The sequence below is a fragment of the Mesoplodon densirostris genome, chromosome 14, assembly GCF_025265405.1.
Source record: "Mesoplodon densirostris isolate mMesDen1 chromosome 14, mMesDen1 primary haplotype, whole genome shotgun sequence".
NCBI classification, from domain to species: Eukaryota; Metazoa; Chordata; class Mammalia; order Artiodactyla; family Ziphiidae; genus Mesoplodon; species Mesoplodon densirostris.
The window spans coordinates 73630611-73766082 of record NC_082674.1 but is presented as its reverse complement, the minus strand read 5'-3'; the positions used below and the strand labels follow the sequence as shown (position 1 = coordinate 73766082).

General features: G+C 42.2%; 4 protein-coding genes, 1 long non-coding RNA gene and 1 pseudogene across 6 annotated transcripts; 5 read left to right on the top strand and 1 right to left on the bottom strand.

Moving 5' to 3' along the window:
• Window positions 1-22667: 22667 nt before the first annotated feature.
• LOC132501865 (large ribosomal subunit protein uL13-like) lies at window positions 22668-23204 on the top strand (annotated as a pseudogene).
• Window positions 23205-32996: 9792 nt separating this feature from the next.
• Window positions 32997-44314, top strand: C14H2orf15 (chromosome 14 C2orf15 homolog). Its single transcript, XM_060116975.1, has 3 exons — window positions 32997-33154; window positions 42455-42783; window positions 44307-44314. Exons 1-3 carry the CDS (start codon window positions 32997-32999, stop codon window positions 44312-44314), a joined length of 495 nt encoding a protein of 164 aa, XP_059972958.1.
• A 17597-nt stretch (window positions 44315-61911) lies between these two features.
• On the top strand, window positions 61912-72658 carry LOC132502193 (zinc finger protein 226-like). The gene is given in 8 exon segments (XM_060118030.1): window positions 61912-62273; window positions 62748-62798; window positions 64897-64942; window positions 66822-66948; window positions 70224-70392; window positions 70394-70576; window positions 70578-70826; window positions 70828-72658. Coding segments are annotated over 8 exon segments (2439 nt in total). The 5' UTR covers window positions 61912-62238; the 3' UTR covers window positions 72407-72658.
• Window positions 72659-87081: 14423 nt separating this feature from the next.
• On the top strand, window positions 87082-93298 carry LOC132502204 (lipoyltransferase 1, mitochondrial-like). 2 transcript variants are annotated; one of them, XM_060118053.1, is made up of 2 exons: window positions 87082-87293; window positions 92074-93298. In XM_060118053.1, exon 2 carries the CDS (start codon window positions 92075-92077, stop codon window positions 93194-93196), a length of 1122 nt encoding a protein of 373 aa, XP_059974036.1. In that variant the 5' UTR covers window positions 87082-87293; window position 92074; the 3' UTR covers window positions 93197-93298. The 2 variants fall into 2 exon arrangements, with proteins under 2 accessions (XP_059974036.1, XP_059974037.1); XM_060118054.1 differs by lacking the exon at window positions 87082-87293 and adding an exon at window positions 87341-87662.
• Window positions 93299-99557: 6259 nt separating this feature from the next.
• Window positions 99558-100919, bottom strand: LOC132502218 (uncharacterized). The gene is made up of 3 exons (XR_009534417.1): window positions 100633-100919; window positions 99821-99881; window positions 99558-99719 (listed from the first exon to the last, which is right to left on the bottom strand). It is a non-coding gene; the product is annotated as an uncharacterized LOC132502218 (long non-coding RNA).
• A 2328-nt stretch (window positions 100920-103247) lies between these two features.
• Window positions 103248-103526, top strand: LOC132501397 (spindle and kinetochore-associated protein 2-like). Its single transcript, XM_060116974.1, has one exon. It carries the CDS (start codon window positions 103248-103250, stop codon window positions 103524-103526), a length of 279 nt encoding a protein of 92 aa, XP_059972957.1.
• The last annotated feature ends 31946 nt before the right edge of the window (window positions 103527-135472 follow it).

The following is a 135472-nucleotide window of genomic DNA, read 5'->3' as shown; positions in this document are numbered from 1 at the left end:
TCACATTGTTAAAGAGAACATATTACTCAGAACTAAGTAACAACATTTGACTTAAAAATATTTATTATTAAGAGGAATAAATGTGTACACAAATACGTCTTACATTTTGAGAATTAAATTACTCACAGCCGTCATTTTAATCAAGTAACAGCTAAGAGTATTAATAAAACCAACCAAAAGTTCTCTCCAGCCCCAGGAAAGAAAGGGGTAATGATGAAATAGAGCAAGAATAGCATCGCTCTTACGGATGGGAGTACCCCTAGGCATCAGGCAGAGAGTGCTGATTTTAGAAAACAAACATTTTTTATTGTTCACAAAATGCATGAGAGCCAAAACATATGTACAATTTTTGCTGTCCTACTAACAGAATAAACATGATTCCTTAATATATATTTATGAAAAATGTACTTACAGATCTGAGCCTTTTTATTGTATCTTCCAATACTATTATATTATCTTGCTGGCAAATGAGTTCAATCTGAAAAACAAGCCAGAAAAAATTGTTATTTAGGTGTAAAATGTTTAAACTGATTTCATTGGAAAGAGAGCATCAAAAACAGAAGCTGCTTAAAAATAAAAACATGCAGACAGTGAATACTTTATGAAAGAAAAGATAATCCACTCTTATGTTTACCTACTTTTGATGGTAAAAGAACCTAGAATGAAATGAAGCAGTTCCTTTAAATTGTCTAATGTTTTGTATAAAATACGAATTGATTTTATTTTGTCAAATTACTCCTCATAAACTGGAACTGTTAATACTAATTATAATTCTGAAGATGATAATGGGGAAGAGTCAAAAGAATGACTAGAGTAAGTTTTCCCCAGTCACCACAGTCAGAAGTGATTGCTCTTTCCTTTGAATTCTTTTAATAATTTAGTTCAATCCAACCCACAAAATACTTTTTGTATCAGTTTTATAACATTGTCTTAAAAAGTCTTACAGTATAGCCACCTGCAATCATATATCTAGTCTATGACTAGATTATACGTTCCTGGAGGATAGTGACTATGTTTTTATGTAAAGCTGTAAATCTCTTTGTTAAAAGTTGGCATATTAGTTTAATGGATTTATTTCTCAATTCGTAAACCTCCCCCTTGTTATTCTAATCAAAAATGTCTCCTGTTATATTTTAAATTTGAATTTTCTGCAATTATTGCTTCTCATTTGTTCTTTAGACCAAAGTTCTAAGATTTCTCTGGCAGTTATATTTTAGTTTATGAAATACTAAGGGGTGTTAAGGTATGGAATATAACTTACATACAGTTTAGATAAGGTTATATATAGTTTTGGATAATTTTGATAATTTTTCAATGCTTTAATGTGTACTACTATGTAGACACTAAAAAAAATGGATCTATACTGAATTATGTGCAAAGATGTCCCTATATGTTAAGTATAAAAACTCACACTGCCAAAATTTTTATCTAGTGTGACACATTCTTGTAAAAAATAAATTTATACACACATATCCTAGATACAGATGGAACATAACCAATAAGTAAATTGAGCAAGATAGATTATGTCTAGGTATAGCAAGGTGTGATTACAGTACATATTATTTTCTTCATTATACTCTTCTATTAAAAAAATACGTATTACTTTTATAAAGATAAAAAAATTAATGCTTATTCCACTCTGAAAAACAGACTTATAACTGGCCCAAATGAAAAGATGCCAGCCCAGTGCTTTCATTTATTTGACAATTGTTTAATGAGGGTCTACTATGTGTCTGACATTGTGTTACATGCTGGCTATAGCAGTGAATAAAACAGACAGAAACCTCTACCCTCATGGAGCTTACATTATCGTTGAAAAGAGAAAAATAAAAGATAATAGGTAAAGTATATATCAGACAGTCATTGTGTCATTCAAAAATATATAATGAGTATTCACATCTGTTCTATACTTAAGATTTTTAAAAAGGGAATAAAATAGACAAAGATCCTTGCCTTTGGACACCTTAAATTCCAGCTGGATAGACAACAAAAAATAAACCTAACGAATAAATTACATACTACATTAGAAAAAAAGAGCAATATCCTTAAGAATATTGGGAGTGTTTATGAAGGAATAGGCTGGAATTTTAAAGGGGGTGATTTTTTAAAGGGAAGTTTTAAAGGGAAGTCCCCACTGAGGGAGTCAACCATGTAAAAATTCAGGAGAACAATATTCCAGGCAGAACATTCAGCTATAGCAAAAGGCAAAAGATTGTCTGCTAAATTCCAAGGAATAGTAAGGAGGTCAGTGTGGCTGCAGCAGAGGGAAGGAGGAGGAAAGTAGTAGGAAAGTGCTAGAGAAAAATGAATCAGGGAGAGAGAGAGGGAATAAGCATGTGTGGTTGGGGGTGCAGGTCAGAAACCGATACAGGCTTTATGCCTTGTCTTCCTCATGGTAGGTTCTGAAGCATTTTTGACCGAATCACATACAAAGTAATAGTAACAACAAGAGCTACCAGAGATCCAGTCCATTAATGGCCCCATGTTAATTAAAAATATAAACTGTATGAAGAAACTAGTAATGGTAAAATTGCAATTCTGTTTCTTCATATTTCACAAACTTGTGTTCAGTAATCTGGGAAACACTGCATTAAGTCATAAATGATAACAACTCAAGAAGAAAAGATCAAAGAAGGCTTATGGTTGTGGGAGCTTTAAAATATGTCCCAAAATTCTGATACTCTTTCCTTCAAAAGGTGGAGCTTAATTTCTCTCCCCCTTAAGTGTGGTCTATACTTAGTGACTCAATACTAAAGAACAGGATATGGTGGAAGTGACGGTATGTAACTCTTGAGACTGGATCATAACAGGCACTGGAAATTCTTCCTTGTTGTCTCTTTTGGATCATTGGCTCCAATGGGAAGCCAGATGCCATAAAGAATATATCAAGGGACTTCCCTGGTGGCGCAGTGGTTAAGAATCTGCCTGCCAATGCAGGGGACACAGGTTTGAGCCCTGGTCTGGGAAGATCCCACATGCCGCAGAGCAACTAAGCCTGTGCACCACAACTACTGAGCCTGTGCTCTACAGCCTGCGAGGCACAACTACTGAAGCCCGTGTGCTACAACTACTGAGCCTGCACTCTAGAGCCCACGAGATACAACTACTGAGCCTGCACTCTAGAGCCTGAGAACCACAACTACTGAGGCCACATGCCACAACTACTGAAGCCCGCGCGCCTAGAGCCCGTGCTCCACGAGAGAAACCAGCTCAATGAGAAGCCCACACACCGCAATGAAGAGTAGCCCCCGCTCACCGCAACTAGAGAAAGCCCACGCGCAGCGACGAAGACCCAATGCAAACAAAAGTAAATAAATAAATAAATAAACATATTTTTTATAAAAAGAATATATCAAACAACCTAGGGAGAGGTTCACATGTCAAGGAACTAAGCTTCCTGCCAAAGCCAAGAGTCACCTGAATAAGTCATCTTAATGGCAAATCCTCCAATACCAATCAAGCCATGACTGCAGCCTGGCCATCACCTTGATTACAATTTCCTGAGAAAGCATGAACTAGAACTACTTAGCTAAGCTGCACTTAAAACTGTGAGATATAAATGTTTGTTGTCTGAAGTCATTAAGATTTAGGGGTAACTTGTTACATAGTGATAGATAATAGTAAACCCTCAAAACATTTTCATGGAATGAATGATGGAGGAAGTTACTCAGTGGACTTTAAAAACATGACTAAAAGTAAACTCTTCTGAGTAAATAAATTTAATACTATCTCAATTCTAGGCAAACAGTAGTTTTAGCTCAGACTCTACCTCCACATATCTAAAGAATAATCTCAAATAGTACAGGGACCCAAACATTCTCAGCTCTCAAATTAGAAATTCTCCTGTTTCAAGTCTCATCTCGCAAATCAGACAAGGAATCTCTCCCCAGTGACTGGATGCCTAAACTGTACACCCAATGACTTCATGACGGTAACAACATGCATTGGTATTCACATTCCCAGCACCTTTCATGCATCTTTCTAATCCCCATTCTACCTGGAACATCCCCTTATTGAGGATGGTGTTTTCATTTCAGGGCATTTTACCAACACAAAGGACCTATTTCCATTTTGTCCTCTCTTTATTAACTTTCCAATGTTTTCCCTGCATCAGCAATGTTATCTCTACCCTAAGACTACAGTCCACCTCTTCTACAAATAGCTTTCCAATTCTCGAATACACTAAACATTCCACATCATACATATATGGATATCTATTTCCTAGAAACACTCTTTTCTGAGCTAGGCAGAATTTCCGTCTATGAATTTAATATTTTCAGTTTTAGGTAAATCCTAGCTCTTTTATTTTAGATGTTCTGCATTCCTGAAATTCTTCTTTTTGATAGCAGAGGATTCACCCTCAAAGAGTACTCACTCTCTCTCTAGAACACAGACCTTAACAACCCTTTAAAATTGATGACTTCTAAACCAGGCATTCTCTTTATGGGAATTTGGCCAACTAGGCTTCCCACAGTCTGGGAAGGAGTGCTGTTAATTTTAAATTTGAAGAAGAAAACAAGAAAGACATAATAAAACATCAATCCAGTGTTTTTTGACAGTTTTTATAATTAAGACTGAACTCAATTTACCATTAAACTGTGAATGAACGATAACTATTACTAAAAAAGAAACAATACAAAAAAGTTTGTTGAGAATGTTGAAAATAGTTAAGTTACTTTTAAATATCCTTCAAATACTTTGGTAGCAACTATTACAAGATAAATAATTTGCAAGTTAAAAACAAATCATTCTTATCTACTCTCTCAAACAGTTCTCCTAAGGACCTCCTCCAGGCAACATTGTTCAAGATGATTGTGTCCTTATATTAAAGTAATAAACTTCATGTATTTAAATATTCCATTATTCAGACTTTTCACTAATACAGACTTATCCTTTACACACTCTAAATAAGTGAGGCTACTGTATGTAAACAAATATCATCCTAGTGTTCATTAACTAGGCTCTTAGATTTCAAACTACTGTAACAAATAATGTCTTCAATAACACTTATGTTTATAGCCTGATCATTTATTTAAGTGCTTTATCATATGCTACCAAGAGTACCATATAATATGCTTTATTATATTATTATAATAAATAATAATATAATTATTTTTTATTATATTATATAATAATATATGCTTTATTATATTATATATACTACCAAGAGTATATTAAAAGGATGTGTAGGAAATAACATGTAATAACAATTAGCTTTCGGAAACTACCATCTTGCAGACACAATTTACTAATTTGGTGATAAATAAAATCAAGATGAATAAGCACATGTTATCACGTAAAAATTCAACAGGTTGTTTTCTGGCTTTCAGACATACCATGTGTCTTGCCTGTAAGCCATTAGACAACAATGAGAAATCAAACTGTCTTCATTTTATAGTAGTGTTTAAATTCCTAGTTTCTAAAGGTCATGGTAGGATACTAAAATTTAATCAAGAAATCAAATGTTTATCAAAATATCATAAAGCTATAGTTATTAAAATAATATGGTAGTGGCATAGAAGACGGCAAATGAATCAATGAAACCAAATCATCCAGAAACATATCCATGCACATATAAGAATTCAGTAGCTGTTAAAATGGCACTTTAAATCAGTGACTGAAGAAAGGACTATTCAACCATACCTCATACTAGAACAAAAAGAAATTCCAGAAGGATTAAAACTTTAAATATACATATTAAGAAGTTTTTAAAGAAAACTGTAGAAAATATTCTTGAGGTGAGAAGGCCTTCCTAAACAAGGATCAAAACTAGGTGGAGATAGAGGGTTTTTAGGGCAGTGAAATTACTCTGTTTGATACTATAATGGTAGATACATGTCATTTTACATTTCTTCAAATCCATAGCATGTACAACACCAAGAGTGAACCCTAATGTAAACTATGGACTCTGGGTGATCATGATATGTCAATTCTTTTTTAAAATAAATTTATTTATCTATTTATTTATTTTTGGCTGCGTTGAGTCTTCGTTGCTGTGCACGGGCTTTCTCTAGTTGTGGCGAGCGGGGGCTACTCTTTGAGCAGGCTTCTCACTGCAGTGGCTTCTCTTGTTGTGGAGCACAGGCTCTAGGCACACAGGCTTCAGTAATTGTGGCACATGGGCTCAGTAGTTGTGGCTTGCAGGCTCTAGAGTGCAGGCTCAGTAGTTGTGGTGCATGGGCTTAGTTCCTCTGCAGCATGTGGGATCTTCCCAGACCAGGGCTCAAACCCGTATCCCCTGCACTGGCAGGTGGATTCTTAACCACTGTGCCACCAGGGAAGTCCCAATATGTCAATTCTTTATCATAAAATGTAACAAATGCACCACTTTAGTGGGGGATTGCAGATAATGGGGGAGACTAGGCATGTGTGGGGGCAGGGAGTATATGGGAAATCTCTGTTACCTTCTGCTTCACGTTGTTATGAACCTAAAACTGCTCTAAAATAATAAAGTCTATTTAAATATATATTTTTAAATTTTTATTTATTTTTGCTGCATTGGGTCTTTGTTGCTGCGCGTGTGGGCTTTCTCTAGTCGTGGTGAGCAGGGGCTATTCTTCATTGCGGTGCGCAGGCTTCTCAATGCAGTGGCTTCTCTTGTTGCGGAGCACGGGCTCTAGGCCCGAGGGCTTCAGTAGTTGTGGCACATGGGCTCAGTAGTTGTGGCTCGCAGGCTCTAGAGCGCAGGCTCAGTAGTTGTGGCACACGGGCTTAGTTGCTCTGCAGCATATGGGATCTTCCTGGACCAGGGATCGAACCTGTGTCTCCTGCACTGGCAGGTGGATTCTTAACCACTGTGCCACCAAGGAAGTCTCATTCAAATGTTTTAAAAGGGGGTGGGACCTCAAAAAAATAAAAGATCAAAACTCAGAATTCAGTAAAAGATTGACAAATTTGACTACATAGAAATTAAAAAGCTTTGGTTAAAAAAACACCTTTTTTTAAAGTGTGAAATAAATTGTGTATGTGTGAAAACAGAAAAGAAGAATGGAAATATATATATATACTTGTTGGTAGATACCTCTGCAGAGGAAAAAAGGATTAGGGAGAAAGAGAAATGTTCTGTATAAAGAACATTCCCATTGCTTTGGGTTTTTACTATGACTACATATTACTTAGGAAAATTTTTGAGTAAAAATTTTTAAAAGAAAATGTGAGACACAAAACAATTTAATCCTCAGAATAGACATTTAATTACAATGTCAAATCTAAAAAACTTTCAAATGATGTAAATGAGAATGCCACTTTTTCCACTGCATTAATAACTAACTACATGATGTTTAAAGCAGAATTAAAATCCTGATCAGTAGTTGGATGTTACCTAGACTTGTGGTGACCATTTCACAATACATACAAATATTGAATCATGTTGTACACCTGAAACTAATATAATGTTATATGTCAATTATACCTCAATTAAAAAAAAAACCTGATCAGTGATAAATCTAATACCTTTGCTTCTTCAAGTTCCTTGTCGGCAGTATCCACCACAAAGTTTTTCTCTTTTTCTAGTTGCTTTGCTAGTTGGTCAATTTTAATCAATTCTTGACAAAGATGCTCATTGTGGCTGGTTAAATCCTCTACTTGACTGCTTACCACCTCCTTACCATCCAAGAGTTTCCTAACACATTCTTCCAAGCCACGATTTGTCTGTTTGAGATCTTCAATCTGTTGTAAGTAGAAAGAAAATAATCACATTAAACTATTTCCTTAGCTTCCCTCTGAGAAGAACAGCTAGGTGACTGGATTCAGGAAGGGAGGTTTGCTTCCCTGGCAAGGAGACTTAACTATATATCCTTTTTTACTTTCTGAATTTTGTACCATGTGACCATATTACCTATCTGAAAAAGATATACTAAGTGAAAATTTAAAGGTTTATAGCTATAATTCTCAAAACAATTTATAGCTTAATAACAAAAAAACCCACTTAGTGTTGATATTTAACAAAACTATTAGAAAAATTGCCAAATATTTATATCTGCAGAAACCAGTCTTGAAATTATTTAATTTTAATAATTAATATCATCAATTAGGCATTCTTTAGAATTAAGTTTCTAACTACTGTCATCAAAATATGTTAACTCTTTAGAAAAGTCCTTTTGAACATATCGGTAACTTACTTGACTAAGCTAAATACCAACTCAATCAAGTATTTGCTGACTAACGTGGAGGACCACAACTTTCTTTCCCAGCCCACTATCAAACCATCAATGGATGAAGAAAAGGGCCTTTTCTATCACGAAGATATCCAAATGCCTTTAAAGGAAAAAAAATATGTTAGACCCATTGAACAATGATAATATGTCAAGAACTATGTTAAATTCAAAAGATACAAAGATAGGTTAGCTATCTGCCTCAGAGAATGTATTGTTTACTTGTGGAAATACATATACAGTATGTTAAGTGCCGTAAGAGAAATATCTGAGATAAAGGGGTGGCACAAAGTCCTTTTCCACAGGATTTGTCTCTCACTGTATATTTAACAAATATTTATCGAGCACCTACTATATTCAAGGCACTGTGTGTGCAAGATGTGAAAAGACAGAAGAAAACAACAGTCTTGGTCTTTAAAGAGCATCTAAAATTGCTAAATCCCTTATGTAATGTTATTCTTAGTTCTAACATTATTTTTGCTGTAACCTTGCCCTTTTCAAGTAACTAGAGAGAGCTCTTTACAAATCGTGAAAATCAACAAAGTTTTCTTTAAAAATATAAACTTTATTATTTGTCACTATATAAGGAAATATCCTAAAGGTCATGAATTATATATAACTAACTATACCACAATGACATTTATTATACTCCAGAAGCATAATAAAAGCCATTATTTTAATCCAATTCTCACTTTGGTATTTTGTAAGGCACACTAACTTGTGAGATTTACAGGAAAAGAGTTTAAATTGTCAAAACCAGGAGACAAAAAAAAACTTGAGGAATTTTTTAAAAAGCAAAAAGGCAAACTGTAAATGCACTTATTTCTTTAGTTGAGCCTTTTATCACAACCAGGCTGAATTTCAGCAATACCTCTTACTTTCTTCTTTTTTGGCATTCTCCCAACTACAGCTAAAAATTCTTTGAAAATGCAAATTTGAAGTAATTCCTGTAGCCTTATGGTGCTTCATTACACTGAGAATAAGATGAACAAATACCATTTGTGGTCCCAGGCCTACTGCCCTGTCCAAGCCCTCTCCACCATCTCCAATATACACCTAAGCTCTAGACGTGCTGTAAGAAACTTGCTAAACTCATTTTAAAACCTCTGTTAGGGAATTTATTGAAAATGTTATATATTATATCACAGAACCCTCTCTATAAGAAACCTAAGGGAAAACTTCACTCAGGTCTCAATTTCAGGAAAACATGTGCTTCTTTTGTATACCTCGTTTGCTTTTATTCTTTGGACCGTGAATTACTTAACTACAATTTCCTTGTTGCTTCTGCCTCTAGTAATTTTTTTTTTTTTTTTTTTTTTTTTTTTGCTGTACACGGGCCTCTCACTGTTGTGGCCTCTCCCGTTGTGGAGCACAGGCTCCGGACGCACAGGCTCAGCGGCCATGGCTCACGGGCCCAGCCGCTCCGCAGCATGTGGGATCTTCCCGGACCGGGGCATGAATCCGTGTCCCCTGCATCGGCAGGCGGACTCTCAACCACTGCGCCACCAGGGGAGCGCCCTGCCTCTAGTAATTTTAAAGAAATCTGCAGCTCACCTCTAGCAACTAGTACAGAAACCATGCAATGATTTCCTGTTTGCTCTTCTTATCCATGCTTTCACTAAGTTTCTTTACTTTCCCGCACTCTTATTACCTCTTTTCATTATTAGCACTTTTTTTTTAACTATAGGGATAAACAAAATTCAATTTATCTATCTTTTTGTCTTTGTTCATGGCTTCAACAGTGCCACGTCTCTGAGCAACAAGAACATGCTAAAAATGTTTCCTGACCTTCCACTGCCCCAGGAGAGGTTACATGCTTTTCCTCTCTGGGCTCCCATACAGCCTTATATATTTTTATCTTAGTATTTTATAAGATGTGTTATAATCATTTGTTTCCCTGTCCCTTCCACTAAGTTCTAAGCGACTTTAAAGGGATCATGTCTCTAATTTCTATATCAACATACCTCTCATTTCTGTATCATTTATTATATATCTAGCACATGAAGCTCAATTATTAAATGAATAAAACAAATACATTATAAATAAATAAATGAACACTTCCCTCACCTTGACATCAAGCCCCACTTTTACTTAATTCCAAGACACAAGTACTTTAGAAGAGGAGGTTACAAAGGATGTGGGCTTTAGACTGAGGCAGACAGGTTTAAATCCTGCTGCAGTTCCTCACCACTCACTTAACCTCGGACAATTTACCATATTTTCTTGATCCTAAGAGATGCATCTGACTTCAGAAAAAAATAAATGGAAGCTCCTTGAGTTTCATCTGTTAAATGGAGAGAATACCTACAATTTTCAGCGTGTAGTTAGAGAGATATAAAAGTTCAAGTAAAATCTTTGGCAGATAATAGGTACTCAAAAAGTAGCTTTTATTAAAAAAAAACTTTTTATTTTGAAATAACTAAAGGTTCACAGGAAGTTGCAAACGCAGTACAGAGGTTCATGTGCCTTTATCCTGGTTTCCCCAAACAGTTACATCTTAAATAATTACAGTAAAATATCAAACCCAGAGATGTGACATTGGTACAGTGTGTGCCTATTGTTCTATACCATTTTATCATGTGTAAATTGCTGTAACTACCACCTCAATAAGACAGAACTATTCCATCACCACAAAGATCACCCTCCCGTTACTCCTGTATAGTCACAGCCTTCCCTCTCCACCCTTAACTCTTAGCAACCACTGATCTCTATAATAATTTTGTCATTTTGAGAATGTTACATAAATAGAATCATGTGATAGAGATCACAGTATGTTATCTGTTGACAGTGGCTTTTTCACTCAGCACAGTGCCCCTGACATCTAAGTTGTTATGTGGATCAACAGTTCATTCCTTCTTATTGCTGAATAATATTTCATGGTATGGATTACCATGGTTTAATAATTCACCAATTAAGGGAAGTTTTAGATGTTCCAGTTTGGGACTATAACAAATAAAGCTGCTATGAACAACTGTGTAACTGTATACAGGTTTTTGAGTGGACATAGTTTTCATTTCTCTGGAATAAATTCCCAAGAGTGCAATTGCTGGGTTGTATGGTAAATGTATGTTTAGTTTTTTAAGAACTGAACTATTTTCCAAAGTAGCTGTACCATTCCCCATTCCCACCAGGAATGTATCAGTGATCCAGTTTCTCCTCATCCTTGCCAGCATTTGGTATCATGACTATTTTTTATTTTAACTGTTCTTAACAGTGTGCATTGTTATCTCATCATGGTCTTAATTTCCCTGATGTTTAGAAAAGATGAACAGCTTTTTATTTGTCAACAATACATCCTTCTGTGAAATATGTCTTTATATCCTTTGTTCATTTTCTAACTAGATTGTTTGCTTTTTACTGTTGAGTTGTTAGAGTTCTCCACATGTTCTAGACACGATTCCTTTGACAGAAACAGGGGTTGTAGCTTATCTTTTCATCCTATTAACAGGGTCTTTCACAAAGCAAAAGAAAAATCTTGATGAAATTCAAATTATCAATTTTTTCTTTTATGAATCACACTTTTGCTGTCATGTCTAAGAACTCTTCAGCAAGCCCAAGGTCCTGAAGATTTGTTCCTATGTTACCTTTTAAAAGTTTCATAGTTTTACATTTTACATTTAAATCTATGATCTATTCTGAGTTAATTTTTGTATAAGGTGTGAGGTTTAGGTCTAGGCTCATTTTTGTTCCTAAAAGATATCCAATTGCTCCAGCACATTTTGTTGAAAAGACTACCTTTCTTCATCAGATTGCATTTGCACCTCTGTCAAAAATCATTTGGCTGTATTTGTGTAAGGCTATTTCTGGATTCTCTATTCTGTATCACTGATCTATGTCTGTCCCTCTAGCAATACCATACAGTTAGGATTACTGTAGCTATATATTAAGTTTTTAAATCAAGGAGAATGACTCTTTCCACTTTGGTCTTTTTCAAAATTGTTCTTTGCTGGGATTTTGATGGGAATCGTATTAAACTTGGATATAGATTTGGAGAGAACTGATATCTTACTATGTTGAGGCTTCCAATCCCTGAATATTTGTTTAGATAATCTTAGATTTCTCTTATTAGCATTTTGTAGTTTTCAGAATGTGAGTTCATACTTATTTTGTTAGATTTACATCTAAGGATTCCATTTTCTATTTGAGTGATTGTAAACGGTATGTAATTTTTAATTTAGATTTCCACAGGTTAATTGATAATATACAAAAATACAGGGCTTCCCTGGTGGTGCAGTGGTTAAGAATCCACCTGCCAATGCAGTGGACACGCGTTCGAGCCCTGATCCGGGAAGATCCCACACGCCATGGAGCAACTAAGCCCGCGAGCCACAACTCCTGAAGCCCAGGCATCTAGAGCCCGTGCTCTGCAACAAGAGAAGACACTGCAATGAGGAGCCCGTGCACCACAACGAAGAACAGCCCCCGCTTACCGCAACTAGAGAAGGCCCGTGCACAGCAACAAAGACCCAACACAGCCAAAAAATAAATAAATACATTTAAAAAATATAGTATGTTTGTGTTGTATTCTGACCTTTTGAACTCATTTATTAGCTCTAGTTTTTACACTGTAGACGTTATGAGATTTTCCAGGAAGAAGATCATGTCATCTATAAACAGGGATAGTTTTATTTCTTCATTTTGGTCTGAATGCCTTTCAACCTAGCTATATCATTATATTTGAAGTGAATTTCTTATAGACAGCATAATGCTAGGTCATGGTTTTTTAATCCACTCTGCCAATTTCTAGCTTCTAATTGGTGTATTTAGATTACATATATTTAATGTACTTACTTGTATGTTAAGATTCAAGTGCGTCTTTTCTGTTGTTTTCTCTGTTTTTTATAAAAATTTTTTTCTTTCTGTTTTGTTTTACCCACTTTCCTCTGGGTTACTTGAACATTTTTTAGAATTCCAGTTTGAGGTATCCATAGCAATTCTGAGTACATCTCTTTGTACAGATTTTTAGTGGTTGCTCTAGGTGTTTCATTATATGTTCATAAGTTATCACAGCCTACATTTTACCAGTTCAAGTGAAGTGCAGAGAACTTACCTCCCTTTACATCCCTCTACCCTCCTTTATTAATAATTCTTAAATATTTCCTCTACATGCACTGAGAACTACATTCGACAAACATAATTTAGAAAAGTAGAAAAGTAAATTCGATCACCTTTACCCATATTTTTGCTCTATATGTTGTTCTTCCTTCCTTCCTATTCTTCCAAGACTACTCCTTTTATCACTTCCTTCCTTGTTAGAGAAATTCCCTTAGATATTCTTTTAGGGTAGCTTTGCTGGCAACAAATTCTCAGTTTTCTTCATCTAAGAATATCTTAATTTTCCCTTCATACTTTTCTAAATACAGAATATGCCCTGGTTGACAGTTCTTTTCTTCCAACACTTGAAAAATGTTGTGCCACTTCCTTCTGATCTCCACGTTTTCAGACCTGCTGTCATTTGAATTGGTGCACCCCTATAAATAATGAATTGTTTCTCTAATTTCTTTCAGGATTTTTTTTGTCTTTAGTTTTCAGTTTGAATATGAAGCATCTCAGTGTAGATTTCTTCGGGAGACTCCTGGTAGGTTTTCACTCACCTTCTTCCATTTGTATGTCTTTTGCCAAATTTGGGGACTATTTAGCCATTATTTCTTTGAATATATTTTCAGCCCCACCTTCTCTTACCTCTCTTTCTGGGACTCCAACGATCCAAATGTAGATCTTTTGTTATATGCCCACCTGTCCCTGAGCCTCTGTTCACATTTTTTCAATCTATTTTCTCTCTATTGTTCAGATCAGGTAATTTATTTATTTCTATCTTCATGTTCACTGATTCATTCTTTTCTCCTCCTCTTCATGTTTTTGTTTGAGAACACTGAGTTTTTAATCTCAGTTACTGTATTTTTTTAAACTTTTTTATTGTGGTAAAATAGAACATCATAAAATTTACCACTCTAACCATTTTAAAATGTAAAATTCAATGGCATTAAGTACATTCACAACATTGTGCAACCATCCCATATCCATTTCCAGAACTTTTTCATCATCACAAACTGAAACTCTGTACCCAATAAATAATTATCTATGAATCTGCCTACCTCATATAAGTGGAATCATACAATATTTGTCCTTCTGTGCCTGGCTTATTTCAATTAGTACACTGTTTTCAGGGCTCTTCCATCTTGTAGTCTCCTTTCAGAATCAAGGTTGAATAACGTTCCATTGTTTGTACATACCCCATTTTGTTTATCCATTCATCTGTCGATGGAATCTGAGTTGTTTCCACCTCTTGGCTATCACAAATAATGCTGTTATGAACATTGGTGTACAAGTATCTGTTTGAGTCCCTGCTTTTAATCTTTGGGGGATATTCCTAGGAGTGGAATAGCTGGATCACATGGTAATTCTATACTTAACTTTTTGAGGAATTGCCAAACTTTTTTGTACTATGCTTAAACCATTTTACATTAGCAATGCACAAGAGCTCCAGATTCTCCACATCCTCACCAACACTTGTTATTTTCTGCTTTTTGATAATAGTGGTCCTAATTGGTGTGAAGTGATATCTCATTGTGGTTTTGATTTGCATTTCCTTAATGACTGGTGATGTTGAGCATCTTTTCATGTTTATTGGCCATCTGTGTATCTTCTCTGGAGAAACATCTATTCAAGTCTTTTGCCCATTTTTGAATTGCGTTGTTTCGGGTTTTTTTGTTGTTGAGTTATAGGAGTTCTTTATATATTCTGGATATTAATCCCTTATCAGATACATAATTTGGAAGTATTTTCTCCCATGTATTTTTTTAATAGACCTTACATTTTTTAGAGCCGTTTTAGGTTTACAGAAAAATTGACCAGTAAGTACAGAGAGTTCCCACATACCCCTTCTCCCCCCTCCAACTCACCCCAGTTTCCCCCTATTTACATCTTGTTTTAGTGTGGTACATTGGTCACAATTGATGAACCAACATTATACATTATTATTAACTAAAATCCAGAGTTTAATTAGGGTTCACTCTTCGGGTTGTTGATTCTGCAGGTTTTTACAAATGTACAGTGACATGTATCCATCATTACTGTATACAGGATAGTTTCACTGCCCTAAAAATCCCCTGTGCTCCATTCACCCCTTCCTCCCTCCAAATCCCTGGCAATCAGTGATCTTCTAATGTCTCTATGTTTTGTCTTTCCCAGAAGGTCATATAGTTGGGATCACAGAGTATGTAACCTTTTCAGATTGGCTTTTTTCACCTCACAATATCCTTTCAAGGTTTCTTCATGTCTTTTTATGGCTTCATAGCTCATGTCTTTTTATCAGTGAATAATATTCTATTATGTACCACAGTTTGTTTATCTATTCACCTACTGAAGAACAGCTTGTTTGCTATCAAAATTCCACTTGCCTCTACTTTATATCTTTTATTTCGAACAGCCTGTTTGCTACCAAAATTCCACTCGGCTGTACTTTATATCTTTTATTTCTTTGATAAGGTTTTCTGTTTGTTTCAAGCATGCTCAAAATTACTTGTTGAAGCATTTATATGATGGCTAATTTAAAACCCTTGTCAGATAATTGTCATATCTGATTCATCTCTGTGTTGGCATCTCTTGTCTTTTCTCATAGAGGTTGAGATCTTCCTGATTTTTGGGATGAGGAGTGTTTTGTTTTCTTTTTTTATTGAGACCTCATAGTCTAAGACACCGACTCTTATCTTTCAGTAGGCTTCCTGTGACACCGCTCCAGCAAGAAAAGGGGGACACTGCCTTGTTACTGTTGGATGGGAGTAAAAGTCCAATTACTCCACTAGGCCTCCTGTGACACCTGGGAAGGGTGAGGTTCCTTGTTACGGCTAGGCAGGGATGGGAATTCAGGCTCCCCACCAGGCCTCTGCTGATACCACCAGAGCTGGAAGAATGGAGGCTCCTTATTACCGCTCCCACGTATCCTCCACTGCCACTGTGGGTGGGTGGACTTGTTACTGTTGGAGGGTGGTAAAGGTTCTGACTCTGCATTAGGTCTCTTCTGATACCATTCCAGCAAAGAGGAAATGGGGCACCTCTTACTACCAGGTGGCAGTGGACTTCTTGGCTCCCCATGTGGTCTCCACTGACAATATGGGGTTGGGGACTTCCTTACTTCCTGAATGACACAAAAGTCTTGGTTCCCCACTCAGCCTTCTTCTTTGATACCACCCTGGCGGGATAGGGGCCTTGTGGGGCAGGGTGGGGGGATGAGGGAAGGATGGGGTTCTTTGTTATAGCAATGAGAAGGGTGGACGTCTGGGCTCTTAGCCTTTGCTGGCAGGAATGGAGTTAGTTTTTTTCCTTGGTGTCTGCTTAAAGTGGGCAGTTCTTGTCTAAGAGTAATCTGCCTTGCTAGATTGCCCATTTCCTAGTCCTTCAGCTAGAAAGGGATGGCTTTTCTGAGACCTTTATAAATCTGCACCCATGACTTCTGGTTGCCAGTTTTTCCAGTACTCTGCCTGGGATATATGGAACAAAAAGAAAAACCAGGAACTCCCTAACATGTCCTAACATTCATTGTGTGCTGAGGTCTCTAGCCAGTCTTCCTTCTTCCCACCTTTCAACGTGTTCTTATGCTTGTTTTATACATAATATTCAGGGTTTTTAGCTGTACTTAGTGGGAAGAGTAAGGAAAAGTAAGTCTACTCCATTTTCCTAGAAGAGGAAGTTTCTTTTAATAGCCTTTATTAATAGCTATACCACAGGTCAGAAACCAGGAGAACAGAAACAATATTGAACTTGGGAGTTCAGAGAACTGGATTCAAATTCTAGCTAACCTGGGAGTTCAGAGAAATCCTAGCTCTGTCACTCATTAGTCAAATATCATAATTCTTTAGCCTCTTGGAACTTCGGCTTCCACGTCAGTAAAATGGAAATAACATCACAATCTCACAAAGTTGGGATGATTAAGTAAGATTATGTACTTGAAAGCATCTGATACAACACCTGGCATATAGTTTGCACTCACTAACTCTGAATCTATGTGTTTCAAAATGGTTAAAATAAAAATGGAATGATTTTAGACCCATACAATTTAAATGAGCACTGAATTGGTATTTATTCTCTATATTATTTTAATATAGGCCCCCATCCCAAATTAATTTAGGGAAATATGCAGAGAAATTAAATGTAACCTGTAACTTCAGTGAAGAAATGAATTTGTCTTGATTTCTCACTTCTTGTTCTAGCTGAAGAATATTCTGGTATTTTTCAGCTTCAGAAACTGAAGCCCCTAGACCAAAATCACGTTCTTTGGTGGTAACCTAGTGGAAGGAATAGGAATAATATAGAGACAGTCAGGTTTAAAACAGCCTTGTGATTTCCCACAACAATCATAATTTTGAAAATTAACAATATTCAATTAAAAAATTGTTTTTAACCTGTTCCACCAGCTAAAAGGACTTCATCAACATTTACTTTCTTAAAACTTTATATTATAAAACTTCTTCTGTGTGTTTTCCAAATATGAAACTATAGTATTGAACATGCTTTTTAAAAAACACATACTCCACCCTATCTAAGGGAATATGGGTCAGCAGCAAATTAAGTGGTCTACTTCCAGGGCTATGATGTTCACTAGCTACCTGTTTATTGTTATTTTTGTATATTAACAAAAAGGTTTGCTACCCATATCACAAAGGGCTAATTTCCCTAATATATAAATAATTCCTATAATTCAAAAAAGGAAAAGAAATACCCTAATATAAAAATTGGCCAAGAATATGGATATTTCACAGAAATGGCTTTTAAATAGATTTAAAGATATTCAATCTCACCATTTAGAGGAATACAAATTAAAACAACACTGGGATACCATTTTTTAACCATCACATTGGCAAAATCATAAAGTTGGATATATAAATTAGCATTCTGTGGCAGTGTAAATTGACACAGTATTTATGGAGAACAACTGGGTAAAATCTAGCAATATTACAAATGCACATAGCTTCTGTGCAAATAATTCCATTTCTCAGAATTTTTCTACATACATATTTGCACATGTGCAAAATAAGAGTGTTAAAAGATTTCTCACTTTAGCATACTATACATACTACTCTGCACTGTGCTTTTTTTACTTGACTATGTATCTTAGAAACTGTATAATTTAAGGAAATAATTTGTTCTTTCTCTGAATCAAGGCTGCCATTATGTTAAGAGAGAATTTGCTACAAGCAAAGCAACACAGATGCTATGCTCCAAAATCTAGTGCTTGGGAAATTACAGGCTCAGGATTCCCCAGTCACTGACCTTGTGTTACCGCCCTGTACAACCTAGCCCTTAGCAGTCTGACAGGTTTATTTCCCTTTTTCCCTTTCCCTAAACAAGACACAAATCTTCTTTTTCTGTTCTCCAGTCCAGCAGTTCCTGCCTCTCCCGGAACTTCAGCATTAGATCTCACAAAGCATTTCTAACTATGAATCGTTTTAGGCCTTTATGGGTTAGGCTGAAATCCTAACTACCATTTCTTACATAGTTTCTGTTGAAAAATGTGTTCCTAGTTATAAACATGTGACTAAGTATAACTGAATCAAATGACTCCTCACTATAGCAGTACTTTTCAAATTTTAGTAAACATACGAATCACTTGGGAATCTTGTTAAAATAAGATTATTACTCACAGTAGGTCTGAAATACTGCATTTCTAAAAAGCTGCTCAGCAATCCCTATTCGGGATTGACTACGCCTTGAATAGCAAGGACCTAAAATCTAAACCTGCCCAGCATACAGAGTTCTTCATAATTTGGTCCCTTCCTACTTCTTCAAATTGATCTCCTACTTGACACCTCCAAGAACGCCTCTATTAAAGACAAACTATTCTACACCTTCTTTATACATACATTCAGAAACATATTATCTTTTGTTCATGAGCTTTGCCCTCACTCTTTTCTCCACTGAAGTAAAGACACTTCTAAGGCTCAGCTTGAATTCCATATTCTCTAGGAGGTTTTCTCTGTCTTCTCCATCGAATAGTGATCAGCTCTTCATTGAGACATCCAAATATCTTGGTAATAGAACAATTTATGTAGCTCTTTACTTTTTCTGAATATGTCTTCCTCACACAGTTATTAGAATCTTAACAAATAATATCCTAGAGCTCTCTGTATTCCCACCAATCTGCACAGAGTTCTTTGGATATCAGGAAGGTGTCAATACAAATTTGTAGAGGTTGATAATGAAGCAGTGTACTAAAGCAGATAAAATGGAACCTTCCCTCTTCTTTTTGGTAAAATGAACAGTCAAGTTTACTATCAGTCTAGTCTAGAAATTAAAAGTATAAAGAGACCAAGAGTCTACCTGACAATTGTGAGCCATCATATTAGAGCTGTGACTTTCCCTGCACTAACTTTGGAGGCAATAAAAAGGGAGAGAAATCAATGTATCTGAAATGCCCATGCCTGGCATGCCAGTGTCTCCACCTCAGGCCACCTGAATATCTTCTACCTTCCAGTGATCTCTAGATGGAACTTTGAATGGAACTTGTGTTCCTGTACAGATCTCAGAGAACGCAAGTAAAGTACTCTGTAAGCAGCAAATTGTCATCATAAACACCCAAGCTAGAATCACAATCATTCTCAATGGGGAAGCAACACAGCATAGTGGTTAAGAGCGTGTTCTTTAGCCTCAGACTGCTTCCGTTCATAATGCCTGTTCTGCCCCTTCTTAGCTGCATGACCACAGGCAAGTTACTTCTCTGGCCATGGCTTCCTCATCTCTAAAACAGGGATGATAACAGTACTTGCCTCATAGAGTTGTTGTGAGGATTAAACGAGTTATTACATGTAAAGCACTTAGAACAGTGCCTGGCAATAAATAACAACTGCTATATGTATTATTATTATTTACAATTACTATTATTACTAATTCCTCTCACTGACTCAACTTATTTAATTGGCCGTCATATCCTACTGATCTTTTCACTAAAATCTCTCTCAAACACATTTCTTCCATTGCTACTATCACTGTTTCAGTTCATACTATCAGACTGTAACATTTATTCACTTACCAAACAAATTTATAAACAGCTAGGATAAGGATGAACCAATATTAGATTTGGGAGCTAGAAAGATAGAAAACAAATAAAAACTTACAATTTCAAGGGGCTTCCCTGGTGGCACAGGGGTTAAGAATCCGCCTGCCAATGCAGGAGACACGGGTTCGAGCCCTGGTCCAGGAAGATCCCACATGCTGCGGAGCAACTAAGCCCGTGCGTCACAACTACTGAGACTGCATTCTAGAGCCCGCGAGCCACAACTACTGAGCCCGTGTGCCACAACTACTGAAGCCTGCGCACCTAGAGCCCGTGTTCCCAACAAGAGAAGCCACCACAACAAGAAGCCTGCGCACCGCAATGAAGAGTAGCCCCCACTCACCGCAACCAGAGAAAAGCCCGCGTACAGCAACAAAGACCCAATGCAGTGAAAATAAAATAAATAAAATAAAATAAAAATAAAAACCAAAAAACTTACAATTTCAAGCCTCAATGAATCTAGGGGAAGTCCAAAACAAATCAGAAAGTACAGTACAGTATGATTAGTGCCACATACATGTATGCTAAGGGAATACAGGACTACAAAAAAGTATTTCTGACTTCTACTTCCCCCCAAAGACTTAGCATATATTTTCCATGTTCCCTCCAAACTATAAACATATCCCTACTGGAGCACTTAACACATTATATTGTTTATTGGATGTCCAAAGCCATCACAACTTAACATGTTAAAACAGACCTCAATTCCCCCACCTGCACTTCTGCTCTCAATCCTGCCTCCACCCTGCTCCTTCCCAGTCTTTCCCATGTCACATGGCACTGGCATTTGTGCAGGGATCAAGGTCAAAAACCAAGGCATTGTCTTTGTTTCCTCTTTTCCTGAACCTCATCAAATCCATCAACAAGCCCTTCGGATCTACCTCCAAAATATATTCCCAATCCATCCACTTCTGTACACTTTTATTATCACCTACTTGGTTCAAGCCACCATCATCTCCCACATGGATTACTGCAATTGTCTCCTAACTGGTCTTTTTGCTTCTGTTGCTCCCTGCAACCTGTTTTCCAAACTGAAATCTAAACAATCATTTTAAAATAATGAGATCCTGCTCAAAACACTCCAATGGCTTCCCACTGCAATCAGAATAAAAGTCAAACATTTTTTTTTACTTTAATCTCTAGCCTACAAAGGTAGCTCATATTTTTTTTCTTTTTTTCTTTAACATCTTTATTGGAGTATAATTGCTTTACAGTGTTGTGTTAGTTTCTGCTGTATAACAAAGTGAATCAGCTATATGCATACGAATATCCTCTTATCCCCTCCCTCTTGCTTCTCCCTCCCACCCTCCTTATCCCACCCCTCTAGGTGATCACAAAACACCAAGTTGATCTCCCTGTGCTATGCAGCTGCTTCCCAGTAGCTATCTATTTTACATTTGGTAGTGTATATATGTTCATGCCACTCACTTCATCTCAGCTTACCCTTCCCCGTCCCTGTATCCTCAAGTCCATTCTCTATGTCTGCATAGTTATTCCTGTCCTGCCCCTAGGTTCTTCAAAACCTTTTTTTTTTTTAGGTTCCATATATATGTGTTAGCATATGGCATTTGTTTTTCTCTTTCTGACTTACTTCACTCTGTATGACAGTCTCTAGGCCCATCCACCTTACTACAAATAACTCAATTTTGTTTCTTTTTATGGCTGAGTAATATTCCACTGTATATATGTGCCACATCTTCTTTATCCATTCATCTGTCAATGGACACTTGGGTTGCTTCCATGTCCTGGCTATTGTAAGTAGTACTGTAATGAATGTTGTGGTACATGACTCTTTTTGAATTATGGTTTTCTCAGGGTATATGCCCAGTAGTGGGATTGCTGGGTCATATGGTAGTTCTATTTTTAGTTTTTCAAGGAACCTCCATACTGTTCTCCAGAGTGGCTGGAGATTTACATTCCCACCAACACTGCAAGACGGTGGTTCCCTTTTCTCCACACCCTCTCCAGCATTTATTTTTTGTAGATTTCTTGATGATGGCCATTCTGACCAGTGTGAAGTGATACATCACTGTAGTTTTGATTTGCACGTCTCTAATAATTAGTGATGTTGAGCATCTTTTCATGTGTTTTTTGGCAATCTGTATTTCTTCTTTGGAGAAATGTCTATTTAGGTCTTCTGCCCATTTTTCGATTGGGTTGTTTGTTTTTTTGATATTGCACTGCTTGTATATTTTGGAGATTAATCTTTTGTCAGCTGCTTCATTTGCAAATATTTTCTCCCATTCTGAGGGTTGTCTTTTCATCTTGTTTTTGTTTTCCTTTGCTATGCAAAAGCTTTTAGGCTTCATTAGGTCCCATTTGTTTATTTTTGTTTTTATTTCCGTTTCTCTAGGAGGTGGGTCAAAAAGGATCTTGGAGGCAGCTGCCGAAGAAGGCAGAGGGGCAGGTCCTGGTTCTCGACAGCCAAGGCCATCTCCTGGGCTGCCTGGTGACCATTATGGCCAAGCAGGTGCTTCTGGGTCAAAAGGTGGTGGTTGTGCACTGTGAGGGCATCAACATTTCTGGCAATTTCTATAGAAACTAGTTGAAGTACCTGGCATTCCTCTGCAAGCAGATGAACACCAACCCCTCCCGCAGCCCCTACCACTTCTGAGCCCCGAGCCACATCTTCTGGCAGACAGTGCGAGGCATGTTGTCCCATAAGACCAAGCAAGGCCAGGCCGCTCTGGACTGCCTCAAGGTGTTTGATGGGATCCTGCCACCCTATGACAAGAAAAGGCGGATGGTGGTTCCTATTGCCCTAAGGTTGTGCGTCTGAAGCCTACGTGGAAGTTTGCCTACCTAGGGTCCCTGGCTGATCAGGTTGGCTGGAAATACCAGGCAGTAACAGCCCCCCTGAGGAGAAGAGAAAGGAGAAGGCCAAGATCCACTACTGGAAGAAGAAGCAGCTCACAAGGCTATGGAAGCAGGGCAAAAAGAACACAGAGAAGAAAATTGACAAATTCACAGAGATCCTCAAAACCCATGGATTCTTAGTCTGAGCCCAATAAAATTGATGGTTTATTCTTAATTTTAAAAAGAAGAAGAAGAAACAGGATCTTGCTGTGATTTATGTCATAGAGTGTTCGGCCTATGTTTTCCTCTGAGAGTTTTATAGTGTCTGGCCTTACATTTAGGTCTTTAATCCATTTTGAGTTTATTTTTGTGTATGGTGTTAGGAAGTGTTCTAATTTCATTCTTTTACATGTAGCTGTCCAGTTTTCCCAGCACCACTTATTGAAGAGGCTGTGTTTTCTCCGCTGCATAGTCTTGTCTCCTTTATCAAAGATAAGGTGACCATATGTGTGTGGGTTTATCTCTGGGCTTTCTATCCTGTTAGACTGATCTCTATTTCTGTTTTTGTGCCAGAACCATACTGTCTTGATTACTGTAGCTCTGTAGTATAGTCTTAAGTCAGGGAGCCTGACTCCTCCAGCTCTATTTTTCTTTCTAAAGACTGCTTTGGCTATTCGGGGTCTTTTGTGTCTCCATACAAATTGTGAAATTTTTTGTTCTAATTCTGTGAAAAATGACTTTGGTGGTTTGATAGGGATTGCATTGAATCTGTAGATTGCTTTGGGTAGTATAGTCATTTTCACAATGTTGATTCTTCCAATCCAAGAACAAAGTATATCTCTCCATCTATATGTATCATCTTTAATTTCTTTCATCAGTGTCTTATAGTTTTCTGCATACAGGTCTTTTGTCTCCATAGGTAGGTTTATTCCTAGGTATTTTATCTTTTTGTTGCAATGGTAAATGGAAGTGTTTCCTTAATTTATCTTTCAGATCCTTCATCATTAGTGTATAGGAATGCAAGAGATTTCTGTGCATTAATTTTGTATACTGCTACTCTACCAAATTCATTGATTAGCTCTAGTAGTTTTCTGGTAGCACTTTTAGGATTCTCTATGTACAGTATCATGTCTTCTGCAAACAGTGACAGTTTTACTTCTTCTTTTCCAATTTGGATTCCGTTTATTTCTTTTTCTTCTTTGATTGCTGTGGCTAAAACTTCCAAAATTATGTTGAATAACAGTGCTGAGAGTGGGCAACCTTGTCTTGTTCCTGATCTTAGAGGAATTGCTTTCAGTTTTTCACCATTGAGAATGATGTTGACTGTAGGTTTGTCATATATGGCCTTATTATATGTTGAGATAGGTTCCCTCTATGCCTACTTTCTGCAGAGGTTTTATCATAAATGGGTGAATGTTGTCAAAAGCTTTTTCTGCATCTATTGAGATTATCATATGGTTTTTATCCTTCAGTTTGTTAATATGGTGTATCACATTGAATGATTTGCATATATTGAAGAATTCTTGCATTCCTGGGATAAACCCCACTTGATCATGGTGTATGAACCTTTTAATGTGCTGTTGGATTCTGTTTGCTAGTATTTTGTTGTGAACTTTTGCATCTATGTTCATCAGTGATATTGGCCTGTAGTTTTCTTTTCTTGTGACATCTTTGTCTGGTTTTGGTGTCAGGGTGATGGTGGTCTTGTAGAATGAGTTTGGGAGTATTCCTCCCTCTGCTCTATTTTGGAAGAGTTTGAGAAGGATAGGTGTTAGCTCTTCTCTAAATGTTTGATAGAATTCACCTGTGAAGCCATCTGGTCCTGGGCTTTTTGTTTGTTGGAAGATTTTTAATCACAGTTTCAGTTTCATTACTTGTGTTTGGTCTGTTCATATTTTCTATTTTTTCCTGGTTCAGTCTTAAAAGGCTACACATTTCTAAGAGTTTGTCCATTTCTTCCAGGTTGTCCATTTTACTGGCATACAGTTGCTTGTAGTAGACTCTTAGGATGCTTTGTATTTCTGCAGTGTCTGTTGTAACTTCTCCTTTTTCATTTCTAATTCTATTGATTTGAGTCCTCTCCCTCTTTTTCTTGATGAGTCTGGCTAATGTTTTATCAATTTTGTTTATCTTCTCAAAGAACCAGCTTTTAGTTTTACTGATCTTTGCTCCTGATTCCTTCATTTCTTATTCATTTATTTCTGTTCTGATCTTTATGATTTCTTTCCTTCTACTAACTTTGGGTTTTGCTTGTTCTTCTTTCCCTAGTTCCTTTAGGTGTAAGGTTAGATTGTTTATTTGCGATTTTTCCTGTTTCTTATTGTATTGCTATAAACTTCCCTCTTAGAACTGCTTTTGCTGCCTCCCATAGGTTTTGGGTTGTTGTGTTTTCATTGTCATTTGTTTCTAGGTATTTTTTTTATTTCCTCTTTGGTTTCTGCAGTGATCTCTTGGTTATTTAGTAGTGCATTGTTTAGCCTCCATGCGTTTGTATTTCTTACAGTTTTTTTTTTCCTGTAATTGATATGTAGTCTCATAGCATTGTGGTCGGAAGAGATACTTGATATGATTTCAATTTTCTTAAAAAAGTCAAACTTTTTAAGGTCCTACATGATTTGGCCCCTACCTTCACTTCCCTAAATAGACCTACTACTCTCTTCTTTGTTCACCCCCCAGCTTTATTGGTTTTCTTTCTGTTCCTCTGCTGTGCCAATCTCATTCCACTCTGAGACCCCCTCCCTTGCTTTCCCTCTGTCAGGAACATTCTCACCCCCAAGCCCTTGACATGAATGGCTCCTTCTTACCCTTGGCAATTTGGCTGAAATATCAGAGGGTCCTCCCCAACCTCTTACCTAAAGTAGCCTCTCTCCTACTCAATCACCCATTAGGTTATCGCACTGAACACTATTTAGAATTACATTACTTATTTCTTCATTTGTTTATTGTTTGTCACCCCCCACCAAATGTAAGCTCCAAGTGATCTAGGCTCTTGTCCAGTCACTGTTATATTCCTAATGCCTAGAAGAGTGCCCAGCACAAAGTTGGTACTCAATAAAACATTTCCCAAATAATGAATTTTGATGATTCAAACAAGGTAGTTTCAATGGTAGGAGGACTAACAAATGAATGAGTAGTAAAGAAAAAGAAATAGAAAATGTAGATTTCTTTTACAAAGCATGATTGTGAGAAGAAAGGTAGAACAAAATTTGGGAAAAGACCAGGGTTGCTGAAGGGCCAACAGAAGAGGAGAAAAACTAGCTTCTTAATTTCCTCTATGTCAAGGACCCCTTTCAGAATTAAGCAAAAGCCCTAGGTCGTTACCCCAGGAAAATGCAAACACATACAAAACTTTACAAACAATTCCAGGGGGTTCAAGAACTCCCCAAATTTCTTGTACTCCAGGTTAAGAATTCTTACAGTATAAACACAATGACGATTCCTAAGACATGGGTTAATGTTAACTTAAGGAGAAAGGCCAATAAGCTAGTAAGAGGAAACCCAGGTAAAAGGTGTGCACTGTCCTTTGAGACAAGACAGAAAAAAGCAAGGTCAGGTGACGATTTAGATAAGAAGGGGTAGAAATCTGAAGAAGTTCCTGCCTGGCAGAATTTTAATTTTTCAGTGAAACAGGAGTTAAGATCACATGCTACAAAGTATCATCAGTGCTGAGCAAAATATAGTATGTGCTCAACAAACATCTATTGAATATTTTGATAGAATAATTGAAAATACTGGAGTATCTTATATAGGATTTTGAAATCTGGTTCCACAAAAGGTCAACTTGTTTTCTTTTTAGAAAATTGTCTCCAAATGTTTAGACTGAAAGACACTTTGAAGTAGGAGGGAATAGCTTCACTAACAGAAGGATGTAGAAAACCACATAAAATTTTATGAATAATTTTGAGGTGGGTTCTGTATTTATAAAAAAATAAGTGAATAAATGTTTTGGGAATTCACTTCAAACAAAACAGTAAGGTCACTTGTTTAACCTTTCTTAAAAAGAAATAATCTCTCCAGTCATTCCACCCAAACCCAAGCTCCTCGGTTCTCTTCAATCCAGACTGTACTGTAAAGAAATAACTTGCCCTTTTTAAGGAGCATAAAACAGTGGCCTTAGGAGAAGAATCATTTATCAGTTCCTCTTGGAAACATAAGAAGGGGGTCAAAGAGTAGTTGTCAAGAGGTTTTTCAGAACCAAAGGAATTTAATATAGACTGACATAAATAGCATAACTAAGACAAATAGAACTACCTTACTAACCAGCACACTTCAAGAGATTATCATGGGGTACGTGTACAAGAAAATTCACAGCAGTGTTCCTCATATTTACCAAAAAACACAGAAACCCTAGTGTCCACCAACAGTAGGTAAATTGTGGTATACTCTTACAATGGAACACCACACAACAAACTAACTACAAGCAATAAAAAGGATCAATCTTAAAAACAATGTTGAGTAATGAAGCAAAATACAAAGGAAAACTTAGTACAATCTCATCTACATAAAGTTCAAAAACAAGCCAAACTAGGAAGTGCATGGTCACATACAAAGATGGTGAAACTACAAGGAAAAGCAAGGAAGTGGCTATCATAGAAGTCATGAAAGGGGACAAGGAGGAGCGTGTGATGGGAAAAGGGAATGAATAACAACACCTGCTCTAACTGCCTCTGTATGTGGAGTACTTTTAAAAGCAAATGATCCTAAAACAAACGGAAAAAGAAGCACCTGAAGAAGAAGACAGAGAGGCCAGAGAACGTCTACATCTGTTGGGCCATAAGCAGTGATTTTTTTCAGAAGGTAAACAAGATTTATTTTGGAAGCTGCCATTAAATAATGCTAAAGTGTATACTGTTTAAAATAAATATATCATTAATGTATCTTCCTAGTTATTACTCACTAATTAAGACTAAATGGCTTAGTTCATTCATCAATTAACATACAAACAAAAATCAGTTTTATCCTGGAGGCAGATCTGAATAATGTAACACTTTCCTTTCATAGTTATAACTAAACTATTTTCTTCTAGTTGCAACCCGATTATTCTTCTATTTATTTCCTTACAGGTTAGGAAAAAACACAAAAAAAGTGTGCTTGAAATTTTGAAAACCACTAGAGGAAATTTAAAACAACGAATATCGTGAGATATAATGGCCTGAAGTGGAAAAAGGAAAACAAACAGAGACCCTGTGTCATCTATGCAACGTTTCCTGAAATCGCTATCTTTGACTTTATTTAAAGAAAAAAAAATGTATTCCTATGCGTGTTTAGGTATCAGCTTCCTGATCGCCGCAGAGTTATTCAATTTAAACCTCAAGTACTTTTTCAAAGGAAAGCCACCGTACCCTGCCTTTCTGGTGTATAATTTCTACTGTAATTATATGAGATTTTCATGCAATTGCCTACATAATCTTGGTCCTTCACCTCGCCAAGTCTATAAAGTGGCTTAGAAGTGAGAGGCTGGGAGTCAGGAAGAGCCAGGTTGAACTCCCAAATCTCTGGCTTCCAAATTCCTCAGCTCCACTCCAGAGCGTTTCTAAACAGAACAGTCCCCGCAACGACCAAGCGGAGAGCCGCGGTAGACAGCGAGGCGGTCACCATAGGAACTGGGCTCAACCCTAAGTTCCCGAGAAACGACAACAGGGGCAAAGTTTGCTCCTGGCAGGTTTCCCTGGACCGCAACTCCGCCCGCTACCGCCCCTAACAGCGGCTCCAGCAGCCAATACCCACCTCAGGGGTCGCCCTCAGCCCCTAACACCCGCCACACCCGCCCCCTGCAGCTGCCCTCTCAGAGGCCTTCTGGCCCAGGAGATGCTTTTTACCCCAACACGGCGCATCCCCGCGCTTCTACCTGGGGCTGCGGGTCCCTCCCCAGACTTCTCGGCCTGCCGTCCTCTCCGGAGCTCATCCTGGCGACTGCCAGGACTCCGCCTCCGTCAGGGATCCAGGTCCCTCGAGGTCTCCATCCTCCGCCCCTTTCCTCTCCCTTCCCATCCCAAATCGACCTGGCCCCGCCCCGGGGGTCGGAGGGAGGCGGGACCCGGCGGGAAGGAGGCGGGGGCGGTTAGTGCCGGCCTGCGCCGCCATCGGCCCCGCCTTCACGCTCTGTACCTGAGGGGACTCCTCCTCCACCTACCTGGTGCCTTCGCTCCGCTACCGTCCAACGCCCCCCCAAGTCCCTGTGCGCACGCGTACCTGGCTCGACCCTCCCTCTCGCGGGGACTACAAGCCGCCCGCGCGCACCCACGCACGTAGCGACGCGTACGTCCTCCTGTCCGCCTTACAGGGCGCTTGAGGATAATGCCTCTTCCTGGTCCATCCGCGCTGCGCAGGCGCACGCCCACGCAGCGTCTAGACGACCCCTCCGAGAGTCCCGTCTCCTAGTAACCAGCAGCTTTCCCCTTTTCCAAGACTTTTTCCTTACTCCCTGGGGGCGGCGACCGCACCTGAGTGGAATGCGCATGCGCGGGGCTCCATTCCCTCCAGCTGCCTTCAGTTCGCTCTGGGACACCTGCTGCTTTGCTGCCGCTTTTTTGTGCTATTTTCCCCAGGGATCGAGTATCATTCTGGACCCACGTTCAGTGAATTCGTTACTCCGCAGAGTTGCTCTTGGGCGCTGGGAGGGTGGTGCGCTCTCGGTCCGCAGTCAGGGGCCTACTTGCGGGGAGCCTCCCGGGTCGGGTGCTGCTGCTTGCAGCCTCGGGGGAGAGACCGTCCTGTTGGGGTGAGCGCCCGCAGCCTGCAGTCTGGGGAGCCTGCGGACCCCGAGCCCCGTCCGCCCAGCACCATCCAGTCTGGGTTGAATCTGGGAGTGACAGAATTAGTGATGACAGCGCAGGTTCCTGACCGGTATGCCTTCTCCAACAAGCCAGGCCTTCTCCAAGTCCCCTTTGAAGAAAAACTGATCATGGTTAACAAAAAAAAGAAATATCACTTGATATTTAATATTGTACAGATTCTGCTCCTGTTTAATACCGTTTAAACTTGTCCTCTCAATTAGGAGCCTTCAGTCTGGGAACACTCATTTAAGTTAACCAGGTGTAATATTATTTTTGGCCATCCAAGTATGTTAATATTGACCACATTACCTAAAAATGAAGAAATGAACTTTTTAGGGAAAAAGAATGAGAATTGCATTATTCTGACAAATTTTTGGAGCTCAGCTGGAAAAGAAATACTGTCTTTTTAACATTTCTTAATGTTTAACATGTTCCACTTTTCTTAAGTAACCCAAGGGCTTCTGAACTCTAATGGTGGCTTTATCTCCCTGTCTTTTCCTACAGATGAAATAGATAAACTAGGTTTTCATAGCTGTTCTCTGATGATCTTGGTATAGTATTCGCCTGTGTATTTCAAAAGTAATCTCACATTTGAAGACACTAACAGTTCCTGTCTTTGCCAGATGAGTACCCATTTTTTTCCCACAATGTATTTTGACAGGCATAAATAAACTTTACGTTAGAACGAATTTCACAGAACTGCATTTAAATATGTGCCATATGTTTTTCCAATCTCTGCTCTGATTTTTTTATGCCAGTACATTTTATTTGTTATTTGTGCCAGTACATTTTCTCATATTTTGTAGCAATATTTTCAGATATCATATACTTTGTAAGTATAGCTAGATACTAAAAAGTTAAATCGTGTCCCTGTTATTTTAGATAAAGAAGTCAGAGGTCCCAAGAGATACATTTCCTGTGAAATATAATTACACCTAACTGATAAAATAAGTTACAAAGAAGCATGAGCTCTCAAAGACCATCCTGAAAAGTTATTTTAGGGAAAACAAAGTATAATCTCATTTCCTCTTAAAATACTAAGATTATTTTGAATAAAATTTTCTCATGATCTAGCATTATTGAAAAGAAATGGGGAAAAATGTACAAACCTCAGAACTCTAAGATGGAGTTGAAGGCTTGTGGGGAGAAGGGGATTGTTAATATAGGAGGTAGGAAAGTACTTCCTTTAGGGAAAAAATTAGAAGAGTTTAAGCATTTATGTACGCCACCTAGATGTTACTAAAGAGTCTTTGGAAAGAATGTAGGGAAAAGATCATTTTAAAGCCAGACCAGGGCGTGAAGAGTTTCCTTTCTTTTCTTATTAAGGGCTGTTGACTTCCTCCCTCAGCCCAAGAAAGTGAAAGTTTTCTTCCCTCTGTGGAAACACAAAGAGTGCTGAGTGCTCCATCCTGCCCCACCTAATCCTTTTATAGCACCTGAGCTCTCTCCCTTGTAATACTCCTGTGCAAGTTTAAGATCGGGTTTCTCCATCATTTCACAAGCTTCGCTACTAAAACCTCTGTTTCACCTTTTTTCTTCCTCGGTACCTCCCTGGTCCCCTTAAAAAGAAATTATACACATGTTAAGCTGCTTTTTGCTGTTCTGCAGCTAACTGATGCTCTGTTCATTTTTTTTTAATTGGATAGTTTGTATTGATATATTTTCAAGCTCACTGTTCTTTCCTTTGGCAGTGTTACTCCCATCCACGATATTTTTCATGTCCGATTTGTATTTTTCATCTCTGGATTCCAGTTTGATTTTTTAAAAATGTCTTTCATTTCTCACTTCATCATGCCCATGCTTTGGGAAATATGGAATATATTTAAAATAGCTGTTGTATGTTCTATAATCTGTCTCATTCTTGGCATTGTTTCTATTAACTGATTTTTTTTTCCTTCTGGTTATGCATCACATTCTTCTGCTTGTTTTCATGCCTGGTGAGTTTTTTTTTTAATTATTTATTTATTTTTGGCTGTGTTGGGTCTTCGTTTCTGTGTGTGGGCTTTCTCTAGTTGTGGTGAGCGGGGGCCACTCTTCATCGCGGTGTGCAGGCCTCTCACTGTCGCGGCCTCTCTTGTTGCGGAGCACAAGCTCCAGACGTGCAGGCTCAGTAGTTGTGGCACATGGGCCTAGTTGCTCCACGGCATGTGGGATCTTCCCAGACCAGGGCTCGAACCCGTGTCCCTTGCATTGGCAGGCAGATTCTCAACCACTGCACCACCAGGGAAGCCCGCCTGGTGAGTTTTTATTGGCTGCCAGACGTTGCAGATTTGACATTGATGGGTTCTGGAGGTCTTGGTTTTGGTTTTTCTTTAAATATATTTAGGCTTTGTTCTGAGATGCAGTAAGTTTACTTGGAAACAGTTTGATCCTTTAGAGCTACCCTGTTGAAAATAGTAACCACTAGCTACATATGGCTATTTGAATTTGTATTAATAAAATTAAATAAAATTTAAAGTTTAGTTCCTCATCTGTATTCTGTATATTTCAAATTCCAGCATCCAGCTTGCATCGGTCGTTCAGTAGTAGAATTCTCGCCTGCCAACATCCACACGTGGCTGGTGGCTACTATATTAGACATCCATATAGGATATTTCCATCATTGCAAAAAGTCCTGTTGGACAGACCTGCTTTAGAAGCTTACTTTTAAGCTTTGCTAGGTCCAAAATAGTCTTTATTTAGGGCTAATTTGACCCCATTACTGAGGCAATACCTTTCTGAGGACTCTATTCAATGTCCAGTGTATTAAGAGTTCTTTCTACTCTGACTGGTGAGAACTCTATTCTTGGCCCTGTGTAGGCTCTAAGTACTATTCTGCCTTCTCCTTTTTGGTGTTTTTGTCCCCAGGGCTCAATAGTTTTTTTTACACACATACACTGATCAGTATTCAGCCAAAGAATTGTGGGGAATCTTCTGCAGATCTCTGGAGCTCGCTCTCTCACTGCACCTCTCCCCTCTCTCCACAAATTCTAGCCATCTTGGCCTCTGCAAACTCTGAAGTCTGTCTTCACAGTTCACTGAAGTGACCAGACTCAATCTGGATTCCCCTTCCTTGTGCTGAAGCCTAAAATTTCCAGGCACTGAGCACTCAGGACTTAACCTTATCTCCTTTCTCTTAGGGATCACTCTCCTGTACTACCTATCGTCCAGTATCTAAAAACCATTGCTTCATGTGTTTTGTCTGTTTTTAAGATGTTTAAGGCATGGGGATAAATCTGGCCCATGTTACTCCATCCTGGACAGAAGCAGAAGTCAACTAGCTCCACTAATCATCCCCATCAGAAGGGGTTTGCAATTCAGAAATTGCTTCAGCCCGAGGGAACTGTCAGTGCCTGGGCCCTGAAGCAGAAGAGGTCCCTGAAGCATGTGCTGGAGGAACAGTAATGAGGTCATGGGGCGGGGGGGGCAGAGTGGAGAGGAGAAGAGCTTGGGATGACAGAATGTTACTGGTGTGTCTGTTTCCTATTGCTGCTGTAACAGTTTGACCCAAATGTGGTAGCTTTAAGCAACACCAATTTATTATCTTACAGTCCTGGAGGTTAGAATCCAAAATGGATCTCACTGGGCTAATACTGAGATGTCAGCAGGGCTGCATTCCTTCTGGAGGTTCTAGGGGAGCATCTGTTTTTCTTGCCTTTCCAGCTGCTACAGGCTGCCCGCTTTGCTTATGAGCTTGTGGTCCCCTTCTATCTTCAAAGCCAGCGATGGCCAGTCATCACTCTAACAGTGACATTCCTGTCTCTCCTTTACTTTTTCTTCTTTTTTCTTTTTTTGCTGCACTGAGTGGCTTCTGAGATCTTAGTTCCCCAACCAGGGATCGAACCCAGGCCCTTGGCAGTGAGAGTGCCAAGTCCTAACCACTGGACTGCCAGGGAATTCCCCTCTACCTCACTTATAAAGACCCTTGTGATTATATTCGTAGCCACCAATTAGCCCAGGGTTATCTCCCCACCTCAAGGTAGGTTGATTGGCAACCTTAATGCCCCCTTGCCATGTAACAGAACATTCACAGGTTGTGGGGATTAGGATGTGGACTTCTTTGGGGACCATTCTTCTGCCTACCACAGCTGGAGACTTGTTAGGTAGAGAATTTGGCTTTACTCTGTGATGGGAGGTAACTAGAGCGTGTTGAGCACAGGATGGATGTGATCTGGCTTATGTTTTAAAAGGCTCATTCCAGATATAGTTAGAAGAACAAACAGTGGGGAGGCATAGGCAAGGGTAGAAACAGAAACAGGATTCACTGAAGGATTGCATGTGGAATGTGAGGTAGGAATTAAAAATTACTCCACCAGCAATGCACAGGGTTTCCTGCATTCTACTAAATACTCGGTGCTACCCACCTATCTGCCATTCTGATGGGAGCAAACTTGCATTTCTCTGATTTCTAATAAGTTTGAGCATCGCTTTATGCACACATTATCTTTTGGGGATTCTCCAATCTGTGAATTATGTCTCTGTATCCTTTGCCCATTTTTCTAATGGGTTTCCTTTTTCCTTGTTAATTCATAGTTGTTCTTGTTATATTTTAGCTATAAATCCCTTGTCAGCTTGGACAGCACATTTCTCCGTCTTCTGAACTTTGTTTACAATTTCTTTTTATGTTTGAATTTTATTTTATTTATTTTTTTATACAGCAGGTTCTTATTAGTCATCAATTTCATACACATCAGTGTATACATGTCAATCCCAATCGCCCAGTTCATCACACCACCACTGCCACTGCCCCGCCGCTTTCCACCTTGGTGTTCATATGTTTATTCTCTACATCTCTGTCTCAATTTCTGCCCTGCAAACTGGTTCACCTGTACCATATTTCTAGGTTCTACATATATGCGTTAATATACAATATTGGTTTTTCTCTTTCTGACTTACTTCACTCTGTATGACAGTCTCTAGATCCATCCACCTCTCAACAAATGACCCAATTTCGTTCCTTTTTATGGCTGAGTAATATTCCATTGTATATATGTACCACATCTTCTTTATCCATTCATCTGTCAGTGGGCATTTAGGTTGCTTCCATGACCTGGCTATTGTAAATAGTGCTGCAATGAATATTGGGGTGCATGTGTCTTTTTGAATTATGGTTTTCTCAGGGTATATGCCCAGTAGTGAGATTGCTGGATCATATGGTAATTCTATTTTTAGTTTTTTAAGGAACCTCCATACTGTTCTCCATAGTGGCTGTATCGATTTACATTCCCACCAACAGTGCAAGAGGGTTCCCTTTTCTCCACACCCTCTCCAGCATTTGTTGCTTGTAGATTTCCTGATAATGGCCATTCTGACTGGTGTGAGGTGATACCTCATTGTAGTTTTGATTTGCATTTCTCTAATAATTAGTGATGTTGAGCAGCTTTTCATGTGCTTCTTGGCCATCTGTATGTCTTTGTGGAGACATGTCTATTTAGGTCTTCTGCCCATTTTTGGATTAGGTTGTTTGTTTTTTTACTATTGAGCTGCATGAGCTGTTTATATATTTTGGAGATTAGTCCTTTGTCCGTTGATTCATTTGCAAATATTTTCTCCCATTCTGAGGGTTGTCTTTTCGTCTTATTTATGGTTTCCTTTTTGTGCAAAAGCTTTTAAGTTTCATTAGGTCCCATTTGTTTACTTTTGTTTTTATTTCCATTACTCTAGGAGGTGGATCAAAAAAGATCTTGCTATGATTTATGTCAAAGAGTGTTCTTCCTATGTTTTCCTCAAAGAGTTTTATAGTGTCCGGTCTTACATTTAAGTCTCTAATCCATTTTGAGTTTATTTTTGTGTATGGTGTTACGGAGTGTTCTAATTTCATTCTTGTACATGTAGCTGTCCAGTTTTCCCAGCACCACTTATTGAAGAGACTGTCTTCTCTCCATTGTATATCCTTGCCTCCTTTGTCATAGATTAGTTGACCATAGGAGCGTGGGTTTATCTCTGGGCTTTCTAGCCTATTCCGTTGATCTATATTTCTGTTTTTGTGCCAGTACCATATTGTCTTGACTACTGTACCTTTGTAGTATAGTCTGAAGTCAGGGAGTTTGATTCCTCCAGTTCCATTTTTTTCCCTCAAGACTGCTTTGGCTATTCGGGGTCTTTTGTGTCTCCATACAAATTTTAAGATTTTTTGTTCTAGTTCCATAAAAATGCCACTGGTAATTTGATAAGGATTGCATTGAATCTGTAGATTGCTTTGGGTCATATAGTCATTTTCACAATATTGATTCTTCCAATCCAAGAACATGGTATATCTCTCCATCTGTTGGTATCATCTTTAATTTCTTTCATCAGTGTCTTATAGTTTTCTGCATACAGGTCTTTTGTCTCCATAGGTAGGTTTATTCCTAGGTATTTTATTCTTTTTGTTGCAGTGGTAAATGGGAGTGTTTCCTTAATTTCTCTTTCAGATTTTTCATCATTAGTGTATAGGAATGCAAGAGATTTCTGTGCATTAATTTTGTATCTTGCAACTTTACCAAATTCATTGATTAGCTCTAGTAGCATCTTTAGGATTCTGTATGTACAGTATCATGTCATCTGCAAACAGTGACAGTTTTACTTCTTCTTTTTGAATTTGTATTCCTCTTATTTCTTTTTCTTCTCTGATTGCTGTGGCTAGGACTTCCAAAACTATGTTGACTCATAGTGAGAGTGGACATCCTTTTCTTGTTTCTGATCTTAGAGCAAATGCTTTCAGTTTTTCACCATTGAGAATGATATTTGCTCTGGGTTTGTCATATACGGCCTTTATTATGTTGAGGTAGGTTCCCTCTATGCCCACTTCCTGGAGAGTTTTTATCATAAATGGGTGTTGAATTTTGTCAAAAGCTTTTTCTGCATCTATTGAGATGATCATATGGTTTTTATTCTTCAATTTGTTAATATGGTGTATCACATTGATTGATTTGCGTATACCGAAGAATCCTTGCATCCCTGGGATAAATCCCACTTGATCATGGTGTATGATCCTTTTAATGTGTTGTTGGATTCTGTTTGCTAGTATTTTGTTGAGGATTTTTACATCTATATTCATCAGCGATATTGGTCTTTAATTTTCTTTTTTTGTAGTATCTTTGTCTGGTTTTGGTATTAGGGTGATGGTGGCCTCATAGAATGAGTTTGGGACTGTTCCTTCCTCTGCAAGTTTTGGAAGATTTTGAGAAGGATAGGTGTTAGCTCTTCTCTAGATGTTTGATAGAATTCACCTGTGAAGCCACCTGGTCCTGGACTTTTGTTTGTTGGAAGATTTTTTTTTTCTTGCGGTACACGGACTGCTCACTGTTGTGGCCTCTCCCCTTGCGGAGCACAGGCTCCGGATGCGCAGACTCAGCAGCCATGGCTTACGGGCCCAGCCGCTCTGCGGCATGTGGGATCTTCCCTGACTGGGGCATGAACCCGTGTGCCCTGCATCGGCAGGCGGACTCTCAACCACTGCGCCACCAGGGAAGCCCCTGTAGCATATCTTAAAATCTGGTAAGGCAAGTCTCTGTGCTTTTTGTGTTTATATGTCCAAATTTATTTAGCTCTTTATAGATCTTTATTCTTCCATATGCATACAAGATTTCTTTTGAATGGCAACTGAAATACTAGGTCAAAGAGGCCCCCAATAGACTTCTTCTCCCTTCCTGTCCTCAAAATCCTAGAGAAGTTAAAGTGAGACTCATAGGGCCAAATCTTACCTATTGCATTTCTTTCCTTCTCAGTCCCTCTGTTAGAGTGAAGTTTAATGTGCTAGTGGGTTATTATATACATTACCATTATTTTACCCTCTGTCAATTTCAAATATGTTATGTTTTATAGTTTTGTTAGTATTTTCTTTTTAATTTTTTTTAAATTTTGTTTCACCAGGTCTTAGTTGTGGCAGGTGGGCTCCTTAGTTGTGGCACATGGACTCCTTCATTGTGGCATGTGAACTGTTAGTTGCGGCATGCACGTGGGATCTAGTTCCCTGACCAGGGATCGAACCCAGGCCCCCTGTATTGGGAGTGTGGAGTCTTAACCACTGCACCACCAGGGAAGTCCCTTTAATTTTTTTTTAACTTTGTATTTTGAAAAAGTTTTAAACATATAGAAGTTTAGCAAAAATAATACACTGAACAATTTTTTATCCTTTCCCACCTAGAGTCATTAACGTTTTGCATATGTTACTTTCTCTCTGTATCTATCTCTCGCTAGATAATTTGAAAGCAAGTTGTAGATATGATCCTTTACCCCTGTGTCAGCATGTTATCGCCTGAGACCAAGGACATTCACTAATATAACCACAATACAATTATTCCAATCAGGGGATTTAACAGTGATGCAACATTATTATCTAATAAACCATCCATATTCAAATTGTCCAGTTGTCCAAGAAATGGCCTTTGTAGTACATTTCCTCCACGTTCCAGCCCACCCCACCTCCCACTTCAGCATCATTGACTACATTTGGAAATCATGTCTCTTTAGTATCCTTTAATCTGGAGCACTTTCTCAACTTCTCTTTGTCTTTCATACATTGACATTTTTGAGTTCAGGTTATTTATTTTATATAATGTCTCTCAATTTGGGTTTATCTGATTGTTTCCTCATGATTAGATTCAACTTATGCTTTTTTTTTTTTTTTGCGGTACACGGGCCTCTCACTGTTGTGGCCTCTCCCGTTGCGGAGCACAGCTCCGGACGCGCAGGCTCAGTGGCCATGGCTCACGGGCCCAGCTGCTCCGCAACATGTGGGATCTTCCCGGACCGGGGCACGAACCTGTGTCCCCTGCATCGGCAGGCGGACTCTCAACCACTGCACCACCAGGGAAGCCCCAACTCATGCATTTTTGAGAGGAGTGTTTCCCTTTTAAATAATCAAAGAGGAGGAACCAAAGAACAGAATAAACTCACTTTTACTCATTTGAAGGTAGTATTGGATATTCAGTTGATGAGAAAAAAATTCATCTTCAATTTCCAAATCTAAGAAATAGGTATTTGTTATACTAACAACATTTGAGTAACTACTATGTTTAGGATACTACAGTAGACCCTGGACTCTGTTCTGTTACAGATTAAACACTGATATTCAATCACGAATATGGATAAACAAGGTTTCAAGATGATATCTTTAGAAATCTCCTGTCAGTAAATGATTAGGGCTTGATGGGGTGGAATTGTAAACTCATAAAAGATAACTCCAGTACCTAAATATTAAATAAATACATTCTAAAAGGTGGGTAAGTGCTTTCATTCACAACTGTGGAGTGGGTTCCAGATCTCAAGTTGCTGCTAGAGCTTCTTCAGTAGTTCACTGTTCTGTAACAAGCTCTGGTCCCTTCTGCCATCCTGGTCAACTCTGCTTACCAAATTCCTGACCATCTTTCAAAGCCCAACCCTGATGTAGGCCCCCTCCTTTCACAACCTTTCCAAGCCCCTCCCTCCATGTTGCATGCTCATCTCTCTAAGCAGATTGGGCATTGGTAATAAAAAGTACTGTTTCTTTATTGGACATCTTTTTTTTTTCTTTAGTTTTTTGTATTGTGGTAAAGTACATGTAACATAAAATGTAGCATCTTAGCCATTCTTAGGTGTATATTTCAGTGTATTAAATATATTCATAACGTTTGCTGTCATCACCACCATTTATCTCCAGGACTCTTTTCATCTTGTAAAATTGAAAGTCTATACCCCTTAAACAACAGCTCCCCATGGCAACCATCATTCTACTTTCTGTCTCTATGATTTTTTTTTTTTTTCTTTTTTTTTGCGGTATGCGGGCCTCTCACTGTTGTGGCCTCTCCCGTTGCGGAGCACAGGCTCCGGACGCTCAGGCCCAGCGGCCATGGCTCACGGGCCCAGCCGCTCCGCGGCATATGGGATCCTCCCAGACCAGGGCACGAACCCGTATCCCCTGCATCGGCAGGCGGACTCTTAACCACTGCGCCACCAGGGAGGCCCTGTCTCTATGATTTTGACTTCTAGGTACTTCATGTAAGTAGAGTCAAACAGTATCTGTCTTTATGAATTATTTCGCTTAGCATAATGTGCTCAAGGTTCATCATGTTGTAACATATTGCAGAATTTCCTCCTTTTTAATGCTGAATATTTCATCATATTTATATACCACATTTTGCTTACCTGTGATCCATCGATGGACACTTGAATTGCTTCCACATTTTAGCTATTGTGAATAATAGCTTATGTTATTTGTACATGGGTGTACAAATATGTCTTCAAGACCCAGAAGTTGGTTTGCTGGATCGTATGGTAATTCTATTTTTAATTATTTGAGGAACTGCCACACTGTTTTCCACAGCAGCTGTACCGTTGAACATTCCCACCAATAGTGCATAAAGGTTTGAATTTCAGGCTTCCCTGGTGGCACAGTGGTTAAGAATCCACCTGCCAATGCAGGGGACACGGGTTCAAGCCGTGGTCTGGGAAGATCCCACATGCCGCAGAGCAACTAAGCCCGTGCACCACAGCTACTGAGCCTGTGCTCTAGAGCCCACGAGCCACAACTACGGAAGGCTGCATGCCTAGAGCCTGTGCTCTGCAACAAGAGAAGCCACCACAATGAGAAGCCCATGCACCACAATGAAGAGTAGCCTCCACTCGCTGCAGCTAGAGAAAGCCCATGCACAGCAATGAAGACCCAATGCAGCCAAAATTAATTAATTAATTAATTAATTTTAAAAAGGTTTTAATTTCTCCACATCCTCAACAACACTTGTTATTTTCTGTTTTTTTAAATAGTAGCTATCCTAATGGTTGTGAGGCCGTATCTAATTGGTAGCTGTGATCTGAATTTCCCTAATTATTAGTGATGGTGAGCATTTTTTCATGTAATTGTTGGCCATTCATATATCTTCTCTGGAGAAATGGCTATTCAAGTCCTTTGCCAAATTTTGAATTGCATTATTTTGTTGTTGTTGAGTTTCAGTTCTCTGTATATTCTGGGTATTAGTCCCTTATCATATATATGGTTTGCAAATATTTTCTCCTTCTGTGGGTTGCCTTTATACTCTCAAGTGTCTATTAATGCACAAAATTTATATATTCTCATAAGTTCCAACTTGTCTATTTTTTCTTTTGTTGCCTCTGCCTTTGGTGGCATATTCAAATCATTGCAAATCCATCAGGAAGCTTTTGCCTTATGTTTTCTTTTAAGAGTTAGAGCTTTAGGTCTTATATTTAGGTCTTTGATCCATCTTGTGTCAGTTTTTGTATATGGTATTAGGTAAGGGTCCAACTTCATTCTTCTGCGTGTGGATATCCAGTTTTCCCAGCACATTTTGTTGAAAAGGCTACCCTTTCCCCCACTGAATGGTCTGAGCAGTCATAGGTCTATTCAGATTTTCGTTTCTTCTTGACTTAGTCTTGGTAGGTTTTGTGTTTCTAGGAATTTGTCCATTCAGCTAGGATATCCAATTTGTTGGCATACAGTTGTTCATAGCACTCTCTTATAATACTTTTTATTTCTGTAGAATCAGTAATAATGTCCCCTTTCATTTCTGATTTAGTAATTTGAGTTTTCTTAGTCCATCGAGGTAAAGTTTGTCAATTTTGTTGCTCTTTTCAAAAACTACTTTTGGTTTAATTGATTATACTCTATTGCTTTTCTGTTCTCTACTCCACTTATCTCTGCTCTAGTCTTTATTGTTTCCTTCCTTCTGCTAGTAATGGGTTTAGTTTCTTCTTCTTTTTCTAGTTCATTAAGCTGTAAAGTTTGTTGATTTGAGATCTTTCTTGTTTTTTTTTAATGCAAGTATTTATAACTATAAATTCCGCCCTTAGTACTGATTTTGCTTCATCCCATAAGTTTGATATGTTGTATTTTTGTTTATCTTCATCTCTAAGTATTTTTTAAAATTTCCCTTGTGATTTCTTTGATCCATTGGTTGTTTAAGAGTATACTGTTTAATTTCCACAAATATGTGAATTTTCCTGTTTTACTTCTGTTGTTGATTTCTGACTTCATCCCATTGTGGTCTGAGAAGATACTTTGTATGATATCCATACTTTGTATGATATCCATCTTTTTAAATCTACTGAGACTTAATTTGTGGCCTAACATATGGTCTATCCTGGAAAATGTCCCCTTGAGAAGAATATGTATCCTGTTGTTGTTGGGTGGAGTGTTCTGTATGTGTTTGTTAGCTCTAGTCAGTTTATTGTGTTGTTTAAATCCTCTGTTTCCTTACTTGTGTCCTGTCTGGTTGTTCTCTCCATTATTGACAGTTCAGTTTTGAAATCTCCAACTATTATTGTACAGCTGTCTATTTCTCCCTTCATTTCTGTCAGTTTTTCCTTCATTATTTTGTTAGTGTATTATTAGGTGTGTAAATGTTTACAGTTGTTTGGGTGGCTTTTTTTTTTTCCCAGAACACCTAGCAGAGTGTTTGACCTTCAGTAATTATTTCTTTAATCCATTAATAATAAATTAAACGTTTTTGATAATAATGATAGGCAGGACTAAGTAGAGAAGTTCTATTATTTTCTGCCAGGTGATGAAAGGTAACATCTAGTAAATTCCTTTTAATAAAAAGACTTTTGGAGAATCTGTAGAACATGCAAACCCTTCCACAAAGAAAATGTAAACACTGAGAGGTGGAAGGCGATTTTACTTTATATTTTTGGCATCATCACCATGAAATTTCATTAAAACAAACATTGCCATGAAATTAGTTGAAATTCCCGCTGTATTCACTTGTAACAATTTTTTCCCCAAGCAATCAAGTTGAAGAAACGTCTCCACTACTTAAAGAGGGACCTGCAAACTATTTTTATTCAGCTGTCCCAATGGGATTTTCTCTTAGTAAATCTGCTACTCAGGTATCTGCTATGCGTATGGATTCAAAAGTGGATGATCACTTAATGCAAGGGACTGAGAAAAGCAAATTGGAACCAGTGACTCAGTTATTTCAAAACACCAAGAAAATAAGATTAGAAGACACAAACCAAGAAAACTTTACAAGGAGCAAAGATACTGGCACAGGATCTCTTTCGGAGAAAGCCTTGGGTTCAGTGGTGTATGTTAAAGAAAGTGATGGAATAGAACGTGAGAATGGACTTGAGGATATGGGGAGGGGGAAGGGTAAGCTGTGACAAAGCGAAAGAGAGGCATGGTCATATATACACTACCAAACGTAAGGGAGATAGATGGTGGGAAGCAGCCGCAGAGCACAGGGAGATCAGCTCGGTGCTTTGTGACCGCCTGGAGGGGTGGGATGGGGAGGATGGGAGGGATGGAGATGCATGAGGGAAGGGATGTGGGAACAGATGTATATGTATGACTGATTCACTTTGTTATAAAACAGAAACTAATAAAAAAAAGAAAAAAAAAAGAAATGATAGACGTGGAATGAAGTTATTTGTGTATGTTACCAAAGAAACCAAAAATTGCTTTTGACTAAGAGGGCCTGTTGAATGAGAACTTAACCTTATTATGAAAACCTAACAAAATGAAGGAAGACGATTGCTTATTTTTCACTATTTATGAATCACTGTAGATTGCACTTTTTGATGATACATATTCAGAAAAGTTGCTTTAGAGAGAAGAAGCTTTCCAAAATTCAAAGAAGATTTCTCTGGTATTACATTCTGTCCTTGTTAAAAAATCAGAGTTTTTGTGTAACAGTATTTAAATGGCACCAAAACATTTTAATTATAATGTATTTCTCTAACAAGTGATCAAAACCCCAAAAAACAGTGCCCAAACAATTTGACATCACTATTTCACATGATTTCTGGTGTACTGATTTTGTATGTTGAAATTCCAGTTAGGGATTTTGCTTTAGAATACTTTATCTTCTTGCATTTTTTCCTGTCTGTTCTGTTAAAGATCACTGGCAGCTAAACTCAAAGACCAGTAAATTACGTACCTTGAGAAGCATTTCACATTTAAATCATCCTTTTAAAACTTTTTTTTCACCCACGTGGAATTCATTTCAGAGTTCACAAAATAGTTTTTACTAAGTGTAATAATTTATCTTGCAGATGTTACCATTTTATACCACCAATATTTAATATAAGAAAACAGCCTAGTTGTTAAAAAAATTCTTGTTTTGTATATATCAGTTTGCCATTCTTATTAAAACATCTAGTAGTTTGAAACAGCAGTATTGTCCCAAGTAATGTAAGCTGAAGTTAAAAACCATTTGTGTCTGGACGTATAGTGACCTATAAATATTTCTATTATGTATGTTTTGAATATTTTCCTATACTTTAATATTTACTGGTGATCTCTAATGCTCAATTGAGTAATCTCCTTAGTATTCATAAAGGAAAAAGGCATATTCAAAGAGGAAAAGGCATCTTTTTTCAGGAGAAGAAATATTTTGTAAATCAGAAAAAAACCAAACAGATGTCACGTATTTATACAATTAAAAAAAAAACACATTGAATGGGATGTAAGCCACTAAGATAATGCTCTTTATCATTTATAGAACATAATTCTTTGGGAGAGAAAAAAATACACAAATCATTCATTTGTTCACCTAGCCTGGCACTGTGCTTGGTGCTCAGGATACAGTGGTGAGTAAATTGCCACTACCTTCATAATGCTTACTGTCTGTCTACCAGGAAGGTAGAACATCAGACAGTAATTATATAAGATACAAATTGTGATGTGCCATGAAGAAAAGTTAAATTTCAGAGAGACAGAAGAGGAGACATAACACATACACTTGACTTTTAATCGTGGGAACTAGGAAGGCTTCTCTGAGGACGTGACGAGTATAGTTTTTGCAGGGACATGGTTGTCCAAGTGAGGTGATGGTGATGGCAGAGGTATATTGAGAAGGGGACAGAGTCCAGGTGAAGTTTGGCAGGACAGACTGATGGTCTTGAAGTGGGAAATGAGGAAAATGAAAGGATTTCTTTTTTTTTCCTTTTTTTTGAAAATGCCCTTTATTGCATAGGACGCTTCTATTGTCATATGATGTTAGACTGAGGGCCGGTCCCTTCATCCTCCTTCAGACCACGGCATTCTGTCTGCTACTCTCCCGAGGGTCCTTTCTTCTCCCTGGAAGGGATAAAGCAGATGAGGTAGAACAGGAAGAGACAAGCAGCACTCCAAGCTCTGCTGGTCAGGGTTACCCTCCAGCATTGCCTTAAAGCTCAGAGCCACACACACCACAGGGAGCTTGGCTCCAGATCAACTACCACGCAACGGAGGTTCTGGAACATTTCCATATCTCGGGGGACCTCATTTCCACGTGACTCTCTTTCATATTCCCCTTTGTCACAGAAGGCTAGGTCCAGTGGTCCGGGTGAGATCTCGGCTCAGGCCCAAGGCTCTCAGACCTCAAAGTTCTGGTCCTGCAAGGGCCCCTGTCCTCTCTTGAGACCACTCCTGGCTCTCTCTGCCGAGAAGGAGCTGCTGGCAGTACGTCCTCTAAGAGTTGAGGTCCATCGTGCAGACCCTGAGAAAACGCCTAGGAAAAGGCTCCACCTTCTTGTTGACGTCAACAGAGGTCAACGCCTTTGGTAGTGCTGGGTGTGTCCCATTGGATGCAACTGCAGAGCCATTAGGTCAACCAGCACATGTGTGCGGCCCCTTCCCTTAGACTCCTCTGGGCCCTCGTGACATAGGCTCAGAAGACTGCCAGCCTCAAGCCTTACCTCTTCCAAGGGACGGCCACACCGTCTTCCAGGATCTTCTGTCCCATGAATCTCAGTTGCTGTTTGCAACTCAAAGGAGAGAAAAGAGCCTGCCTGCGGGGTCTCTTTGGGCTGGGGCCTTCCCCCGTGGGCTGCTCTCCCTCATTCTCCTTTTCTTCTTGCTTCTCTTCCTCCTCCTCCTCCTCCTCCTCCTCCTCCTCCTCCTCAGAGGTGCTCCCGGATTCCACATTGCCCATCAGCTGGGCCATGGTGAGATGAAAGACACGGCAGCTGAAGCCCTCCAGGACGCCGCCCTTCACGTGCTGCTGGAGGATCTCCAAGGTGGGGAAGACCCGGCAGCAGGCCATGCACCTGAAGCCGGTCTCCATGGTCACCATCCAGTCCGGTGTCTTGGCCCTGGGTCTCTCCTCGACGGCAGGTGACCCTGATGGGCTGCCTGGCTCTGCCCTTTCCTCATACTCTTTCTCCTCCCCAGTGGGCTCACTGTCAGACAGGAGGCTTTCGGTGAACACATCAGAGGGGCACGTGCCTACTGTGCACGCATCCTCAGGAAGGGTCACTTCTTCTATCGTCAGCTGCTTTTCAGGCAACTCCAAGGGTTTCTTTGTCTTCCAGGAGACAGCGACACCCTTGTTCACTTGTACCTGCATGTAGTATATTTTCATGCCCCTTTCCTCTTTGTCTGGGTGCAGATCGTTCTTACAGGGTGAAGAGGGCGAGGAGGAGACACAGTGTGATGGGGGAGCGGTCTCCCCTTCTTCCTGAACCTGGGCTAGGGGTGCTGTAAGCCAGGCAGTGTCTCGAAATCTCCGCATTGCTGAAAAAGGAAATTAAAACCATAATAACATGCATGGGCCGTGCCGGAAGCTGAGGGAGCAGGTGTGGTAGACGAGAGAGGGACATTTGCATGACGTAGCTATGTCGTGAGCTTGGTGTCTGTTGGCCGTAGGATGGAGCGGTGTATCTGGTGTCATCTGTGGGCTTTTCATGTGCGTGGGGTGGATACTGGAGCGGTGTCTGTATACAGGGGTGTGGAGTATGGTGGTGAGGGCTGTGGTATGTGAGGGATGCGGCTGGATGCGTGTATGACAAGGAGTGTGAGTTTGGGAATATCGGTGGTGCATTCCTTGTGGAATGGGGCTGTGGTGCTTGGGGCTTCTGTGTGCTCTCAGAAGGGCTGTGCCTGGAGGGCAGATGTATGTGTGAGCTGTGTGGACCTGAGCTGGATGGTCCTGCTCTCAGGCTGGAGGTGTATGATGCAGAACTCTGTCCTTCTCTGGAAGCAAAGGCAAAGGCAAAGACAATGCCTACATTTTCCTCTGAAGATGCTTCATCTGGTCCCTCTTCCCTCCACCTCAAGCCCAGACCTTTCCGGCCCCTGCTCCTTGACTTCCCCACCATGGTACTACCAGTATTCACACCGCCCCCCCAGACTCAGCTGGCATCCACTCCCTCGGAACAGCTCAGCCATCCTGCCCAGGCTCTTCCACAGAGCCCTCATCACCTCTGATGACCCTGGATTTCCTCTCAGCCTCCCTGGGATCTGTGTGCCTCCTGCCTCACAGCCAAGCACCCCCTCACCTGAGGAGCCCCGCGCCCTTACCAGCGTAGCTGAGCTTGAGCGGAGTAGAAGTACAGAAGAAGTATTTAGAGGCAGAGGAGACCTCCCCTGACCCTGGGCTGCAGCCTTGGGCCACCACAGTGGATCCAAGCCGAGGGGGATCCTCTTGTGACTTCGAGATTCCTGAGGGAGGAATGAAAGGCTCAGGGTGGGTTCATCAGTCCTCTGTCCACAAATATTTACTGAGTGTGTGACACGTGTCAGGTGCAGTGAATACACACAGTTGAGAGTGTGGTTCCCAGTGGATCCTCCAGGATTTAATTCCAATCAATACTTATTCTCTCACTGTCTAGTTGGTAATGTAGGCCTTGGTGGTGACTGTGAGTGTGTGGGAAGAGTGAGTGATGTGTATCAGTTAAGTCTGTGGTAAGTGTGGGGTTGGCATGGGGAGCACAGTGCAGATGTGTCTATCTGTGTCTGTGGCCTTTGTGTGCATGGTTTCTGTTCACAAGTCAGGAATTCTGGGACATGTAACTTTTCCTCCTTACATGGTGTGGCTTGTATTTATGGTGCGTGTTCATTCATTCATTCACCAAGATTCAGTAAGCAGCTGCTCCTGTGTATCCGGCACTCTTCCATTGTTGTAGTCTTTGGTAACGCTGCACATTCTAGTAGGGGAAGACACACACTAAACAAAACTACAATAAATATATAATACATCAGCTGGTGGTAAGTATATAAGGGTTGCCAGACTTAGCGAACAAGAATACAAGGCACCCAGTTAAATTTCAGTTTCCGATAAACCCAGAATAATTTTTTAGTGTAAGTATTCCCATGCAGTATTTGGCCTGACTTAGTTTTAGTGTGAGTATGGCCCATACAATATGTGGGACATACTGATACTGAAAAATTACTTGTTCTTTATCTGGAATTCAAATTGAACTGGATAGCCCATATTTTCTCTGGCAACCCTGACATGGGTTAGTGAGACTGTGGTTTACTGTGGTTTGTACAAAGCGGGTCTGGCATTACTCAAGAATGTGTTACAAGTGTGGTGTGTATGACACGTGACTGGTTCTTACAGAGGTATTTAGCGATGGCTGAAGTTAGCTGTGTTTGTGCGAGAGTTGAGGAGATACATATATATATATAGTGTGTGTGTGTGTGTGTGTGTGTCCTATATATAGTGTGTGTGTGTCTATATACATATCTCATCTCCAGCGTTTGGTGTTGGAGGAGAGGATTGTGATACAGGTGGGTTGTATGAGAACGTAGTACAGGAGGGATCCGTGTATATACCTCCATGTGCTGTGTGTGGTTTACTAAGGAAGTTATATGTGGTGTGTGTGATATTTTTGCTGTATCAGAGTGTACATGGGTATATGAGTTACTGTCTCATAAAACACCCCTAACAAGAAATCTGTATACACTCTTACGTACACCGAGTGTCAGCCAGGTCCAGGCAGGGTGACAAGAACTTTACCACGCAGACTTTATATCTGGTAAGCACTCTACCCCCATTCATCCCGCACTTCTCTGCACTACCACACACACACACACACACACACACACACAATCTCACACACCCACACACACACAGGAACATAGAGCAAAATATTCTGAATGGTCAGGGGCAGTCATTGCCTTCCCCAGCCTGTCCCAGCCACTGCCTGAAAATCTGCCTGCTGTCTAGAGCTCCATTCCCAGGGCCCATCCTACAGTCTCCAGGGCCCTGGGCCTGGTAGGAGCTACTGGGCTCTAATCTGGGGCAGAGGCCTCTAGCTGGAACAATGGGGTGACCACCCCTCTCCCAGGACAAGCTACTCGCCTACATTTAATGCACGCAGACACCACGTGGCCCGTGGCTCTCAGAGCTCCCCCCAGGACCCTGAGGCCATTTCTCACCCCCGCCCACGCGGTCTCAGTCTCTGGAAAACCCTTCCCTTCCCTTGATCTCCTTTGGGAAATTCTTCCTGTTGAAGGAATAAAACCTCCTTGCTTTCAATATGACACCATCCCTAGACAAACAATCTTCTTTCAAAGTGCATTCCACTTGTCAAGATATTTTTCAACAGGGCCTTCAACTCATGGGGCTTCTCTTTCCACTTTGGTAAAAGAGGCCAAGCAACTCATGGGTCTCTCTCAGCATCCTTGCATCCTTCACATCCCCCACCTCATGACCCCAGGGAAAGATCCAAGAGCATAAGAGAGAAATCGGGGACTGAGAAAAGCTGCACCTCTAGGTCTGTGCAAGCAGGATGCAGCCTGCTGTGAGTGCGACAAAGCTCCAGGCCCAGCTGCCCCAGGAGAGAGTCCTCAGACCAGCGGAGCTGACCTCCCATCTCCCAGGGGTCATCTGGCCGTTCTGTGCCGTCTCACAGCACAGGGACCCTCCGGATGGATACGGCAGCATCAGTGAGACAAGGTCTCTCGCTCCCTGCTTCACAGGTGACACGTTCTCAGTCCCCCGCTTCCTAGAGAAGGTTCAGTTGGGCAGAAACCCATGTGCCCCAGACAAGTTGCCCCCCACATACCTCCTCCGTGCTCGGCAGTTTCCTGGGACTCTTCATTTTCCAGATGTTTCCTCTTTTGTCGCCGTTCCATCGTACCAACTAGAAGTCTCCCTTAGAAGATGCCTCAAGAGATGTCCAACTCCTCCTCTTCCCTACAGGTTGGCCCTTGTTGGCTCTTGGGCAATCCGTTGAAATGATTCAATACAAACAAAAATAGTCAAGTCTCCTAAATGGCTGAAAAACTTGTGCCACTTAGTGAACCAGCAGTACTGCCTAGTGCTCACCAGGGCTGTTATGTTTGCAAGGTTGCCAGGCGCACAGCGGAATTCTGTGACCTCAGTGCTGACATCAGAGCATTCGGTGGACCTGGGTTGAGCACAGTGTCTGCAATAGCACAGGCCCCATTTTCAAGAACAATTCCTTTTTCCCAGCCGAACCTTTCCCGTGAAAGGGAAAGGTTCATACCATATCTATTATAAATTGTATCATACCATGTCTATTATAACATTCACATTTTGATTGGAGATCTTTGAATGTCTTTTCTAGAGAGATTTAATATGAATATTTTAAATGGTCTCCAGTTTCCCTGTGGATTATTGACATTTTAAACTCTGCACTTCAATTTTCCCTCAATACGTGTAATTTTGTCACGGCTATTTCTGTACTTAAAGATGAGGAACTATATAATTGATTTCTTCATTTTTTCCCCATCTCTTGCCAAGGTACTGCATTTGATTGTGTCTTGCGAATGAGTGAAAAATGCTAGTCCTTGAGTCAGGACATTGGGCCCTTTACCAAGTAACTCAACCTATCTGGGCTTCAGCTTCTGTACGTGCGATCAAGAGGCTTGGACTAGCTGACTTTTCAAATGCTGTGTTTCTTTGATTCACTCTCACTTACTGATCTGCTCCTTAAGAAGAGGGTCTGTTCTCATAAAGTAACAACAGTCTTTTCCTAACCTTGGGTTGGGCAGAGTTTAACTGTTCGTACTCAGTCTGTTAGTTATATTGCCTTCTACGTATGCTTAGCTCTAAATAATTTATATGGCTCTTGTGACTATGTTTAGATCTTCTTTTTTTCTTATTTTCTTTTACAGTTTCTAATTTGTTATCGCCAGTGTAGAGGAGCCTGACTGATTTTTAAAATGTATTGATCTTGTATGTGTGTGCCTTGTTGAACCGTCTTATTCGTTCCTGCTAGTTTATCTGTGGGTTCTTTTGGGTCTCCTAGATAAATGAGCATATTAAATGTAAATAATGTGTTCTTTGGATAAAGTTTATTTTCTTGCATCTATATATATAGAAGCAATATGTTGAATTGATTTAAATATTTAAATACTTACATACCTGTTATCACAATCTAACATTCTTTATCTTATTTTCTTTCAATCAATACTATGTTTTCAAGATTTATCCACGTGAATCCATATAGATCTAGGTCTTTGATTTTTGACTGCTTGATATTATTTCATCACATGCATATAGCATCATTTATTTTCCATTCAAGCATTATTGGACAATTGGATTGTTTCCCTCCGTTCTCTAGAACAAACAACATTTCCTAGAATATCCCTGAAGATGTCTGACAGTCGAGAAGGGCCAGGCTGCCCGAAGGATTGCTACTTGCTTTTAGCCACCTTCCAACAGGCCGTCTCCAGCCAGCAATTTGAAGCACAGCTGAAATGAAAACTGCCCCAAATGTGAAGATCTTAGGAGCTTCCTAGAAGGTGGGAGGTTAATGATAGGCATCCTGCTGGGATCCCAGGGGAGTCTGAGCTGGCCTGAAGCTCATCTTCCTCCTCCACCTCTCAAGAGAAATGTGGAGGAAAGAAGACTTCAAAAACTGTGAGCAGGCAGAGGGAGAGAGATTGGGGGCCGAAGCTGTAACTGAGGTCTTGGAGTGGGCTGTGAGCACGCAGAGCCTCTAGAGAGCCAGGCTCTGCCTTCTGAGAACTTCTCCCCTAAGGCTGCTCATAATTCACGTGATACCAGCCATATAGAGCCGACTTGGCCCACACTGTCACAGAAAGCCTTACCAGAATCTCTTCTTCTTCATACACTCTTGTGTCTGTTACTTGGTTATTGCCTTTGGTACTCCACTGATGTGAACCACAGTCGCCAGGGGATGGAGGACACTAGTGACCCATCTTGCTCTGTGGCCTCAGTCCACAGCTTGAGGGTAAGGGTAGAGGCCAAATGAAGGTCAAGAAGGAAAGATGGAGTTTGAAGAGAAGACCTGAGTTAAGGGTGTCTTCTCAAGTCTTGACGACTGAAATGTAGCTCCAGTACCTGAAGTCCTGCTTGTTCTCAAGGCTGACCACGGGGCTGGGTGCACTCAGTGAAGGAACCGTATACACTTAGTATTTCCTTGCTTGCTCACACTTGCCCTCCTCTGATACACCCTCTGCAAGACTGATCTTCCCCTGAAACAACTTTCCACCTGCTACTGTCATCTCATGAACATCTGCTTCCCCTTCCTAGTGCCCCCCTAGAATGCCAGTGCAGCCAATTCATAATTTGATAATCATGCTGCTTACCATAGTCTCAGCAACTTCTGATACATTTTATTCACTTTATTCCATAGTCTTCACCCATCAATAATCTTCCTTAACTTCCTAGCTGCAGGTTAACCCATTCGGAATCATTTCTTTTTCTTTCTCTTCTTTGGCAAATCCTTTCTATCTTTTAAGGTCTTTTTCTTGTCTCTCTACCATCCTGCCTTCCCGAACTTCTTTGTTTTCTGTTTAAGTAACCTTTCAATCTCCTTCCCCAATTTCCTCATACACATTGAGAGTTTATTCCTCACACGTTAGACAGCGGTTTATGAATGGCCAGGCATAATGGACTCAGAATGAGTTGGCACCCCCGAGGTACCTGTCTTGCTGGGGAGCCACAGGTGAAGGGCTGGCTGCTGGACATATGTTTGCATGGAGTCAGGCTGAGTGGCCTCAGGGTGTTTGGTCTGCACTTGTGTGTGTTTCTCGCTAGTTGGTTTCCTTGTCCAGCCACCTGTGACCTCCCTCCATCCAGCCCAGGGAATCCTTCTCATCACAGGGGTAGGATGTTTATCTCTTTTTCCATCACATCCTTTCCCCAAAGTTTGGTTGTGAGTTGTTCCCATTCCAAAGACCTTTCCTCTTTGAAGAGAAAAGAGAAAATCTTGTCTCTCCTTTCCTCTCACTTCACTTCTGCTCTATTATCTCCTCCGTCCAGAATGGCCCACTGACTCAAATGGGTGTAGAACCGAAGATGGCAAGAAATGCCAGCAATTCTGAGATAATAATACGGATGGATCAGGAGAACTTGAAAACCTTTATCCCGCCACATTAAAATAGATTGCACTTCCAGTGTATTCAGAGTCTCAGTGTAGAAACACAAATGATAGAGAAATTGAATTACACTCAAGTTTTTCTTTCCTCCTTTTCTGATTTATTCTAATCCTCCAAGTTAACATGATGAACTATTTGTTAGGTAAACTTTCAGACATTTTCTACCCATGCACACTTTTCTTTTTTTCACATAAGAATGTGAACTAGGTCACTTTCAACATACTGTGATTCTGTGATTCACTGTCTCCCACCGAGTCATCCACTGATAAAGTCATCTGTTTCACGGAGAAATTTTTCCAACAGCTAATAGCCAATGTCTGTGGAGTGCTTACTCTGTGTCAGTTTCTTGTAACTACTTTACAGATCTTTTGTACAACGTACCCATGGAACAGGTACAATTATAACCCCCAAGTGACAGATAAGTGTAGATAAGTACAAATAAATACAGTGGCCAAGTGTCTTGCCCAAGACACTGGGAAGGGCTTCATGTGGAGCCTGAACCTCGACATGCATCGGAAGGTCCCCACAGGAGAGAAACCATGTAAGTGTGGGGAGTGTAGGAAGCACTTCAGTCAGGCCTCAAGTCTTCAGCTTCATCAGAGCATCCACACTGGAGAGAAGCCATACAGATGTGATGTGTGTGGTAAAGTCTTTAGTCGGTCTTCACAGCTGCAGTATCACAGGCGAGTTCATACAGGGGAGAAACCTTACCAGTGTGAGACGTGTGGTAAAAGCTTCAGTTGGCGCTCCAATCTTATAAGTCATCACAAAATGCATACTGGGGATACATTTTATGAAAGCAGCGAGAGTGGTAAGAACATCAAGGAACTGTCAGAGGATAGAAGTTCTACAAAATGATGTTTTCAAAAAACTCACGTGCAGCGTGAATTCTTGCAAGTGTCAGGTCTCATCGGAGAGAAAGTATTTTAAATTAGTTGGTGTTGAAGCAGTAGCTAAACAGGTTCTAGTGTTCAGCAGAGCACACAGCAGAGATCCCTTCTGAGTGGTGCAGTAAGGGCTGCATTCCGAACTTTGACATTTATCAGATGTCACTTAGGAGATAGCACTTAGAAAGGAAAAGAGTTTGGTCTGGGCTTTAACAAAAGTGTAAGGATGAGCTAGTCAAAATTGATGTCCATGAGAATGTGCGCTCCATGAGGGCAGGGACTTGGCTGCTGAATCTACACAACCTTATCATTGACTAGTGCTTTTAGGTGTGCTCAGTACTTGTGTTTTAAATAAACCAAAAGGGGAAATGTATAATATATGAAAGTTGTATCCAGATGGGGAAACCTGCAAAATAAAATTAATTCAGGACATGAACTTTTGTTGAAATACTGAAAACCACTGCAGAAAACCAATCTGCAATATATATTTTTTAAATTTATTTTTGGCTGCCTTGGGTCTTTATTGCTGCACGCAGGCTTTCTCTAGTTGCAGTGAGTGGGGGCTACTTTTCATTGCAGTGTGTGGGCTTCTCATTGCAGTGGCTTCTCTTTGTGGAGCACGGGCTCTAGGTGTGCAGGCTTCAGTAGTTGTGGCACGCGGCTGAGCTGCTGTGCAGCATGTGGGATCTTCCTGGACCAGGGCTCAAACCCGTGTCCCCTGCATTGGCAGGCAGATTCTTGACCACTACGCCACCAGGGAAGGGAAGCCCCCCAATCTTCAATATTAATATGCTATTAGCCTATCGCAACTGGCTCCTTGCCTCCCGCAGCCTCTGTTCTCAAGTTGGGTGGTTATTTGAGACCCCGTCTAGTTTTCCAAGGACTGTGTTCAGTAGAAATTGAACTATCTTGTGATTTTTTTTTCTGATGGTACAGAGTGAAAAAACATGATTAACTTTGCAACAACAGTAACTGCATAGTATACAATTGATTTTTTGTCTGTCAATATTAAGGCAGGGTTTACTGTAACACTTTGAAAGTGTCACAAAAATTGTTTGTCCCTAGAAAAAAAAATTTTTAGTTGACCTTGAACTTACTGATTTCTAATTCTCTGCATTTTCATCCAGACTTTGAAATGTTTGCCTTCTAATTATTGTAGCATTTCTTCTAAACTTCTCAGGTAGGGGCTATGCCATATTCTTCCCCCACATCCATGAGGCAAATACCCAGAAAACTTGTAGGAATTTGATAAAATTATCCAGTGTATTATTGAGACAAGACTGACATTTATGTGCTTTTCCCTATTGGTTGCAGTAAAGCATGGTTTCAGGAAAGGAGTATATATATCAGAATATATTAGATCTCTTTGATTTAGAAATCATATAATTGGAAGTTATTGATTATGAGATTAAAATACCAAAAAGATGAACACCACATCAATGATGTCACTAAATTTTTTAATGGAAATTAGTGTACAGCTGTAAGAATTTGAGTTTTGATAGATTCCTATATTAATCTGAAGCCGGTAAAATGATGACAGGGACTTCCCTGGTGGTACAGTGGCTAAGAATTCGCCTGCCAATGCAGGGGACACGGGTTTGAGCCCTGGTCCAGGAAGATCCCACATGCTGTGGAGCAACTAAGCCCGTGTGCCACAACTACTGAAGCCTACGTGCTTAGAGCCTGTGCTCCGCAACAAGAGAAGCCACTGCAATGAGAAGCCCGCGCACCGCAACGAAGAGTAGCCCACACTCACTGCAACTAGAGAAAGCCCGCACGCAGCAACGAAGACCCAATGCAGCCAAAAATAAATAAATTAAATAAAAAATTTATTTTAAAAATTTATGACATATCATAATCGCAGGAGATACACAATATGGGCTTTGAGAGGTCACAGATTGTAGCCTTCATAGTATAATCAACCATAAATCTTTGTTAGTGTTTGTGTATGTGTGCATGTGCACACATGTATGTGTACATGCATAAGATCATGTGTAAAGGGATACTCTTCCAGAGTGGTTTTCCTAGGCAAGGAGCATTTTGTGATATTTTTCCATTTTATAACTTCATGTTATATTTTTTTTCATTGAATAGTGGGTATTGCCAAAGCAGGAAATTATTTTAATAGAATTTGAAAAAGTATTAAATAATTATCCCTTGCAGTTAAGACCTCATATGATTGTTCTATATTGTCATAAGGCATATAAGATCAAAATATGGTATGAACTCTGGAAGCCAATTTCAAAAACAAAACAGTTCTCAGATTATTTTGCATACACAGAAAAATTCATGAGTTTCAACAGTTGAAGCTTTATTATTTATGCTGTGCTTTAACTACAGATCCATAATAGGGAGAGGGAAAATCCTGGAGCTAGAAACAAAAGTGGATATACCTACATGGTGGAGGTTTAAAAAAAAAAAGTTTCTCTTGTTGAAAAGATGCACATGAGGAGAGAACTAAGCATAATAGCAGAGGACCCTCTGGATGTGGAACCAGTAAGGACAAAGCAGGTTTGGATGGCATTCCATACGCAGACCAATGGTGGTATTTTTAATATAGTTGGTTAAAGGGCTTTATTTAGCAAGTTACAGTTGACCCTTGAACAATATGGGTTTGAACTGGGCAGGTCCACTTATATGCAGGGTTTTTTTTAATAGTAATTACTACAGTACTACATGATCTGTGGTTGGTGGAACCCATGGTTGCAGAATTGCAGATACAGAGGAACCACGGATATGGAAGTCTGACCATAAGTTATTTATACAGATCTGTCTATCCATCCATCCATCCGTCCACCCATCTGGAGAGAGAGAGAGGGAGTGAGTGCATGTGCTAGGTATTTACAGAAGTAGATATGGAAGTGCGAGGATATACAAACACACACGTGTATGTGATGTATACAAGCATGTATATCCACGTTTCTATTTCAGGGCTGGAGCAAGGAAAGTGTAGAATGATCCTGGAGAAAATTTACTGTGCCAGAAAGTAGGAAAGAGTGGTGGGACGTGTAAAAAGATCCAGCTTGAAGAGACTCACACTGGGTAAATCTGAGCAATTTGACCATAAAATAAATAATTATCATACAGAATATGAATAAAAAAAGAGGAAGGGAGGGAAGGAAGGGCTCTCAGAATGCCAAACCATAAATATATAGAAGGAATGATGTAATGTAAAAATCATTATTTACAACCATCATAGTAATGATAGGTTCTGGCAAGAGTAATCAATGAATTATAAAACTACTGGTTGAAAGTTTACAAGGAGCAGGATGCTACAAAACCCAAAATATCTCTCCACAAAGTATTAATCACAACAAGAAATACAGTAGGTATAAATTTGGTGAACACTACCTTAGCCAAGAGGTGAACATTATCAATAACAGAACAAACGAACGTTTTAGATCTCTGGGGTATGATATGCTGAGAAGGACGCAACGTTGCTTCAGTATTATTTCTGACAGAAATAAACAACCAGATCTTATCACAAGGAAGCATCCACGTTGAGAGTCTCCTGTTTCACAGTTATGACCACAGGGAGCATAACTGGCCAAAGGTCCCAGCTGCTGCTCTTAAATCCATCACCACGTTTGCCTGGAGGCCGGCCTTGCCCCTGATTGCTCCTAGTCAGCACAGCAGGGATCCTAAGGCAGGCCATTTCTTGGAGACCAGGATTCCTCTGTCCAGTGACCTTTTTTCAAGGACTCTGACAGCCTTGAAGGATTTTACGTAGATTACAAGGCAGTCTGGGATGATTTACCAAATCTTTCTTCCAAATCTTCACTCAGGGTCAGACTTGCACTATGAGCTGATAGTTCTGCCAGCCTTCCAGAGCTCCCTGCCATTTTCTCTCCGATGTTTTCCCTAATGAAATATTTGTTCATTAAAGTCTTTCTCAGCACTTTGCCGTCTAGTTCTTGGAGGACCAGGACAAACCCCAAACCCTAGAAGCATCCCTTTTTGGCTCTTTCTAGTAACCTTCCTTTCCATATGGTAGCCACTAATTTGTAATGGTGTAGATTCACTTAGCCTATTTTGTACTTTATATAAATGGAGTCATGTAATAGGTGCTATTTTGTGTTGGCTTCATTTGCTCCACAGTATATCCATGACATTTATCCATATTGTTGGGAGTGGATACCGTTGATTCATTTTCATTGGTGGATATTATTGCAGTGTGTAAACATATCAAAATCTATTTATTAATCCCATTATTGGTGGGTATTGGGTACTTCCCCATTCTTGGCTATCACAGGTAGTGGTGATGTGAGCAATCTAGAATGTGCCTTGTGCACTTGTTTGAGGGATATTTCTATGGGTGGAACCAAAGGGTTATAGGGTATATGTTCAACTTTGGTAGATACAGTTGACCCTTGAAGAATGCATGGGCCTGAGGGATGCATCTGAGTCTTTTAGTCCATAGATGTTTTTAAAATATCTCTCACTTTTGGCCCAAGAGTGCTGCGTTTGGGTTTACGGTGTTTCTTAACTTTAAAATAGTCCAATTTTTCAATTTTTTCTTTCACAGTTGGTGATTTTTTTGGTCTTAAGAAATTCTTCCTACTCCAAGGCAAAAAGGCTGTTATCTTACGTTTCTTTCCTAAAGCATCATTGTTTACTTTTCAAATTTAAGTCTGCAGATCTTCTGGAATTTATATTTTTATATCCTATGCAGTAATGATTAATATTTTTCCCATATGGATATCCAGCTGACTGAGAACCAAGAGTTGACCCTTGGACAACATGGGTTTAAACTACACAAGTGCACTCATACGAGGATTTTTTTTTTAATAGTAAATACTGCACTACTACACGATCCAAGGTTGGTTCAATCCTCAGATGCAGAATTGCCGATTATGGAGAAACCATGTACGTACAGAGGACTGGCTATAAGTTATACTTGGATTTTCAACTTAGCAGAGGGTTGGCACCCCTAACCCCCTTGAACCCTAGTTCAAGGATCAACTGTATTAACAAGAGTTCTTTCCCCTCTCTGCTGCAGTGTTTTCTTTTCTTTCTTTTTTCTTTTGGCCGTGCTGCGTGGCTTGCAGGATCTCAGTTCCCTGACCAGGGATTGAACCAGGGTCACCACAGTGAAAGCGCCAAATCCTTACCACTAGACCACCAGGGAACTCCCTGCAGTGTTTTCTTTTTACACGTTGTTATAATGTCTGTTTCAGCATGGATTTTGATGTCTATTATCTTGTCTATCCTTGAGCAAACACCAGACTATCTTATATTGTAGATTTATAGTAAGATTTAATGTGACTAATACCTTTCTTTTCATTCTTCTTTCAGATTGTCCCAGCTCTTCTTTTATTTTTTATTTTTATGTTTTTTTAGATGTTGGGGGTAGGAGTTTATTTACTTATTTTTGCTGTGTTGGGTCTTCGTTTCTGTGCGAGGGCTTTCTTTAGTTTTGGCAAGCGGGGGCCACTCTTCATCGTGGTGCGTGGGCCTCACTATCACGGCCTCTTGTTGGGGAGCACAGGCTCCAGACGCGCAGGCTCAGTACGTGGCTCCCGGGCCTAGTTGCTCCGTGGCATGTGGGATCTTCCCAGACCAGGGCTCAAACCCGTGTCCCCTGCATTAGCAGGCAGATTCTCAACCACTGCACCACCAGGGAAGCCCCCAGCTCTTCTTGTAGCTCTTTGCTTTCCCACATAATATTTGTAAACATCTCATCAATTTCCAAGGGAAAAAATGCTGATGTTTTTATTGGGGTTTGATTGAGCCTATAGATCATTTTGAGGATTACTGATATCTTTGTAATATTGAATCTTCAAGCCATGAATATCACTATTTTTAAGAATTTCTCTTGGAGAAAAAGAAAAGTGGATCCCATGTAATAAAATGTACATAAATAGACTCCAAAATATTTAAAGGACCTACATGTGAAAGATAAGTCTAGAAAGTTAACTTTTAAAAGGTAGAAATCTATTTTTTCACCTGAGGAGTTTCAGAAGCACAGATATTAAGAAATTATTGGTTTATTATCTTATAATTAAAGATTTCTATTCCATGAAGAACACAATAGAAAAATTTTAGAAACACGTGCCCAATTAGGAAAGGATACTTGTAATTGGTAAAACTGAAAAGGTATTAATAATCAGAATATGTAATAGAAATGAGGAAGAAAAAGATAGCATCCACATTAGAAAATGGGGCAAAAGTTTTAAGTAGACATTTATAGATGAAGCTACCAAGCATTTGAAAAAAAGATCAAACTTATTAGAAATCAGAGAAATTTAACTATAACAAGATACTACTATACATTTAATACACTAGCAAAACGGTGATGAGTCGTCCAAATGAAGGTAAGTGGTTGCACAAAAACCTGACGTGCAACTCTTTGGTAATCTGGACTGGTGTAGCCGTTCAGGAAGTCAATCTGGCTATATTATTAAAGTATACATATTTGCTATGAAATAATTTCACTCGGGTATGTATTCCAAAGAAATTCTCAGATACGTCTATAAACAAATGTAAGAAGATGTTTATTTTATTATCATTGGCATGGCAGTTGGAAGAGTACAGGTAAAATGTGGGTGCAGAAAATGGAACTCTATGAAACAAATTAGATAGATGGGTGAATTTTTGTTTGTTTGTTTGTTTTTCTGCGGTACGTGGGCCTCTCACTGTTGTGGCCTCTCCCGCTGCGGAGCACAGGCTCCGGACGTGCAGGCTCAGCAGCCATGGCCTACGGGCCCAGCCGCTCCACGGCATGTGGGATTTTCCCAGACTGGGGCATGAACCCGCGTCCCCTGCATCGGCAGGCAGACTCTCAACCACTGTGCCACCAGGGAAGCCTGGATGGGTGAATCTTAAAAATATACTCCTGAATGAAGGAAATAAACACCAGAATGAATTTTATGACACAATATTATTTATATGAATTGAAAATATACACAAGTGCACATTTTGCACAAGAACACACCCAAAAGAAAACACATCAAACAAATTAGAATGGTAGCTTACGGGGTAGAGAAGGGAGTGGAGGGTGCCATAGGGAACAGGAGGTGAATACATAAAACTTAATCATGTTACCGTATTTCATCATGCTATACCCAAGATTTCACTTTACTTGTAGTGGAAAGAAATCCTGTGTGCTATGTTGGCTTAAGTCAGGAATAGTTCTTGGAGGATATTTTCCTGAAAGAATTTGGAACAAATTTTTGAAAAAATCTTTGTTTATACTATGGATGATCTTTTTTTGTTTGTTTTGTTTTTTTCTTTAATTTCTGTTTTGTGGGTGTGTGTGGGATCTACTTTATTTTGTATTTCATTCATCTGATCTTATATTTTTCCATCTGCCTTCTTCAGTTTTATTATTCATTTATTAATTTCCTGAAATGGATGTTTTCTGAATCAATTTTCAACTTCCTTTCTACTTTATTTGTTTTGTTTGTTTTGTTTTTGTTTTCCTTGCTGTACGCGGGCCTCTCACTGTTGTGGCCTCTCCCGTTGCGGAGCACGGGCTCCGGACGCCCAGGCTCAGCAGCCATGGCTCACGGGCCCAGCCGCTCCGTGGTATGTGGGATCTTCCCGGACCAGGGCACGAGCCCGTGTCCCCTGCATCGGCAGGCGGACTCTCAACCACTGCGCCACCAGGGAAGCCCCCCTTTCTACTTTAATATATGCTTTTAAGGCTCAACATTTCCCTCTATGTATGTGTTCAAATCTCCAGATCCAATTATGAATTTGAATGTTTCTCTTCATGGTTCTGTCAATTTTTGCTTTATAAAGTATCAGCTGAAGTTATTAGTTTCTGATAATTTGAAACTTTTATGACTGTGAAGTGTCCCTCCGTATGTCAAGTAATGCTTTTTCCTTCCCCTTAAAGTTCACTTGGTCAAATAGCAATGTCACAGATTTTATAATTACAGAAATAACTTGAGACCTAGGATGTTGATGTCTGTCTCTAGAAAGGATTTTCCCTTGCTTCTGCACGGGTTGTAAGATGCTAACAAAACACGTTCACCTTTACACAATTTCAGGGAATGAGGTGTTTGGGCGTTTGGCTTCAGTCCCTGCCAAAGAAAGCCCAGTTTCCTTCTCCCCTTATTCCAATGGTGAAACTCTTTGGGGTTTACCAGGAAGCCTTCGTGGCTGTTAATGCTTTTATGTCGCTTAGCCTCTTGAAGACGTCCAAAATTCTACTGAGTTTGTACGCCTTTCAATGAACAGAATCTACACTCTTCTGAGGCCTACACAGTAGGAGGTCAAGACTGCCTGAGACCTTCTCAGGGATTCCGGAAAGTGCAAACCAGAGTGAAAACATGTAGGCCAGAGCTCGTGCCGGTAGACACCCCCGCACCCACCCTTGCATTCTGGGACATGTAGTCCAGAGCTCGTAAACTCGTGTAGTCCCATATACTGCAGCTACAGTAACGCCTCGCTGTAAAGGTTTACCCGCGGAATTCTGGGAAATGTGGTCCAGGAGTTCCGGGTTAGTCGCAGGCACTTCCGCCCCAGGAGGACACGTAGCAGCCATGTTTTGCTTGATGACGGTGTTTCAGGTCCGCTCTTCACGACCCCTTCAAGCTTCCCCTTTGCAGACCTTTCATTTGGGGAGAAAGCGGAGGTTTGAGGGCCTGGAGTGGTGATGTACGTCCCGCGGGCGGAGCTTCTTTGCGTTTGGTAAGGTACCCGGGATGGGGTGGGCTCAGGTCGTGCCTCCTGGGGTTTGAGGGTCTCCCCGGTTTTCTTCACCCCTAACCTGACCCCGTCCCCCACCTATGAGCTAGCCCTACCGCTTCATACGGCGTCACACTGGGTGAGTTGCTTAACTCCTCTGTGCCTCCGTTGCTGTTCGGTAAAAGGGGGGAAAAAGGAATGCCTTGTTAATATAGTGTTGTGAGAAGAAACGAGATAGCACAAGTAAAAGGTCTACAACTGCCTGATACATTGTTGGTATTAATACTACGCTAATTCGGGAGGCACCCATTTCGCAGCGGGATTCTGTGAGCCCAGGAAGCTGAATTGTCCTGGACTCCTGGCCTGTTTTGGAAGGAGAGGACTTCTAGCTGGTACGGGGGCGGAAGGGGGTGCGGTATGAATTAGTGGGGATGGAAACACAGCCCTGGTATTTCACAGTCTCCTTTCCTTCCCCAGCCCTGGCTTCTCCAAAAGCACTGCACGGAGGAAGAGGCAACAGAGCCCCACGTGAGTAGGACTTGGCATTCTTCTACTTAAGATATTCCTATAAATTGTAGAACGTATGGGACATGGGTAACGATGATAACTGAGCCTTGGTCACTAATTTCCATTCTAAAAGCTTTATGCCAATGAACACATTTCTATCAGGCAGTGGCTCTGTGAATTGGTACTGCTGTTTTCTCTACTTTAAGGCTGAGGAGCTGGGGGCAGGGAACACAACCCTGTTGGCCCATCCTCACCCAGATGGTAGGAGGCAGAGCTGGGGTTGGGACCCAGGCAGTTTGAGTCCAGCAGCTGAGTTTGCTAATCCCTTTGGTATATTCTCTTTGAGCATAGGGTACTGGCTAGAATCATATCATGAAAGGAGGTTGGGACTTAATTGTGGGGACCTTGAGAGCAAGGTTTAGGCTATTTTATGAGTTTTTAAGATAGTTTTCTCAACTGGGTCATTTATTTTATTTCAAATAATATGTATATCATAGAAGTAGCATAATCATTATGGAAAAATGCAGATGTATACATAAAGAAAAATTTTAATTATCTGTAACTTTAGGATGTAAAGATAACAGTTGTTAATGTTTTAGTGCCTTTTTGTCTGGTTACTCTTTGTGTATGTTTCTGTGTAGTGGAGGCTGTTTTTTGTGGGACTGATGTTACACTGCAGTGCTACTCAAATTGTGGTCCACAAACCAGCGGCATTGGCATCACTTGGATAGAAATGCCCAGCCTTGAGCCCCATTCGAGACCTTCTGATTTATAATTTCTGCGTAGGGGGTCCAGGAGGCTGCATTCCAACAAGATCCCGCAGTAATTCACATGCACGTGAAAATTCGAGAAGCTCAAGAGAGGGTCTTTTCTGGAAACTGAGGCCGAGGAAATTGACCCTGCTGGATGTCACAGATAAAACTGAGCTGGATTCACCAAAGCCCTACTTAGTCCAATGATTTTATTCCCCCACTAATTATTGTCAACTGTCAGGGCCCCTTTCAGAAATCTGAATTGAGCAGAAGACAGCTAGCAAGTGTAGAGTCAAAATGGAGGTCGTTAGAAGTTGTGAAGATATCTCTCTCCCAAGCTTTGGGGAGTGGAATCATTGCCATCTTTTGTACTAGATTGAACCCGGGCCCCCTGCATTGGGAATGTGGAGTCTTATCCACTGCACCACCAGGGAAGTCTCCCATTTATTTCTTAAACTTTCCTATATTTATAATGATATAATTACAATTCAGATTCCTGTCTTTTTTCGTTTGAATTAGGTATGGACTGTCAAACTATTTTTTATTGTTGTTGCAGAATCCTGGCTTTTATTAGTTCTCTTTACCTCTGTGCATAATTGTCAAAAGGGTACTTCCTGTTTAAAAAGAAACTTAACGTATTTTTATACCTTTTGTAAAAAGTTGTCCATGTCAATTTAAATGTTATTGTTGCAGTCACAAAATCTTTAGGAAGACAAGCAGAGATTTTCAGAAGTCTATAAAGACTCTCACATAACAGGGCAACAATGGATGACCTCCACATGTCTGACAGCCTTCTGTTGGTAGAAATCACATCTCTAAGGATAATTTCTAACTAAAATATCATCTGCTTTACCGCAGTTGCTAAGAAATAAGAAACCCTGACAGTGGTGTTCTCAGAGCTTCCTACCTTATGACGATGTCACGAGGTGGATGCCCGTGTTCTCCCCTACTGGCAGAGGACAGAACTGAGGCGAAGAGATGTGAATAATTTGCCCAGGGTGACACTGCTAGTGAATGGCGTAGCCTGATCAGAGCCCATGCATATTGACTCCAAAACCCACTCTGACTTACATGGTCTCTGTTTACACCATACCCAGAATAAGAATGACCCCTGTGGAAGCTGCAGGCACACTGTGAGGGGGCCACTGTGTATGGATGGGCAGGTCATTCCTCACACAGCCACTGAGGGGGTTCACGGGGGCATCTGGTATCTGCGTGGGGCTCTGCTCATCAAGCATAATCAGCTGTAGCCACCCCGAGGACTGGGAGCCTTGGTAATTCACAGTGAGCACCACGTGGGTTAGTGACTTCTTTTTCTTTAAACCAGTTTCCAGTTTGACTTCTTCTTTCCCTGTCTGTCTTGTTAGGACTCTGCACTGCCCCAGAAGGAGAGAGAAAATGAGCACATTCCAGGTGAGTAGAGCTTGCCTTTCTTGCTGTTAAAAACGCCATTTTTGTACTCAGGTTGGACACAGGTTTTCCTCTTTTTTTTCTTTTTCTTTTTTTTTTTTGATTGGAGTATAGTTGATTTACAATGTATTAATTTCAGGTGTACAGCAAAGTGATTCAGTTATACATATATATACATATATTTTCAGATTCTTTTCCCTTATAGGTTATTACGAAATATTGGGTATAGTTCCATATGGGTTTTCTCTTTCAAGGAGAGTCTAAGCATATGAGGACCTGAGTGTGCCATGTGTGCTTTTTTTAAAATTCCTGTTAAATTTAATTGGTTTCGGTTTTAATTTTTGTTTTATTTCATCATTTTTTAATTTTACAAGTAAAAGAAAAATTAAGGGAAATGAAGGACATCTTCCAGTCTACTGCTTACCTGCTTACAAATTAGCTGCATTTCTATTTCTGTAATCTCTTCATCATATGTATTCATGGATGTGTATTTGTATATATAACATAGATACAGTTTTAAATTGTTTTTTTCATTTAATACTAGCTAACATTCACTTTTAATTGCTTTATCATGTTCCTGCAAACTTATGCACCTATTTTTTTTTTTTTTCTGGTATGCGGGCCTCTCACTGTTGTGGCCTCTCCCGTTGCGGGGCACAGGCTCCGGACGCGCAGGCTCAGCGGCCATGGCTCACGGGCCCAGCTGCTCCGCGGCATGTGGGATCTTCCCGGACCGGGGCACGAACCCGTGTCCCCTGCATCGGCAGGCGGACTCTCAACCACTGCGCCACCAGGGGAGCCCTGCACCTGTTTTTTATACTATTCTTTACTCACAGACATTTAGTTTAAAGACTTCTCCTGTTTTAGGAGCACTACAGTGACAGTGTTCCTGATTTAACCTTTTTCTCAAAATATCTGTTCTGAAGAATATTGCCCCTTTTTGCCCTTAACATAGTAGGTTTAGGTATTCAGAATTTAAGAGGTATGTTTTACATGTGGTGCCTTGGATGTTTTTTGGTAGAATATCCAAATACGGCAGAGCACAGCAGGATCAAACTGCTGCTTCACGCAGAAAAAATAATGTATCGTTAGAAGTTTTCTCACGACCAGAGTTAGATTCAGTCTTCCCCATGCTTGAGTCAGGCCCTTTGTGTATTTTATTTACTGGTTTGTTTCTTTTTCCATCTTATATTTTTTTCTAATCAGAGTAATACATGACCTTAGTTTAAAAAGTCCAGTGGTACTTAAAGCACTTGTCACTGCATAGACAGCTCAGAACAATTGTATAAAGAGGTGCTTGGTTTCATCTTTGTTTTAAATATAAAGAATCGGGGTTGTGAAAAAAGGAGGAACCAACTCAGACTCACCCAGAAAACCAAGGGTGTGGAGTCAGAGTATTGCATTCAAGCGAAAGACAGAAACGGGGAAAGAGAGAGTTTTCATTCAGAGACCTGGCATGGCCTTTTGGTTAGTTTCCACATATAACACTCCTTCTCAGCTGGTTCCCACCTCAGTGAGAAAGCAGGTGCCATCAAATACTGCCAGGACTAAATTGGTAACTGTTTCTGGGGCACTTGGCAATAATAATTAAACAGTGAAAGCCTTTTAGTTCAGGATCCAGTGGTTAGAATTCTAGGGAGTTTACTTATGAGTTGTCTGAGAGCCCCAGGTAAATACACAAAGCTTTCTCTTTCATAGCTGCACGTCCGGTGAGGCTGAGGAAAGTCAGTGTGTGGCATTGGCAGGATGGAAGGAGGGGGTGCTGGGAAGTCTGCACACCTCACAGGAGCCGGAGCAACTTCCCATCCTCCTCGTCTCCTCGGGGCTGCCCCTCTTCCACTGGCCACTGGGTATAAGATTGAGGTGGTGTTGTTTGTCGTAGGAGGCGGTGACCTTCAAGGACGTGGCCGTGGCCTTCACAGAGGAGGAGCTGGGGCTGCTGGACTCGGCCCAGAGGAAGCTGTACCAGGATGTGATGGTGGAAAACTTCCGGAACCTGGTCTCAGTGGGTGAGGACAGCCTTTCTCTGCGAGTGTCTTTGTGACCTTGGTGTTTCAAGGCTTTGGGCCTCTTGAGGTGGTTCCCTGAGTTTGGGGACCAGACTTTTGCAATTCCTGTGGGACACGAGAGGATGTCTCTGGTCTTTCTAAACAGTGTGTTTCAGGTCCTTTTCAGTTATTTTGTAAAAGAACTGTAAATCGACAGTATCTTGCTGTACCTTGTGTATTCTTTTTCAGATTTCCCTCCCTGCCATTAGTGGATCATAAAGCCAATTTATTGAGCCCTACGTGTGATTTTTTAATGAAATAAAATAGTATAGAAAATATCAGAGTTTCTTAGGAAGAGTACAACACATTGCAGCAGAAACTCTGGGCGATGGCATGAGTGGTGTGAGAGCCAGTGGGAACAGATTTCATGAAAAGAGACATTGGTTAGATATAGGTCATTCAAGCTTCGTTTTAGTAATGTATACTTTTCTACCTGTGTATCTAGGTTGTGAAATAAATGCTGTTTCTTCAGTGGGTTGTGATACAAAGTTTGAAAAACACAGCTTTCAATACCTTGAATATGCAGTTGGAACTCAAATTTCTAGTAAACTTTCGCTCTAGCCCGTTCATGTTAACTTGTGACTTTGCATGTTCTCATTCTTCAAACGAGATACAAAACATATAGAAAGAGAAGAGAGGCTTTGGTTGATGAATTCAGCAACCCAGATAGAAATTTAGGTGAGAACCAAGCAGTCGTGAGTTCCTATGGTTAGCTCTCTATCTGTTTTGCTTCTCACCAGCCCTGTGCTGTCCATCACCTGGTCCCAGTTGGAAATCTCTTTCCAGGATTATTGCATAGTCTTTGTACTGGTCACCTGTTGCCACCCTTCTCCTCCCACAGTTTGTTCTTTAGGTGGCAAAGTGATCTTTTGTAACTTTAAGTCAGGTTATGTTCTTGTTTCAAAATTCTCTTGTGGCTTCTTTTACTTAGAATAAAAACCACTTAAAGTGGCTTCTAGAGCCTTCTGTGGGCTGCTGTTCGTTCTCCACCACCTCCCTGAATACACCACCTCTCCTCCCTCTTACCCTATCTTTTCCAGACCTGCAAAGGATGCTTCTGCCACAGAGCCTTTTCCTTGTCCTTCTCTCTGCCTGGAATACTCTTTCACCTGTAATCTTTTAGGCCTCTACTTCTTTCAGTCAGTCACCTTAAAGATGAGGAGGTGGCTGTCCTCTGACCACCCTATGGAAAATACAGTCCTCTCTTTCTTACTCTCTCTGCCCTGCCTTGTTTTGTCTCTAAGCGTTTCACTCATGTACATTTTGTTCACCTGTTTCTCACCTCTCTTTCTTCCACTGGAGGGTAATCCAGGAGTGCAGGAGGAATTCGGTCTGTTTATTGCTCACTAGCCTCAGTGCTTAGCATAGTCTTGGTACATGACAGGAACTCTTAAATATTTCTTGAACAAACGAATGAGTTAATGGATAGAGAAATTAGCCTTCCATGAAAATAGCTAGTAGGCGGTGAACAAATCTGAGTGAATAAGGGATATTGCTAAATGTTTTTTTGTCTTCAAATGAATTCCTAGCCTAATTCTAACTTCTCAGGTGCCCATGATGTGTGTATGTGTGTGTTTGCCTTTCTGTACAAGTTGGCCCTCATCAACTTGCACAAAAAATATATGTATAGAACCTGTAATTATAACCAAACTGAGTAAAATGCTTTCCCTGTGACTTTCCTTGAGCTCTTAGTAGCAGAGCAAATTCATTTGGGGAGGAAATACTGTTTTGAATGAGGATTCTTATGTCTACTTCTTAGGTAACCCTCCCATAGAAGGAAAGAAATTTCTATTTCCTTATCCCTTATACCAGGGGAGAACAGGTCTCAGAAAACAGCCAGCTGGTGAGTTAGCCTTTCCCTTAAAAGATTTGCCCCGCTGCGTCCCATTTGCCTCCTCCAAAGCCCACCTCACTAATAAGAAATCGATCTTTGTTAGCTCTACAAACATTTTGTGTGTGTGTGTGTGTGTGTGTGTGCATTTGTATGTATCTTGTAGAAGGCATTTTAGATAATGTCACCTTGAGTGCTCTGATCATTCTTTAATAGTTTCTAGTCTGTTTCTTCTCAATACTTATCACAGGCTATGGAATTTATTCCCAGCTCACTCATAAACCCCATTCTTCACTTTGGGACTCATTCTTGTTAAAGACCAATGTATCTGTGTCCAAAAATTTTCCATGCTGTTTTTAAAGTGACAGCATTCTTCCCTAGCCTCTAAATTTTGACTCCTGCTTGGCAGGGGGAGTGGAGGAACATATTAGGCAGCACAAATGCCTCAGAAGGATCCAGTGCATAGGTCTTCATGCTTGTTTTTAACCCCACTGATTCTTAGACCCTTTTTTAAAATTAATTAATTTTTGGTTGCATTGGGTCTTCGTTGCTGCATATGGGCTTTTCTCTAGTTGTGGTGAGCGGGAGCTGCTCTTCGTTGTGGCGCGCAGGCTTCTCATTGCAGTGGCTTCTCTTGTTTCAGAGCACGGTCTCTAGGAACGCGGGCTTCAGTAGTTGTGGCACGTGGGCTCAGTAGTTGTGGCTCACGGGCTTAGTTGCTCCGCGGCATGTGGGATCTTTCCGGACCAGGGCTCGAACCTGTGTCCCCTGCACTGGCAGGCAGATCATTAACCACTGTGCCACCGGGGAAGTCCCGGTTTTTAGCCCCTTTCATATCCTCCTCAGCACTAACCCCCTTGGTGTGCTGCTGCCTCGGGTGCAGCCTTTCAACTTAAGCAAAACTGTACTTTCCAGTCCTTTTCCTGTATCTGATACCTGACTTGTAAAAGCTGTTTCGCTTCTCTGACTTGGTTCAAACTTAACCTGGGATTCAGAATTGTGGAGAATCCTAGAAATCAAACTGAGTTCACCTGTGCATGCATTTCTTGAGCCCTGACTAACTGCTAGGCACTGTTAAAGCTGTGAGCACAGCAAAATGCTTGTCTTTATTGATACTGTGTTATGGTAGGAATGACATGTAATTTTTGAAAGATGATTTAAATAGTATGTCAGAGTAGTCATTTGGTTTTAAATGGGTTTCATTCATGCTAAGTATTTGGGAGTTTAACAGACCATCTCTTGGTTTCTGTTAGTATATAAACCAGAGAACTTCATTTGTCGTGCGAAAGATAAGCTGAACCATCCTGAGGTTCATTAAAGTCTCATACTGTGTCTTAAGTGTAAAATCTTGAATCTTTGAACAAAGCTTTCACGTGTCCACATCTCTGAATTCTCTGTCCGATAGAAGAAAACAATCAAAGTGAGTTGAGGGCCGTTCAAGACAGAGGATCACGTGAAGAGCTTTCCTGCTGGCAAATCTGGCAACAAATTGCAAATGACTTAACCAGATGCCAAGACTCCATGATAAATAGTTGTCAGTTCCGCAAACAAGGTGATTCCCCCTGCCAGATTGGGGCAGGACTCTGTTCAAATTTCTGAAGATGAGAACCATATATTAAATGATAAAGCAGGTGATCCCAGTAGTACTGGAAATCCAAGGTTTGCAACTTTGAGAGCCCAGGATTCTTGGAGGAAAACTTCCTTGGCTGAGTCACAGAATTATCAGAATAGACACCAGCAAATTTCCATGAAAAATAAACTGTCAGCGTAGAGAGGATGTTGACACCATCAGTTGGATTTCACATCACCTTGATGCTCATGGAGTACACAAGGGTCAAAAATCTTATGGCTACTGTGATTATAGAAAAGATAGCACGAGGGTTTCAACACTGGATCAGAATACTATGATTCACACAGGACAAAAACCTTACCAGTGTAATGAATGTAAAGAAACCTTCACCGATCTCTCCACCTTTGATCTTCACCAGCAATTACACTCAAAAGAGAAGTCTCATGTGCAGTGAGTGTGGAAAAGGCTTCCGTTACAGCTCGGTTCTTCATATTCATCAGAGAGTTCACGTGGGAGGAAAACACAGTGAGTGTGATGAGTGTGGCAAGGAGTTCAGTCAGAGCTCACAGCTGCAGACTCCTCAGAAAGTCCACACTGTAGAGAAACCATTCAGATGTGGGGAATGTGGGAAAGGCTTCAGTCGTAGGTCAGCACTTACTATTCATTGTAAAGTCCACACGGGAGAGAAACCTTATAATTGTGAGGAGTGTGGGAGGGCCTTCAGTCAGGCCTCTCACCTTCAGGACCATCAGAGAGTCCACACTGGGGAGAAACCATTCAAATGTGACACATGTGATAAGAGCTTCAGTCGGAATTCACACCTTCAGTCCCATCAGAGAGTCCATACGGGAGAGAAACCGTACAAATGTGAGGAGTGTGGGAAGGGCTTCATTTGTATCTCAAATCTATACATTCATCAGAGGGTCCACACAGGAGAAAAACCCTACAAATGTGAGGAATGTGGGAAAGGCTTTAGTCGGCCTTCAAGTCTTCAGGCCCATCAGGGAGTCCACACTGGAGAGAAATCATACATATGTAATGTGTGTGGTAAAGGCTTTACTCTGAGTTCAAACCTTCAGGCACATCAAAGAGTCCATACAGGAGAGAAACCATACAAATGTAATGAGTGTGGGAAGAGCTTCAGGAGGAACTCCCATTATCAAGTTCATCTGGTTGTCCACACAGGGGAGAAGCCCTATAAATGTGAGGTATGTGGGAAGGGCTTCAGTCAGAGTTCATATCTTCAAATCCATCAGAAGGCCCACAGTGTAGAGAAACCTTACAAGTGTGAGGAGTGTGGGCAGGGCTTCAGTCAGAGTTCACGACTTCAGATCCACCAGCTGATCCATACCGGTGAGAAACCATACAAATGTGAAGAGTGTGGGAAGGGATTCAGTCGTAGAGCAGATCTTAAAATTCATTGCAGAATCCACACCGGAGAGAAACTGTATAATTGTGAGGAGTGTGGGAAAGTCTTCAGGCAGGCCTCAAATCTTCTGGCCCATGAGAGAGTCCACAGCAGAGAAAAACCATTCAAATGTGAAGAGTGTGGGAAGAGCTTTGGTCGGAGTTCACACCTTCAAGCCCATCAAAAAGTCCACACTGGAGAAAAGCCATACAAATGTGAGGAGTGTGGGAAGGGCTTCAAGTGGAGCCTGAACCTCGACATGCATCCGAGGGTCCACACAGGAGAGAAACCATATAAGTGTGGGGAGTGTGGGAAGCACTTCATTCAGGCCTCAAGTCTTCAGCTTCATCAAAGCGTCCACACTGGAGAGAAGCCGTACAGATGTGACAGATGCAGTAAGGTCTTCAGTCGGCCTTCACAGCGACAGTCTCATCAAAGAGTGCACACAGGGGAGAAGCCTTACAAGTGTGAGACCTGTGGTAAGAGCTTCAGTTGGCGCTCCAATCTAACAGTTCATCACAGAATCCATGCTGCTGATAAATCCTATAAAAGTGATAGGAGTGGTAAGACCATCAGAGAGCCCACACACGAAAAAAGTTCCATAAAATGATTAAAACAAAAACAAAAACAACTCAGGTGTCATGTGAATTCTTCCAGTCATCAAGTTCAAAAGAAAAAAAAATCATTTGTTTCATTAAAGTCGGTGTTTCAGCCATAGCTCAACATGTCCCAGTAGTCAGGAGGCCACACGGCAGAGAACTCTGGTAAATGGTGTAGTAAATTTGAACTTTGACCTCTATTAAATATTAGGGGAGAAGCCTTAGTGTGAGTTTTAGCAGGCCTTGTACAAAAGTATGATGAACATGCCAAAATTTATGCCCATTAAAACGTAAATTCCACGAATGTTGCGACGTTTGTTCTGAATCTACAGTCTGAACATTGTCAGCTACTTTGTAGGTGCTCGATATTTGTTCAGTTAATGAATGAGGAAAAACTTTTTGAAAATTATGTTGCAGTCCCCTCCAAAATTTTATAAAAATTTGTATTCAGAGCAGTTAACCTAAATCTGGCCTTAAAAGTAATTCAGGGAGACAAAAATTTGAAGTGTTAGAAAACCACTCAGTATTGCAATTTGTAATATTAATGTGGCATCGTCCTGTTATGATGAGCTCCATTTGTCTCCCCCCAGCCTCGCTTCAAGTTGGATCTTATCTTGGGCTTTGTCTATCTAATATTCTGTGAATCTTATACAGTACAAATTTGGTTATCTTTTGTGACAGTATAGACTTACTGAAAATGGATTGTTCATCTTGCAATACAGAAAACATACTGTTGACCCTTTTTTCAAGAATGTCAAGGCAGAGGTTTAAGTGTCAGAAAGAGTTACTAATGACAGTGACAGAGGACAAACATTTCTTAGTAAATGAACTGATCATTGGTTTCTTCTTCACCACATTTCCGTCTAGGTTTTGATGTGATTGTCTCCCAAGGGTTTTAGCATTACTTTCATCAAGACTTCTTAAGTAGAGAAAAGAGGCTGTTTGAAGTAGATTACTTTTGTCAAGTTCTCTATCTCCTTACTCCTCTCTGGCCTGAGATAAAAAGAAAAAAATTATTTGTTGAAATTTGGTAATTTCATCAAACATATTTATTCAATGACTGACTTGCACACTTTTTCCTAGCGGTGGATTGAAAAATTGATTTTCAAAGTGAAGTTGCTGAGTACATATCAGAACATAGAACGTGCGTCCCTTTGATATAGAAATCACAGAATAGGACCTTATAATTAGGAAATTCAAATAGAAAAGGTGAGTAGCATGTCAATGTTACTAAATTTTGTAAAAGTGAAATATTCAATAGGAATGTCTTTATATTTTAAGATACTTAGGTAATAACAGGTCTGTTAAAATGATGGCTTAAACTTAATGACAGAAGCATGTAACAGTTTAATGTATTTTAGGTAGGTACATCACATACCTTAATCAAACATGTATGTGTGTGTGTTAATGCATCCTGTCATCTGTAAAGGGATATTCACCCTTATGTAAACAGTGGCAAGATTTTCAGGGATTTTTTCCACATTTAACTTCCATATTTAAAATTTTTCATTGAGCATCAATTTTCCAGTAAAATACTGTTATTTTTATAGTAACATAGGTAGTAAAGTAATGTAAAATATAATATTAAAAATTACTAAGAACGTATTAATCCCTCACAGTAAGAAATCCTATCATCATGAGGTATACATATATATGGTCAAAATTAAGGAATAGACCTCTAGAAATCAGTTATAAAAAGAAAAAATGTATATGGTTATTCAAAGATACAGAATATTAGTCAGTGTAACGGTATATTTATAATTAATGCATTTGAAGTTTAGGATAAATCCATGCAGCCCAGAATATTCTGTTTTAATTCCAACAGTAGAAATTTACACATCCTAGTTCTCCTCATCAGGCTTCCTTACTGGGTGAATGGATGGATAGCTCGGGGTACCGGCTTGTCCTTTCAAGTGCTTGGTCTGACTGGAGAAGTAGCTGGGTCGTTCCAGACACTATGACACAGAGAACCATTAGCTGTGGGAAAAAAGGAATTTACCCCCCAAAAAACTTTTTAAAATTGTTTACAAAGTAACAGTGATTGGGCAAATCCTGAAGATAGAGAGTGGAAATAGGTAAGTTTTAGAGGTAAAATTTATCAACGATTCCCTAAGGAAAAATGTGCATAGGGAAGAAACCTAGAATGATGGGAACAAGTTGTTAAGGAGGAGGTTTGCATACCATTTCCTACTTCTTAGTCATTTCACTGATGTTTAACACTTACTTGGTTAAAGGGCTTTACTCAGCAAAAGATGTATTTAATGTGAGAGGCAGGTTTCCAAGATTGGTTTCCTAGACCACACCTTCACATGTGTATGTAAAGTCCATGCTACCTCAAATTGCATTGCATTAGATGTCAGAAATCCTAGGGCTCTCTTGTTTGGTTTGGTTTGGTAGATATCAAACCACCAACTCTCAAGGTAATTTGTAGTTTAGTGAGTTAAGTCAAGGGCTGGAAAACTACCTCCTGTGAGCCCAACCTGGCTCATTGCCTTTAAAGCTTTATTGGAACATAAAAGCTCTTTATTGGCCCATCCATTTATTTACCATCTTTGAGTGTTTTCCATTGTGCTGACAGTGTTCAGTGGTTGTGACGAGCACTGATGGCCCACAAAACCTAAAATATTTACTTTCTGGCCCTTCAGAGAAAAAGTCTGTTGATCCCTGTGGTAAGCCCAAAAGGTTTGTCTCTGTAAGTGAAAGACCACAAGTAGAGCAGAACTTAGACTTGGTTCAGTGAGGATTCCAGAGAGGTTTCCTTTTTGATTCTCATATCTGCCCTTCTGGTTGACCTCGTTCTTTAGTTTGGTTCAAAGACAGTGGTAGCAACTAGGGACTACCTGTTTCTTTCTTCACATTCAATGAAAGAACTGCTCTTCCATTCTTAGTGTTGAGTAGTTCACAACTCACTCCCAGTGCATGGCTTCCTCTAACCTTGACTCCCATCTATGCTAAAGACTAAATCTTTAGCTTTGTATCCAGTTCCATTGGCCTTTGTAGGGCCTTCAGTTTCAACTCCCAGTTGATAGCTTGAGCTCGAAATCTATTTTTACCGTTGGGGATTTTCTGTCTTAGCTTTGAGCTTGGCTACATAGCAACACTTTGGGGGACTTGTTATAATCAGCATTTCTATCTTTCTTTCCTTCCTTTTTATTTATTTATTTTTTTAAGGGGATCCAAAGTCAAATTCAGTCAGTGGCTGAATGACAACACGTTGATTCACAACCTTGTAGATTGTCTTATGTCATAGGGCATCAGTGGGAAGGAGTAGAATCCTGGAAATTTGAGGTGGAAATATATGGGCAGATTCCAACAAAGCTGAGGCCTGTGACCTCTGACCTGTGACCTCTTAGTTGAGCCTGCTGTGCTATTAGAAGGAAGTCTGCCTCTACTCTGAGATAGTTTCCTTGCAGGGGTCTGTGGATCCTCAAGACTTGCCTCCACTACCTCTCGTTTTTCCAGACCTAGTAATCAGACTAGAGTCCTTGAAATGGGGACGGGAGCAGGGAAGGGGTGGGTACCCACCGGGTATAAAGGATGACCATGAGGAGACACTATCTGCTAAAATAAGGAATTTTATAATTTATATCAATAGAAACCTGAGAAATAATGTGTGTGGATTTTGTAGGTATTGAAGCAGGTGGGAGTAATGTAATATTGGGTTAGGCTGGATTTGTTGATACGAGTGCATTCAACACCCATTCCAGACTCAGCGTGTTAGCTTGGCTACCTGGGAATGCCTTCAACAGTTTGCTCAAATGACTGAAACCTGTACCCAAAGTTAGCGTATGCTAAAGTCAAAATGCCAGGACTTTCTAAGTATGTTGTAGCAAAATTTCTTGACGTTGGCATGACTGACATTTTGAACTGGATAGCTCTTTGTTGTTGGGAGCTGTCCTGTGCAATGTAAGATGGGCCAGTGGCACATACTCTTCCCTGCCACCCTAGTTGTAACAATAAAAAGTGCCTTGAGGGCTTCCCTGGTGGCGCAGTGATTGAGAGTCCGCCTGCCGATGCAGGGGACACGGGTTTGTGCCCCGGTCCGGGAAGATCCCACATGCCACGGGGCAGCTGGGCCCGTGAGCCATGGCCGCTGAGCCTGCGCGTCCAGAGCCTGTGCTCCGCAACGGGAGAGGCCACAACAGTGAGAGGCCCGCGTACCGCAAAAAAAAAAAAAAAGTGCCTTGATACATCCGTGTGCACCAGCCACGTGGGGCTCATTCATAACACAGCTCCTTAAAGAAAAAAGTCTCAAGGGGCTTCCCTGGTGGCGCAGTGGTTGAGAGTCCGCCTGCCGATGCAGGGGACATGGGTTCGTGCCAGGGCCCGGGAAGATCCCACATGCCGTGGAGCGGCTAGGCCCGTGAGCCACGGCCACTGAGCCTGTGCGTCCGGAGCTTGTGCTCCACAACGGGAGAGGCCACAAGAGTGAGAGGCCCGCGTACCTCAAAAAAAAAAAAAAAAAAAGTCTCAAGACACTGCCACATATTTCCTGGGAGGGGGGACCAAAAGTGTCCCCAGCTGAGAACCACCACTGTAGAAGGTTTACAAAGGCATAGGAATGCCAGACCACTGGAGTGGATTTATCACATAAGATCTGCTCACCCAAACCCCCTATGTGCCCTGGGAGGGCTCAGAGGACACTTCCTTTGCCAGAGGTTTAAGAAACGTATTGGTGAGGGGAGCGTTAGCAGTCTTGGAATGCTCTGTAGCTGCTCTTCTCTGCAGGCCAGGAATGAGAGGGAAATTATGTCATCATAATGGACTCCCTAAATTCCGTGAGGCTAATGGGATCGTGGGGCATCATCGGTCAAGTGGAAACACTTCATTGGCAGAGATAAAGTGAGCGTGTTTTTCACGATGAACAGCAAAATGAAAGGGCTCATTAGAATGCTTTGATACACAGAGATTTTTTATATTTGCTCATGTGCTATCTCTAGGGCTGAAATAAATGGGAAGTCTACTAATAGCCTACTTGATTTGAATCAGGAGAAAAGCTCTAGGTCTGATGAACATGTCTGACCGGAATCAACATGGGAGTTGTGCTCCCTCAGCCAATTCGATAACATGAGTCAGTTCCCATTTCCAGAGCATCTTGAATGAAGGGCAGGCCGGGTCCCCTTGAGGGAGGATATACCCTGGTTTACTACCAACTATCCCGAGGGTCCTTTCTTCTCCCTGGAAGGGATAAAACAGCTGAGGTAGAACAGGAAGAGACAAGCAGCACTCCAAGCTCTGCTGGTCAGGGTCACCCTCCAGCGTCGCCTTAATGCTCAGAGCCACACACACCACAGGGAGCTTGGCTCCAGATCAACGACCACGCAACGGAGGTTCTGGAACATTTCCATATCTCGGGGGACCTCATTTCCACGTGACTCTCTTTCATATTCCCCTTTGTCACAGAAGGCTAGGTCCAGTGGTCCGGGTGAGATCTCGGCTCAGGCCCAAGGCTCTCAGACCTCAAAGTTCTGGTCCTGCAAGGGCCCCTGTCCTCTCTTGAGACCACTCCTGGCTCTCTCTGCCGAGAAGGAGCTGCTGGCAGTACGTCCTCTAAGAGTTGAGGTCCATCGTGCAGACCCTGAGAAAACGCCTAGGAAAAGGCTCCACCTTCTTGTTGACGTCAACAGAGGTCAACGCCTTTGGTAGTGCTGGGTGTGTCCCAACGGATGCAACTGCAGAGCCATTAGGTCAACCAGCACATGTGTGCGGCCCCTTCCCTTAGACTCCTCTGGGCCCTCGTGACATAGGCTCAGAAGACTGCCAGCCTCAAGCCTTACCTCTTCCAAGGGACAGCCACACCGTCTTCCAGGATCTTCTGTCCCATGAATCTCAGTTGCTGTTTGCAACTCAAAGGAGAGAAAAGAGCCTGCCTGCGGGGTCTCTTCGGGATGGGGCCTTCTACCTCCTCCTCCTCGTCCTCCTCCTCCTCCTCGTCCTCCTCGTCCTCCTCGTCCTCCTCGGGGTGATCTCGGATTCCACATTGCCCATCAGCTGGGCCATGGTGAGATGAAAGACACGGCAGCTGAAGCCCTCGAGGACGCCGCCCTTCACGTGCTGCTGGAGGATCTCCAAGGTGGGGAAGACCCGGCAGCAGGCCATGCACCTGAAGCCGGTCTCCATGGTCACCATCCAGTCCGGTGTCTTGGCCCTCTCCTCGATGGCAGGTGACCCTGATGGGCTGCCTGGCTCTGCCCTTTCCTCATATTCTTTCTCCTCCCCAGTGGGCTCACTGTCAGACAGGAGGTTTTCGGTGGACACATCAGAGGGGCAAGTGCCTACTGTGCACGCATCCTCAGGAAGGGTCACTTCTTCTATCCTCAGCTGCTTTTCAGGCAACTCCAAGGGTTTCTTTGTCTTCCAGGAGACAGCGACACCCTTATTCACTTGTACCTGCATGTAGTATATTTTCATGCCCCTTTCCTCTTTATCTGGGTGCAGATCGTTCTTACAGGGTGAAGAGGGTGAGGAGGAGACACAGTGTAATGGGGGAGCGGTCTCCCCTTTTTCCTGAACCTGGGCTAGGGGTGCGGTAGGCTGGGCAGTGTCTCGATGTGATCTCCGGATTCCTGAAAAAGGAAATTAAAAACATAATAACATGCATGGGCCATGCCGGAAGCTGAGGGAGCAGGTGTGGTAGACGAGAGAGGGACGTTTGCATGACGTAGCTCTGTCGTGAGCTTGGTGTCTGTTGGCCGTAGGAGGCAGTGGTGTATCTGCTGTCATCTGTGCGCTTTTCATCTGCGGGTTGGGGGATACTGGAGCAGTGTCTGTATACACGGGTCTGGAGTACAGTGGTGAGGACTGTGGTATGTGAGGGATGCGGCTGGATGCGTGTATGACGAGGAGTGTGAGTTTGGGAATATCAGTGGTGCATTCCTTGTGGAATGGGGCTGTGGTGCAGGAGGAGAGTACTGTGGATCACGTGCTTGGGGTTCATGTGTGCACTGAGAAGGGCTGTGCCTGGAGGGCGCATGTGTGTGTGAGCTGTGTGGACCTGAGCTGGATGGTACTGCTCTCAGGCTGGAGGTATATGATGCAGAACTCTGTCCTTCTCTGGAAGCAAAGGCAAAGAGAAACCCTACATTTTCCTCTGAAGATGCTTAATCTGGTCCCTCTTCCCTCCACCTCAAGCCCAGACCTTTCCGGCCCCTGCTCCTGGACTTCCCCACCATGGTAGTACCAGGATTCACACCCGCCCCCCACCCCTGACTCAGCTGGGATCCACGCCCTCGGAACAGCTCAGCCATCCTGCCCAGGCTCTTCCACAGAGCCCTCATCACCTCTGATGACCCTGGGTTTCCTCTCAGCCTCCCTGGGATCTGTGTGCCTCCTGCCTCACAGCCAAGCACCCCCTCACCTGAGGAGCCCCGCGCCCTTACCGGCGTGAATGAGCTTGCGCGGAGAAGAAGCACAGGAGAAGTGTTTAGGGGCAGAGGAGACCTCCCCTGCCCCTGGGCTGCAGCCTTGGGCCACCACAGTGGATCCAAGCCGAGGGGGATCCTCTTGTGACTTCGAGATTCCTGAGGGAGGAATGAAAGGCTCAGGGTGGGTTCATCAGTCCTCTGTCCACAAATATTTACTGAGTGTGTGACACGTGTCAGGTGCAGTGAATACACACAGTTGAGAGTGTGGTTCCCAGTGGATCCTCCAGTATTTAATTCCAATCAGTACTTACTCTGTCACTGTCTTGTTGGTACTGTAGGCCTCGTTGGTGACTGTGAGTATGTGGGAAGAGTGAGTGATGTGTATCAGTTAAGTCTGTGGTAAGTGTGGGGTTGGCATGGGGAGAACAGTGCAGATGTGTCTTATCTGTGTCTGTAGCCTTTGTGTGCATGGTTTCTGTTCACAAGTCAGGAATTCTGGGACATGTAACTTTTCCTCATTACATGGTGTGGCTTGTATTTATGGTGTGTGTTCATTCATTCATTCACCAAGATTGAGTAAGCAGCTACTCCTGTGTATCTGGCACTCTTCCATTGTTCTAGTCTCTGGTAATGCTGCACATTCTAGTAGTGGAAGACACAGACTAAAGAAGAATACAATAAATATATAAAACCTGAGCTGGTGGTAAGTATATAAGGGTTGCCAGACTAAGCGAAGAAAAATACAGGGCACCCAGTTAAATTTCAGTTTCAGATAAACCCAGAATAATTTTTTAGTGTAAGTATTCCCATGCAGTATTTGGCCTGACTTAGTTTTAATGTAAGTATGGCCCATACAATATGTGGGACATACTGATACTGAAAAATTACTTGTTGTTTATCTGGAATTCAAATTGAACTGGATAGCCCATATTTTCTCTGGCAACCCTGACATGGGTTAGTGAGACTGTGGTTTACTGTGGTTTGTAGAAAGCGGGTCTGGCATTACTCTAGAATGTGTTATAAGTGTGGTGTGTATGACTCGTGACTGGTTCTTATAGAGGTATTTAGCGATGGCTGAAGTTAGCTGTGTTTGTGCGAGAGTTGAGGAGATACATATATATATAGAGTGTGTGTGTGTGTGTGTGTGTCCTATGTATATAGTGTGTGTGTCTATATACATATTTCATCTCCAGTGTTTGGTGTTGGAGGACAGGATTGTGGTACAGGTGGGTTGTATGAGAACGTAGTATAGGAGGGATGCGTGTATATACCTCCATGTGCTGTGTGTGGTTTACTAAGGAAGTTATATGTGGGGTGTGTGATATTTTTGCTGTATCAGAGTGTACATGGGTGTATGAGTTACTGTCTCATAAAACACCCCTAACAAGAATTCTGTATACACTCTTACGTACACCGAGTGTCAGCCAGGTCCAGGCAGGGTGACAAGAACTTTACCACGCAGACTTTATATCTGATAAGCACTCTACCCCCATTCATCCTGCTCATCTCTGCACTACCACAAACACACACGCACACACAGTCACACACACACACACACAGGAACATAGAGCAAAATATTCTGAATGGTCAGGGGCAGTCATTGCCTTCCCCAGCCTGTCCCAGCCACTGCCTGAAAATCTGCCTGCTGTCTAGACCTCCATTCCCAGGGCCCATCCTACAGTCTCCAGGGCCCTGGGCCTGGTAGGAGCTACTGGGCTCTAATCTGGGGCAGAGGCCTCTAGCTGGAGCTCTGGGGTGACCACCCCTGTCCCAGGGCAAGCTACTCGCCTACATTTAATGCACGCAGGCACCCCGTGGCCCGTGGCTCTCAGAGCTCCCCGCAGGACCCTGAGGCCATTTCTCACCCCTGCCCACGCGGTCTCAGTCTCTGGAAAACCCTTCCCTTCCCTTGATCTCCTTTGGGAAATTCTTCCTGTTGAAGGAATAAAACCTCCTTGCTTTCAATATGACACCATCCCTGGACAAACAAATCTTCTTTCGAAGTGCATTCCACTTGTCAAGATATTTTTCAACAGGGCCTTCAACTCATGGGGCTTTTCTTTCCACTTTGGTAAAAGAGGCCAAGCAACTCATGGGTCTCTCTCAGCATCCTTGCATCCTTCACATCCCCCACCTCATGACCCCAGGGAAAGATCCAAGAGCATAAGAGAGAAATCGGGGACTGAGAAAAGCTGCACCTCTAGGTCTGTGCAAGCAGGATGCAGCCTGCTGTGAGTCCGACAAAGCTCCAGGCCCGGCAGCCTCAGGACAGAGTCCCCAGACCAGCGGAGCTGACCTCCCTTCTCCCAGGGGCATCTGGCCGTTCTGTGTCTCACATCACAGGGACCCTCCGGATGGATACGGCAGCATCAGTGAGAGGAGGTCTCTCGCTCCCTGCTTCACAGGTGACACGTTCTCAGTCCCCCCCATCCAAGAGAAGGTTTAGTTTGGCAGAAACCCATGTGCCCCAGCAAGTTGCCCCCCACATACCTCCTCCGTTCTCGGCAGTTTCCTGGGACTCTTCATTTTCCAGATGTTTCCTCTTTTGTCGCCGTTTCATGGTACCAACTAGAAGTCTCCCTTAGAAGATGCCTCAAGAGATGTCCAACTCCTCCTCTTCCCTACAGGTTGGCCCTTGTTGGCTCTTGGGCAATCCGTTGAAATGATTCAATACAAACAAAAATAGTCAAGTCTCCTAAATGGCTGAAAAACTTGTGCCACTTAGTGAACCAGCAGTACTGCCTAGTGCTCACCAGGGCTGTTATGTTTGCAAGGTTGCCAGGCGCACAGCGGAATTCTGTGACCTCAGTGCTGACATCAGAGCATTCGGTGGACCTGGGTTGAGCACAGTGTCTGCAATAGCACAGGCCCCATTTTCAAGAACAATTCCTTTTTCCCAGCCGAACCTTTCCCGTGAAAGGGAAAGGTTCATACCATATCTATTATAAATTGTATCATACCATGTCTGTTATAAAATTCACATTTTGATTGGACATCTTTGAATGTCTTTTCTAGAGAGATTTAATATGAATATTTTAAATGGTCTCCAGTTTCCCTGTGGATTATTGACATTTTAAACTCTGCACTTCAATTTTCCCTCAATACGTGTAATTTTGTCACGGCTATTTCTGTACTTAAAGATGAGGAACTATATAATTGATTTCTTCACTTTTTCCCCATCTCTTTCCAAGGTACTGCATTTGATTGTGTCTTGCGAATGAGTGAAAAATGCTAGTCCTTGAGTCAGGACATTGGGCCCTTTACCAAGTAACTCAACCTATCTGGCCTTCAGCTTCTGTACGTGCGATCAAGAGGCTTGGACTAGCTGACTTTTCAAATGCTGTGTTTCTTTGATTCACTCTCACTTACTGATCTGCTCCTTAAGAAGAGGGTCTGTTCTCATAAAGTAACAACAGTCTTTTCCTAACCTTGGGTTGGGCGGAGTTTAACTGTTCGTACTCAGTCTGTTAGTTATATTTCCTTCTACGTATGCTTAGCTCTAAATAATTTATATGGCTCTTGTGACAATTTTTAGATCATCTTTTTTTCTTATTTTCTTTTACAGTTTCTAATTTGTTATCGCCAGTGTAGAGGAGCCTGATTGATTTTTAAAATGTATTGATCTTGTATGTGTGTGCCTTGTTGTACCGTCTTACTAGTTCCTGCTAGTCTATCTGTGGGTTCTTTTGGGTCTCCTAGATAAATGAGCATATTAAATGTAAATAATGTGTTCTTTGGATAAAGTTTATTTTATTTTATTTTTTTATTAGTTTCTGCTTTATAATAAAGTAAATCAGTTATACATATACATCTGTTCCCACAGCCCTTATCTCATGCATCTCCCTCCCTCCCACCCTCCCCATCCCACCCCTCCAGGCGGTCACAAAGAAAGGATTTCTAGTAAAAAAAAAAAAAAAAAGCTAGATGCATGGAGGTTCCCTGGGGGAAAGAGCTTGGGAGCATGGGTTTTGGGCATACCTGTTTCTAAGGCAGACAGTTCTATGTATGGAATTAAAAAATACAAATTTTGAAGTTGTATACAGAAATGGTATCTAAAGCTATGGGAATGAAAGAGGTTGCTTATGGTGAATGTATAGTGTGAGACAAAGCAACTACAACACTTAGGAGCTGGGCAGCGCAGGGGGAGCTGGCTAAGGGGACTGAAGCGTTGGCAGAGTTGGTGGAAAACCAAGACAGGATAATGTCAAGATTGCCCACAAAAGTCTTTAAGGTGGAGGCAGTCAGCTGAAAGTGTAGATGAGGACTTGAAAGGTCCACTGGATCTAGCAACATGAATGGCACTAGTGACCTTAGCAAAACCACTTTTTTCTTTAATAGGGTCTTGGCTCAAATATTTACAGACTGGTTTTTCACCTCCATGAATGTCCAACAGGACATTTGATAGTGTGTTGGACGCTGAATTTGGGATGTCCTTCATTGTATGTGATGCCCCATGCATTGCAGGATGTCAAATGTCATAGCACAATCCAGTCATTGAGATGATAACACACGCAAACATTAATTACTCTGATTGAGAACTATTGCTGCTAAGACATCAGAGAATTGGAATCCCAAAATCCAAGCCAAGCCATAGTTTTAGCAGCACACCTGGGAATGGAAATCCACAAAGTCTTCCTGGAAGGGGTGGAATGGAACAAGTTTAATCAGGACAACAGCCTCACTTAGGTGTTTATTTGTTTTATGGAAGAATTCTACAAGCAGAATCCTAAAGTGAACATTTTTCAGAGTTCTGCCGTTGTTTCTGATGAGACACTTTCCATATAAAAATATAGTTCCGGAGAAATAAGGATGTTAGGAGACCTTAGATTCAACATACCTATAAGATAAGACCTATAACACATGCATTGGTATTGCATCTAATGGTGGTGTCATTGATGCCAGTAACAATAGTTATCATTTACTGAGCTGTTGTGTAAGTGGCTGGGTTGAGATTCCCTAGAAGCTGCTTGAGACAAGGACCCAGATGCACATGATTTTTGAGAGTGTGCTCTTTAAGGTAAGCCTGTAAGGGAGTCAGGGAAGCAGAAGGAATCATCGAAGAATGAGCGCTCAGATAAATTCATGGCCTGACTCACAGGGTGCTCTGGAGGGATTATACTGCAGAGTTGTCCCACTGTCCCACTTTGAGGCAAGAGGTGGGACTATGGTAGCCCTAGGCCAGTCAGGCATTGGTTGCCGCCTCCAAGCCAAAGTCGTTAGGCTGGTGGGCAGGGAGGCAGGGTGAATCACTCTGGTGTGCCTGTGCCTGCTAGCTCCTTCATTCACACCAGCTGGAGAATGGATGATGAATTAAGGGTAAAGGGGACCTGGGTGGGGTGCTCACAGTCTTTATTACAATGCCAGACACCTAACATATATTATTTCCCTTTTATTTTGAAACAATCTCAAATTTACAGCAAAGTTGCAAGCATAGTACAAATGCCTTTCCCTCTCCTCCCAACCATTTGAGAGTAAGTAGCTGACCTAATTCTCCATCATCCTTGAGTACTTTTTTAATGATTTACAGAATTTTATTATTTAAAAAAATTTTTTTAATTGAGATATAATTGACATATGACATTATATTAGTTCCAGGTGTGCAACATAATGATTTCATATATATTGCAAAGTGATCACTGTAAGAAGTTAACATCTATCAACACATAGTTTTTTTTTTCCTTGTGATGAGAACTTTTAAGATATATTCACTTAGCAACTTTCAAGTATACAGTACAGTATTTTTATAGTCACCATGCTGTACATTTACATCCCCAGGACTTACTTATCTTATAACTGAAAGTTTGTACATTTTAATCATCTTCACCCATTTTGCTCACCCTGCAAAAAGCACTTTTGGTGGAATAACAGGACAGAATCCATGTTGGAGTAGGTTGGAAAACAAATGGGAAGTGAGGAAGTGGATACTGGATGTGTAGCAACTCCACAAAGAAGCTCAACTCTGAAGGGGAGTAGACAGCATGAGAGATGGAAGATGAGATGGAGGTTGTGTTTGAGTGTCAGCAGAAGGATCGAGTGGAGAAGCTGAAGAAGTAGGAGAGGGGTTAAGGATGACCACAGGATGGAAGTCTAGGAGCAGGGAGGACGGATCCATTCTTGAAATACACTTCGGTAGGAAATTAGGGGGGAAAAAATTGTACCACCTCAGATTCCAGAGAAATGGAATTTAGAAAGATGTAATATGAGCAAAGAGCAACAGAATTGCGTGGCTCTTTTTAATGAGAACTTGGAAAACTCCTACTGGGACTAACTATGCACGGAATCCATTCCCACCTGCATAATCCAAGAAAGACTAATTACTCAGAGTGACTTCAATCAAGAGGGTAATACTAAATAAATAAGGAGCCACTGTGTCTTTATTGTAGCTTTATATGGAGCCCTGGTCATCGTATCGGCATCACCAAATTGTGAACACTGGAGCTTCTTACTCCAAGATGCAAGTCTTGATGGTTTCTATTCGAAGCCAAAAGAGAGATTGATTTCTGTGGAAGACTGAAACAGATGACCACAAATTCTCTGGGCTCCTTTCATCAAGAGGTGGGGTCCATTTCTCCACCCCTTGACTCTGGGCTGCCTTTGCTGGTGCTTTGGACCACAGAATGTGGCCAAAGTGCTCCTTCCAAGGCTAGCCCTGAACGGAGGTGCCCCATCAGCCAGCCAGCACCAGCCGCCAAGGGTGTGAATAAGGCCGTCCTGGACCACCCCGCTCAGCCAGCCTGTGCTGAATGAAGGAAGCCACGTGAGCAAGCCTTGACCATATACATGTTAGAATAAATCGTTGTGTTAAGCCACTGGCGTTTGAGGCAGTTTGTTACGCAGCTATAGTTACCTGGAACTTTGCCTGTCGGGGGAATTTCCCATCTGGCTAAGCCACAAGAATTTTCTTGCCAGCTGCACCGAGGGACACCCCAAGTGGTAACGTTCATTGCCCTCAAGTGTGTTTGTTCTCCGACCCACTTCTTCCTACCTGTTACCATCTCTGTATTGGGAATACCAGCGTTTATTCCTTTAAATGCCATTTATCTTTTAAAACCGATTTTAGTTTCGTCCCCTTCCAAGTGGAGTTGCCTGCCTTTGGACTATGAGACGTGCAAAGCCCCGCGCAATGCCTGGATGTTCAGTAAAGAACATCCGACCCGACTGCTCTAGGTACCAAGCGGGCGCCTCTCCAGACTGACTCAACCTCGCTCCTACCTGTTCCCCGCTAACGCTCTGGGCTGTCACGCAGGGAACCTCCATCTGCCCCGGGGCTCTAGGACTTTCGATATTATTGATACTATTATTCGAACGTGGGCGGCGTCCCTGCCTCTCCTCTGGTTCGGCGCCAGCTCGGCCGGTCGGAAGGACCCTCCGGCACCCCCCGGCGCCGCCCCCACGCAACGCTTCCGGTGCCCCGCCCCCCGCGGGCCGGGGTGACGGGCGGGTCGGCTGCGTGCGCAGCAGGACGGGACTGTGGGTCGCACGCGTCCTTCCCCCACGGGCCCGCGCGCTGCTTGGCCGCGACCGGAAGCCTCAGGTGCGTGAAACCGGAGGCGGGGCAAGGCGGGGCGGGGCAGGCAGCGTGGGCCCCGAGGACAGGCAGCGGGCGGGGACCTGAGACCCTGGGGCGGTGCGCACGGCTGGCGCTGCACGCCCTCAAGTGTCCGGTCAGAGCTTGGGAAGACCTAGCTCCACGGTTAGGAACGGATTATCCGGAACACTGGAGGGTCAAAAAATTAGACATGTTGGGTGCCAGCCCTGTGCGCGCCCACCGAGAAGCAAAAAGGCGAAATCAAACAGGCACACGGCTGTCCTGAGACTGGATAAGTTATGTACTAAGAGGTGGCAAGATGGCAAGATAAAACTTGGGGAGGATTTTTTGAAGGCGCTGGGCCTGCCTCGGAGGGTAGGTGGGGTCCTGTTATTTTTTGCTTTCTGTTCGATGATGGAGAAGCAGGTTTGGTAAATGCAAAGTGGTGGTAGAAGTGTCCCCCCAACCCCTGAACATGGAAATATGATTGTCCTCTGATTCAAAAACGATAAAAATGAATAATTAAAAGGTAAGAGTAGAGATATGCCAAGTTAAAGAGACAAAATTTTATCAGGCCTTCAGGACTTGACAGTATCCTGACAACTAAAAAAAGACTGTGCATCATGCAGCTGGAGGTCTGATCTGTTTTTGAAGCATGGAGTAAAAGAGAGGTGCGCCTGACCGGATGAATCCAGGCCTCCTCTGGGAGAGACAGGGTGTCCTGGCGTTAACAGTGGGATCTCTCCGGAGCCCAGGAGCTGAGAGGCGCTTTCCTCAAGGCTCATTCCACCAGACAGTGAAGTCGTATAACTCCATCCTTTTGTCCGGATTCAGTATTCACCAAGCAAACTTATGATGAGAGGGTAGTTGGACAGGCCGATCTGAATATCCGGTTGATAGCCTATAGTTCTCTTTGTAAATTAATAAATTGGCATTCAGGTTTTCTCAGACATCCCTGTGTTCCCACTTTCTCTCACTCTGTGTGTGATTCTTTCTTGTCCTACGAGGCTCAGTGGAAATGTTACATCCTCACAGGGTCCTATTTGTTTATGTGTTCAGGTGCCTAGAACAGTTTCTGGCACATAGTAGGCGCTCAGCCTAACTCCCTTGACTTTCAGTCTGCTTCTCTCTTTTTTTTTTAATTGGAGTATAGTTGCTTTACAATGTTGTGTTAGTCTATGCTGTACAGAAAAGTGAATCCGCTATACGTATACATATATCCCCTCTTTTTTGGATTTCCTTCCTATTTAGGTCACCAAAGAGCACTGAGTAGAATTCCCTGTGCTATACAGTCGGTTCTCATTAGTTATCTGTTTTATACATAGTAGTGTATATATGTCAGTCCCAATCTATCCCACCCCCCCTTTCCCCCTTGGTGTCCATAGGTTTGTTCTCTACATCTCTGTTGATATTTCTGCTTTGCAAATAAGGTCATCTGTACCATTTTTCTAGATTCCACATATATACGTTAATATACGATATTTGTTTTTCTCTTTCTGACTTACTCTCAGTCTGCTTTTTTGGTCACTTTTTTGATGAAGCCTAGCCTGACAACCCTATATGAAATTGCAGCCTGGGGACTTCGCTGGCGGTTCAGTGGTTAAGGCTTGGTGCTTCCACTGCAGGGGGCATGGGTTCAATCCCTTGTAAGGGAACAAAGATCCCACATGCCTCGTGGCCAAAATAAATGAATGAATGAATAAATAAATAATAAATGAAATTAAATTAAATAGCAGCCCAGTTCCTCTCACATACACGTTTCCTACGTTCCCTTTCCTTTTTCATATGGTCCTCATCACCTCCCTGGATTTGGTTGACTGATGAATCCCAAGTGCCAAGAACAATGTCTGTTGCGTAGTAGATGCAAGCTCTCTTGAATTAATATCTTTGCTGTGTTTCACTCACACCGTATCCACAATGCCTGGATGAATACAGATATTTTGAGCACTATTAATACATTAATTGGATCAATTCTGGAGCCCTTAGTTACCATCTCTTCAGCTCTGTGCCATTGGCTGCTGGTAGCCAAAGACTCTCAAGTTCAATGCAGTCAAAACGGACCAGTTATCTTCACCCCATATCTCCTCTTCCTATGAAATCTGTCCTAGGAAATGTCACCTCTTTCCACCCATTTCCCAGGCCAGAAGTCAGGGTATGCATAAAATGAATAAAAGAGGTAACATCCTGTGTACTTTCTATGTGCCAGGCACTCTTAAAAGCACTTTACATGTATTAGTTCATTTAATCCTGATATGAGTCCTGTCGTTACCCACATATTACAGATAAGGGATCTGCGGCACAGAAAAGTCAACTAATCTGCCTTAGCTGGGAAGAGACAGAGTTGGGATTTGAATGCTGGCTCGTAATCATACCATAAAGGACCCTTGACTTCTTTCTGTCACCCTCACTGAACCAATGACCAAATAGCAAGATTCTCCCTGCTTAAATCTCTAGGCAATGTCTCTGAAGTATACATCTGTAAAACTCTTCAGCACCTCCTCATCACCCTCAGGGTGAAGTTCAAGTATTTAACATGGATCTTTTTGGCTGGAGGCTTGTGGGATCTTAGTTCCCGGACCAGGGATCAAACCCATGCCCCCTGCAGTGAAAGCACAGAGTCCTAACCACTGGACCACCAGGGAAGTCCCTAACGTGTATTTTAAGTCTCTTCATAATCTGATCTCTACTTCTGCCTCCTTATCTCTTGCAGCTCCCCATTCCTGCACTCTTAAATACCAGCCAATTGAATTAAATTCTTCGAATTCTTTGAATGGGTCTTCTTTTCCTCCAAGCTATTGTACTTTGTTGGAATACTTTTCCTTACCCCTTCTATGTCTCAACTTCAATGTCACTTCCAATCATGAGAAGGTTAAATGGCCTTCTAATGTACTTACCCTGTCATAGCACTTATGACACCGTATTTTAATTATCACCTTCCTTGGTTTTTAGTGTCTCCCACTAGATAGTGAGTTCCTTGAAGGCAAGGACCAGTCTGTGACCTTAATGTTCTCCTGTCCATCCCTTCTCAGTGTCTGCTACCCTCGTTCAGGCCCTCATTATCTCTAACTGGGACAACTGCATGGGTCGGTTAAACCGCCTCCCTGCCCCTAGTCTATCTGTTTTTAATCCATGCTCAACACTGCCAGCAGAAGCAGTTTTGTATAATGGCTGACTTAACACTTTCCCACTTAAAACACCTCACTAGATCCAGCTGCTTTTAGAAAAAGGCCAAATGCTTTAGAATTACATGAATTTGTCTCCTCCCCTTCTTTATTCTACCTTGTGCCTAGTAGGCACTCCATAAACATTTGTTCAGTGAAGGAGGGACTGTATCAAATTTGGTCAAACAGAACCAAGAACAAAGAGTTTAACCAAAGAAACGGCATCTGGCTGCAGAGGCTTCCTAGGACAGCACAGCCAAAGATTTCAGTGGAGCTGGAAGACTGGTAGTGGAAGTCCTTTGAGGAGGGAGTCCCCAAGACATGCCTTACTGTTGGAGGACTCTCTGTCTTTGCATTTGCCTGGAACATGCTACACCCATCAACGTGGTAAAAAACATCAGATTTCGAGACTCAGTTCAAGTATCCCTTCCTCTGTTACACCTCTCCTGACCTTTCTAGATAGAGTGTAAATTGGTTCAGCTTTTCTGTAGCATAATTTATCAAGATATGTCAAGAGTGATGAAAATATGAAGACTTGTTACCCTAGGAATTGTGCATCTAGGATATAACTACAAAAGAATGTGGCCTAGTTCTGGGCTTTAATAACCCAGTCCTTCCCAGGTCTTTAACCTAAAGGAAAATTATGACCATTCTAAGAACTGAAATCGGAATAGAATGGTTTCTTTACAACCATAACTAGTCAAAATACTTCATTATTATAGCTAGTATTTTCAGCCTTTTCATCAGCACTGCTAACACAAATAATGTGTAAAGTGTCAAAACATAATAAAATTGTTCCTAGCCTTTCTATTTAACCTTGCTACTCTGACCACCTCTCCCCTGACTTCAGGGGGTCCATCCTAATTTAATATTGATCTAAATAAAACAGGCTGCCAGTAAACATGTATCTCAAAGTTAAATAGGAATTATTTTTAATGTACTACAAGGACATAATTAAAGCTTTTCAGACAGATGTTCATGAATACATTGTTAATAACATAGAAAAACTAGAGACCATCTAAACTTACAAACTGAGAGATTGGTTGAGTAAACGGTGGTGTTATCTTGACAATGGAATGTAACACGACATTAAAACGGATGTAAAAATAGGTTTAGCATTGAATGAAATGAGTATGGTTCCACTTTTGGTGGGGAAAAGTGTGTGTGTGTATTTTACACATGCACATAAAAAAAATGGGTACACACTGAAGTGTTAATTGGGATTATCTCCGGGTGGTCATGTTATGGTTTCTTTTATTTTGCTCTTTTTGCTTGTCTGTATTTTCTCATTTTTCTCAAATAATGTGTATTACCTGTGAATTCAAAATAATTTGTTTGTCTTTGAGATATATTACATAATGTATTTTCAGCTTTATTATTTGAAAAATCTGTGCCCTTATTCCACTTCAACTAAAACAGTTTGAGGTTTGTCTGATTTATTTCCTTTGAGTACTCTGTTGTACAATTTTTGCTAAAGACTAATGATAAGGCTAAAAGGCAAGAAAAGCAACCAGACTGGATACTTAAATAAGTTTGGATTAAATAACCAAGAACTGATAGCTACAAACTAGAATTTAATTTTCTTTTTCTCAATCATTAATTTGTTTGTCTTCCATTTTTAAAAGCATGCTGATCCCATTTTCAATGAAGAATTGCTTCCAGTTACTTTGTAACCTCAAGGTCCCAGCAGCTGGTTTTAAAGACACAGTTAAAAGTGGGCTCATTTTGCAGTCAGTTTCCAATGATGTTTACCAAAACCTGGCTGTAGAAGACTGGATCCATGACCATATGAATCTAGAAGCCAAGCCGGTTCTTTTCTTTTGGAGGAATTCTCCCTCTGTTGTAATTGGTCGGCATCAGAACCCTTGGCAGGAATGTAACCTGAATCTGATGAGAGAAGAAGGTGTAAAACTAGCTCGGAGGAGAAGTGGAGGAGGAACAGTCTACCATGATATGGGTAACATCAACTTGACTTTTTTTACAACCAAAAAAAAGTACAATAGGATGGAAAATCTAAAATTAGTTGTTAAAGCTCTGAAGGCTGTCCAGCCGCAGCTGGATGTGCAGGCTACCAAAAGGTTTGACCTTTTCCTTGATGGACAGTTTAAAATCTCAGGAACAGCTTCCAAGATTGGCCAGACCGCTGCTTATCACCACTGCACTTTGCTATGCAGTACCAATGGGACCTTCTTGTCATCTTTGCTGAAGAGCCCTTACCAAGGGATCAGGAGCACTGCCACTGCGAGCACACCTGCCTTAGTAAAAAATCCTATGGAAAAAGATCCCACTCTGACCTGTGAAGTAGTGATAAATGCTATTGCCACAGAGTATGCTGCATCTCATCAAATCGATAATCACATTCACCTAATAAACCCAACAGACGAGACGCTGTTTCCTGGAATAAACAGCATAGCCAAAGAACTACAGGCCTGGGAGTGGATATATGGCAAAACTCCAAAGTTCAGTGTAAACACTTCCTTCACTGTGTTATATGAACATTCACACTTGGAAATTAAAGTATTCCTAGACATAAAGAACGGAAGAATTGAAATCTGTAATATTGAAGCACCTGACCATTGGTTGCCGCTGGAAATACGTGACAAGTTAAATTCAGGTTTTATTGGTAGTAAATTTTGCCCAATTGAAACGACTGTGCTTACAAGTATATTACATAGAACATGTCCAGAAGATGATGAACTACACAGTAAATGGAATATGCTCTGTGAAAAAATTAAGGGAATAATGTGATTCCAAGTAAATTTCTTAATATTGACAGTTTCAATGAGAGAATTTAAAATGTCTACAGTACATTGTATGTCTCTTAAAATAAAAAAGATCTAGTCTCCTTCAGTAACTTCTCCCTATTTGAAATTGTCTATCACCTATCCTAGTCCATATTTTCCATTGACCTCTAAGATACTCTCTCTCTGTCTTTATTGATTTTAATACCTGGCTGCATCTGTATTTCACCTCCTTTCTCTGTTACCATCTTGGGGTTGTATACCATATGGGACACTCTGACCTCAGAGTTAGTTCTCTTTCTTACCACTAGGGAATATAACCCCAGCTTCTTGCCACCTGATACCTTAAACTCTAAAATTCTCCCATTTCATTGTTTCCTTATCCTTCCATCCTCTCCCATTAAATCAAGCTTATTGCACTTTTCTAAGCCAATAACTTTTCCTCAGTCTCTTGCTTCAACTCCACTTCTTACCAGCATTCTCATTTGTTTCTCTTGACCTATCATAGCCACCCTTTTTTTTTTTCCAACAATTGATTTCCACTCCTATACCCAGATGGCAGGCAATGCTAGAAGAAAATTCACATCATCTATAGTTTTCAACTTGTATTTCTTTGTTCTGTTGGTGCCAGATTCGACTCACCCGTTGACTCCCCCTCATTCTTCAGAGGCCTTATTCATAAATGTTCCCACTCTTCCTAAGCTCAGAATTCCATTACTCTTGATCTGGTCGCAAACCTTGATTTATAACTTGAGAGAGTGGAGGCTTTCAGAAATGAGCTCCTTCAGCGCCCCCATGTTCTCTACTTCAACTTTTCTCATTTCATTCAATCTCAAAGAATTGGCTTGAGAATTGGCTTGTGGCTTTTTCCTCTCCAGCTTGTTTGTGCTTTGTATGTACTGTCAGTTATTTATCTCCTTTATCTTGCCTAACTCTCTCGACTTTTACTGGATCTTTAGCCTTAGTGAATAGACATGCTCATGTCTCCCCTTTCCCGAAGACTCCTGCTCAAGGCTTTACTCTGTTTATCTCCTACTCTGTTTATCTCCATCACTTCATTGCCAAACTTCTTCAAAGGGTACCACCACTGCCAACCATTTCCTGTCTCTACAGTTCACTCACATACTCCTCTTATTTCTACAGTAGTTCCTACATGTTTATTGAGTGTCTACTCAGGTACTTTGCTAGTTGTTGGATGTTCATGGTGAGTGAAAGCGACATGCTCACTGAGCTTAAGAACTGACAGTTTATAGTAGTGGTTTCAAACTTTTTAAAAACTGGAGTAAAAAATGTATTTTGTACTGTGCACCAGCACACACATATGTTGCCTATACCTAACAAGTTTCACAATACGATGCTTATCCTTTACTACTTACTTATCTGATATTTTATATTCAATTTTATTTCTTTAAAAATTGACTTTATGACCCATTAATAGGTCAAGACTTGAGTTTTTTAAAACTAGGGAAAGAAATCAGTAAATGCTTACAAAATGAGAAAAGTATGAAAGAAAAGTCCAGGCAGTTAGACAATACGGGCTCCCTAGCTAGAGCGATCAGGAACCTGACATTGAAGCTGAGCCCTGAGGAATGAGAAGTGGAGCAGGCAGGAGAGTAATACGGATTTACCGGTTATCTATTGCTACGTAACAAGCCACTCCAAAACTTGGTAGCTTAAAATAACAACAGTCATTTATTCAGTCCAAGATCAAGGTGACGGCAGGTTTGGTTTCTTCTTCTTTTTTTAAAAAATTATGTTTTAATTTGGCCACACCTGGCAGCTTGTGGGATCGTAGCTCCCTGACCAGGAATTGAACCCGGGCCCTAACAGTGAAAGCGCCAAGTCCTAACCACTGGACCGGCAGGGAATTCCCAGGTTTGATTTCTTCTGAGGCCTGTCTCCTTGGCTTACAGGTGGCAACTTCTTGCTGTGCCCTCACATAGTCTTTCCTCTGTGTGCGTATCTGTGTCCAGATGTCCATTTCTTATAAGGACACCAGTCATGTGGGATTAGGGCCACCCTAAAGACATCATTTTAACTTATTTCTTTGAAGACCTTATTTCCAAATATGGTTACATTCTGAGGTACCAGGGGCTGGGATTTCAACGTGTGAATTTCTTGGGGGGGGGGGGGGCCTGCGGTTTGCACAATTCAACACATAACAGGGGTTTCAGGACTCAGAGACCTTCAGACATCTTCGCCTGAAACAACCAGTGTTTGGCTATCACATTAATTTCAGTCCTCTTAGGAGATCTTCTCCTTTCATGTATCTCAGTGGATCCAGATCCCATCCTTGTTTCTGAGTGGCTGTGGGGAGCAGGGGTGGACATACAGGGTTTTGCTGCAGCTGGTTATCTCAAAATGGGAGCAGGGTAAGGGAAGGGGATTTTTCAAGTTGCTCCTGGGACAAACACAGGTGCCAGGCTAGCTGTTCTTCATTTGAGGCAGGTTTCATGGGCAGGCCCCATTGTTCTTTGCAATATTAAATACCAAGTAAACAAAATTCTGAAGGGGTTGTTCATGGGCCCGTTTTTAAGCACTACATTTGTCACAACAACTGAAAATTATTTTCTAAGAAAGGTATAAAAACCCTGACATGATGTGCTTGGTGCCATAAAGCAGCCATGATTTTCTGATACCCTTTGTTTCTCGAGAGAGAGGACGACATCAGGTGAAGGCTTCAGGTTCCAAAAGGGAAATCTGACGGGCATTCCTGGAACACATGGATTAAAGGCACGTTTTGCAGGTCGATTCTGCAGAACTTTCTGTATGTCTGCATATGAGGATGAAGGGGAGGGAGGAATCAAGAATGACTCCTAGATTTCTTACTTAAGCAACTGGACGGATGGGGGTACATGGGAGCAGTGGGGGAGTGTGTATCCAAAGTTCAGTTGGGACCTGTTATGTTTGAAATGCTTGTGTTTCTGAGGTGCCAGGTGAAATACCAAATAGGCAGCTGAATATGTGAGATTCGAATTCCAAGAAGTCTTGGCTTAATAGGAGTTGACAGCATGTAAATCGTATCGTATATCATGAAAATGGATAATTGTGGACTTTTGTAATTCATCTAAAGTTTAAAGGTTTAGCATCCAAGACCCCCATGTTTGGGGAATCCTCCAACTTACAAATCTTGGTGGGAGGTGGAGCCCACCTTTTGGAGGAGGCCATCAAGAGGATGTGACCGCCAGCTGTCCTTCAAACTGGACCCAGGCAATCAGAGGCTCCTAACCTCCTCCCCTGTCCTTGGAATGTATGTTCTGCCCACTGTTCCTGTACCAGGAGTCCACCAGGTCTGGCTTAACTCAAGCTTTCCCCTGTTGCCATGCAGAGCAGGCTGCCACCGTAAGGGCATTAGAGAAGCTGAGTACCATTTATGGATACCCTTGTCCAACATACAGTGACTGGGCAGTCACATTTTAAAGGTCATGATATGCAAGTGTAAAACAAAAAATGTTGCCCACCATCCAGCTCTACAAGGCTCAAGTCATTAGCCACTGCAGTCGCTGACTGATGGTGCACCCTGAAAGGAATTCAGGACGAAAAACAGGATGAGAACGTATATGCTTTGGAAAAACGGGCCCCTTAGATAGTTAGATACATCTCAGGAAGATTTTTAAAAGGAATTCAGGACGCAAAACAGGATGAGAATATATATGCTTTGGAAAAACGGGCCCCTTAGATAGTTAGATATATCTCAGGAAGATTTTTAGAGAACCCAGATTCTTGCATCTTCGCATACACAGAAAAAGCACTAACATCAGTAACTAATATATCTGTTCCTCATGACCAGCACTAACCTTCTGCTGAGATGTATACTTGACTGCACGGTTTCCCTGGCCAAAATTACATATATACTGGCTTCTCCCCCTGTGTCTTGGGGAGCAGTCCCCTCTGGGCTACCAAGAGGCTGTTTCCCAAGCTATAGTCCTCACTAAGTTTTCCAAATAAAACTGAAACTAACAACTCTTATGTTGTGCCTTTTTCTTTCAGTCAACACAAGATTGGGCGAAGGACCATGACACTGATGGAGGTTCTGTCTCTCCTACAAGCTACAACCAGCAGAGTCGGTAGAAAGGAAGAATGAAACATTAAGGCAGCAGATTGAATTACTCACAGGTAAAACCCACCTTGGCCAGACGGACTGAAGTACTATCCCAGGCTTTAAGATACTTGAGTGATCAACCAGTAGGGCCTGCTGCCCCACAGGCCAGATGGGAGACCCTTGCTCAGACACACGATACCCACATTAAGGTATGGAAATTGCAGGAGACAGCCATTTCCCTCTCACTGTGGATCTACGAGCTATGCTGCTGAGAACACCAAGCCCCATCACACCTGGGAAGGGAGTTTGCAGTGGGATTTGTAAAGGGACATCCCACCAAGATGGGTGAGTTACTTTGCATCCCTGTTTGAGGAGGAATGACTCATTCTCCACTGGGATGCTGATGTTCTGCTGCAAACCAGACCCATCCAGGTACTACACCTGGAACAGGACACACATCTTTGAAAAAGGGGAGAAGGTGGGAGTCCTGGCCTGGCAGATCCTGCCCTGTCCATCTCCTCACACCTGATAGTGCTTCCTCCCCCAGCCAACATGGAAGGTACACACAACTAGGTCAAGTTCCTAAAGCTGCAGCCACATTAACATCTAATTATCAGGCCACAGTGTAATTCTTTTTTACTTATTTATTAATTTTTTTCCCCATAAGTGTAATTCTTATAGGGGAAGACCTCCCCATACAAGTTCCTACTAAAAAAAAGGTTACTACCTAATACCTAGTTTAGGAGAACTCCAATATTTAAAAGGTAGGGTGGAGGAGAAGCAAAGTGTGTTACATGGAAGTTGAGGTTCAAGAAGGGAGCGGCCAGGGACTTCACTGGTGGTGCAGTGGTTACGAATCCGCCTGCCAATGCAGGGGACTTGGGTTCGAGCCCTGGTCCAGGAAGATTCCACATGCTGTGGAGCACCTAAGCCCGTGCGCCACAACTACTGAGCCTGTGCTCTAGAGCCCGCGAGCCACAACTACTGAAGCCCGCGCACCTAGAGCCTGTGCTCCGCAACAAGAGAAGCCTGCTCGCTGCAACGAAGAGTAGCCCCCACTCGCTGTAACGAAGAGTAGCCCCCACTCGCCGTAACTAGAGAAAGCCCGTGTGCAGCAGCGAAGACCCAATGCAGCCAAAAATAAATAAAATGAAATACAAATAAATTTTAAAATGCTGTGAATTCAGAACACAATGATAAAAAAAATTACAAAAAAAAAAAAGGAGTGGCCAGCTGGGTCTAATACTCCTGAAACAAGTAACACGAGGGTTAAAAAGTGTCCATTGGATATGGTGGTATGGAGGTCACTGCTGACCTTGATAAGAGCAATTTCAGTGGAGTGACTGGGTAGCCGGATAGAAGTGAATTGAAGTGTGAATAGGTGGTGAGGAAAGGGGAAAAAACTGGATAGAGAACTCCAAGAAATTTGTTCATGAAGAACAAAGAAACAGGGTGTATCTGGATGGGAATGTATGTACCACAGGAACAAGCCAGTAGAGAGAGATTGCTCAAAGGACCAAATCCTTGGTCAGGTCAAACTTGCTGAAAATGTGGCAATATTCCTTATATGTTAGGACTATTAACCCTTTTCCTGTATGTTGTAAATTTGATCTCATATGTTTTTAACTTTTTTATGGTTCCCTTTATTCAAGTTTTAAATATTTATATGATCATTTGCTCTTTACTTTCCTTGATAATTCCTGGGTTTTGTGTTATGCTTAGTACATTCAGTGGAGTTAAAAAAAAGTGTTTCGATCTTTCATTTCATTAGCTCTTTAACCCATTTAGAATAATTTCTCTATGTGGCATAAGGTAGAGATCTAATGTTAGCTTTTGCAAACTTTTATTGGCTAGTCTACTCGTTTCCCACTAATTTGAAAGACCTTTATTATCTATTATGTGCCTATATATATATATATATATATATATATATAGGTAAATGTCTGCTAAAGACACAATTGTAACGAAATTTTCGGTGGTTATTTTTTTCTGGCTGTTAGACCCACAAGCCCATCTGTCTCTTAAGAGTACTCTAATTCATGATTTTTCTTCCTGGACTCTACATTCTCAGGGACAAGATTAAAGCATCCAATTCATCTTCTTAATAGGTGCTCATTACGTGTTGATTCACTCTCCAACAGGCAAATAGAGAAAATCTGGTAAAATGTTTAAATTAACCATATGACTTGAAACACTATAACTCTACTGAGTAATATATTTATAAAAATACTTAGGATTGGTCACACAACTGAACAATGAATCCATAAATTAGTAGGAATGTAAAAGTTTATTGTTAAATTCATACATTATAGGAATGATCTGTCCAAAGTAAAAAAAAAATCGAATATTCATTTAAAATAGAAATATATAATGTAAATTAGGCTACTACCCATCATATTTTTTGTGTGTGCTTATTATGAAAAATGTCCACTGTCGTTTCATGACATGGTCTTAAATCAAAATCACAATATCCAAGGGAAAAACGACTCTAAGAAGAGAAGAAAAGAAATTTTTTTAACAAAAAGGACCAAAGCCATTTTGTTAAAATAAAAAGAGTGCTCCACAGTCGCTCATAAGACTATATCCTACCTGTGGTTTCTTAAAATAATCAAGTCCCCTTCCGATCTTAATCATCCATCCATTGTTGAACCTATTGAAATTAGTATATAGTATTACACTCCAGACATTTAAGTCAGACAATGACCAAAGCTGTAATGTATTAAGTGTCAGCTAAATTTCCCCCTAACGAATAAAATCACTTCCTCCAGTGGCAAGAGTTGAACCAAACCTGGGTTTACCCATGGGCTGTGTCTACAGTGAAACAAAACGTCCATTAGCTGATAAAGAGTTTCACAATTCAATTAAACCTTCCTCCTGAATTTCACCTTGCTGGTAAAGCTTCCCAGTTCTGCTAAGAAGTGGCTTCCAAGTGTACTCAGGCAGACTGGGGTGATGTTTCAGGGGTCCCCCTGCCTAGAGGTGGGGGACATAAGCAGGGGGAGCCCTGGCAGGCATGACACGACGTCCTGTCATGCCTCCTAGAATATTTAAAAGACCATGAGAAGTACAACCACATTAAGTCAATGTTAGTATCACTGGAAAAGGAAATTATCCCAATGCCATAACACTGTGTATAGCTGAATGACAGAAAAGCACTTCCTCTTCTCACATGACACAGAACATGTAAATTTTATTCCATTAGGAAATAGGAAACTCACATACAGGACAAAATCAGCCAGATTTTTTTTTCCTTCAAAAGTGAAAAGATATGAAAATGGAGCTTTATTTAAATCTTTAATATTTAAATTGAATATTGTATGTAATTATATATAACGTATTATGAGAAATAAAAATAAGTATTTTTCAACTGCATAAAAATTAAAATATTACTATACACTAACCTAATTTCCCGGTCGTGTATCAAAGAAGAGTATTCTAATTCCAACTGCACTCCATGATTCCTGAGTGACTCTCTTATTTCTTCCAGGCCACTACTTTGCTGTTCTTTCCCACTGCCCTGTTAATAGGAAAAATACAACTTTTTGCCTCAGTTATTAATATTTTAAATTATTCCTAAACTATGCAATGTGTATCATAGGTAAATTAAAATGAAAAGATTCTATACTAGTTTCATTGTCCATTATTGCAAACAAGCAACCGAAGAAGATGAAGTAGTTTAAGAGCAACTGTTTTTATCAAAATAATTGTTTTTTTCTCTAACGTGAACATAACACAACTCTGTCCTATCTCCTAAAATGTATTTTATTACATTAGCATTCTGTGGCTTGGCAAATCTGTAAATTTTTTTTTTTTTTTTTTTTTTCAGTACGCGGGCTTCTCACTGTTGTGGCCTCTCCCGCTGTGGAACATAGGCTCCGGACGCGCAGGCTCAGTGACCATGGCTCACGGGCCCAGCCGCTCCACGGCATGTGGGATCTTCCCGGACCGGGGCACGAACCCGTGTCCCCTGCATCGGCAGGCGGACTCTCAACCACTGCGCCACCAGGGAAGCCCTGTGTAAATATTTTTTATAATTTCTAGAGATGCATGCTTTTTCATAGTAAATTCTTCAGCATGGCACAGGACTCGTTTACTAATAAACCCAGATATCTTTAGTTTTTCTGTAAAAGGAAGTGAAAGTGAATAAACCTATATTCAATTAAAGAATAAATAAAATGTATTTTAATGGTGCTGTTTCGTTACTCAGATGGGGCTTCCTTCTTCTCAAATTAATCCTAGAAATATGAATTCTTTAGAAGCATTCCTATTTAAATCAAAATCAAGATGACAGAAATTGTCAATAATGCAGACAGTGTGATTGCCTCATAGAATATCCAAGAAACTGAGAAACTACTTGAACAAGAGAGTTTAGCAAAGTGGCCAAATCTTCTGGGTGAGCAGAGCCCACAGTCCTGAGCTGTTCTTCGCTGTGTTTGCGTCGTCTCCCCCCATCCAAGGGGAGAAATCTAGATGAGGTTTAAGAATCAGTGCTTTAAGAATGTGGATCTCATAGGTGAAACCTCGGAACACATGTTTTCAGCACAAGGTGTTAAAGTGAATGGAAGGATTCAATGCCTTTTCCAGGAGAGTGTCTCCATGTGGGCAGAATTAGAGAATAAATGGGTCTTGAATTAAAAAAAAAATATATATATATATATATATATCTATATATATATATATATATCTCATAAGGTCACGGTGAGGATTAGAAGGTTAATATATGCAAAGAGTGTACACATGGAAGCACTCAATAATGACTGGCCATTGTTATTACCATTTATATTAATATTCCAGTTAAGTGGTTGAGCATCAGAAGAATCAAGTCACATTCTTAAGGTACACCAGTTAGTTTGAGACCCAGTTGAATGTGGCTTTAGTGCCTGTGCTTTTAATCACATCCCATAAGGAGACAGCAGAGCTATTTTCTAACTGCAACGTTAACTGACTCTTTTTTAAGTTACTTAAACTCTCTGATTTTGTTTGGGTTCCCCCCTAAAGCAGATTCTATGACAAGGGCTTGATGAATGGTCCCTAGGGAATGTGATGTTTCTTGAAGTGTATATGAACGATTTATTAATTAACGACTGTAGCCAAATCTGATAAAGCAGGATAAGCACAGCAGATTGGGAAGAGTGGAACAGGGAAGAAAGGAAGCCAATCCAAGGATGCAGTTTTAAGAGGGTGGCCGGGTGCAGCTGGGGCTCAATGCTAGCAGGGCCGCACTGGAGTTATACAGAATATGCCTCAGAATCGTCCACCAGGGATGGGGAAAGGTGAGTGTTTATTTCCCAGTTCCTATCCTATGTTAATCAAGCGTTGCTCCAGGGGTGTTAATTTCCTTGTACTTACAGTTTTGCACATGACCCATCACAGCCCAGAATCTCAGTGGACAGAGAAGCTTGGGCCAGAAAGCAAGTGACGGGCAGTGCAGCAGAGGTGTGTCATTTTGTCAAAGGTTATATCTGCGGCACAGCTGGTTGCCACAGCCATTTGAGCAAAGCCGTGTGCCAAGGGGTTATAAAGGTGTTTAGCACCTTCTGCCTACTGGAATACACATATTGATTCCATGAGATATTTGCTTCACGTTTGCATAGGTAAATTTTCTGTCATTCACACTCAGTTATTGAGGTGATTCAATGAGATGTGTGTACAAGTGCTCTGAAAGCTATGTCATGTAGACTATTACACTACACATGTGATATTGAGCTCTCCAAAGCTGAAGGTCAAGCAGTGGTTGAACCATTTTTTTAACCCATTAGTCTGTAGGTACTTTTGAACTCAACACCTCTCTCATTTCATGTAAGTAAGAAACCTTTCATACCTTCTTGTTGTGTGTCATCAGTCTTGACTTTCCAACCAGATTTTGGGTGGGGGGTTTATTCTGTTTCTTCAGAGTGGTTACAACACAGAGCAATCTGGATTTCAGCCGAAAAAAATCACCTCAAGACTGCAACAGGGAGTAGTACGGTTTGCGGCTTAAGCGCCGCCGCGGTCTGAGGAATGTCAACTATTCAACATGGAGGCGGAGGTCGATAAGCTGGAACTGATGAAAAATCCTGTTACACTCTTAAAGGAATTGTCAGCAATAAAGTCTCGATATCAAACTTTGCACGCACGCTTTAAACCAATTGCTGTCGAGCATAAAGAGACTAAGAGCCGCATTTGTGCTACTTTCAATAAGACTATGACCTTGATACAAGAACTACAAAAGCAAACAGACCTGAAGCTGTTACCACTGACTGAAGAAGAGAAAACTGCGGCAGAGCAATTAAGAGCTCACATGTCAGACTTATGATGAAGAAATGGACTTGCAAAAGGGAACTCTAATGGGGAAGAGATCAATTCCAGAGAGATTTAGGAAGCTGTCCTGTTAGCATTTGATGACTGTTGGTGGGGGGATGACAAAGGAGATTTGGCTTGGGTTACTGGATAGTGATGCCTTCCACGAGAGAGGGGAATACAAGAAGGGCAGATATTGTACACATAATGTTCAGCCAAAGGGATGGAATGGAAATAAAGAGATTTACAAATATATATGCGTATACACTTAGTCTTGTAATTTCAGGCAAGTAAGTCTCAACACCATTTTGTATCTGTTTTTGTATAATCAGGATAACACGGATGTCCTGGCCTATTGTAAAAGAAAATTATTTACTATCAGTCAGTCAAATGTGAATGAACATGCTTTGGAAATGAAAGGATAGAAAAAAAATTTGTATTATGTTATACATATGTATATAATTTTATTATTGAAAATTCTGATTGCAGATGTGGTCACATTATTGGTGAGACTGCTAATGTGTGACTTAACAGTCTGCCATAAAACCTAACTTAGTAATAAGCTGGCTTTTCTGTGACAGCCTCACGTTTATCTTTGTCCTATTCCCTCTTCCTGCTAATGTTGAACAGCATGAGCTCTGCTTTCAAACGCGGTTTTAGATTGTCCCTGTTATACTTCAATACTACCTTTGTTCTCCTCTGGTCTGTATTACTGTAATTGTTCATTCTACTGTATATGAAAGCTAAGAAACTGAAATGAGAGGATCACTGGCAACCGCTACTTGCCAGTTTGTTTTGTGTGCGCGCGCACGCGTCAACTTCCCTATTTATTAAAAAAAAAGAAAAAACTAATGGCAAGTAAATATGAAAGTAAATCATGGTATATCTATACAACAGAAGGTCAAGTTACCAGTAAATTATTACTGGTATTAATGTTCTGGGAAATGCTAAAGCTATGCTAAATAGGTAAGAGGAGAAGCAGATATTGTAGCTTTGTCGTCAAGATTGGGCTTTGGGCTCATACCGGATATGTAAACACAGGTTTTAAATTCTAGCTGTACGACCCTAAGCAAACCACTTGACTTGTGTGTGTCAGGATGGCTGGAAGCACAAAAAGATGGTAAACTATTAGGGTTTGATATTTAGTAATCCTTCAATAAATATTTCTATATATGTCATAAAAACAAGGCATTGAAAGATTAGGAAAAGTGTATCAAATGTTAGTTTTACAGGTTATAGAATTATACTTTAATGTAATTTTTAAAGAATTTTTTCTGTTATTAACAAACATAATAGCTGACAGACAGGGTTGGAAGAGTAGCTTCAGTTAAAGTTGTCTTGTCTCTTCTGAATATCTGGAGAACAGAAAGTAACCGCCCCCCCTTTTAAATTACAGATAAATAAGTCACACCTTAGTAACAGATATTTTTTTTCTTCAGTACTCAGGCAATTAATATTGAGGAAGTTCCTGTCATGGTATGGCTCTGTGATGTGATGGTGATGGTGGGATTGAAAAATGGTGGTATCATGAAGAGGTCTTAACAAGTTACTGGTGTTAAAGGGTTTTGCTTTCAATCAGAAAAAAAACTAGATTGTACTGTTTTTCCACTATGACTTCCTTCACAAGTTACCTTCTAAATGTTGGTTCTTCCCCTCATCCCTCTTAAAATTGCTCTTGTTTATATATTCATTTATTGCCCTTTTGGGGAATGATTCCCAAGTATAACTTATTTCACTAGATCTAGATCCAAATTTCCAATAAAAATCTCTACCTGAATATTCAAGTTGAACATGTCCAGAATACTTAACTGATTTTCTTATTTTGTTAACAGCAACTATTCTGTTAGCTGGAATTAAAGTTTGCATCCCTTTATCTTCTTAGTTAATAAAATCTATAATTCTTTGAAATGTATAATTCTTTGAAATGTTTGTTGTATCCAACCTTCACTTTACCTTCACTCTTACTACCTAATTTAGACCTTTTTTATTTCTCATCTGGATAATTGTTTTCTCCTATGTGACTACTAGTGTTTTTATGTCTTAAGTTGTGATACAAATTAATTTTAATTAGGTTGTATTTTAAATACAACTTTAATGTTAAGAAATTAAAAAATATAAGTATGCTTATTTTCCCAAATAATTGCAACTTTTTCAGATGTTGCTACATGTATACAAATTAAAAAACATTTTAAACAAAACAAACAAAAAAAAAAAAGACTGCAACAGGGCATACTTCACTGAATTCCAAACTGATTGCTGATGTGATCCTTTGGATTGGAAAAGTCCAAACAGTTCATCTGCCCCATCCCTGGTCATTTGGCTACTGGCTGTCTTGGATGCTGGACCCTAATATTCTAAGGAAAAATAGAAGAGCAGAGAATAAAAGTTTATGCTGACTAGGTTAAAATCTGAGCCAGTCTGGCACTTTCTGTCTTGAGTGGAAATCAATCTGTGTTCTACTTTCAGAGCTAAAATACAGTTATGAAATGTTGAATTTTCTTTTTAAAAAAAATATCTATCTGTCTGTCTATTTATTTGGCTGTGCCAGGTCTTAGTTGTGACCTGCAGGGTCTTTGTTGCAGCGTGTGGGATCTTTTAATTGCGGCATGCGGGATCTAGTTCCCTGACCAGGGATTGAACCTGGGGCCCCCGCACTGGGAGCAAAGAATCTCAACCGCTGGACCACCAGGGAAGTCCCGAAATGTTGAATTTTCGATGTTATTTTTCTGCTTTGTGTTTGAATTCTCACTTCTTCACTTACCTGCTGTGGGGTGTTGGTCACATTACTTCACCTCTTTGGGCTTCAATTTCCTCATTGCAAACTTGAGATAATATTAATAGTAAATCCAAAGAACTGTTACGAGGATGACTGTAATGTGTTTGGAACATAAAGACATTCAGTTCATGTTAGCTGCTAATATTATTGTTATTATCATTATATGTTTTGACAAAGATCTGTAGGTTTATTTTTTGAGTGTTTAAATGTAATGGTTATTTCTATTAATTGAATTTAGTGATGAGCTGCTCTAATCTGACATTTATATGAAATACAGAGGCTCTTAGAATTATCTTGATGTCTTGACTGAGAGAGAAGTTTAAATGCTTTTGACCCTCTGGGGAGCCCTCTGACATCACGAAATCACATATCCTTTCTAAAGTTGATTTTCTAAACAGAAAATTGATAGCCTGGTCCATAACTGATTTAGAAACAATTGGAAAATGTCAGGTAACTTGCAAAGGAATAATGATTTTGCTGCTGCTACTGTGTATTAATAGAGGTTGTTTCCCACTTAAAGAGCTGGAAGTGCCTTGTGTTCTTATTCCAGGTACTTGACATGTACCCTGTGAAGCTGATTTGGGCACACATGGTACCTATGTAACAGATCTCTATCTCATAGACTTATGTAAAAGAATGTAAGTGTAGCCCAGTGTAATAGTCTGACCGCATTTTTAAAGCATTTTAATTAATTTATTTTTATTTTTTAAAATTAAAAAAACTTCTAAAAATTTAAAAATTTTTCTATTTTTAACGTTTTTTAAATTAAACAAATTTTAAAAATATTTTAGATTTTATTTACTTTAAATTTTATCTGACCCCATTTATTTGATGTTTGCTGACATCTTAAACCTCATCCTTCCCTCCTCCCCTTGTGCCCCACTTCCGGGAAATCTGATAAGAAAGTCTGAGTGAGGGCTTCCCTGGTGGCGCCAGTGGTTGAGAGTCCGCCTGCCTATGCAGGGGACGCGGGTTCATGCCCCGGTCCGGGAAGATGCCACATGCCGCGGAGCGGCTGGGCCCGTGAGCCATGGCCGCTGAGCCTGCGCGTCCGGAGCCTGTGCTCCGCGATGGGAGAGGCCACAACAGTGAGAGGCCCGCGTACCACACACACAAAAAAAAAAAACAGAAAAAAAAAGAAAGTCTGAGTGCTTCCACCTTTGGTGTTTATGGGAAGTTCAAGCCACACAAGCCCCTGCCTGTGCACAGAGGCCCTCATACCAGCCTCACCCTCTAACCACCATAAAAGCCCCCGCAGGTCTTCTTCCAGCTCTCACAAACCATTTTCAGTCCAGCTTATGAAGACTACCCTGCTCTCCCCAGAAAGCCTCATTCAGTAAGTAATAAACCTTTCATACCCTCTTCCTGTGTGTCATCAGTCTTGACATTCCAACCAAATTTGGGGTGGGAGATCCATTCTGTTTCATCAGAGTGGTTACAACGCACAGATATTGGCGTGTACTGAAAGGAACCAGGGTTTCTTGGAGAACTAAGTCCAGGTTTGGGGCAAGGACAATACAAGGTAAGTCTGGGATATCTTGTCATACTGTCAAGCAGGGAAGTGCTCCAAGACTAATGGGATCATGTCAAAAGAATAACAGAAGCCAGGATGAAGGGGCTTCCACTTGTCAAAATGGGACAATTTGAGCATTGAAAAGAATAATGATGGTACGAGATTATATCACATTGAACATAAATCTAGAGTGATAGAAAGAAGAGGGGAAAGAGAGGGAGAGAGAAGAAATAAGTAGGAAAGCTCTTCTTTACAGAAGCTTATAGTACATGTAGAAAAAGGAGAGAATTTTTTAAAAAATCACCATTTTGCACCTGAATGCAATTCAAGCAAAGATCATCAAAGAATACTAAAACTTTTTTTTTTTTTTTTTGCGGTACGCAGGCCTCTCACTGCTGTGGCCTCTCCCCGTTGCGGAGCACAGGCTCCGGACGCGCAGGCTCAGCGGCCATGGCTCACGGGCCCAGCCGCTCCGCAGCATGTGGGATCTTCCCGGACCGGGGCACGAACCCGTGTCCCCTGTATCGGCAGGCGGACTCTCAACCACTGCGCCACCAGGGAAGCCCAAAGAATACTAAAACTTTTGAGTAAAATGTTGTTGGAGGTGGCAAGAGGTATTATCCCATGGATTATGTGTTTCCATTGCCAAGGAAAATTAACCTTTAGAATAGATACCTGACCCAATGGGAGGCATACAGTGTCCCCTGTGTGCTATGTAGTACTTATGCCAAAATATTTAACCTGATTCTCGTGGTGAAGAACAATTAAATATAGAATGTGGGGCATAATATAGGACAACTGTCCTGAATTTTTCAATGTTGTGAAAATAGAAACAGAAACAAAAAGAATGCTCTTCAGGAAAAGATGTAAGATACTAAAAGACAGGGCTTCCCTGGTGGCGCAGTGGTTGGGAGTCCGCCTGCCCATGCAGGGGACACGGGTTCGTGCCCCGGTCTGGGAAGATCCCACATGCCGCGGAGCGGCTAGGCCCGTGAGCCATGGCCGCTGAGCCTGCGCGTGTGGAGCCTGTGCTGCGCAACGGGAGAGGCCACAACAGTGAGAGGCCCGCGTACAGCAAAAAAAAAAAAAAAAAAAGATAAGATACTAAAAGACATAATCAAAGGCAATGTGTGAACCTTGATTTGACCCTAGATTGAAAAAGTAAAACAATTAAAAAAAACAATTTTGGTCAACTGGGGAAATTTCAATGTGGATATATGAAAGTGATACTCTGATTATATAGGAGAACACTCATTCTTAGCAGATGTGTGATATTTAGGGATGAACTGTCATGGTGTCTGGAACTTATTTTCAAATGGTAGAGCAAGAAAGTATATATATATATACACACATATATATATGTATATATATATATATATATATATACATATATATATGTGTGTATATATATATATATATATATATACATATATATATATATTTTTTTTTTTTTTGCGGTACACGGGCCTCTCACTGTTGTGGCCTCTCCCGTTGCGGAGCACAGTCTCCACACGTGCAGGCTCAGCGGCCACGGCCCACGGGCCCAGCCCCTCTGCGGCATGTGGGATCTTCCCGGACAAGGGCATGAACCCGCGTCCCCTGCATCGGCAGGTGGACTCTCAACCACTGCGCCACCAGGGAAGCCCTGAGTATATAATTTTGAAAAGCTCCTCCCACCCAAGGAGTTTCTTCAGACCCCGCGGAAAAGTCTCTAGTTGGGAGGGGAGATGTTTTCCCGTACATGTATTGAGCACCTCATATGTAACAGGTGCAAGTCACCATTCAAAGCGTCCTTTATGTGTGTCATTTAATCCTTAATGATGATAACTCACACTTGTATAGAACTTCCTCTGTGCCAGACTCTGTTCTAGTTAGTTTACATACATTCACCCATTTAAATCCTCATCACGAAGTGTATGAAGTTGGTAATATAATGATCTTCCTTTTGCAGGTGACCACTGAACCTTAAAGGAGAAACAAACATAGTGCCCTAGGGCCTAGGGCTGATCTCAATATTCATAAACTAGGACAGGACAATCATCTTCTCTTGACAGATGAAGAAGATGGGGTTCTAACAGGCTAAGGAAAACTGCCCACAGTCACAGAACAAGTAAATAGCACACTTGGAAATCAAACTCACGTCTGATTTGTTCCAGAGCCCCCATTCTTTCCACTTTGCTGCTTTGCCTCCCAGAGACGTTTTTGCTTTGTCATAAACCGCAGAGCAGAGTGTGGCACTTTTAACGAAGGAAGAGTTTGCCAAATGAAAAGCAGATTAATGAGAGATTTGGGATGCTTTGCAGTAAATAAATCTCTTTCAGAATTCTCATGTTCTCCCACTCACATCGTTAAAGCCATAACAGTAACAATTACCTCAGCCTGGTTGAGGCCGTGTGGGAGTGTCTGTCGCCCTGGGAAGACACTGGGGACCCACAAAACTTTCCTTGAGCTGACTGAGCCATAGGTCAGAAATTGGATATATCAGAGGTTGGCTTTCCCCGTCAGAGCCTCGTCTTGCCCCTCCTGTTTCTGGCTGTGTCTTGAAACGCGGTTACCTGATTAAAATTGGGTCAACATTAAGAATATTAGACATGTCAATGTCAACCTGTTCTCCGAGACTTAGAGCACCATTTGAACACGATTGCCCAAGACTTGAGTAGAGTCTATCTTTTTTCTTTTTAATAATAGGTAATCTTAGCTATTCCCTGGGAATTAAAAAATACCCCTTTGAAACTGAGAGGCCAGAGCAGAAATGTCATTATTTCTAGATGATACACAACTGAATTTAAAGCCAAATGCTCACATTTATATTCAAGAGGAATGTGTGTCTACTTAACGCTGGTGTTGAGGGTCTGGGGGATGTGAAGACAAGCAAGTCCCGGGCCCTTTGTCTAAGAGCTAGGGAAATGGGGTGTAAGCTGTAATAATCTGTGCTGCGAGGGGAAACATAGCATTTACTGCCCATCCGCCACAGGCCAGGCATTGTGTCAAGTACTTTATACAAGGCCATGGCAAGATGGATGTCTTAGCCCCATTTCTAGGGGAGGAAAGCAAGACTCAGAAGAAGTTGTCCTGGGCCAACAGCACTTTATGCATATGGCTGAGATTCGGACTCAGGTGACTCTAATGACAGACCTGCACTCTTTCCCCTAGGATTGACTGTTAATTAGGCAGGATCCACTTAATGGTCTAACGCATTAGGTATCCTTCATGGGATTTAAAGATTCACGAAATTAGCTCACCGAGCTGCATAACGTTTTGAGATGACAATTTTTGACCTGGGGTATTTTTTTTTTCTTTTCTTTTTTTTTTTTTTTTTTTGCGGTACGCGGGCCTCTCACTGTTGTGGCCTCTCCCGTTGCGGAGCACAGGCTCCGGACGTGCAAGCTCAGCGGCCATGGCTCACGGGCCCAGCCGCTCCGCGGCATGTGGGATCTTCCCGGACCGGGGCATGAACCCGTGTCCCCTGCATCGGCAGGCAGACTCTCAAGCACTGCGCCACCGGGGAAGCCCCTGACCTGGGGTATTTTGAGGAGTCTTGGGCGAATCAAATAATTTTCAGCTTTTTCCAAGGAAAGTACAAAACAGAAAACTTTACCCATTTCTTGTGCTTTTATGTTGGTGGGGTGAGGCTTATGGATGGTCTTTGGGTGAGGGATAGAAGAGGTCTGGATAACCCAGATAGCTCCATTACTTGGTGAGAAATAATGGTTTTGAAGTATGACTTGGCTGCTTTAAAGTGGCTGTATCAGCTCAGTAGGAGTTAGCAGTTTGATGTGGCTACCAAAAAGCCAGTCTTAAGAGAAGTGTCTCTGGTGGGGGAGGTAAGAACCCCACTCTGCTTTGCCTTGGTCAGACCTTAGTTGGAATACTGTGTTAAGTTCTGGGGACGGTAGACTAAGATAAATATAAAGCAACTAGGACCCACATTCAGGAGAAAGTTTGGATCACAATGTGGAAATGAAATCTGGACGTTTAGGGAAATAGGGCTGTGCAGCTGAAGAAAAGACTTGAAGGGCTGAGATAACAGTCTTCAAATATTAGAAGGATTGTCTTGTGGAAGAGGAATGTTGATTTTTTTTCCTCTGTGGCCCTAAAAGATGCAACCAGAAGCCACAGGCTCTGGGGAAGTGGATTTGTCCTTACAAGGAAGAATTTTTTGTTCTATCTGCCTAAATATGTTTTATCTGCCTAAATATGTTGAGTTTTGTTGTTGTTTTAGAAAGTGGTGGATTCCCAGTCCCTGAAGGTCCTAGGACATGTGCCAAGTAATTACTTGGTGGAGCCATGGCAGAGGAAATTCAAAGGTACCGTGGATTGGATTTCACAAGCATCAAAGTCCTTCCCAACCCTGAGCATCTCAGTACCTGTGGACTGTCCTTCCAGGCTTTGCCTCCACCTTTGTCACTAGGGTTGGGGTATGTTTTGGGGGGATGGATAGATGGATGGGTGATGGGGAATAGGAAGAATGTACAATGGCAAAGCAGTTACTTGGTCCATTCAGATTTGGTCTGCCATTTTTAAATTTTGCCTTTCCTATATACTCATTTGCTTGCCCTAAACTCTGGGCACCTGGAGGCCTTTGCTGTAACTGCTTGTGATCCTCAACATCGTACCCCATCTCATGCAATTGGGTTCTTATAAATGTTATTTGACAGTGATTTTTATCAGGTATCGAGTATTGTCAGGCTCCAATAGTAAGCGAATCTAGCTTCGCTGTATGTACAAACGCTAGGTTTGTAAAGCTTGTGGCTGCCTCCCCTCTCTGGGGAAAGACAGAACCTGAATTCTTTTCCAAATTTCAGTGAGATGGAAATTTTGGGACACCCATGAGACAGAGAACCAGTCAAAGGGCTTCACACTTAAAAGTAGCCTTAAAAATTACCCATATGCCAGTTGCACTACTCCCAGCCCCCTGTCAGGTAGCAATCTTCAACTGTTTTGAAAGATCTCTAGCTCTTTTTATCCAATTAAGGACTGAAAGTGATTGACAGAAGGTTTTTGCTCATAGTCTACAGCTGAACTCTTGTGTCAACAGTAAATATTCCAGCAGAAGGAGTGAGGGTTTGATCATTTTACTGCTTTCTGCAGGGCAGACTCTGTGGGCTCATGGCAACATCTAATCTTCAGTGACCCCAGTTGTCACACCCAGGAGTAGGTTTCTCTCTAATCCTTTTCAGAGCTATGAACAGCAGGGAAACATGATTTATAGACCAAGAGGCATTTTCATCATGGGATTTGTGAGCATTTCATATCCCTTTCCTCATTATGGATACACTGCCCATCCTTTGGAAGAGACACTAAGGTGTTGGTCAGATCCTGTTAACCTCATTTACTTCCATGAATTCATGTCAAGTGTATTATGTTCATGGAGGAGATTGTCAAAACCCTACCAAATGGGTTTAGAGGAAGATGGGGCTAACTTCAGATGACTTCTTTAGGCCAGAGGTTTTCCTAGGCACCAGTAATCATCTGATTCTGCTTTCTAAGGCTGCTTCCCTTACTTACAATTCATACATAGAAGCTAAGTCCTTGATGCAAAGGTGTTCTTTACAGCTGTGGGTTTTACCTCAATCTCTGGGCTCCTTGAAAAATAAACTTGGAATATTCTTCTCAACCCTAGTTATTTGAACTCTCTGAGTCTCAGCTCAGTTTATTAACATGATTAATTTGCAGTGGATCTCTATGTCTTATGTCCTTAATACATTGCTTCACACAGGGGCACCAGCTCAGGAAGATTTTGTCTGTTGCAAATTTATGAGGAAGTTGAATATTTATTTTTGGTACTTTTTCACCACCTCCCCAACATCTACCTCCTGATCAGATACCATTTCTTCTTCTTCCTGTCTCTACATTTCCAATGCCATTAAAAAATGGCCCAATTCTCAGCCTGTTTTCCCCTAGTCCTTGCTAAAACAGTGGCTGATGATGGTTTAAGTTAAGGCACCACTTCTCATGAGGTTACTTGTATTTTAATAAAAATCTTTGAAGGGTAAACATTCAAAGTCCTGATTCTCTATGGTTAAATTTTAGGCAGTGTAAAAAATAGTTTTAGATGGAGACGAAGGGAGTTGGGTGGATTACACAGGACATGGGATGAACAGGGCTGTCACTTTTTTTGTTTTTTGCGGTACGCGGGCCTCTCACTGTTGTGGCCTCTCCCGTTGCGGAGCACAGGCTCCGGACGTGCAGGCCCAGCGGCCATGGCTCACGGGCCCAGCGGCTCCGCGGCATGCGGGATGCTCCCGGACCGGGGCACGAACCCGTGTCCCCTGCATGGGCAGGCGGACTCCCAACCACTGCGCCACCAGGGAAGCCCGAGGGCTGTCACTTTTGTTCAGTTACGTGAACATGGTGACAGGCAAGCATAAATGCAGAGATGGCATTCCTGTGCTGGTATGGGGAAAAGGAAGAGAGGCCACTGGTCAGGACATTGTTTTGCCTAGGGAGGAAGAAGATCCAGTACTTTGGTAATTTATTTAAGCTTTTGGTTTTTTTTGCGGGATAGAGGAGCAAGTAGGGGAGCTCATACTTGAAGCCGAATCCGGCCTCCGTACCCTGACACTGAATTAAATCTCAAGACAGAGTTGTGGGTGAAGTAGAAGAGAATAGCTTTATTGCTTTGCCAGGCAAAGGGGGCTAGAGCAGGCGATTGCCCTCAAAACTCTGTGTCCCTGACCTGGAGAGGGTAGTGAGGAGTTTTATAGTAATCGTTCAAAGAGGAGAGCATGATCAGCTCATGGACATTTCTCTGATTGGTTGGTGGTGAGGTAAGTGGGTGTCAGCATCATCAACCTTACGGTTCCAACTGGTTCTGGGGTCTGCGTGTTTGTGGGTAGCACACCATTAACTTCTCCCACCTAGTGGGGGTTTAAGTATCTGCAAAACAGCTCAAAGATATTGTTATGTGTATCCCTTAAGGGGGAACCAAGACCCTGCCCCAAGGCTGCACTAGCGTTTCTTTTGACTATTCCTCCCTTGTCTTGCATCCCCTCCCTTCTCTAATTAGCAACTGTTTGAACCTGCTCCTTGGAACTCAGGGAAGGTCATGGAGGCTGAATGAAGCCTATTTCCTGTAATCAAGAAATGGGGGACACCGATACAGGCTTTGTGCCCAGGAGCCCACAGGGTCCTGCTAGGGATCATACTCAGTGCAAGGAGATGTGGAAAATCCAGAGATAAGGAATCATGGCCTCTTACTTTCCAAGGGCTCCTACTCTATGTTGTGGGGGAAATCAGACACATTCATTAAGAGTCTGCCCGATTGAAGGATGTGAAAAGAGTTATCACAGAGGTACAACTAACATGCTGGGAAAATGTGTGGTCCATTCTCACTGGGATATCTGGAAGGGCTTCCTGTAGAAAGTGGGATATTAATTGAACTTAAAAAAACAATTTGTACTTTGAAAAATTATAATCTTGAAAGAAATGAGTTGAGCAAGCGCCTGTCCTCTGATGGAGGGAGGGAAGTCTGGCCTAGTTGAGTGGAGGCGGGAAGGTGAGTGTTACGCTTAGTCTGGAAAACTCGGCAGGGTCTTCAACCCTACGGGGCTTTGAACGTTCGGTTGACTATTTTCGGTTTTATTCTTCTCGCATTGGGAAGCCATTTAAGATTTAAGCAGGGGAATAATATTCTTAAAGAAAATAACTATGACCAGGATGAATTGAAGGGAGGGAGAAACGACATACTCATTTATCTACAATTTGGGGAAGAGAGGAAGATTATCTCTAATTCATTAGATGTGCATTGTATCAGCAGGAGGGAAATAAGCAGCATATCTTGATACATAAATCCTCCTCCCATATATGCATTCTTTTTCACCAGGGAGCAAGTATTTGGCAGCCAAGTTATCTTTAAAGTAATAATAAGAAAGCTATTTGGAATAAATGTTTCAGAACCATTTGTTACTTTGCACAGACCTATGAGCAAATAGGATTGAGCTAAAGCATTTACAGTGGTATGTGGTTCTGCAGGGGCCGCCACCCTATTATATATACTTATATCTTGGCTAACCTCCAGCTGTTGCCACTGCTATTAGTCAAAGAACTGAAGTGTCAACGAGCTAATCAAAATAGCAAAGTGGGAGTCAAGAGTTTTTCCGCCCGTTTCCTAAAGTCTTAGGAAGATTGTTTCCTTTTTATTCCTTCTATTCAGAACATAAAAGCCTCCCAGACATCTAATCTTTACTAGGTCAAACATTTCAAAAGGCAGTGGGATTATTTTCCAGTTGCTTTTCAGTTTAAGGCAAGTGTTTTAGGGGCTTCCAAAGCCTCCCTCCTGAATCAATTTATGAAAAAAAAACAAAAACAAAAAATGAAAGGCATTATTAACCCAACTACATTGTCTCGGTGTAAAAATCCTAACATATAGCATAGTGGGAAAAGGTTCTGAATCATGACCTAAGAGATGTGAGTTCTAGACCCAGTTTTGTGAATGCATAGCTTGGTGGTTTTGTCAAGTCTCCTATTTAACAGGGAGGGATTCGAATTTTCCTGTATGGTTTCTGTACTATGCAGTAGTAGTGTTCACAATTACTTTTGCCTAAGGAGTTTAGAAAATGGAGAGACACATGAAAATGTTGCAGGAAGAGGGACCTCTTCCAGGGCCCAAGAGTGGGCTCTTGTCTACCACTCAGAAAAGAATTTTCTGAGGAGACACACGTGCTGACAAAGCAACAGACTTCATTGGGAAGGGGTGTCCGGGTGCAGAGCAGGAGGGGAGGGAACCCAGGAGACCTGCTCTGCCATGTGGCTCGCAGGCTCAGGTGTTATGGTGATGGGGTTCGTTTCTGGGTGGTCTCCGGCCAGTCATTCTGACTCAGGATCCTTTCTGGTGGTGCACACATTGCTCAGCTAAGATAGGTTCCAGAGAGAAGGATTCTGGGAGGTTGGTAGGACATATGGACAGGAGTCTCCTCTGTCCTTTTGACCTTTCCCTAATTCTTCCGGTTGGTGGTAGTTGGTTAGTTCCACGTTCCTTACCAGGACCTCCTGTTTTACGATAACTCGTGAAAGTGGTTACTATCGGGCCTGGTCAGGGCAGGCAGTTTTGGGCAGTGGTTTCCCTAAAAATAAGATTGTGGTCAACAATTTTGGGTGGAAGTGATGTGTGTTACTTTTGGGCGAGAACTCACACTGCCAGTGTGAGGCTCCAGAATTCTTTCTCTCTACAAAGATGACTGAGAGAGGTGGCTTTGTCAAGCTGGGGGCAGGAATAAGGAAAACGAAGAGCAGAACTCCTAGGCAGCCCATGATGGGCATGTACAACGAGCGGGAAATGAACCTTTGTTGTTTTAAACCACTGAGATTTGGAGGAATGATTCAAGCTTATTCCTTTTTGTTTGTTTGTTTGTTTGTTTTGCAATATGCGGGCCTCTCACTGCTGTGAGAGGAAGATAATAACAATGACAAGTAGCAAAACCTCTAAAATGGAGACTATACTCCATTATAGCCAATTAATGGGAGTGGGAAGCTCGGGCTCACTGTCCAGGACATGGAAATAAAAGCTGAGGATGCTCTGAGGCATCTCTTGGATCTCTATAAGCCTCCATCATTTCTGCTGAGTAGGGTTGACAGATAAAATATAGGCTCTTCAGTTAAATATGAATGTCAGAAAAACAACAAGTATATTTGGAAGATAAGTATGCCCCAAATAGTTCATAGGATCTACTTATACTAAACATAATGACTTATTATTCATGTGGAGTTCAAGTTTAACTGGGTATCCTGTACTTTTAGTTACTAAATCTGACAGCCCTACTGATGAGCCACAATGGAGGCAGTTGAGGAGCGGTACATGCTGGCTCTCGGACAGTCAGAAATGGCTCCAGCAGACCCAGGTACAGTATGAACTGCTCTTTGGATGTAGCTCAGAAGCCATGGCCAGCCCTTGACTGCAAGTACTGCCTCGGGTTTCCCTGAGGTGGGGTAAACCTTCCTCTTAATGGCCTTTGGGTAAGTCTGGAAGACCATATCCAAGGGGAGCCCCAAAGTCAGTTTCATCCTCACAACCATGGCTCCAATTCCTGGAATTGGCTGCATGTGACTCACAAGAGCTGAGGAGGTTTGTGGAAATTGGGAGTGTCATAGCTTGAACCCTTTGTAGGTAAAGTTTTGCTGTTGTGAGAGTTTGAACAGGAGCAATGTGAAAGACTCCAGGTCCCCAGGTAGATAGAAATAATCCTGTTCTACCTGTGTGTATGTGACAAGTCTCTAATAGTTCAGAGAGCAAGTATCTGGTCTTAGAAAGACTGATCCAAGCTTGGATGTTTCTGGTGACAAGGCAAGGTCCTGAGTTTCAAGTTCACCTTTTATGGCTGAGGAGACAATAAGGTGGTCAGAAGGGAAATCATGGAGGAGACCTTGGCTTCATCCATTGTGCAGGCTTGTATATGTGGTTCTATGTAGACTGTGTTTCAAAGGTGGAGCTTGTTTACATCTATGAACATTCTCCGATGTGCTTTTTGGACCTTCATTCCCAGAGCGAGAGCAGTGCCGAGGCTCTAGAAATGCCCTGGATATTCTGAGCTGTCAGTGGCATTTCCCAGGTACTGTTGCCTTGGTGCCGCTCCTTGAAATGTCCAGAGGGATTATCATCTGTCTTGTGGCGGGTCCTAGCATTGTGAAAGGAAGCTGCTGCACCGGGCTCAGAGGATTTCGGATGTGGTGGGAGGAGGAGTAGTACTACGACTCTAAATTGTATCACAGCATATCTATTCCATCTTGAGAGTGGGGTTGGGGGGTTATGAAGGGGGGCTTTTATTGTACTTTTATACATTGTACCTTTGAAACTAATTCAATTTTTTAAAATTAATTTATTTATTTTGGGCTGCATTGGGTCTTTGTTGCTGCTAGCGGGCGTTCTCTAGTTGCAGTGAGCGGGGGCTACTCTTGGCTGTGGTGCACGGGCTTCTCATTGCAGTGGCTTCTCTTGTTGCGGAGCATGGGCTCTAGGCACGCAGGCTTCCGTAGTTGTGGCACGTGGGCTCGGTAGATGTGGCACACGGGCTCTAGAGCGCAGGCTCAGTAGTTGTGGCGCGCGGGCTGAGTTACTCCGTGGCACGTGGGATCTTCCCAGACCAGGGCTCGAACCCATGTCCCCTGCATTCGCAGGCATATTCTTAACCACTGCTCCACCAGGGAAGCCCAATCATTCAGTTTTTTACAAAGAGAAGATTCCTAATATTATTCCAAAATTTTAAAAACATGTAGTTGGAGAACACTATGAAACATTAACTGATATATTCTTTTATTATTTCTCTTTGCTCCCTGGATCTTTTCCCCCATCCAGTCAGCTAGGCACTGTGAGTTCACTGCATTAGGAAGGTAAAGACTCAGCAGAAATGAGGGAGAAAAAAAGAAAATTCTCAGCTTTGGAATGTTCACAACGGAGGCCACAGTAGAACAGGTGAGAATTCTGTGAACAAAAACTAAATGTCGTCTCAAATGCAAAAAAGTATTCTCTGCACTGGGAGGCAGGAGAGGGAGGGAGGGAAGGACTGAAGGAGAGAGATCAGTGTGGCGAGGGACATGGAGACTGTGCTTGAGGACGATATGCCCAGGAAGAGAATCAGAATCTGCAGAAGATTCAGCCTGCACGTGATCATTGCCTCCAGCCAGCCCCCTCATCTCAGACGTTGGGAAATTCAGAGAGAGAGTGGGAGTACGTCAGGAGGGCCACGCGCATAGTCTGTGTGGCAGGGGTTGTGGCCATTCCCTATTTGTGAGGAGTCCCCAGCAATTTGCAGGCCTCTTCTGGAAAATGCTGGCGGACGTCTCTAGTGCTTATGTGAAAGCTTGTTCACAAACCTTGAAAGATACAGATGTAGATGACAGGTAGATGCATAGATAGAAAAATGTAATTAAATAAAAGCTCCAGGAAAGGTTTGGAAAATGCACTTTATTGCATAGGACGCTTCTATTGTCATATGATGTTAGACTGAGGGCCGGTCCCTTCATCCTCCTTCAGACCACGGCATTCTGTCTGCTACTCTCCCGAGGGTCCTTTCTTCTCCCTGGAAGGGAGAAAGCAAATGAGGTAGAACAGGAAGAGACAAGCAGCACTCGAAGCTCTGCTGGTCAGGGTTACCCTCCAGCATTGCCTTAAAGCTCAGAGCCACACACACCACAGGGAGCTTGGCTCCAGATCAACTACCACGCAACGGAGGTTCTGGAACATTTCCATATCTCGGGGGACCTCATTTCCACGTGACTCTCTTTCATATTCCCCTTTGTCACAGAAGGCTAGGTCCAGTGGTCCGGGTGAGATCTCGGCTCAGGCCCAAGGCTCTCAGACCTCAAAGTTCTGGTCCTGCAAGGGCCCCTGTCCTCTCTTGAGACCACTCCTGGCTCTCTCTGCCGAGAAGGAGCTGCTGGCAGTACGTCCTCTAAGAGTTGAGGTCCATCGTGCAGACCCTGAGAAAACGCCTAGGAAAAGGCTCCACCTTCTTGTTGACGTCAACAGAGGTCAACGCCTTTGGTAGTGCTGGGTGTGTCCCATCGGATGCAACTGCAGAGCCATTAGGTCAACCAGCACATGTGTGCGGCCCCTTCCCTTAGACTCCTCTGGGCCCTCGTGACATAGGCTCAGAAGACTGCCAGCCTCAAGCCTTACCTCTTCCAAGGGACGGCCACACCGTCTTCCAGGATCTTCTGTCCCATGAATCTCAGTTGCTGTTTGCAACTCAAAGGAGAGAAAAGAGCCTGCCTGCGGGGTCTCTTTGGGCTGGGGCCTTCCCCCGTGGGCTGCTCTCCCTCATTCTCCTTTTCTTCTTGCTTCTCTTCCTCCTCCTCCTCCTCCTCCTCCTCCTCCTCAGGGGTGCTCCCGGATTCCACATTGCCCATCAGCTGGGCCATGGCGAGATGAAAGACACGGCAGCTGAAGCCCTCGAGGACGCCGCCCTTCACGTGCTGCTGGAGGATCTCCAAGGTGGGGAAGACCCGGCAGCAGGCCATGCACCTGAAGCCGGTCTCCATGGTCACCATCCAGTCCGGTGTCTTGGCCCTGGGTCTCTCCTCGACGGCAGGTGACCCTGATGGGCTGCCTGGCTCTGCCCTTTCCTCATACTCTTTCTCCTCCCCAGTGGGCTCACTGTCAGACAGGAGGCTTTCGGTGAACACATCAGAGGGGCACGTGCCTACTGTGCACGCATCCTCAGGAAGGGTCACTTCTTCTATCGTCAGCTGCTTTTCAGGCAACTCCAAGGGTTTCTTTGTCTTCCAGGAGACAGCGACACCCTTGTTCACTTGTACCTGCATGTAGTATATTTTCATGCCCCTTTCCTCTTTGTCTGGGTGCAGATCGTTCTTACAGGGTGAAGAGGGCGAGGAGGAGACACAGTGTGATGGGGGAGCGGTCTCCCCTTCTTCCTGAACCTGGGCTAGGGGTGCTGTAAGCCAGGCAGTGTCTCGAAATCTCCGCATTGCTGAAAAAGGAAATTAAAACCATAATAACATGCATGGGCCGTGCCGGAAGCTGAGGGAGCAGGTGTGGTAGACGAGAGAGGGACATTTGCATGACGTAGCTATGTCGTGAGCTTGGTGTCTTTTGGCCGTAGGATGGAGCGGTGTATCTGGTGTCATCTGTGGGCTTTTCATGTGCGTGGGGGGGATACTGGAGCGGTGTCTGTATACAGGGGTGTGGAGTATGGTGGTGAGGGCTGTGGTATGTGAGGGATGCGGCTGGATGCGTGTATGACAAGGAGTGTGAGTTTGGGAATATCGGTGGTGCATTCCTTGTGGAATGGGGCTGTGGTGCTTGGGGCTTCTGTGTGCTCTCAGAAGGGCTGTGCCTGGAGGGCGGATGTATGTGTGAGCTGTGTGGACCTGAGCTGGATGGTCCTGCTCTCAGGCTGGAGGTGTATGATGCAGAACTCTGTCCTTCTCTGGAAGCAAAGGCAAAGGCAAAGACAATGCCTACATTTTCCTCTGAAGATGCTTCATCTGGTCCCTCTTCCCTCCACCTCAAGCCCAGACCTTTCCGGCCCCTGCTCCTTGACTTCCCCACCATGGTACTACCAGTATTCACACCACCCCCCCAGACTCAGCTGGCATCCACTCCCTCGGAACAGCTCAGCCATCCTGCCCAGGCTCTTCCACAGAGCCCTCATCACCTCTGATGACCCTGGATTTCCTCTCAGCCTCCCTGGGATCTGTGTGCCTCCTGCCTCACAGCCAAGCACCCCCTCACCTGAGGAGCCCCGCGCCCTTACCAGCGTAGCTGAGCTTGAGCGGAGTAGAAGTACAGAAGAAGTATTTAGAGGCAGAGGAGACCTCCCCTGACCCTGGGCTGCAGCCTTGGGCCACCACAGTGGATCCAAGCCGAGGGGGATCCTCTTGTGACTTCGAGATTCCTGAGGGAGGAATGAAAGGCTCAGGGTGGGTTCATCAGTCCTCTGTCCACAAATATTTACTGAGTGTGTGACACGTGTCAGGTGCAGTGAATACACACAGTTGAGAGTGTGGTTCCCAGTGGATCCTCCAGGATTTAATTCCAATCAATACTTATTCTCTCACTGTCTAGTTGGTAATGTAGGCCTCGGTGGTGACTGTGAGTGTGTGGGAAGAGTGAGTGATGTGTATCAGTTAAGTCTGTGGTAAGTGTGGGGTTGGCATGGGGAGCACAGTGCAGATGTGTCTATGTGTGTCTGTGGCCTTTGTGTGCATGGTTTCTGTTCACAAGTCAGGAATTCTGGGACATGTAACTTTTCCTCATTACATGGTGTGGCTTGTATTTATGGTGCGTGTTCATTCATTCATTCACCAAGATTCAGTAAGCAGCTACTCCTGTGTATCCGGCACTCTTCCATTGTTGTAGTCTTTGGTAACGCTGCACATTCTAGTAGGGGAAGACACACACTAAACAAAACTACAATAAATATATAATACATCAGCTGGTGGTAAGTATATAAGGGTTGCCAGACTTAGCGAACAAGAATACAAGGCACCCAGTTAAATTTCAGTTTCAGATAAACCCCGAATAATTTCTTAGTGTAAGTATTCCCATGCAGTATTTGGCCTGACTTAGTTTTAGTGTAAGTATGGCCCATACAATATGTGGGACATACTAATACTGAAAAATTACTTGTTGTTTATCTGGAATTCAAATTGAACTGGATAGCCCATATTTTCTCTGGCAACCCTGACATGGGTTAGTGAGACTGTGGTTTACTGTGGTTTGTACAAAGCGGGTCTGGCATTACTCAAGAATGTGTTACAAGTGTGGTGTGTATGACACGTGACTGGTTCTTACAGAGGTATTTAGCGATGGCTGAAGTTAGCTGTGTTTGTGCGAGGGTTGAGGAGATACATATATATATATATATAGTGTGTGTGTGTGTGTGTCCTATATATAGTGTGTGTGTGTCTATATACATATCTCATCTCCAGCGTTTGGTGTTGGAGGAGAGGATTGTGATACAGGTGGGTTGTATGAGAACGTAGTACAGGAGGGATCCGTGTATATACCTCCATGTGCTGTGTGTGGTTTACTAAGGAAGTTATATGTGGGGTGTGTGATATTTTTGCTGTATCAGAGTGTACATGGGTGTATGAGTTACTGTCTCATAAAACACCCCTAACAAGAAATCTGTATACACTCTTACGTACACCGAGTGTCAGCCAGGTCCAGGCAGGGTGACAAGAACTTTACCACGCAGACTTTATATCTGGTAAGCACTCTACCCACATTCATCCCGCACTTCTCTGCACTACCACACACACACACACACACACACACACACACACACACTCACTCACACACCCACACACACACAGGAACATAGAGCAAAATATTCTGAATGGTCAGGGGCAGTCATTGCCTTCCCCAGCCTGTCCCAGCCACTGCCTGGAAATCTGCCTGCTGTCTAGACCTCCATTCCCAGGGCCCATCCTACAGTCTCCAGGGCCCTGGGCCTGGTAGGAGCTACTGGGCTCTAATCTGGGCCAGAGGCCTCTAGCTGGAGCTCTGGGGTGACCACCCCTCTCCCAGGGCAAGCTACTCGCCTACATTTAATGCACGCAGACACCACGTGGCCCGTGGCTCTCAGAGCTCCCTCCAGGACCCTGAGGCCATTTCTCACCCCCGCCCACGCGGTCTCAGTCTCTGGAAAACCCTTCCCTTCCCTTGATCTCCTTTGGGAAATTCTTCCTGTTGAAGGAATAAAACCTCCTTGCTTTCAATATGACACCATCCCTAGACAAACAATCTTCTTTCAAAGTGCATTCCACTTGTCAAGATATTTTTCAACAGGGCCTTCAACTCATGGGGCTTCTCTTTCCACTTTGGTAAAAGAGGCCAAGCAACTCATGGGTCTCTCTCAGTATCCTTGCATCCTTCACATCCCCCACCTCATGACCCCAGGGAAAGATCCAAGAGCATAAGAGAGAAATCGGGGACTGAGAAAAGCTGCACCTCTAGGTCTGTGCAAGCAGGATGCAGCCTGCTGTGAGTGCGACAAAGCTCCAGGCCCGGCTGCCCCAGGAGAGAGTCGTCAGACCAGCGGAGCTGACCTCCCATCTCCCAGGGGGCATCTGGCCGTTCTGTGCCGTCTCACACCACAGGGACCCTCCGGATGGATACGGCAGCATCAGTGAGACAAGGTCTCTCGCTCCCTGCTTCACAGGTGACACGTTCTCAGTCCCCCGCTTCCTAGAGAAGGTTCAGTTGGGCAGAAACCCATGTGCCACAGACAAGTTGCCCCCCACATACCTCCTCCATTCTCGGCAGTTTCCTGGGACTCTTCATTTTCCAGATGTTTCCTCTTTTGTCGCCGTTCCATCGTACCAACTAGAAGTCTCCCTTAGAAGATGCCTCAAGAGATGTCCAACTCCTCCTCTTCCCTACAGGTTGGCCCTTGTTGGCTCTTGGGCAATCCGTTGAAATGATTCAATACAAACAAAAATAGTCAAGTCTCCTAAATGGCTGAAAAACTTGTGCCACTTAGTGAACCAGCAGTACTGCCTAGTGCTCACCAGGGCTGTTATGTTTGCAAGGTTGCCAGGCGCACAGCGGAATTCTGTGACCTCAGTGCTGACATCAGAGCATTCGGTGGACCTGGGTTGAGCACAGTGTCTGCAATAGCACAGGCCCCATTTTCAAGAACAATTCCTTTTTCCCAGCCGAACCTTTCCCGTGAAAGGGAAAGGTTCATACCATATCTATTATAAATTGTATCATACCATGTCTATTATAACATTCACATTTTGATTGGACATCTTTGAATGTCTTTTCTCGAGAGATTTAATATGAATATTTTAAATGGTCTCCAGTTTCCCTGTGGATTATTGACATTTTAAACTCTGCACTTCAATTTTCCCTCAATACGTGTAATTTTGTCACGGCTATTTCTGTACTTAAAGATGAGGAACTATATAATTGATTTCTTCATTTTTTCCCCATCTCTTGCCAAGGTACTGCATTTGATTGTGTCTTGCGAATGAGTGAAAAATGCTAGTCCTTGAGTCAGGACATTGGGCCCTTAACCAAGTAACTCAACCTATCTGGGCTTCAGCTTCTGTATGTGCGATCAAGAGGCTTGGACTAGCTGACTTTTCAAATGCTGTGTTTCTTTGATTCATTCTCACTTACTGATCTGCTCCTTAAGAAGAGGGTCTGTTCTCATAAAGTAACAACAGTCTTTTCCTAACCTTGGGTTGGGCGGAGTTTAACTGTTCGTACTCAGCTTGTTAGTTATATTGCCTTCTACGTATGCTTAGCTCTAAATAATTTATATGGCTCTTGTGACTATGTTTAGATCTTCTTTTTTTCTTATTTTCTTTTACAGTTTCTAATTTGTTATCGCCAGTGTAGAGGAGCCTGACTGATTTTTAAAATGTATTGATCTTGTATGTGTGTGCCTTGTTGAACCGTCTTATTCGTTCCTGCTAGTTTATCTGTGGGTTCTTTTGGGTCTCCTAGATAAATGAGCATATTAAATGTAAATAATGTGTTCTTTGGATAAAGTTTATTTTCTTGCATCTCTATATATAGAAGCAATATGTTGAATTGATTTAAATATTTAAATACTTACATACCTGTTATCACAATCTAACGTTCTTTATCTTATTTTCTTTCAATCAATATTATGTTTTCAAGATTTATCCACGTGAATCCGTATAGATCTAGGTCTTTGATTTTTGACTGCTTGATATTATTTCATCACTTGCGTATAGCATCATTTATTTTCCATTCAAGCATTATTGGACAATTGGATTGTTTCCCTCCCTTCTCTGGAACAAACAACGTTTCCTAGAATATCCCTGAAGATGTCTGACAGTCGAGAAGGGCCAGGCTGCCCGAAGGATTGCTACTTGCCTTTAGCCACCTTCCAACAGGCCATCTCCAGCCAGCAATTTGAAGCACAGCTGAAATGAAAACTCCCCCAAATGTGGAGATGTTAGGAGCTTCCTAGAAGGTGGGAGGTTAACGATAGGCATCCTGCTGGGATCCCAGGGGAGCCTGAGCTGGCCTGAAGCTCATCTTCCTCCTCCACCTCTCAAGAGAAATGTGGAGGAAAGAAGACTTCAAACACTGTGAGCAGGCAGAGGGAGAGAGATTGGGGGCCGAAGCTGTAACTGAGGTCTTGGAGTGGGCTGTGAGCACGCAGAGCCTCTAGAGAGCCAGTCTCTGCCTTCTGAGAACTTCTCCCCTAAGGCTGCTCATAATTCACGTGATACCAGCCATATAGAGCCGACTTGGCCCACACTGTCACAGAAAGCCTTACCAGAATCTCTTCTTCTTCATACACTCTTGTGTCTGTTACTTGGTTATTGCCTTTGGTACTCCACTGATGTGAACCACAGTCGCCAGGGGATGGAGGACACTAGTGACCCATCTTGCTCTGTGGCCTCAGTCCACAGCCTGAGGGTAAGGGTAGAGGCCAAATGAAGGTCAAGAAGGAAAGATGGAGTTTGAAGAGAAGACCTGAGTTAAGGGTGTCTTCTCAAGTCTTGACGACTGAAATGTAGCTCCAGTACCTGAAGTCCTGCTTGTTCTCAAGGCTGACCACGGGGCTGGGTGCACTCAGTGAAGGAACCGTATACACTTAGTATTTCCTTGCTTGCTCACACTTGCCCTCCTCTGATACACCCTCTGCAAGACTGATCTTCCCCTGAAACAACTTTCCACCTGCTACTGTCATCTCATGAACATCTGCTTCCCCTTCCTAGTGCCCCCCTAGAATGCCAGTGCAGCCAATTCATAATTTGATAATCATGCTGCTTACCATAGTCTCAGCAACTTCTGATACATTTTATTCACTTTATTCCATAGTCTTCACCCATCAATAATCTTCCTTAACTTCCTAGCTGCAGGTTAACCCATTCGGAATCATTTCTTTTTCTTTCTCTTCTTTGGCAAATCCTTTCTATCTTTTAAGGTCTTTTTCTTGTCTCTCTACCATCCTGCCTTCCCGAACTTCTTTGTTTTCCGTTTAAGTAACCTTTCAATCTCCTTCCCCAATTTCCTCATACACATTGAGAGTTTATTCCTCACACGTTAGACAGCGGTTTATGAATGGCCAGGCATAATGGACTCAGAATGAGTTGGCACCCCCGAGGTACCTGTCTTGCTGGGGAGCCACAGGTGAAGGGCTGGCTGCTGGACACATGTTTGCATGGAGTCAGGCTGAGTGGCCTCAGGGTGTTTGCTCTGCACTTGTGTGTGTTTCTCCCTAGTTTGTTTCCTTGTCCAGCCACCTGTGACCTCCCTCCATCCAGCCCAGGGAATCCTTCTCATCACAGGGGTAGGATGTTTATCTCTTTTTCCATCACATCCTTTCCCCAAAGTTTGGTTGTGAGTTGTTCCCATTCCAAAGACCTTTCCTCTTTGAAGAGAAAAGAGAAAATCTTGTCTCTCCTTTCCTCTCACTTCACTTCTGCTCTATTATCTCCTCCGTCCAGAATGGCCCACTCACTCAGATGGGTGTAGATCCAAAGATGGCAAGAAATGCCAGCAATTCTGAGATAATAATACGGATGGATCAGGAGAACTTGAAAACCTTTATCCCGCCACATTAAAATAGATTGCACTTCCAGTGTATTCAGAGTCTCAGTGTAGAAACACAAATGATAGAGAAATTGAAATACACTCAAGTTTTTCTTTCCTCCTTTCCTGATTTATTCTAATCCTCAATGCTAACATGATGAACTATTTGTTAGGTAAAGTTTCAGACATTTTCTACCCATGCACACTTTTCTTTTTTTCACATAAGAGTGTGAACTAGGTCACTTTCAACATGCTGTGATTCTGTGATTCACTGTCTCCCACCGAGTCATCCACTGGTAAAGTCATCTGTTTCACGGAGGAATAGTTCCAATAGCTAATAGCCAACGTCTGTGGAGTGCTTACTCTGTGTCGGTTTCTTGTAACTACTTTACAGATCATTTGTACAACGTACCCATGGACCAGGTACAATTATGACCCCCAAGTGACAGATAAGTGCAGGTAAGTACAAATAAATACAGAGGCCAAGTGACTTGCCCAAGACACTGGAGCAAATCAAAATCCATGCCTCTGTAATCATTTTGCTCTATTGCCTCTGTCTGGGAGGCTTGATGATTTGGCAACTAAAACCTTAAATATCATGTTCCATTTTTATATCTGTGACACAAGCGTGGGGCTGTGATATGGGGTAACTAACGTGACTACTTTTTTTTTTTTTTTTTTTTTTTTTTTCGGTATGCGGGCCTCTCACTGTTGTGGCCTCCCCCGTTGCGGAGCACAGGCTCCGGACGCGCAGGCTCCAGACGCGCAGGCTCCGGACGCGCAGGCTCAGCGGCCATGGCTCACAGGCCCAGCCGCTCCGCGGCATATGGGATCCTCCCAGACCGGGGCACGAACCCGTATCCCCTGCATCGGCAGGCGGACTCTCAACCACTTGCGCCACCAGGGAGGCCCCTAACCTGACTACTTTTGAAAACCCTTATGCACCTGGATGAAAGTAAGCCAGGGACTGCAAGCTATAGATTTAAGGTTTCCTACCAACTTTGAAAAATAGCTTCTTGAATGCAATTTATGTAATGTCAAGTCTAGGATGTAGTCCAAATAGTAACAGAAAAATGGAGATATGTAGAAAAATACTTAAAGTTGACAAGTATTGGGAGTGTAGTATTTTGGGGGCCAGCGTGTAGACCACAGGAAAACTTGCTGTTTCCATCCCAAAGGGAAGAGCCCTACGTTGCAACTGCCAAGGTCCCTGGGGCAGCAAGTGTGCTCACTGCTTAGTAAAGAAGCATCCTCAGTTTGATAGAATCATATGGGAGCCTTACATTTGGTTAGCAGTTCTACATTCTTGATGTAATAATATTTTCAGGGTGTGGGAGGGTATGAAGCTCTGAAAATACCCTTGGAGAGATTTGCTTATTAAGTTTGGCTTTTTCAATCTCCCTACTACTTCTTTACTAAACACCAGGCGGTTTCCTTCACTTTTCAGAACCATGTTGTTTTTCCCTTGTCGAATGAACTTTGAAATACTTTTGGATGAGCTATTAAGTTTGGGAAAAAATAAACATCTCTTTAAAATAAGGAAGATAATAACAATGACAAGTAGAAAAAGCTCTAAAACAGAGAATATCCTCCATTCTAGCCAATGACTGGGAGTGGAAGGTTCGTGCTCGCTGTCCAGGACGTAGAAATAAAAGCTGAGGAGGCGCTGAGGCATCTCCTGGATCTCTATGAGCCTCCATCATTTCTGAAGGGTAGGGTTGACAGATAAAATATAGGCTCTTCAGTTAAATATGAATGTCAGAAAAACAACAAGTATATTTGGAAGATAAGTATGCCCCAAATAGTTCATAGGATCTACTTATACTAAAAGTGATGACTTATTATTCATGTGGAGTTCAAGTTTAACTGGGTATCCTGTACTTTTAGTTACTAAATCTGACAGCCCTACTGATGAGCCACAATGGAGGCAGTTGAGGAGCGGTACGTGCTGGCTCTCGGACAGTCAGAAATGGCTCCAGCAGACCCAGGTACAGTATGAACTGCTCTTTGGATGTAGCTCAGAAGCCATGGCCAGCCCTTGACTGCAAGTACTGCCTCGGGTTTCCCTGAGGTGGGGTAAACCTTCCTCTTAATGGCCTTTGGGTAAGTCTGGAAGACCATATCCAAGGGGAGCCCCAAAGTCAGTTTCATCCTCACAACCATGTTTCCAATTCCTGGAATTGGCTGCATGTGACTCACAAGAGCTGAGGAGGTTTGTGGAAATTGGGAGTGTCATAGCTTGAACCCTCTGTAGGTAAAGTTTTGCTGTTGTGAGAGTTTGAACAGGAGCAATGTGAAAGACTCCAGGTCCCCAGGTAGATAGAAATAATCCTGTTCTACCTGTGTGTATGTGACAAGTCTCTAATAGTTCAGAGAGCAAGTATCTGGTCTTAGAAAGACTGATCCAAGCTTGGATGTTTCTGGTGACAAGGCAAGGTCCTGAGTTTCAAGTTCACCTTTTATGGCTGAGGAGACAATAAGGTGGTCAGAAGGGAAATCATGGAGGAGACCTTGGCTTCATCCATTGTGCAGGCTTGTATATGTGGTTCTATGTAGATTGTGTTTCAAAGGTGGAGCTTGTTTACAACTATGAACATTCTCCGATGTGCTTTTTGGACCTTCATTCCCAGAGCGAGAGCAGTGCCGAGGCTCTAGAAATGCCCTGGATATTCTGAGCTGTCAGTGGCATTTCCCAGGTACTGTTGCCTTGGTGCCGCTCCTTGAAATGTCCAGAGGGATTATCATCTGTCTTGTGGCGGGTCCTAGCATTGTGAAAGGAAGCTGCTGCACCGGGCTCAGAGGATTTCGGATGTGGTGGGAGGAGGAGTAGTACTACGACTCTAAATTGTATCACAGCATATCTATTCCATCTTGAGAGTGGGGATGGGGGGTTATGAAGGGGGGCTTTTATTGTACTTTTATACATTGTACCCTTGAAACTAATTCAATTTTTTAAAATTAATTAATTTATTTTGGGCTGCATTGGGTCTTTGTTGCTGCTAGCGGGCGTTCTCTAGCTGCAGTGAGCGGGGGCTACTCTTGGCTGTGGTGCACGGGCTTCTCATTGCAGTGGCTTCTCTTGTTGCGGAGCATGGGCTCTAGGCACGCAGGCTTCCGTAGTTGTGGCACGTGGGCTCGGTAGATGTGGCACACGGGCTCTAGAGCGCAGGCTCAGTAGTTGTGGCGCGCGGGCTGAGTTACTCCGTGGCACGTGGGATCTTCCCAGACCAGGGCTCGAACCCATGTCCCCTGCATTCGCAGGCATATTCTTAACCACTGCTCCACCAGGGAAGCCCAATAGTTCAGTTTTTTATAAAGAGAAGATTCCTAATATTATTCCAAAATTTAAAAAACATGTAGTTGGATAACACTATGAAACATTAACTGATATATTCTTTTATTATTTCTCTTTGCTCCCTGGATCTTTTTCCCCATCCAGTCAGCTAGGCACTGTGAGTTCACTGCATTAGGAAGGTAAAGACTCAGCAGAAATGAGGGAGAAAAAAAGAAAATTCTCAGCTTTGGAATGTTCACAACGGAGGCCACAGTAGAACAGGTGAGAATTCTGTGAACAAAAAATAAATGTCGTCTCAAATGCAAAAAAGTATTCTCTGCACTGGGAGGCAGGAGAGGGAGGGAGGGAAGGACTGAAGGAGAGAGATCAGTGTGGCCAGGGACATGGAGACTGTGCTTGAGGACGATATGCCCAAGAAGAGAATCAGAATCTGCAGAAGATTCAGCCTGCACGTGATCATTGCCTCCAGCCAGCCCCCTCATCTCAGACGTTGGGAAATTCAGAGAGAGAGTGGGAGTACGTCAGGAGGGCCACACGCATAGTCTGTGTGGCAGGGGTTGTGGCCATTCCCTATTTGTGAGGAGTCCCCAGCAATTTGCAGGCCTCTTCTGGAAAATGCTGGCGGACGTCTCTAGTGCTTATGTGAAAGCTTGTTCACAAACCTTGAAAGATACAGATGTAGATGACAGGTAGATGCATAGATAGAAAAATGTAATTAAATAAAAGCTCCAGGAAAGGTTTGGAAAATGCCCTTTATTGCATAGGACGCTTCTATTGTCATATGATGTTAGACTGAGGGCCGGTCCCTTCATCCTCCTTCAGACCACGGCATTCTGTCTGCTACTCTCCCGAGGGTCCTTTCTTCTCCCTGGAAGGGATAAAGCAAATGAGGTAGAACAGGAAGAGACAAGCAGCACTCCAAGCTCTGCTGGTCAGGGTTACCCTCCAGCATTGCCTTAAAGCTCAGAGCCACACACACCACAGGGAGCTTGGCTCCAGATCAACGACCACGCAACAGAGGTTCTGGAACATTTCCATATCTCGGGGGACCTCATTTCCACGTGACTCTCTTTCATATTCCCCTTTGTCACAGAAGGCTAGGTCCAGTGGTCCGGGTGAGATCTCGGCTCAGGCCCAAGGCTCTCAGACCTCAAAGTTCTGGTCCTGCAAGGGCCCCTGTCCTCTCTTGAGACCACTCCTGGCTCTCTCTGCCGAGAAGGAGCTGCTGGCAGTACGTCCTCTAAGAGTTGAGGTCCATCGTGCAGACCCTGAGAAAACGCCTAGGAAAAGGCTCCACCTTCTTGTTGACGTCAACAGAGATCAACGCCTTTGGTAGTGCTGGGTGTGTCCCATCGGATGCCACTGCAGAGCCATTAGGTCAACCAGCACATGTGTGCGGCCCCTTCCCTTAGACTCCTCTGGGCCCTCGTGACATAGGCTCAGAAGACTGCCAGCCTCAAGCCTTACCTCTTCCAAGGGACGGCCACACCGTCTTCCAGGATCTTCTGTCCCATGAATCTCAGTTGCTGTTTGCAACTCAAAGGAGAGAAAAGAGCCTGCCTGCGGGGTCTCTTTGGGCTGGGGCCTTCCCCCGTGGGCTGCTCTCCCTCATTCTCCTTTTCTTCTTGCTTCTCTTCCTCCTCTTCCTCCTCCTCCTCCTCAGAGGTGCTCCCGGATTCCACATTGCCCATCAGCTGGGCCATGGCGAGATGAAAGACACGGCAGCTGAAGCCCTCCAGGACGCCGCCCTTCACGTGCTGCTGGAGGATCTCCAAGGTGGGGAAGACCCGGCAGCAGGCCATGCACCTGAAGCCGGTCTCCATGGTCACCATCCAGTCCGGTGTCTTGGCCCTGGGTCTCTCCTCGACGGCAGGTGACCCTGATGGGCTGCCTGGCTCTGCCCTTTCCTCATACTCTTTCTCCTCCCCAGTGGGCTCACTGTCAGACAGGAGGCTTTCGGTGAACACATCAGAGGGGCACGTGCCTACTGTGCACGCATCCTCAGGAAGGGTCACTTCTTCTATCGTCAGCTGCTTTTCAGGCAACTCCAAGGGTTTCTTTGTCTTCCAGGAGACAGCGACACCCTTGTTCACTTGTACCTGCATGTAGTATATTTTCATGCCCCTTTCCTCTTTGTCTGGGTGCAGATCGTTCTTACAGGGTGAAGAGGGCGAGGAGGAGACACAGTGTGATGGGGGAGCGGTCTCCCCTTCTTCCTGAACCTGGGCTAGGGGTGCTGTAAGCCAGGCAGTGTCTCGAAATCTCCGCATTGCTGAAAAAGGAAATTAAAACCATAATAACATGCATGGGCCGTGCCGGAAGCTGAGGGAGCAGGTGTGGTAGACGAGAGAGGGACATTTGCATGACGTAGCTATGTCGTGAGCTTGGTGTCTGTTGGCCGTAGGATGGAGCGGTGTATCTGGTGTCATCTGTGGGCTTTTCATGTGCGTGGGGGGGATACTGGAGCGGTGTCTGTATACAGGGGTGTGGAGTATGGTGGTGAGGGCTGTGGTATGTGAGGGATACGGCTGGATGCGTGTATGACAAGGAGTGTGAGTTTGGGAATATCGGTGGTGCATTCCTTGTGGAATGGGGCTGTGGTGCTTGGGGCTTCTGTGTGCTCTCAGAAGGGCTGTGCCTGGAGGGCGGATGTATGTGTGAGCTGTGTGGACCTGAGCTGGATGGTCCTGCTCTCAGGCTGGAGGTGTATGATGCAGAACTCTGTCCTTCTCTGGAAGCAAAGGCAAAGGCAAAGACAATGCCTACATTTTCCTCTGAAGATGCTTCATCTGGTCCCTCTTCCCTCCACCTCAAGCCCAGACCTTTCCGGCCCCTGCTCCTTGACTTCCCCACCATGGTACTACCAGTATTCACACCGCCCCCCCAGACTCAGCTGGCATCCACTCCCTCGGAACAGCTCAGCCATCCTGCCCAGGCTCTTCCACAGAGCCCTCATCACCTCTGATGACCCTGGATTTCCTCTCAGCCTCCCTGGGATCTGTGTGCCTCCTGCCTCACAGCCAAGCACCCCCTCACCTGAGGAGCCCCGCGCCCTTACCAGCGTAGCTGAGCTTGAGCGGAGTAGAAGTACAGAAGAAGTATTTAGAGGCAGAGGAGACCTCCCCTGACCCTGGGCTGCAGCCTTGGGCCACCACAGTGGATCCAAGCCGAGGGGGATCCTCTTGTGACTTCGAGATTCCTGAGGGAGGAATGAAAGGCTCAGGGTGGGTTCATCAGTCCTCTGTCCACAAATATTTACTGAGTGTGTGACACGTGTCAGGTGCAGTGAATACACACAGTTGAGAGTGTGGTTCCCAGTGGATCCTCCAGGATTTAATTCCAATCAATACTTATTCTCTCACTGTCTAGTTGGTAATGTAGGCCTCGGTGGTGACTGTGAGTGTGTGGGAAGAGTGAGTGATGTGTATCAGTTAAGTCTGTGGTAAGTGTGGGGTTGGCATGGGGAGCACAGTGCAGATGTGTCTATGTGTGTCTGTGGCCTTTGTGTGCATGGTTTCTGTTCACAAGTCAGGAATTCTGGGACATGTAACTATTCCTCATTACATGGTGTGGCTTGTATTTATGGTGCGTGTTCATTCATTCATTCACCAAGATTCAGTAAGCAGCTACTCCTGTGTATCCGGCACTCTTCCATTGTTGTAGTCTTTGGTAACGCTGCACATTCTAGTAGGGGAAGACACACACTAAACAAAACTACAATAAATATATAATACATCAGCTGGTGGTAAGTATATAAGGGTTGCCAGACTTAACGAACAAGAATACAAGGCACCCAGTTAAATTTCAGTTTCAGATAAACCCAGAATAATTTTTTAGTGTAAGTATTCCCATGCAGTATTTGGCCTGACTTAGTTTTAGTGTGAGTATGGCCCATACAATATGTGGGACATACTGATACTGAAAAATTACTTGTTGTTTATCTGGAATTCAAATTGAACTGGATAGCCCATATTTTCTCTGGCAACCCTGACATGGGTTAGTGGTTTACTGTGGTTTGTACAAAGCGGGTCTGGCATTACTCAAGAATGTGTTACAAGTGTGGTGTGTATGACACGTGACTGGTTCTTACAGAGGTATTTAGCGATGGCTGAAGTTAGCTGTGTTTGTGCGAGAGTTGAGGAGATACATATATATATATAGTGTGTGTGTGTGTGTGTGTCCTATATATAGTGTGTGTGTGTCTATATACATATCTCATCTCCAGTGTTCGGTGTTGGAGGAGAGGATTGTGATACAGGTGGGTTGTATGAGAACGTAGTACAGGAGGGATCCGTGTATATACCTCCATGTGCTGTGTGTGGTTTACTAAGGAAGTTATATGTGGGGTGTGTGATATTTTTGCTGTATCAGAGTGTACATGGGTGTATGAGTTA

Coding starts and splice junctions, on each gene's coding strand:
- LOC132502204 (XM_060118053.1), top strand. CDS start 92,075: ATGCTGATCCCATTTTCAATGAAGAATTGCTTCCAGTTACTTTGTAAC.
- LOC132501397 (XM_060116974.1), top strand. CDS start 103,248: ATGGAGGCGGAGGTCGATAAGCTGGAACTGATGAAAAATCCTGTTACA.
- C14H2orf15 (XM_060116975.1), top strand. CDS start 32,997: ATGTTACTCCATCCTGGACAGAAGCAGAAGTCAACTAGCTCCACTAAT. Junction 33,155..42,454: donor AAGCATGTGCTGGAGGAACA/GTAATGAGGTCA, acceptor TTTTTCCCCAAG/CAATCAAGTTGAAGAAACGT.